The 141,700-nt window shown below is 47.9% G+C and overlaps 5 protein-coding genes across 8 annotated transcripts; 4 read left to right on the top strand and 1 right to left on the bottom strand.

Moving 5' to 3' along the window:
• Positions 1-21,549: 21,549 nt before the first annotated feature.
• On the bottom strand, positions 21,550-26,057 carry RETREG2 (reticulophagy regulator family member 2; the record flags this gene model as incomplete). 3 transcript variants are annotated; one of them, XM_084248765.1, is made up of 9 exons in its annotated part: positions 21,550-22,175; positions 22,694-22,829; positions 22,997-23,091; positions 23,246-23,389; positions 23,704-23,788; positions 24,208-24,343; positions 24,695-24,725; positions 25,389-25,495; positions 25,783-26,057. In XM_084248765.1, the coding sequence occupies 9 exons, from the start codon at positions 26,055-26,057 to the stop codon at positions 21,550-21,552; spliced, it is 1,635 nt and encodes a 544-aa protein (XP_084104891.1). The 3 variants fall into 3 exon arrangements, with proteins under 3 accessions (XP_084104891.1, XP_084104893.1, XP_084104892.1); XM_084248767.1 differs by lacking the exons at positions 24,208-24,343; positions 24,695-24,725; positions 25,389-25,495; positions 25,783-26,057 and having other exon boundaries at positions 21,550-21,774; positions 21,880-22,175; positions 23,704-23,722; XM_084248766.1 differs by lacking the exons at positions 24,208-24,343; positions 24,695-24,725; positions 25,389-25,495; positions 25,783-26,057 and having other exon boundaries at positions 23,000-23,091; positions 23,704-23,722.
• A 1,437-nt stretch (positions 26,058-27,494) lies between these two features.
• Positions 27,495-32,000, top strand: CNPPD1 (cyclin Pas1/PHO80 domain containing 1). Its single transcript, XM_084244106.1, has 8 exons — positions 27,495-27,566; positions 28,002-28,110; positions 28,669-28,750; positions 28,910-29,030; positions 29,117-29,245; positions 30,099-30,160; positions 30,480-30,597; positions 30,829-32,000. The coding sequence occupies exons 1-8, from the start codon at positions 27,498-27,500 to the stop codon at positions 31,375-31,377; spliced, it is 1,239 nt and encodes a 412-aa protein (XP_084100232.1). The 5' UTR covers positions 27,495-27,497; the 3' UTR covers positions 31,378-32,000.
• Positions 32,001-34,143: 2,143 nt separating this feature from the next.
• On the top strand, positions 34,144-40,107 carry SLC23A3 (solute carrier family 23 member 3; the record flags this gene model as incomplete). Of its 2 annotated transcripts, none has more annotated exons than XM_084235886.1 (12): positions 34,144-34,305; positions 34,444-34,601; positions 34,710-34,807; positions 35,026-35,096; positions 35,285-35,466; positions 35,664-35,787; positions 35,919-36,033; positions 37,000-37,253; positions 37,750-37,855; positions 38,131-38,298; positions 39,628-39,723; positions 39,818-40,107. In XM_084235886.1, 12 exons carry the CDS (start codon positions 34,144-34,146, stop codon positions 40,105-40,107), a joined length of 1,824 nt encoding a protein of 607 aa, XP_084092012.1. The 2 variants fall into 2 exon arrangements, with proteins under 2 accessions (XP_084092012.1, XP_084092011.1); XM_084235885.1 differs by having other exon boundaries at positions 34,710-34,831.
• A 4,041-nt stretch (positions 40,108-44,148) lies between these two features.
• On the top strand, positions 44,149-120,145 carry NHEJ1 (non-homologous end joining factor 1; the record flags this gene model as incomplete). The annotated part of the gene is made up of 7 exons (XM_084246390.1): positions 44,149-44,325; positions 45,053-45,265; positions 52,134-52,272; positions 52,844-52,902; positions 118,792-118,909; positions 119,482-119,588; positions 120,071-120,145. The coding sequence occupies 7 exons, from the start codon at positions 44,149-44,151 to the stop codon at positions 120,143-120,145; spliced, it is 888 nt and encodes a 295-aa protein (XP_084102516.1).
• A 13,606-nt stretch (positions 120,146-133,751) lies between these two features.
• Positions 133,752-138,936, top strand: IHH (Indian hedgehog signaling molecule; the record flags this gene model as incomplete). The annotated part of the gene is made up of 3 exons (XM_084253502.1): positions 133,752-134,069; positions 136,366-136,627; positions 138,278-138,936. The coding sequence occupies 3 exons, from the start codon at positions 133,752-133,754 to the stop codon at positions 138,934-138,936; spliced, it is 1,239 nt and encodes a 412-aa protein (XP_084109628.1).
• Positions 138,937-141,700: the final 2,764 nt, after the last annotated feature.

Raw genomic sequence — 141,700 nt, 5'->3', positions numbered from 1 at the left:
ACAATATCATATGTTTTGGCCTAATCTAAGTAGCTCTTGTCATGAGCAGGAACTATTTTTCTCTCACCTTCTGTCTGATCCTCATCCTGCTGGATTTTGGAACCCAGACATTAGGACAGTCACCATCTGAGAGTGACAGTTTAAAGTCCTTAAAATCAGATGTGCCAAGTAGCTGTAACTTAGCCCTTAAACTCCCACCATTTTCTACTGAGAGGATATTAGGTAAGATATAGCTATAAGATGCCATAATAGGGACTCAAAATACCATGGCATAGACAAGAAAGAAGTTTAATATCTTGCTGGTGTAATAATCCAGGGTTGGTATAGTAGCACCTGTCAGGGACCTGGCCAATTCCTATTTTGTTGCTCCTCCATCTCTAAGGTATTGCCTTTTTCCATGTGTTCCCAAAGGAATCCTTACTCCATGGTGCAGAATGAGGCAGAGGAAAGGCAAGGCCTAATCATCCTTTAAGGACATGTCCTGAATTTGTGTACATCACTCCTGCAGGTTGCATCACCAGCATTTATTGTCACATGATCATACCTAGCTCCAGGGAAGCTGGGAAATGTAGTCTTTAGCTGGGTGAGCATGTGCCCAGATAAAATTTCTGTTAACTTGGTGAGTGAAGGCAAACAGGTATTTGGAAAACTAGTATCACAAAGGGAAATAAAGGATGGCTTTTATGGTATTTGGGCCATCCTGAGTTTGAAACAATGAAGCAGGTAAGGGTCACTTAAAGTCACATGGCACCCAAGGTGTGTAAGACATTTCTCTGAGTTCATAGAGTTTGAGGATGAGGGTAACAGAATCAAGCACCACTCTGCCAGCCTCCTGTCATAGCCAGCTCTGCTGTTTTCTACCTAACAGCTGTTCCCAGCTTCTCCTCAAGGGCAAAAGACTGATTCTAATCATTTTTTCCCAAGCAATTTTGTTTTATGGGGTTTCCTTTGCAGGCTCCATAATGAGTCTTAAGTGATCTTTCAAACTTTTTCATCATTACCCATATTAGGAACTACATTTTATAATCCAACACACACATGCATATGCACACACATAAAACTTGATCTTAGGGCCTCCCCGGTGGCGCAGCAGTTGAGCGCTGGGTTGCGAAGCTGCCCGAAGCCTCTGCAGCGCCGGTTCAATCCCCGGCTGCTCCCCGGCCACCGGAGGAGGGTCCCACATGGCGCTCAGACCTCTCCTGCTGCCCGCTGCTCCCCTCAGCAGTGTACTTCAGTCCTTCTGCCTGCTCTGCTCCCCGCTCTGGCTCTGGTGAATTCTCTCACCCTCCCACGCTTCTGACTGTACCCAGTGCTTGTGTAAATAAATAAATAAATAAATAAATAAATAAATATTTAAAAAAAAACCTTGATCTTATGTTTAATACAGTCTGATATTTAATATCATTTTTAAAAAATGCTGCTTACCGTACACTACATTGATTACCATCCTACTAAATGGTTGCAATCTTACTACATTGATTACTATCCTACTAAATGGTTGCAATCTTCAGTTTGGAAAAAAAAAATCTTTAAGTCAGTTAAACTGTCCTCATTCACTTTGGTTAGGCATGCAACACAAGTTGTATCTGAAAGAAAAATTTATGCAAACTTTTAAAAACACATAATAGTGATTTTTTAAAGATATAATGCTAGAGCTTTTCTAATACACCTGCTTGACTTTCATCTGACACTTTCAGGAATATAACTGTTGTCATGGTATATTTGACTGTCCACTACTGATAAAAGCACAGAGTTTATAGTTCTGTAAAATTAAGCTGTAGGAATTGATAAGCTGTTGCTCTTGTATAACCTTGAAGATACAATCCCAAAGTCATTATTATTATTTTTTCCCCCTGTGGAATATTAAATCAGTTTTGCATCTAATCTAGTAATTGTTTTCATTTATATATATATATATATATATATATATATATATATATATATACTCCTTTCCAGGAAACTCAGAAAATCCAGAAGTGGTGTGGGTAAGGGACTGATAAGACTTCAAGCAAAGGTGAGAGTGGTAAGCCTCTATCATTTAATTTGGATCCTGTCTTCCCTCAAAAGACTCTTATGGCTAATGTATGATAACCCTTTGGAGTAGCCAACACTATATGTAAATAAAAGATTGATTTTGAACACTAATACTCAGGGAGCCAGCTTTTTTGTATTTTTTTTCTAGTCCTCTTGTTATTTAAATGAAGCCTTTATACGTGCATATTGCCCATTTGGATGAGAAGTTATTTCCGTTTTGGACATTATCTGTGGCATCCAGCACTATGCAGCCATTTTGTGACCATGAGTGGAGTCAAGCAGAGAGGACATGCCAACAAGTTGAACATGACAGAGAAGAAAGATGGAAAAGATCCAGGGTCATTGAAAAATTAACCAACCTCCAGATACCACCTCAGGCCTCCTGTTATATAAGAGAGTAAAAGTTCTTTTAGCAAAGTTTTCTGCATTTTGCAACTCAGTACTTCCTTTGTTGTATACCTGTTGTAGCAGCTCATCTTAATAAAACCAGTTAGAATTTCTTTTGAAAGATTTATTTATGCATACAAGAGAGGTGGGGTACAGGTCAGAGGTGTGGGGGGGTGAGAGGATTCACCAGAGACAGAGCGGGGAACAGAACAGGCAGACCTACTGAAGTACACTGCTGAGGGGAGCAGCGGGCGTGTCAGGATAGGTCTGCTGCGCCATGTGGGTTTCTCCCTGGCTGGCCAGGGATCGAACTCATGCTGCAGAGGCTGTGGACAGCTTCTCAGGCTGTGTCATTATTAACCCCTTGCGTCACCAGGGAGGCCCCCCAGTTAGAAATTTTGCTGGTGTATTGTCTACATATGGTGGCGGCTGTGGTGCTAGCAACAGAATGATTGCTGAGCTCACCAACTTTAGAGACCTCTCTTTCTTGAGATGATTCCTGATATAATGATATCATATTCTGTGCATTAAATTCTGTTTGCTTGTTTTAAATTTCTTCCAGGGACTTACAAATGCTTTCATTTTATTTAAATATATAACTGTTAGATTTCTAATTATTCTTTTCATGTTAAACTGTAGTCATTTGTTTTCAAATTTTTTATTCTTTTTTTTTCTTGCTGCATTCATTAGTGGCTTTAGTTTTTGTAACCTTGTGAGGAGCAGACTAAACAAAGATAAACACTGACTCCCCACTCCCACAAATGCTCAGATAACCAAAGGGCTCACTTGGAGACCCTGAAAATAAAATCTTTGGAGCTCTCTATTGTGTATGAGCCAGAATGTTTTAGCTGCCATAACAGACTTGCCTTAGTGACCCCAGAGACCACAAGAAAGAGTGAAGCCCTTGCAGATTCTCTTTTCTCAGGCAAAACTTTCCTTTTTTAAAAGATCTTATTTATTTATTTTTGCATAGAAGAACTGAGGTATAGGCCAGAGGTGCAGGGAGTAAGAGGATTCACCAGAAACAGAGTGAGGAACAGAACAGACAGATCTACTGAAATACATTGCTGAGGGGAGCAGTGGGCGAGACAGGAGTCTACAGCACTGTGTGGGTCATTTCCCTGGCCAGGAATCGAACTCAGGCCTTCATAGTGGGCAGCCGTGGTGGTAGACCTGAGACTCAACCCCTAGGCCACCAGGGAGGACCCCACAAAACTTTCTTGACTGATAGTTTATCATCTGGACAAAGCTATTTGTGCTGATTAAAGCCCAGGAGTTCCCCAAATTTAAAAAGGATGATGAACACGTCAAAATCAAGACTCCCCAGTACATAGTTTGTATATAGGTTCCTTGCTTCCCAAATAAAGAAATAAAGAATGCTGGGAGAAACCCAATAACTTTTTCCACCTTGAACTGTGTCAGAAGATTAATTAATTAATTAACTGTGTCAGTTAATTATTGAGCATGGCTTAAGTCTCTTTTATTGTAGACAACAAAGCATATGCAGACCTGCTCAGCAGCCTCTACTTTAGTGGTGGGTCATTGAGCTCCAGCCTTGCACTGGGACAGAGAAATCAAATCAGCTCCTCTGCAAATTAGCAGGTCATCACCCAGAGTCACTCCTTATTTTAATGTCAGCAGGTTTCAAGCAAACAAGGTCAAAGTAAGGATGGCAGCAATATTGTCTCAAGCCCAGTTTTACTCCAATATTCATTAAATGGTGTCTGTTTAGTGGCTTTCCTCCTTAGTCAACTCACTGAAAGAAAGAAACACTGTTTTGTTAACTGTCAAGTCCTGCTCTTACTCATGTGTTAACCCATTTAATCCCCTTGAAGCCTCCCCTTCCTTTTTTTGGAGGGGGATAGAAATTATTGAAGTAACATTGGTTTATAACATTATATAGGTTTCAGAGCTACAGTATTATAATTAAACATCTGTGTATGCTACCAACTGATTACCCCCAAAGGAAACCCTTTTTGAAGTAGATACTAAGTCTCCCATTTTGTAGCACAAAACGTGAGTTTGAGAGAGACTAAGTCACTTGCTTATGGAAATGGGATCTGGACCCACATCTTTGCATTGCCTTAAATTCTGTGTTCTGTCAGTATATATTACATACCAAAATCTACTCTAACTTCCTTAAAAACTGAAAAGAGTGGCCTCCCTGGTGGAGCAGGGGTTAAAGTCTCAGTGCTATCAAGCTATCACCAGCCACTGCAGTTATCGCCAGACTAAGACCTGATTTCCTGAGTTCAATCCCCAGCCTGGTTGCTGACCCACATGGCACAGCAGACCTCTTCTGTCTCACTCACGGCTCCCCTCAGCAGTGTATTTCAGTGGATCTGCCTGTTCTGCTCCCCACTCTGTCTCTGGTGAATCCTCTCACCTCCTGCACTTCTGGCCTCTGCCCCAGTTCTTCTATTCATAAATAAATAAAAAATAAATCTTTAAAAACAAAAAAAAAACCTACATGAGATAACCAGGATGGGAAAGCTGATAGACCACATGGCTCTGACTCCCTGAGGTCAGGCATGTCATATACAATTTTTGTGGCAATATCAGTCACCAGTCTTCAAGTACCCTAGCTCTTTTAGTTTTAGACTCCTAGTATAGGCAATTTCATATGACTTCATGCAACTCCATATGACATCTTAATCTGCTGTTTTTATCTTTTAGTGAATTATATATTATTAATTTGTTCTTCAACTACAAAATTTTTATTTGATTCTTTTTGTATGAAATAATTTCTGTCTCTTTATTGAAATTTTTTTATTTGGTGAGACATTATTCTCATTACTCCCTTTAGTTCTTTACACATGATTTTTAAATTTTTTTTAAGATTTATTTCTTTGGGCCTCCCCGGTGGCGCAGCGGTTGAGCGCTGGGCTGCGAGGCTGCCCGCAGCCTCTGCAGCGCCGGTTCAATCCCCGGCCGCCGGGTGAGGGTCCCACATGGCGTGCAGACCCCTCCTGCCGCCCGCTGCTCCCCTCAGCAGTGTACTTCGTCAGTCTGCCTGTTCTGCTCCCCGCTCTGGCTCTGGTGAATCCTCTCACCCTCCCGCGCTTCTGGCTGTACCCAGTGCTTGTATGAATAAATAAATAAATCTTTAAAAAAAAAAAAAGATTTATTTCTTTATGCATGCAAGAACAGGGGTACATGCCAAAGGTGTGGAGGATGAGAGGATTCACCAGAGACAGAGAGGGGAATAGAACAGGCAGAATGACTGAAATACACTGCTGAGGGGAGCAGCAGATGATACAGGAGAGGACTGCTGCACCATGTGAGTTGCTTCCTGGCAGCCAGGGATCGAACTTGTGCTACAGAGGCTGTGGATTGCTTCTTAGTGCAGTGCTTAACCCCTTGTGCCACCAGGGAGGTCCTTGACTGCTTTTTTAAAGGCACATTGACCACACTTTCCTGTTTGCTTGCCTGCCTTATACTTTTTGTTGTTGTTGGAACTAGACTTTTTTTTTTTTTAAGATTTATTTATTTTTATACAAGAGCTGGAGTACAGGCCAGAGAGAGGCGCAGGAGGGTGAGAGTATTCACCAGAGACAGAGCAGGGAGCAGAACAGGCAGACGACAGAATTACACTAATGAGGGGCGCAGGAGGGTGAGAGTATTCACCAGAGACAGAGCAGGGAGCAGAACAGGCAGACGACAGAATTACACTAATGAGGGGAGCAGCAGGTGAGACAGGAGAGGTCCGCCTCACCATGTGGGATTCTCACCCAGCCAGCTGGGATCGAACCCGCACTGCGGAGGCTGCAGACAGCTTCACAGCGCTGTGCTCAACTGCTACGCCACTAGGGAGGCCCCTGGAACTAGACTTTTTAAAGAATATAATGTGGCAACTCTAGAAATCAGATTCATTCCTCCCTGTGGTTTGTTACTGTTGCAGTTTGCTGTTGTGGTTTGTTGAAGTTTATTTCGAGACTTTCCTGGACAAATTCTGTTTTCTTTGCTGTGCGCAGCCACTGAAGTCTCTGCCTGATTAGCTTAGTGGTCAGCTAATGATTAGACAGAGATTTTCTTAAATGCACTGAACCCTACAGGTCCCCTTGCCTGCCTTTGCCAAGGGGCACTTTGTTTTTGTTGAGAGTGCCTTTGACACTCCAACAGGCCATTTACAATTCCCTGCTTTTGCAGAGCTTCAAGATCAGCCACAAGTGAGAGAGTAGGGCCTTCTCCAGATTTTCCTGGTCATACACTTAGTCCTGCATATGTGCATGCCATTTAAAATTCCAGGAATATGTCAGAGATTTTCAAAGTTCCTTTACCTGTTTTTTCCTTTTAATTTTTGGTCACTATCAGTGACCTATCAGCCCCAACTGGCTATGTTGCCTCAGGCAGCTGCAATGTTAAACAATTGCTGCTGATTGTTTCAATAGATTAATGAACCTGGATACAAGATTGCACAGAGGGAGTTCTGAGTAAGGTCAAAATAAAGACAAATTCAGAAACTGAAATTTTTTCAGTAAACTGCCAGGGATTACATCATGACAGTACTCTGGATGGAGGATTTAGGCAGGTGCAAATCCATGCTGCCCTCTCCAGTGGATGCTGGACTACCATAGTGTACTTAGCTCCCATAATTGTGAGGCCATTGGTTTCTGAGGCTACTACAGAACTAGGAAGAGAGGGTGGGATTAGAACAAATTAAAATGCCACTGAAATGTTCTTACTGAGATTCATGCATTTTTCTTGAATACACATTCCTTGGTTTACTGAAGGCCTTTATTTAATTTCCAGAGTTCTGAAAAAGTTAATTTTGTTTTTACAAAGGGACAGTGTAAGGGCAGGACCGGGCACTGTGCAGGTTTTCTGATCCCATGCAGACCGGGTAAAGGAGGAGTCAGAGTCCTCAGTAGTTTTGCAGGTTTTTTATTTGGGGTTCACCAGGCATATGGCAGGCAGGGGTGCTGGCTGGGGGGCTGGCAGGCTGGCAGGCCTCCCAGCCCCCAGCAAGTCTTCACTCTATCTGGGCTCTCTGGCGTTCTCTGCTTCTGCTTCGGCTTCTCTTTCAGGTTCTGCTGCTGGTGCTGGTGCTGGTGCTGCTACTGCTGCTGCTGGTGCTGCTGGAGTCCCCCCGTGACGCCGCCCTTAAAAGCACAGTCTTAGCTCAGCTGAATCCCATCTACCTATGCCCACACCCTATTCCAGGTGCCCGCCATCAGGCATGCATTCAGGACAAGGATCCATCATCTCTCCTGATGGCGGAAGGGCAGAAAAGCCTGATATTTTCTTTACCCTACAGTCCACCCCCTCAGGGTTTTCTGCCATACAGTCTATATACATATATACAATTTTCTAAGCAAACAAACAATGCAGCCATGGCCCACAAAAGCAAATACATCAAATATAACAAAATACAATATAACAAAATACAATATAACAAAATACAACAGAACACAAATAAGTCCAGGCAGGGCACCAACCTAGTGCAAAAGACAATTATTGGTACCAGCAGATAAGCCACCAAATCTGCTGCCGAAGGCACTGCTCATACGAGGGAGGGAATCACTCACAGCATCTACTATAACACACCAGGAGCCGTCAGGCTTCCTGGCCTTCTCTGGCTGTAGTCTCGGCTACAAGGCACACACAGCATCCCCCCCCAGGATGCACTAGCTCTGGGATTGGCAATTTCATTTTGTTGAGGGTAATCGCCAACCCTCAGGGTTTCTGTCTGCAGTCGCTCCAACACTCGGCCTTCATAGCCATCCATGCGACTCGCAGACCCCTGCACTCGAGCCAACCCACTACACAAGCACATGGGTTGGGGATCAAAACTCTGCATTCGGGGGCCTCCCCGGTGGCGCAGCGGTTGAGCGCTGGGTTGCGAAGCTGCCCGCAGCCTCTGCAGTGCCGGTTCGATCCCCGGCTGCTCCCCGGCCACCAGAGGAGGGTCCCACATGGCGCGCAGACCTCTCCTGCCGCCCACTGCTCCCCTCAGCAGTGTACTTCGGTCCTTCTGCCTGCTCTGCTCCCTGCTCTGGCTCTGGTGAATTCTCTCACCCTCCCGTGGTTCTGACTGTACCCAGTGCTTGTATAAATAAATAAAAATAAATCTTTAAAAAAAAAAAAAAAAAAACTCTGCATTCGGCTTGGGCTCCACCCCAAGCCACGTTCCCCACCCGTCCCCCAAGGACAGGTTCCTCAGCTCCTCACCCTCACTCAAGAATGAGCAGGGCATCACCCACAGGTGATTTTATGAGACTCACAGGGCTTCAGCATACCCAGGCTGCTTAACAGCCACTTAGGGCTTCTCAACTTATCATCAGCACCAGCTTTTGCCTTCTTAGTTGGCTTTTCTCCTCCACCTGGCTGCTGGGCATGCACAGGCTGCTTTTGGCCATCTAGGCCCACTGGCCACCCCCAGATTCCCATCTCTTCGGGTTTACAAACAAAACTGTTCTACCCCCAGGGTCCCAAAACATATCAACCTGCAAGGTCCTTCGCCTTCTGGCGGGATTGTCAGTCCAAGTCCATCAGTCCATCAGTTCAAGTCCATTGGCCTCTCCCTGCGTCAGCAACGGCCTGCTGCCTCAGGGGTCATTGGCTGGTCCTTTCTGGTGTTGGTGGCTGGTCCTTTCCGGTGTCGTTGGCTGGTCCTTTTGGGCGTCTCCTTCACGCCAGGTCTCGTCCTGTAGCTCGTGGGCGTTGTCCACCTTCTGTGCCGCCATGGCGCCTCCAGCGTCATCACAGGCAAACAGTCTGTTCTCCTTAGTCCCTCCAGGTCTTTGGAGGGCTCCAATTCCCGTCTGCATGGATCCTGCCGACTACGCCAATTGTAAGGGCAGGACTGGGCACAGTGCAGGTTTTCTGATCCCATGCAGACCGGGTAAAGGAGGAGTCAGAGTCCTCAGTAGTTTTGCAGGTTTTTTATTTGGGGTTCACCAGGCATATGGCAGGCAGGGGTGCTGGCTGGGGGGCTGGGAGGTTGGCAGGCCTCCCAGCCCCCAGCAAGTCTTCACTCTATCTGGACTCTCTGGCGTTCGTTCTGCTGCTTCTCGGCTTCTGCTTTGGCTTCTACTGCTGCTACTGCGGCTGCTACTGCTGCTGCTGCTGGCGTCCCCCCATGACGCCGCCCTTAAAAGCACAGTCTTAGCTCAGCTGAATCCCATCTACCTATGCCCACACCCTATTCCAGGTGCCCGCCATCAGGCATGCATTCAGGACAAGGATCCATCATCTCTCCTGATGGCGGAAGGGCAGAAAAGCCTGATATTTTCTTTACCCTACAGACAGATTTTCAGAGGTCCTCACACCACCATTCCAAATGTAGTCCTTCATGTCCATTAGTATAAACAAACAAACAAACCCTAAAAGTTTACCCTCACAAATTAAATCCTCCTCTAGTATAGATGGGGACAGGGAAATATTGTGCAGTAACAAAATAGTGTAATGGTAAAAAAAACATAGACGCTTGTGTTCACATTCTAATTGTATGACCTCTCGGTGCTTTGCATGAACAATAGGGGGGTCATAACAGAACACATTTCACAGGGCTTTGTTGTAGACTGAAGCACTTAGAACAGTGCTTGGTGATGGAGTTCAGATGATGGGTTTCAGTGCATGGGGTTCTTGTGTCCCTCTGAGAAAGAATTCAGCAGATGTTCCCATTTGTCAAGTTTATTGAGGAAAGGAGAACAAGGAAGGAGAGGCACCTGCATAGACACAGGCAGGCAATCCTAAAAAACAAGAGCTACATTTTGCCAACGCAAGGGGTGTTCTTTTATAATGTTCTTTAATAGAATTATTGTAGAAATCTAGCTTTGGTATCAGATTGGGTAGGTCTTCTAAAATCTGTAATCCTCTCTGCCCCCACTTATGGCTGATAATCTTTTTCTTTCTTTTTTTTTTTTTTAAAGATTTATTTATTTATGCGTACAAGAACTGGGGTACAGGCCAGAGGTGTGGGGGGTGAGAGGATTCACCAGAGACAGAATGGGGAGCAGAACAGGCAGATGGAGCAAAATACACTGCTGAGGGGAGCAGCAGGCAAGACAGGAGAGGTCCGCCCCACCAAGTGGGAATCTCCCTGGCTGGCCAGGTATCGAACCAGCACTGCAGAGGCTGAAGACAGCTTCACAGCGCTGCGCTCAACCTGCTATGCCACCAGAGAGGCCCTTGATGTCTATTTATATCATTACTTGTATATAATATTTTTGAGATCTGTAATTGATATATACACACACATATGTATATACATATATAAAATCTATGATTAGAATAAAATTAAAGGAAGAAGGAAGGGAAGAAGTAGGTATTTGGAGTACCTTCAATATGCTGTTATGGATTTGAACTCATATCTTACTGAGAATGGGAGATGTTCAAGGCTTGGCCTGTGTTGTAGCAAGATACCTGTGACTTAAGTGCAGAAATGGCCCAGAAAGAGGACAGAATGGTGATGGAGGCCAGTAGGGGGAGGTGTGGAGAGAGGCTCAGCAGTGACCCAGACTTGGTGATGGATGTTAGGATGGAGCAGATTCTTCTGAGGGAGCATATATAAGGTTTAGTGACCAGGTGGATGGAGTAGAGTGTAAGGGAAAGGGCGAATCAAGGATGGGTCCTTTTGTAACAGGGTGGTCCCCAGGAAAGGGGGAGGTTCCCTGCCCCTCCCAAGGGAGGGTGGAGCTGAGCAGGAAGAGGAGAAGCAGAAGAAGAGACTGAGGAAGGAGGCAGGATGGAGCCTAGAGACACGTGAAGAAGCTGCGCTTGTCTTTTGGTCGTGGACTGGGTGACACAGATGTGGGTGAGACCCGTGGGGAGGTGACAATGGCAGCTTTTATCTTGATGTTGATTTTGCTCTTTTCCTTCCAGGCTTGTCTGCTTGTTTCTGAACCTTTTCTGTGGGTCCCCACTGGAAGATGCTTTAGACTTGTGGCAGGCTTTGGGGCCTTGCTCTGGGCCAATCCCATATGGATGGACTTTTACCCACGAGGGGACGGGTAACTTTGGGTGCTTGATTTAGAAACTAGATTATTTGCCTTACCTGTATTGTTTCCTAGTTTTATTAAAGTTCCTTCCCCTTAAAGTCTCCTATGTTTTCTGTTGATGCGGCGGATGGCAGAACTCATTTAGAATAGGCAGGTTTGCGGGGTTTGGGCTGCCCCTCTCCCTGTCCTATAACACTTTGATTCCACAAGTCCATGAAACAGGGGTATGGCACAACTATACCCACACCACTCCACATCTATTGCGCCCCAGTGAAGGGAATACCAAACTAGGAATAAGGAAGGGCAGATACATAGGGCACCTCCCAACATTCAGTTAATGAAGGGAGTCTTTACACCATAACTTCAGGCTATAAAGAGACAAATGCTTCTTTCACAGAATTAGGTCAAAGTTATAAGAAGGCCAGCTAGCCCTTCTTATTATTAAATCCTGGAATAAGGGATTTCTGAATATTTTCTCAAATGCTTTATGGTATGAAATTTCAATATCTGAGTAAACCCTTTCCCTTTCTCCCTCATCTTCCAAGAGGAAGAAATCTTAGGGTTCTGCAGCCTGGACTTTTGTTGTGCAGAAGTAGGTAATAGGCTGATCTAGGAACCTGAGAAACCAGAGAGACTAGACTGGCCAAGTTTGGAAAAGACCGGGACTGGGATTAAAGCTGCAGAGAACAGGTTTGGGGAGGTTGCAGAGTAGGGGGCTGACCTAGAGAGGAGGGGCCAAACAGGTGTAATTTGGAGTTTGGGGAGTGAGACAAAGAGGGGGGGACTATTACATGAGGCAGTGCAAGAAAAATGGGAAAGGAAATGTTTAAGAAATTCTGTATATTAGGTGTGTTCACCACCTCCTCCTGTCTTGTTAGAGAGCCACACTGCTTTTGAGCGAACTCTGCTTTCACAAGTCAGGGATGAGCTCTGTTTCTCAATCTTCCTTCCTGAGAGCTTTGGTTGCTTTCATTTTCCATTGGCCAGAATTAACCTCACCAGCAGTCAGGTTTGGGCCATCCCTTCACATTGGAGCCACGGCCCTTGTAGCATCGAGTCTTTAATCATACACTCTGAATGAACACTCCCCACCTTGGGGCAAGCCACCTCTACCTTTCAGGCGCCTGCTCTTAGCTTGTCTGACCTTAGTCTGAAGCGTGAGTCAGAGTTGGTCAGGTAGAAAGCAGGGAAGCGTGTTCCCAACTGAGAGAGACTAAAATGTAAAGAAGTGATGGATAACAATAGAAAATTCCAAATACTTCTGTGGTTGGAATGTCAACTTAGAAGGGGAAAATGGGGAGATAATAAAACCGGCCAGGTAACTTTTTTCTTATTTAAGAATGTATGTTACATGCAGGTGGTAAAACTAGGATTCCAATGTCTTGATTTCAAGTTTAGTATTCTTTCCATGTCACCAGAGGCAGTATAATTTAAATCATTAGTTTTCAACTGGGGATAATTTTACCTCCAGGGGACATTTGGGGGTTGGGGAGGAAGGGGTTTCGATGCTGCTGGCATCTAATGGGTAAAGGCCAAGGAGACTGCTAAACATTCTGCAGAGAACAGACAGTCCCTGTCACCACCAATAACGAATGATTTAGCTCAAAAAGTGAATAGTGCATATAATCAATAGTTGAGAAACCCTGACTTAGAAATATAAAACTGAAGCTATTCTGATTGAGTTCAAATTGCAGTGCCAATAATTGCTAGGTGTTAGAGATGGACAGATCAGAGCCAAATCACTTCACTGGTATTTCAGTGTTTATTTTACATAAAACAATTATGGATTATAAAAGCAAAATGTTCAGCATTTTGAAAAGTAAAAATTATTTTATTTTTATTTTTTTCTTTATTTTTTTAAGGATTTATTTATTTATGTATACAAAAACCAGGGACAGGCCAGAAGTGTGGGGGTGGGCGGTGAGAGGACCTTCCAGACTCAGGGTAGGGAACAGAACAGGCAGACTGACTGAAAAACACTGCTGAGGGGAGCAGCAGGCAAGTCAGAAGAGGTCTGATGCTCCATGTGGGTCACCTCCCTGGCTGGGGATCGAACTTATGTTGCAGCCCTGCGGATAGCTTAATCGTGCTGAGACTTAACCCCTTGTGCCACCAGGGAGGCCCAATAGTGTCCTCTTCTTAATTCTACTTGTTTCATATGTTTGACTAGAATAATTATCCTTGTAATCAAAGTTTGTCTATTGACATTTTTCCCTCCTCTCAAAGTTGATGGAATATAACAATACTTTCTAAACAAACAAACCTTTGTGTGTTTAAATTTTTAATACAGCTAGACCCTTGTTTGCAAGTGATCAGGAATTCATATTTCTTTTTTCTAGTGCTGAAAGGATGACTTTACATCAACTAAAAGTCTATTTTGACTTTTAGGGGGATATGAGGGAGTACCAGAACACTAAAAAAGAGTACTTATAATCACAACCAACATGTAATTTTTGGCAAGCCATTTTATCTCACTAAGACTCAATTTCCTCATGTGTAATATGGAGGGGGGATAGGTTCTTACATCAAAGCACTGTGGTAACAATTACATAAAAGGAGGTATGTAAAGCACTTAAACCTGTGACTGACTTATACTAAGTAATTTAATAAATGTCTATTATTAGCTGTTTATGTAAATCATTAGTTATTACTAATGATTTATTTCCCATGTGTTGTTGATAATATTGTCTTTATTTGTTTTAATGTGTAGATTGCCAGCCCAAATCCTTAAATATATTTTTAGATAAGCTTAGAGTGGTAGTTTTTAAATATGTCAACAAATTCTTTGCTACTTAATTCCCCTCTCCTTGAGTGTGAACTGGACTCAATAACTTGCTTCTAGTGACTAGAACTTGGTGGAGGTGATAGCCTATGACTTTTGTTTTAAAGATTTATTTATTTTTTTTTTAAATGATTTTTTTTTTTTTTATAGAGGCATGTTTTTTTTTATTTATTTATTTGTTTGTTTTGTTTATACATGCACTGGGTACAGTCAGAAGCGCGGGAGGGTGAGAGAATTCACCAGAGCCAGAGCAGGGAGCAGAGCAGGCAGAAGGACCAAAGTACACTGCTGAGGGGAGCAGCGGGCGGCAGGAGAGGTCTGCGCGCCATGTGGGACCCTCCTCCAGTGGCCGGGGAGCAACCGGGGATCGAACCCGCGCCGCAGAGGCCGCGGGCAGCTTCGCAACCCAGCGCTCAACCGCTGCGCCACCGGGGAGGCCCTAAAGATTTATTTTTATTTATTTATGCATACAAGAGTTGGGGTGTAGGCCAGAGGTGTGGGGGCAGGGCAGGGGTGGGCAGATTCATCAGAGACAGAGTGGGGAGCAGTACAGGTGGATCTACTAAAATACACTGCTGGGGGGAGCACTGGGCAGGACAGGACTGGTGTCTTGCACCATGTGGGTCAGCTCCCTAGCCAAGGATCAAGCTCATGCCGCAGTAGCTGCCGATAGCTTCATAGTGCTGAGACTTAACACCTTGTACCACCAGGGAGGCCCTGAGAGCCTATGACTTTTGACAGTAGATCATAACAAGCATTGTGGCTTCCTTCTTGCTCTCTCTCGTGGATCACCTGGTCTAGGGAAGGTAGTGTGATGTTTTGATGACACTCAGTCATAAGGAGAGGTTAGTGTGATGCGGACCAGAGGCCACTTGCCAATAGCAAGTGAGGCTTCTACCCAACTGTGGTGTGATGCACCACCTTGGAAGTAGATCCTCCAGTCACAATCAAGCCTTCAGATGGACTGTAGTCAGCCCTGGGTGACATCTTCATTGCAACTTCATAGAAGACCTTGAACCAGAATGACCCAGCTAAGCTGCTCCCAGATTCCTGATCCACAGAAATAATGTGAGATAATGTTTGTTGTTTTAGGCTGCAAAGTTATGGAGTAATTTGTTATATATAGAAATAGATAATCAATGAACCTTGGTATTGACACTTTTCATTGAAGGATTAACACACATACAGAAATATGTTCAGGTCAATAATGAGCTTTTACAAATTGAACATTCCCATTAACCAGTACTTAGGTGAAGAAATAAAACACTACCAAACCCCAGAAAATTCCTCCAATTTGCACCTCCAATCCCCGCGGGCAGCCACTATCTTGAATTTGTAACAATATAAATGTACTTTATAGCAATGGATTTATATATCAAATTCTTTTGTATCTAGTTGCTTTTACTCAACATTTTGTTTATGAGATTCACCCAAATGTTTGTGTTTAATTGTAGTTTGTTTTTTTAGTTGTCTGAATATACTACAATGTTTTATCCATTAAACAGTAAACTTCTATGGATTATAGTCATCATATGTATTTCTTACAACATACAACAAATGTATTTTGCTACATCTCCTTTATCACTCTCTTGCTCTGCACACACATCATATATTCACTTACTCATTCTTATTTATGTTTTCAAATCACTTCCTATAATTTGCAGAGACCATAGCACTTCATCTCTAAAATCTTCAGAACATGCATCCTAAAAATAGGGATATATAAATTTTTATTTCCTACTAAGGATCCAATCCACGATCACCTCTTGCATTTATTGTTATGTCTCTTTGATCTCCTTTCAAATAGTTCCTTAACTCTACAGTATCTCTTATGAAATGGACATTTTTGAAGTAGAGCCAATTATTTTTTATACTTGAAAAGGAAAAACCCAGACTTCTTTTAACCTTGTTCTGTTTCTGCAGTCATTTTTTTCAAGCAAGTACTAATACATATAGTTGGATTTTTGATTAAAATATTTAGTTAAGTCTAAATAGTTTGGTCAAATTTGTTTTTTGAAATAATATGACCTGATTGCGTCAGATCTGATTGCATTGGGTAATCTTACATTAAACTCAGGAAAGCCTTTAGCTTCAAATCCAGCAAATATGAACCTTCAGATCTAGACCTAGATCTAGATCATTTGCATTGTCTTTAATCTAGTCAGGAACGAAGAGCTTACACATTTAACTGTGAGTTATTTGAACTTAACTATCATCCACTCTGTAATAATAACAAAGGCAAGATAATTACCATCAACAGACATGTGACTTAGAATTTAGAATACTAAATTTTGTTTACATTGGCTGTTTTAGAAGTTAGAACTGGTTACTCTAGTACACCCATTCACTTTAGTCCAGTAGCCATTTATTGAGCATCTACTATGTGTCAGGCACTATGCTAGACTTTGAGACTAGTCCCTGCAGTCAAGAATAAACACTGTAGTATAGTCTATACATCTACACATACTCCTATGTACTCTAATACCATATTTATGTAGAGAGATGAACATTCTATGTGATATATAGGAAAATGGAAGTATAGAGTAGGTATATATGGGGGCCACATGATGTGGGACTTGAGGGAAGGTTTTTTAGATGAGGTGTGACCTGAAGTCCTCCTTAAGAGACAAGTGATGTGTCAACCAGGTGGAAGGATAAGGGTATGTGTATGTGGAATGGGTGGGGAAAACAGTGCAGTTGAGCAGAAGGAAGGACAAGCTGTTTGGTGTTTGATGCTGTAATGTTTATAAAGAGTAAGGCAGGGCAGAGGCAGACCTGAGGTTTTTTAAGAATATCAGGAAACTTAAATTTGTGAAAATTGACTAATATTAAATTGCAGAAAGGATATTAAATGTATATTTTAAAATAATCTAGCCACTTTGTTGGGCATGAATTTCAGATGGGCTCCAAGAGTGTCCACGTGAGAGATGAGGAGGCTGTGAATCATGGCTGTGACAGAATCAAGAAATAATTAGGTCATCAAATAAGTAGCAACTGGTGATTGACTGGGTGTGGGATGAGGGTGACATAGGCTTCATAGTTCGTGGTGCCAGTCAGCAAGATAGAAAACACAGAAAATGCCTGTCTGTTTAGGGGAGCTGGGAGATATATGATGGAGTACAGAGTGGAAAGAGGCTGTGTTCAGTTTTTGGGATGTTGAGTATGAGATGTTCATGGTACATTCAAGTGGAGATGGATGCCTAGTTGGAAGCTGTGAGAAAGGAGCTATGATTTAGAAGTCATGAGCCTATGAGTGGAAACTAAATGGGTAAGCACGTGGAACAGGCAGGCTGCCAAGAAAAGTGAGCCACAACAGACCCAGTGAAACACCAACATTTAGGGGAGCAGGAGGAAGAAGAGAAGTCAAGGAGGCTTAAGTTAGGCACTAAATGCAAAACAACCTGGTGATATATTGTCCTTCTATGATGGAATTAACAGTTCTTAGAATATATGTCCTTGATCTTTGTACTTTTAAAGAGCATTTAAATCTGCTGTTCTGCAATATCTCTTTTTTAAGATTTATTTTATTATGCATACAATAACTGGGGTACAGGCCAGAGATGTGGGGGTGGTGAGAGGATTCACCAGAGACAGAGTGAGGAACAGAATAGGCAGATTGACTGAAATACACTGCTGAGGGGAACATCAGGCGAGTCGGGAGAGGTCTGCTGTGCCATGTGTGTAGCTCCCTGGCTGGGGATTGAACTTGTACTACAATGGCTGCGGATAGCTTCATAGGTAGTGTCTTAAACCCTTGTGCCACCAGGGAGGCCCTGTTCTGCAATATTTCTTGACCAGAAAAATAAATTATACCTAGTGCTGTAGTCCTGGCATGGTGCAGATCATGGGCAAGCAGGAAGCTGCTGCCCTGCCCAGGGAGAGAGTGGGTGAAAAGAAGCACCTGCATAGTCACAGGTGGGCAGACGGATGTTTTGTTTGTTTTTACATGATTCTGTATTTACTCAGCACCTATTAATGGCAGTTTCCATATCAGGAACCACAAACTGAAGCCAGAGAATGAAGTCCAGTGGTTTCCAATGCTACCACCTTTGGCAGGGCAAATCTTGCTTAATTATGTCAGAACAAAACTGCACAGTGTAAAGCACTCAGCCGCTAGAGCTAGGTGGACTGAGTTAGAATCCAGGTTTGTCTCCCCAAACCTCATCTATAAAATGGGAAATATACTACTTTGCAAGGTTATTAGATGAGAGGATGTATGTAAAATACTTAAAAGAGGGCCTCCCCGGTGGCGCAGCGGTTGAGTGCTGGGTTGCGAAGCTGCCCGCGGCCTCTGCGGCGCCGGTTCGATCCCCGGCCGCTCCCCGGCCACCGGAGGAGGGTCACACATGGCACGCAGACCTCTCCTGCCGCCCGCTGCTCCCCTCAGCAGTGTACTTCGGTCCTTCTGCCTGCTCTGCTCCCCGCTCTGGCTCTGGCTCTGGTGAATTCTCTCACCCTCCCGTGCTTCTGACTGTACCCAGTGCATGTATAAACAAAACAAAACAAACAAACAAATAAAACATGCCTCTATAAAAAAAAAAGTACTTAAAAGAGAGTATAAAATGTGAGCTAATATTTTGCTTCCTTAACAAATCAAGCAAAAACAGACAAAATTCTTCTTAAAACATAAAAAATGGTATATATTTATTTTGTCTCTATTTTTATATATATATATACACAAATACCCACCTATCTCCAATACCAGTAGGGCAAGGATTCTGTCTTCAACTTGCTTCCAAAAAATAAGCAGGTTTTCTCAGGGTCACAGAGTCAATGCTTAGTGATTAGGCAGTAGCAAGGAGAGGGTAACAGCAAGGATTAGGATGGCGAAGTCAGAAATGTAGCTGAGGGGGAATTGCCTAGCACTACTAATCAAATTCTTAAAGATTTTATTTCTGAAGATGTAACATAAACCCTCAGAATCTAAGATAGCAAATGTGGCCTAACTCCCCTTTCTTTTCTTGGCTTAAACAGTTTGACAGTTCCCCATGAGCACGGATCAAACTGCATTTTCTCAATTGGTTAACAACATAGCAGGCCATCCTCTGGCAGTATTTCCAGTGGTGGTGCCTAAAGGTAAATTAAGCTTGTGAGCAGGCATATTATGCTATGAGCTGTTTGAATGTAGTTAACTGGAGTGTACAGCTCTCTCTGCCAACATGCACTTCTGCAATTGATGACTGCTTAGCCTAATTCTAGGTTTCACATTTCTGCTCATTTTTCTTTCAATCCTATAAGAAGTTTCCTTGTTCCTTTCCTCAGGGGGCAGAAAATGATCAGGACACCTGATAAAGAAAAACTGTAGACAAACACGTGACAACCACCAGACCAGGGGGAATGTCAAGAATAGATCCTCATGGAACTCCAAGACTATGGTGAATGTTTTCATTCGACTACAGCTTTCTGGTTCTATCTTCAAACTGCAAGTTTAACAAGGAAATGGACTTGTTGAAGTGGTGCATATGGTAGCCATCGTCTAATTGGTTCTGTTTTTCTTGTATTGCCTGTTTGTTGACGAGAAGAGTTTTTCCATTCTTTTATGAAATCTCTAGATGATTAAAAGTTCATGTTCCTTTAATGGCTGAGGACAAGGCCCCAATCTTTGGAAGACTGTCTTATGCAAATATGAAACGAAGGGAAAAATTCTCACACGCTTAGGAGAGACATGGCATAGGAGTCAACCTCTCAACAAGTAGCACGGCCATATGGTACCTCCACTCAAGGCCAAAGCCATGAACTCATAAAGGAGGCCATCTGTTTGGTTCTGGGTTTTAATATTCTTCCCCAAAGAGGAAGAATGGTGAAGAGGGCAATCTTTGTGAAGCCAAGATAAAGACTGGCTCAGTGTAGTTCCACATCCTTGAGCATCTTCTAACTTGTGCTCTATTAACAGACAGGGGCTTCCTGTTCCCGGGTGATCCCCAGGGCCAGGCAGCTTGGGTTTTAGATCCTGGTCCCATCACTTACAAAGACTCTAAAATGGGGTTAGTAACAGTATGTATCTTAGAGTACAAGAACAAAATGTTAACATAAATCACTTAGGCCAGTGCCAAGCACATGCTATGCATTCACTAAGTGTTGGAGGCTGTTTTTCTAGTATTCTTTGACTTAGGTCTATCAAGGAATTTGCTTACTTGGTTTCCCCAGTTTTGATAATTCAGGGCTGAGTAAATTGTTAGCATGTAAGTGGGTAAGGACTTCTTGAGAAGAGAGTTAAGGTTATAGGGGACATAGTATAGAAAGTCATTGTTATGGTCCCAAATTTCTATTGATTGGGAAGACAAAGCAGTTTCTTCCTGCATACACTTTATTCACACATGCTAAATCTCACTAGACATATCACACTGTCAGGGAAGATGGCTAAGGGAAGTTAGGGCTGTCAGGGTAATTCTTGCCTCTGGCTTTGTTTCCGCACAAGGTAAATAAACAGCCAGGAACAAGACTGGGGATAAGGAGGTAGGGGGTGAGGAGGGGACAGAGCACAGTGTGGGGGGCAGCTTGCAGTGAGGCAGGCAGGCAGGCAGGCAGGCAGCAGCAGTTCTAGGCAATCAACACTTTATTTTTCCAGTTGACACCTGCACAGATGTTACCACCCACTTCCTGACTCTAGTAGAGGTCCCACCACACTTGGACCACCCATGGCCCAGAGGAGGAGGTCTTCTTACTCCTCCCTACGATGGTTCGAGAGTCTATCATCCCAACAAGACAGAGCTCCTGCTCACTCATGCAGTGCTGGTACGTGTGCTGAGATCCCTGCTCTCTCCTGTATCACGAAAGGCTGAATGAACTAGGGCAAGGTTATAGAGAATGTTACAAGGATACAGTGACCTAAGTGCAGAATTACTGGCCTGATCCCCACCCCAGGCTGAGTCTATACCTTCCAGACAGGAGCCTCCCTACAGTTAGGGAGGAACTGGCAAAGTATAGGGGCTGAGGTGCTAAGGACAGGACACAGCAGGGAAATAAAGCAGAGAGTATGAGACAGCAGAGAAAAATGATAAAGTGCCTGAACTAAACAACCAGTGGGACACGAGGACAGAGGAGCACAGGTCCCTGAGGATAGGAGGAAATAGAAAGGGAGCGACCACCACAGTTTGGGGCAAAGTGGAATGAGAATAGAGATGAGGCAGGGAGGCAAAGTGCAGGCTGTGGGAAGGACTTTCCTAGCCCTGTTCACATCCACTAACCCCAAAGTAAAATTATTTACAAACTTAAAACCAATCCCAGGCACAGGGACAGTACCAGGCCTGGGACAGCAGGCAGGCAGGCAGAGGGTGGACTGGCTACCATCTGACAGCCAGCTCCCCCACGTGTTGCCTCTCCCCAAAATAGTAGAGAAAGGGGGAAACAGTGATACCTCTAACCAGGAAGTCCTACTGTGCCTGCAACTGCTTCTCCCATGGCTCATGGCTCTGCCATGGCCCGAGCCTCTTGGTCTGACTGTACCAGGGACAGGTTGTCAGGCTCTAGGGGTGGAGGGGATGGAGCATTAGGAGGCTCTGGGGATGTCTCTGGTCCCAACCCCAGCTCTGCATCCAGCTGCTCCAGCTCCCCCTGATCCAGCAACTCGAAGTCCTCAGTGGTGAGTGCCTCTTCTTCCTCAGGGGCAGGAAGGGGCTGGGGTAAGTCCTGGGGAAGAGGTGGAAGCACTGAGGGGGAGGGAACGGGGTCACCTTCAGCAAGGGAGAGCAGGGGTGACAGGGTGCTGGGTGCTGTGGTGAGTTCAACACTCACTGCCTCCGGGCTCAGTATCTCCACTGGTCCTCCAGAGGAGAGCTTCACTCCATCTGTGGGAGACCCTGCCCCATTGAAGTGCGTGTTCACAAAATGAAGGGGGGATGAGAGCCGCAGCAAGGTTTCCTTGTCTGCCACATTGTCTTCCTCCTCCTCCAAATCCAGGTCTTGCCTTGAAAGGGTCTGAGGTGGGGCCAGCAGGTCTTCGGGAGGGGCCAGCTCTGTCTCCTCTCCCTCTCCTAGCTCCCGGCTCAGGGCCTCTTCTGGCTCACTTGGCAGGCTCTGTTGGTCCAAATCTGTGTGCAGAATAAAGGGTCAGGAATGGGCTTGCTAACCTGAATGACCACAATAGGCCAGTTGGTTCAAGGTTGAGAATGTAAGACATGAAATGCTGAGCCAGGCCTCAGGTGGTAAGGTCTTCTGCAGCTTGGGGTAGCATGAGAGGATCAGTTCCGCAAGAAAACTTTTCCCCTCCCCGCCTAAAAAAGATTTATGTATAGAAAAACTGGGCCAGAGATGAGGGGGCAAGTGGTTTCACCAGAGACAGAGTGGGGAGCAGAACAGGCAGACCTACTGAAATACATTGCTGAGGGGAGCAGCAGGTGAACAGAAGGTCTGCTGTGCCATGTGGGTCAGCTCCCTGGCTGGGGATTGAACTCAGGCCCTAGCAGTGATAGCGCTGAGACTTTACCCCTAGCTACCGGGAAGGCCCCTTAGAAAACTTTTAGGGAAGCACCAAGCAGAAAGCACAGTCAGTGTCCCGTGGCAGAGGCTAAGAGGATCAGGAGGGGTAAAGGCTTTCCCATACCCATACCCTCTGAGACATCAGTTAGCTGTGGAGTTGTGGCCCGGGACACCGAGAAGCCACCACTCTCCAAGATTGAAGCCTCTTCATCTGACAGCTCCGAGTCCGTGATGGCCAAGGCCAGGGCTGTTTTCTTCACATCCACCTGCAAGAGAGCCAGGATGAATACACCAGATGAGGGGATGAGAATACCTATTTTCCAAGAAGACCCCTCACCTGCCCCAGCTCCCACTCCCTTGAGCTATGGCTGCTCTAAGGCAGAGAGATTCTCCCTCAGTCTTCTACTGGACACCCATCTCCCTTAAACCTCACCACTGGGGAGAAGCCAGCCAGTTCTGCCTCGCTTTCACTCTCTGTCTCTGCCAGAGGCTCATCACTTCCCGGGGGTGCATTCTTCCCCTGCCGCTCTAGAAAAGAACAGAAAGGCTGTTACCCAGCAGGGGTGGGGTGGGAGTGGGAAATAAGGCCAAGGGACTTGGAGTGTCTAAATCGCAAGGCACTTCCTAAGCCCTATGTCAAGGTCCTCCCCTCCCTCCCTCTCCCAGATTATGAGTCCCTTACTTCTCTTGTCATGTTTGTGATGCAGGGCATCAGCTTCTGCCTTCATGCTGTAGTCCAGCTGCATGAGGAGGGGCTCCAGGCGAGTGTACATCCTCTGGATCAGCTCATGATAAACCACCAGGGGCCACAGCAGGATACTCAGCACTAGGGGTTAAGGAGTCCACTCAATGCTCCCTATGCTCGTCATCTAAGGGCCCTTATTCAACGGATCATAACCAGAAAAGGCTGAAAAGATGTGGTCCTTTCCCCAATTTGTGCCAACCGCTTCCCTCCACATCCATTGTCCCCCTTCCTCAGATGACTCTTCCACTGTTACTGAATCAACACACAGCCTCCCCTAGAGAGCTCCATAAATGGGTAGCTGAGCAGAGACGAGAGCACCATCCTCCCTTTGGGTCAGTCCAGAGAAACACAACAGGTGAGGGTTTGGGGAAGGGCAGGGGTTACACCCTACTCACAGACAATGTAGGAAATCATAATCCCTGGAACATAATGCCCCAGCACAGCCAGCACAGCACAGCCAGAGCAGACTCGAGCACAGAACTGCAGAGAAGAGCACAGGGTCTAAGAAAATTGGACTCAAGGACATACCCTATTCATTGGGGTAAGGCACGGCTCAGCTGGTGGGAAGAGGAGCAGGTCCTCTAGGAAATGGATGATTCAGTTTAGTCAAAAGGATGCCAAAGACCATTGATTCGGGAAGTTTCCAGTAGACACCAGAAAATACCTACAAATTCAGACTGGTCTGCCTTGGCAAGAAAATAGTGCCAGGACATCAGTAGCTTATTCCTGGGGGTGAGTCTGCCTCCTGCCCAAGCTACTGTGCTAGCTATGAATGTTGTCTCAAGAAGGCACCAGGTCTCTTTCAGAGTCTCTAACCAGAGTTCATCTCAGTCCTCCCCACCCCACACCTCCATTTCCCCACACTGCAAGAAACTGTTGTGTGACATGGGGGAAGTTACCTGAGCTGGATTCTGCCTCTTGTACTGCAGCAGCTCCTGCAGGTGAATCTGGAAGGTGAGCCAGCTCTCAGCCAGGTATCTGCACAACTCGGGCACACTCAGCAGGTGCGGCCGGGCGCCTGACCCCGCACCCTCACTGGGGAGACATGACATGACCCCTGGAGGCCTCAGACACCAGCTTCCTGACTACTCAAATCCCTCTGAGAATGCCAATGAGATCTTCTAGGGAAGTGGACAACCCTACCACCCCAAGGGGAGACTGTCCCGGTCCTGGGAAGTAAAGCCCAGAGCTCCCAACCCTCTGCCCCAAAAGAAGCAGGCACACAAACACCTACACCAGAACCTAGGACCAGGCTTGTTACTAGTCCACCCACAATGCTGGGGTCTGTCCCTGCAGAGAGGCAGTACTGCCCTGCACTGAGGTGACATCAGCACCAAAGTAAGACTGGGTTTGGGCACATGTCTTCAAGAGGTAGCCTGCACTCACCTGTCAGAGTGTGGCTCCTCTGGGGATGATGCTACAGAGAAAGGAGGGGGACAAATTATTGAGTGACAAAGGCCCTGGGAGACCCCAAGGAAGAAAGAGTTGCCCCCTCCTCTGCAGTTCTTCAGCTGCCCAATGCAGAAAGCATTAGTGTTACTGTTATGCTATTATATGTCTGTCTCCATGTTTAAATTTTATTCTTTTCAAACACAGGGTCTCCCACACAGCCTGGCACCGCGTTGCTCCAAAATGCTTGTTAGGTAATTATATATGAATAACAAAAAAATGAAAGTTCTAACATTCCTGTAATTGCTATCAGACGTGAAGCCTCACCGTAAGCACACAATACCTATTAACTCATTTAATCTTCACCTCCCGAAAAAGTTCTACCACCCCCATTTTACAGATGAAGAAGCAGACAGTGACTTTTACAAGATCACACATACGTTAAGGACCCAACAGGAAATGGAATCCAGGCAATCTGGCTGCAGAGTTCACATTCTAAACCCCTACATTCACATTAAAATTAAATAAGAGAAAGGTGCAAGTCTCCACCTCCTACCTGGTGAGCTGATGGTATGTGGGAGGCAGGTGAACTGCTGTACTCCCCTGTCGCTGTTCAACCCACCCAGCCCACCCAGCGGGGCGAGACACAAAGCAAGCGCACAAGGGGGCTTGCAGGATGAGTAACACTCACCTGAGACATCAGGGAAGAAGCGAGGCCGCCAAAGATCCAGCAGAAAATAGGCCAACAGTGAGATGCTGAGCAGAAAGAAGGGCCGAAGGGCCGACGAAGACAGTAACCTTAGGGAGAGACAGGCACCTCGGCGGTGAGTGGGTGAGGGAGGCTCCTGCATCCATCGCAAGGCGGAAAAAGCGCCCACTGATGGGGAAATGAGAACCTCCCGGCCTAACTCGAGACCCGAAGCTCGGGGGTTGGGGTGACCCAGGCGGACAACAGCCCTTAGCCCGGGGGCGGGGCGCCTGCCCCCCGGTGAGCGCCAGCCCCGGGGGGCTGGGAAGGGCGCTCGCAGCCCCTCCGCCCCCGCTCTCCCGCGCAGCGGCCCCGCCCCCTCCTCCGCGGCCGTTACCAGAAGAGGCCGTTGAGCGCGGCCGCGGTGACCAGGCTGTGCAGCGGCTTCTCCCACACCAGCAGCCGCTGCGCGGCCACCAGCACCGCCTCCCAGCCGCGGAGCCGCAGCCACAGCGTCGTGGCCAGGCGTCCCACCGCCTCGGCCGTGGCCGCCTCCTCCTCCGCCTCGCCGGTGGCCTCACCCATGCCGAGGCTCAGGCCCAGGCCCAGGCCGAGGCTCAGGCCGGGTCCCCCGCCCGCGCCGGTGTTACCGCCGCCGCCGCCGCTCGCCATCGCCCCGCCGCAGCCGCCGCCCGAGCCCGCGCGGAGCCAGGGCTGCGCGGCCGCCGCTGGGGGCGCGTCGGGCGGAAGGGGGCGCGCGCCGCGGGGAGCGCCGCCGAGGCCGCCGACGGACGTCACGTGACGACAGAGCGCCGGGCCTGTCACGTGACGCGGCCTACGCGCCGGGCCCGGGCGGCCGCGCCTGCGCGCTGGCGGCGGCCGGCGACTCGCTGCGACGCAGGTGCGCGTTCCCGCCGAAGCGCCGGCCCGCGTCCGGCGCCCCCCACCCGGCCGGGTCTCCGCTCCCGCTGGAGGCTGAGCGGCCGGGGAGTCGGGCCGGCCTCGTGTGCCCGAGGCAGTGTGGCCCGGAGGGCAGGACGTGGGCTTCCGCGAGCGCAGCGTCGCTTGCGGGATCCGCGGCCGCTCTGCAAGGGCGGCGGCCCGCCCTTTCCTCAGCCCTCGGCCCTCCCCGCCCCTCCCCTCCGCGGTAAACAACTGCGCCGCGTGACTCCACAGGCCGGAATAGCTCCTCGGTCGTGGCTTCCCCCGGCTCTTTCGGTGACTTCCTCGCACCCGTGTGGGCGCGCCTTCCACCCCCCGGCCCGGCGGGCGACTGGGGCCCGGCGGCGAGTTTTGGGACTAACACCTTGATCGGGCGCCGTTTACTCGCGGGGGAAGCGTGTAGACCCCGGGGGGGGGGGGCGCCGGGCGCCTCGCATTCCCGTGGGGTCGTGTCCTCTCGGGGCGCACAACGAAGCGCGCGCCTTTCTGAGGGTTACAGTGCCAAGCTGCGGGAAAGCGGCCACACCGCGGAAAGGAAGTTCCCCGCCCGCCCGGCTCGCAGCTCGTCCCCGCTGGTCTCTTACGTAATGTGTGTGCACAGTGTCCCTAAGACAAAATAAAGGGGAACAACTCGCTGCTCGGCGTCTTTGTTTTCTCCACACAACTTCTGCCTCCATCCGGAAAGGCCAGCCCGGCCCGTTCATCCTCGGGCGGCGAGGTCCCCCAGGGGTCGCCCCCACTTCTCGGACGAGGCCGGCTGGGGCGCAGCGGGGCTGGCGGGGCTCCCACCCCCGCGGCTGGGGGCGCGGGCAGCAGGAAGTGCGGGCGCCGCGTCGCGGGCCCCCCGCCCGCCGCGGCTCATAAACGCGGGGCAGACGCGCGGCAAAGGCAGAGCACGCGCCTCGCGGTCGGACTCTCGTCTACTCCTTGGGGTGAGCACCCTGGCCCTCGGGAGCCCCGCCGGAGCCCCGAGCCCCGCCCGGGGCGGAAGAGGAAGAGGCGCCCGCCCGGCTCCGCCTGCCGCCGTCCGCGCGAGGGGAGGGGGCGGCACTGCTAGGGCGGCGGCCCGGAGGCTGCGGGCAGGTGGACGGGCTGGCCGGGACGCCTCCGCGCGCCCCTTAAAATTCCTTCCCTCCGCTTCCACCTTTGTAGAGCGCGGCTGGCGGCGCGATGGACCTGGCCGGGCTCCTCCTGGACGAAGAAGGCACCTTTTCTCTCACCGGTTTCCAGGACTTCTCGGTGAGCTCGTGGCCCGGACCGCCCCCTTCCCCGGCCACCCGGTGCTGGGGGCGGGCGGCCCCAGGAGGGCCCCTCGGGGCCCGAGCCGCGCCGTGAGTTCGCCTGACGGCTCTGCCCAGAGCCGGGAGGCAGCCGCTCGAGTCCTGCCTACTCGAGGCCCCGGCTGCTTGGGCCCTGAGGGAGAGCCGCGGGGTACCGGAATGGGGTTAAGGGTGGCAGGCTGGATCCTTTTCGGAGAACCTCTTATAAGAGTCCCTCGCTGGAGGAGGATCCCTCCCCCGGTGGACTGGCTGCATTTCACAAACAATCCAGAGAAGGTGGGGCACGGGCGCCACTAGCAGCGGGGCAGGCCAGCCCTGAGCCATTCCAGCCCTGAGCCAGACTCTCCACCCTTCCCTGCCCTTCACCCTCCACCACTCTCCGGCCCTGTTTCAGTTCCTCCCAGGACACCAGAAGCTGAGTGCCCGGATCCGGAGGAGACTCTACTATGGCTGGGATTGGGAAGGAGACTGCAGCCTGGAAGAGCTCTCCAGCCCAGTGGCAGGTTAGACTCGGGTGTATTCCTGAGCAAGTAGAGAGCTTGAAAATGGGGTTGTCAGCCTCACCGAAATGACTCTAGGTGTACCCCATGAGCTGCACTGTCTCGTCATAGCTAACTCATTGGTACTTGGTGTAAGGATCCAGTTTATAGTTTGCATGTTTTAAAAAGCCCAAATGAGTAAAACAAACAAACAAACAAAAACAAAAAAAAACCCCACCGCTACCATACAGATCTATATCACTTGATTGGTGTACCAAAAACTTAACTTTTCAAGGGGAATCCATCATGTTTCCCAGATAAACAAGGCATGTTTGTTTTCTCAAAGGAACAAGAGTGGAAAAACAAAGCTAGGTAATTTCAGGTGACAGGGAAATAAGCTGGAAGGAACTGAAACTCAAACTTGAAACTCGGTTTTTGTCTCAGTATAGGAGAATTTGATCACCATGGCTTTGTCCCCAAAGCATCAGAGAATATAGATCTGGGTCTTCTGCTGATGAGGATTTGTGGGGGAGTTCTTTGCTCACTGTGGCTTTTACCCCCGTGTCTCCCTCTCCCCTCCAGACATTGCTGTGGAACTCCTCCAGAAAGCAGCCCCAAGCCCTATTCGCCGACTCCAGAAGAAATACGTAGCTCACGTGTCTCGGTGAGCCTGAAATTGGGAGGCAGGGTGAGAGTGTTTGGGCCCTAGAGGGCCAGTGGTTATCTCTAAGGAGATGATGTAAAGACCCAGGTAGGAGCATCATAAGAATTACAAGAGCCAGAAGACCCTTGGGTTTAATTACTGACTCTCTTCTCCTCCCAGGGAGGCATGCATCTCCCCGTGTGCGATGATGCTAGCACTCGTGTACATTGAGCGACTCCGGCACCGAAACCCAGACTACCTACAGCATGTGTCCTCCTCTGACTTGTTCCTGATCTCTATGGTAAGGTGTCTCTTCCCCCTTCTATCCCTGGTGAGCCCGGAGTCCGGGTGCAAGCTCTGCTGGCACTAACTCTGGCTTATTTGCAGATGGTGGCCAGTAAGTATCTCTACGATGAAGGGGAAGAAGAGGAAGTCTTCAATGATGAATGGGGAGCTGCGGGGGGCGTGGCCGTGCCCACTCTCAATGCCCTGGAAAGGGGCTTCCTGAGTGCCATGGTAAGTAACAATTCTTTCTCCTGCTTCATTTCCATGGGCCATCTTCATATTCTTTTCATCCTGTGTATTTTTGTCTTAATCTGCTCTTTCTTCATTTCTTTCTGCCTGTTCTTTTTGGGTCGGTCCTTGTTAATATCTTCTCTTTCTATCCTTTCTGAACCAATCATAGCCTTTGGGGTTCCCGGTGTGGCGAGGCTAGGAATGGAACATCCCTCCATCTCTCTTGGCCAGTGGGTACACTCTGAGCCAGAGCTTAGCTTACAGGGTTTTTTTTTTTGTTTTTTTTTTTTTTAAGATTTATTTATTCATGCATACAAGAACCGGGGTACGTATGGGCCAGATGTGTGGGAAGGGTGAGAGGATTCACCAGCGGGGAACAGATCAGGCAGACTGAAGTACACTGCTGAGGGGAGCCACGGGTGCGACAGGAGAGGTCTGCCGCGCCATGTGGGTGTCTCGCTGGCTGCCCAGGATTGAACCCGCACTGCAGAAGCTGCAGACAGCTTCACAGCACTGTGCTGAACCACCTGCGCCAACAGGGGAGGCCAGCTTACAGGGTTCTAATGAGTTGCTTCCAGACTTTCTGTGCCCCCCAACTCTGAGCTCGCTATGGACTTGGATCATTCTCAGGATTATTTTCCCACTTTGCCCTTCAAGGAGGGTATAATGTGGTGACTGGATTAGAGCTTCTAATACATAGAAGCTCTTGGAATAGTATCCAGCACATATTCAGTGCCAGTAGGTGTTAGACATTATGGTGGTTGTGGCTGCTGCTGTGGCTCTTGTTATCAACAGCTCTTACTGTGTGGTTCAACTCTGAGCCTGGTTTGGTGCCCTTCTCTTCTACACACAGGATTGGCGTCTCTACACTGACCCACGGGAGATCTTTGAGGTGCTGAACTGGCTGGAAGGCTGGTAGGTCCTAGAAGTTAGAAGAGGCACTCAAGGGATTTGGGGGCTGAAGTCTAAGCCTGAGGAGCTTAATAGAGATGAGTGCCCAAGGTAGTGGCTCCCTGGCTTGTCTGCTCTCTTCATAATCACCCCGGGAGGATAGGAAAAGCTTTTTTAAAATACAAACCTTGGTATCACTCTCTGTTTCTGGATCAACAGGTAGCTAACTTGTATTGTCTAACATGCTCCGCAGTTTTCCTGGGCGGTCCCAAGGGGAAAGAGAGTAATTGGGCTGGCTGCAGGGCCATGTAGACAATCTCTGTCTTTGCTCCCCTTCCCACAGTGTGGCTGAGCAGCAGGGACGGCGGCGGGGCTGGTACACCTACACAGACCTTAGCGTGCTTCTGGAACAGCCGGCCTGGCAGTTGGCCCTAGGCTCCCTGTGCCAGCGACTGGCAAAGGTAAGGGGATTCAGGACAGAGAGGGGACTTGAGCACAGTGGTTTGTAGGGTGTGTTATTATAAATCAAATGTGAGAAGCTCAGGAGAAAGATCTGGGAGTGGGAGGTGACAGTGAGTTCTAACTTGAACAGAGGTTTTAGCAGTAAGGCAAGGAATGTCGCAGGTAGTCCAAAGCAAGTTTGGGGTGAGGGGTGTTTGAACACTGACCTTTCTTAACCTCCTCTTTTACAGCTCTCCTGCCTATTAGCCGTGGCATATGTGAGCAGTGTGGCCCTGGCTGTGGCATCAGTGGCTGTAATAAACCAATCACTAGGGCTGTCCTGTAGCCCCCCACCTGGCCCCCCGGACCTCAGACTGGCCTCCAGGTGCCTCTTGGAACGCTGCGGACCTCCTTCCCCCATGCCACAGTGCCTGCCGTCTCCTGCCAACGTCTCCAACTGCCTGGAGGGAGATGTCGGGCTGCGTTCACTCTGGGGAAATCTTCTGGCCTCACTGACTCCTCCACCGTTGCCTCCTCCTGACCCTCCCGCCCCTCCCAGTCTTCTCCAGCACTGCTCTCTTTGTCAGAAGTTCCAGAGGGACTCCCCAACCTGCCGAACCTGCCACCACCCCAACCGTACGGTTCCCACTGGTCCCCCCAGGCCCTGGTACCGCACCCACGGCCTGGCTCCACCCTGGTCCTGGAGCCCGATGCCCTCTTTGCTCCCCCAGCCCCAGCAGTGTTCCCTTTTCAGCATCATGGAGCTGGCCCGCCTCAAGTCTTTCATTTTCCCAGGCTAGGTCGGGCTCCGAAGAATGCTTTCAGAGGCTGGGAGTCCCTGAGAACCTGGAGGAGCAAGGCTTGATTTAGATCCTCTCTACCTCTCTGGGTCCTTGGCTGGTCCCCTGTCCTGGGTGATGGAGCTTAAGGGGGTATGGACCAGGACTGAAGGTCACTCACTCTCCTGGATCTCAGTGACCAGCTGGCTGCTTGGCCAGGGTGGTGATGGTGCCAGGGAACACTTCAGCTTGGTGACCATGGGCCTGTCACAGATAGAGGAGAAGCCCTTATCTCTTCACCTCTCCTGGGCTCTTCTAGATCTTTGCTTTTGAGTTCCCTGGGATGGAAGGGTAAAGGTAGGCACTGGGAGAAGTGGGGTGAGGAAGGGAGGAAGCATTGATCCGGGTCTGTGTGATGTCCCTGAAGCAGGCCAGCCAGGGACTGATAGGGCCGAGGTGGGAGCTGTTGAGGGAAGGTGGGTGAGGTGGGCAACCCTCTCCCTGCCCGCCCCTTGGATGTAGTCTGACGGAGCCAGAGGCTGCTGGGATCTTCTGCCTTGCCCTTTTGTTTCCAATTTTCTCTTGTTAGTCCCCTGCTCCCAGACTTCTTTTCCCTTCTCCTGGGTGGTCTCTTCACAGGTGTCTCTGGCTGCTGCTTTGTATCTGGGTTTTTCACGCTTTTGTAGCTCTGAGGTTTCAATAAACAGTTTCAGTTGCATGGCCTGGACTCTTCCTTCTGCGGCATCCCTTGAAGAACTTTCTTCCCATAGCTGTGCTGAGCCTCCCTCCCTGACCCATCTTCATCTTGCAACTCATTCTCTCTGAGCCCTGTTTCCACACTTCCCTATTGTTTGATGGGCATAGACACCTTCCCGTTTCAGACTTGTCCCTGCTCCCAGCACCTTGGGGCCCCTAGCACTGCTCTATTTGGATGCTGAGGGATGCAGATGGTGACTGTACTATGCCTGGGGTTAGTCCTGACTGCCGTGTCCTGGGTGAGCACCACCCTGTGGATCCTGAAGCACACCTCAGGGAGAGGGGCCAAGTCCTGATCCTGCTCAGCCCTCTGGTCTCCTTGATGGAAGTTCCGAGGACATCCCTCTATCCCGACTTCAAGGCTGGGTTATCCCTGGCAGAAGAAAAACTGTTCTGGGCCTCTGGGCTTGAGGGTATTTGGGATGGCGAAAGACGATTCACAGAGGGGTGGCACTGCCCCCTAGGGGGCACTTCGAAAACTTAAAAGTTTACTTCTCATATACAGATGTTTAAAAACTTTTCAAATACAAATCTTATAAAAACTTAAATTTGTTGTCATAAATTTGAGGGGATACTGCTGGCATGTAGTTGGCCTGGGCAGGATGCTAGACATCTGAAATGCTTAGACATTCATTATGAAAAACTACCAACAGCTTTTGTATGACTGACCGAATATCATGTACAGTCATTCCCGACCTATGATTTCTGGTTTCGTGATGGTGTCGAAGCAACGTGCATGTCATAGGAATCAAGGTGCCACAATTGTGATGCTGGTCGGAGGCAGCGAGCTGCAGCACCCAGTGTCGGCTTTTTCAGCTAAAGATGGGTTTATCAGGATGGAAGCCCATTGTAAGTCGAAGGAGATCTGTCTATGAAAACGTGTTCATGTTTATGAGTCTAGAACGATCTGATTTTTTTTACATGTAAATGCAAAATTGGATTTGCATATTTTGAGGATTCAGTTCTCCAGGAGAGCACGTCTGTATAAATTAAAAGTGTACTTTGCTTTGTTCGGCATTTTACCAAGAACTTGCTCGCTATTTTGGAACATCAAGTCACCAGTGGTAGCACTGCCCATGGTGTGTGTGTCACCAGGCACCAGACTACCACATTCACAGCGATCCTGGCTGGGGGAGTGGGGGTGGTCAATGGCCACATCATTGCCTTCTGGGTTAGCTGAGTCCACGCTTTCACATACTGAAAACCCTGTTACCATAAACTTCATTTTCCCTTTATATTACAGTGAGAATGTTATACAATGTTGTGGTCATTGCTTTTGTCATGCACAATGTAAGGATAGTGCCCGCATTTCCTTCTAAGTTAGTCCCGGGGCTTGGCCCTGAAAGGTTTGACATCTGCAGTGCAACTGAGGTGGTTCCAAATGGTGGTGGTGAAGGGCCTCCCCTGGTGGCGCAGCGGTTGAGCGCTGGGCTGTGAAGCTGCCCTCAGCCTCTGCAGCGCCGGTTCAATCCACCGGGCAAGGGTCCCACATGGCGCGACAGACCTCTCCTGCTGTGCCCACTGCTCGCTCAGCAGTGTATTTCATCACTCTGCCTGTTCCGCTCCCTGCTCTGGCTCTGGTGAATTCTCTCACCCTCCCGTGCTTCTGACTGTACCCAGTGCTTGTATAAATAAATAAATCTAAAAAAAACAAACAACAACAAAAAAAAAACCCCAACAAATGGTGGTGAAGAGGGAATATGGTCTGTAAAATCTCCCCAGGTTATTTATAGGTCTCCTCCCCACCCGTCCTGCTTTCCAGAACCCGGCAAAGGGGACCAAGATGGAGAGTCTTGGGGGGAGGGCTCCAGAACATGTTTCCCCGGTTAATGGGTGATGGAATTTGCACAAGAGCTGGGCAAAGGTGAAAGGGCCGGGTCCTGCCTCAAATCCCTCATCCCTCTGCTCCGCTTCATTGGCCCCCCACCCTCTCCCACTCCAGGCAGCTAACTTCACACAAACTCTGACCTCTTACTCACTCTACTTCACTCTGGCCCAGGGCAGCCAAGACAAGACAAAAGGCAGGGCAGCATGAGCCCATCTCCACCCCCACCCATCCAACTCAGACCCCTGGGCTCCCAGGAGACCCTGGCTCCTCTGCCACCAGCCCCCACTGCCCCCGCTCCCCCTCACTCTTGGGTTTCTCTGCATGGGCCTCTGCCCTGGGGCCTCAGCTGTCTTCTGGCTTTGCAGGTAGGAGACAGGTGCAGTAGTTGGGGCTGGCTGATGGATATTTGAGGGAATTGGGTATGTCATGAGAAACTTTCTGGAAATAGATGTTTTTGCCTATATCTGAAGATCGCCCCTCTGTATTCATTCCTCCACCTGCAGCATATCTTGGTCCTCACTTCACTGCTCTGTGCTTTCCATCTGCTCCTGCTTCAAAATCTTCCCCCAGGGGGACTTTCTTACTCCCCTGCTCAGCTCCTGGCCTCCAGTCTCTTTTCGTGTGGTGTGTCTACTGCTCTGCAAACTTCAATAGGCAGCAGGTGAGGGGGACTCCCTGGATAGTGGGGTATGGGGCCCAGGAGAGTAGGAGAGCTTGGGGAGTCCTTTCGGCTGCCCATATTTCCAGATGGGCTGGACTGTTCCTACAGGCTGCCTCTTGTCCAGGCTCCATCCTTAGAGTCCCTTGTTCCTGCTTTGGTGCTGACCAGCCAGAAGCTACCTCTGGCCATCCGGACATCTGGAAACTGTGAGCAGAGAGCAAGGGTGTGTGGTGAGGGCAGGATTGGGGGGGGGGTCTTATCTGCACATGCAGGTGTAGGTGGGTGCAAGATTGAGACTGGGCAGTGATGGGACTGCTCGGCACTGTGGGGTCTTGGAGCTGTGCCAGGCATCAGCCAGGACTGCAGAGTATTGGGTTCCTGTCCCATTTCCCTCTTTCTTCTCCATGCCCCCAACTTTTCCCAGCCTCCCTGCTGCGCTTGTGTGGGGGGCCTGGCTGCCACAGCCCGGAGCTCTGGAACACATCTCTCCGAGAAGTAAGTCCCGGAGGATAGGGAGCAGGAGGGCTAAGGATCATGTGGGGAGTGGGGAAGCTCAGGTTCCCATTTTGAGGGACTGAGATGGCCTGGGGGAGAACTCACCCTGGAATTTGTTAGAAAGTCCAGGCTGAGGTCAACTCAATCTGCGGAATGTTTTTCCTCTGTGCTCTCCTCCACCTGACCAGGTATCTGGGGCAGTGGTGGTATCCGGGCTGCTGCAGGCCATGCTGGGGCTGTTCGGCGGTCCTGGCTATGTGCTCCCCCACTGTGGGCCCCTGGTGCTGGCCCCCAGCCTGGTTGTGGCAGGGCTTTCTGTCCACAGGGAAGTGGCTCTGTTTTGCTCTGCTCACTGGGGCCTGGCCTTGCTGTACGTAAGTCCTGAGAGGCGTGAGGTGCATGTGTGTGACCAGTGGGTTGTGCGGGCTGGGAGAGGGCAGAGCCTTACCAGGTTCAACCCCTTCCATGGGGGCTTTCTTCTCCGGGCCCCCATTTTATGGTATTTTGTCATTCCACCTCCATTACCCCCTGCTTCCTCATGTTCCTAAAGCTCCTTCTCTCACCCAGGCTTATCCTGCTCCTGGTGATCTGTTCTCAGCACCTGGGTTCCTGCCAGTTACCCCCACTACCCTGGAGGCTAGCTTCAGACTCGTCAGTTCACACTCAAGTGCCTGCCTTCCGGCTGCTCTCGGTAGGTGGGTCTGGGCAGGGGCTGGGAGGTTAGAAGGGCTGCTATGGAAGGTTAGCCTCTGTCTCCTCCTCCAGCGCAGTTTGGAAGGTTCTGTGGGAGGGGCTCTTCTCTGTCTCAGTCTCGCTCCTCAGGTGCTGGTCCCAGTGGCCTGTGTGTGGATCCTCTCTGCCCTGTTGGGTCTCAGCAGCGTCCCCTTGGAGCTGTCTGCCACCACCCAGGTACCGTGGTTCTGGCTGCCGCACCCAGGTAGGGGCCTCTTCCAGTCCTCTTGCTCAAAGAAAAGTGTCTTTTCCTCTAAACTCAAGATTTAATGACTTTCATTTATGAGTTAAATCCTGCATTTTTTTTAAACACGCAGGAGAAATTGCCAGTCTGGGGGGTGGCGGGGGGCGGGGCAGTGCTAGCCCTCACCAAAGGTATTTTATTTGGTGTTAAGAGGCAGCTATAGTTTCTGAAAGTCCCAACCCTTTCAATTCTCCTCACCCAGTTTGCTCATTTATGTTACCTTGGCTTTTAGGCATTTGAGCTGGTGTTCTAAGGTTGCCTTAAGAGTCACTATATGTGAAGTGTGCTCATTCATCAATTTAATAAAGGTCTATTGAATGTTGATCATGTGCTGGGCACATAATAGGATTGCTAATGATAAACAGTAGCTGCTCTCATGGAGTTTATAGTCTGTTGGGGAATACAGATACTAATAGTCACCCAAAGTAACTAAAATTGCAGCTGGTAAGTGTAACAAAGGGGAGATACATTGTGTAATGCAACATTATAATAGGGAATTTGTTAAATTTTTTACTTTCAGAAAGGTCAGGTAAGGTATGCTTGAGGAAGTGGTCATTAAACTGAGATGTGAGAGATAACTAGGACCCAACTGGATAAAGGCAAGAAAGAGCATTTTAGGGGGTGGGCGTAGCATACGCAAAGGCACTGTGGTGGCTGGTGGCACAGCAAGGACAAGGCACCTGAACAAGGACGTGTATCTGGAATGGAGGAAGGGAGGCTAGAGAGAGGGAAGGATCAGATAAAAAATTCCTAGCAGAACACAGTAAAAGGATGAATCTTTATCCTAAGAGTCCAGTAGTTTTGTCCCAAGGCGTTATCTTCAAAGACAACAGAGCCTGTAGGACTCTTTCCACTGCAGGCTGTTGGAGACGGGGGGATGCTCCAGATTTGAGTCTGGCCCCAAGGTGGCTCTTTCTCTCTCCCCAGCTGAATGGGACTGGCCCTTGCTGACACCCAGGGCTTTGGCTGCAGGCATCTCCATGGCCTTGGCAGCCTCCACCAGCTCTCTGGGCTGCTACTCCCTGTGTGGTCGGCTGCTGCATTTGCCCTCACCACCTCCACATGCCTGCAGTCGAGGTCTGAGCCTGGAAGGCCTGGGCAGTGTGCTGGCTGGGCTGCTGGGGAGCCCCATGGGCACTGCATCCAGTTTCCCCAATGTGGGCACAATGAGTCTTATTCAGGTATGGGGATGGGGATGGGGATGGGTGGAGGTAGCTGGAGATGCAGTAGAGAGAAGGCAACTCACAGGGTAGATGGCCAGCTGTGCACAGCTGTCAGGTGCCTTCTATCCATCATCTCATTTAGGGACAGGGACTATGGGGGGACCCTGAATCACAACTGAACTTCTTCGCCTTGGGCACTGTACTAGGACAGGAGTCCCGGAAGAACAAGTCAGATAAAGTTCCTGTTCTCCTGGGGAGTTGATAAAGGGAGAGCCAGGCAATTTAAGAAACAAAGTAGGATAATTTCAGACAGTGCTAAGTGCTATAGAGAAAAGGAAGCAGGTGGTGGGACTGTGGCTGAATAAAGGGGACCACTTAGGGATCCGAGGCAGAGATCTTGAGATGCTTCTTGAAAGGGTCACAGAATGAGAAGAATCCCAAGAATGAGGAGGGACTAGCCACACAAAAACTTGATCAAGGAGGCGGCTGTTTCCAACATCCCTTCTTCACGCAGGCTGCATCCCGGCGAGTGGCCTACTTGGTGGGGCTGCTCTCTGTGGTGCTGGGGCTCTCCCCGAGGCTGGCTCAGCTCCTCACCACCATCCCACTGCCTGTCCTTGGTGAGTAGACAGGCATATCAGCAGGTCTGGTAGGGAAGCAGTGCCCTCCTCCCTGGTAGCCCAATTGGCTGTGGTTGGCACCCTTTCTTTCTGAGTAGCTTCCCCGATGTGTGGACAGAGACAGTCAGTTTTCAGCCCATTCTGGCCTCTTGACTGGGCTTCTGGCAGAATCAGAAATGAGTCTTTGGTCCCCTCCATCATGGCCTGCCCCTCCCTGCACTAGCCCCTTCTGTGTCAGCCCTCTCCAACCCCTCTGTTACTTCCCTATGAAACAGGTGGGGTGCTGGGGGTGACCCAGGCGGTGATTCTGTCCACTGGATTCTCCAGCTTCTACCTGGCTGACATCGACTCTGGGAGGAATGTTCTCAATGTCGGCTTCTCCATCTTCATGGCCCTGCTGCTGCCAAGATGGCTCTGGGAAGCCCCTGCCTTACTGAGCACAGGTGGGAGGGGGAGGGGAGCTGTGTTGCTCAGCGTCCTCGGAAAGCTAGGGCTGGAGGCTTCCAGCTCTCCGAGCTCCTGGCTTCACACCCTCTCTGGGATTTGGTGTGAACAGTTCGTCCACTTGCTCAACACATTTAGTGAGCAGCATACTATCCCTTTAGGGCACTAAGGGGCCTACAGATGGTACAGTTTGGTAAAAAGGATGAGATGTGTGGGGCATAGCAAGAAAGGTTCCAATAAAGTGCTGCACTGCTCAGAGGTGAGAGATGGTTTCCATCTGAGACAATCCAGGCACATTTCAGAGAAAGTAACGTTGAACTGGTCTGGAAAGATGGCCAGATTTAAACATATTTGATGAGGTCATTCCTGATGGTGGAGCCATCATAAAGACTGAAGTAGGGAGTCACAGGGTATATTTGGGGAGCAGCAAACAGGTGAGTTTTTTTAGCTCACGTTAATAAAGAGCCATGGTTCTCCACTGGAGGTGATTTTGCCCCACAGGGGACATTTGGCAATGCCTGCAGACGTTTCTGACTGTTATAGACAGCAGAGAAGTGATTGTTACTGGTCGCTAGTGGGGAGAAGGATGCTGCTAAACATCCTACGATGCACAGGACAACCTCTGTTGTCCACATAAAGAAGTATATGCCTCAAAATGTCAGTAGTACTGAGGTTGAGAAACCCAGGCTAGAGCATAGTAGGTAAGAAGTGGGGAATGAGGGGGTCTTTATTTTATTTTTTTAAAGGTTTCCATTTTATTTTTATTAAAGATTTTTAATTTATTTATACAAGAGCTGGGGTACAGGCCAGAGGCATGGGAGGGTGAGAGAATTCACCAGAGACAGAGCCAGGATCAGAACAGGCAGACGGACCGAAAGCACTGCTAAGGGGAGCAGCAGGTGTGACAGGAGAGGTTTGCCTCGCCATGTGGGTATCTCCTTGGCCAGCTGGGAATTGAACCTGCACTGCAGAGGCCGCAGACAGCCTCACAATGCTGTGCTCAACCCGCTGTGCCACTGGGGAGGCCCATGAGGGGCCTTTAATCCCAAACTTTCCAGAGAAAGGGAGCCTGGAACAATCAAAGCATATCTGGTGGGCATGTGGATGCTTAGAAGAAAGAGTGTGATGTGGGGATCCTGTGGGAAGGTGGGGTGTGGGAAATGGAGAGGAGAGGGACAAAGGTGGGGTGGGGGGTTGAGAGAGACGGAGCAACAATTCAGAAAGATGTGTCCTTAATCCAAGACTTAGGTTTTTGGCCTGAAGGATGAGAATCCTTGATCTTGCATAGGATCAGAATTCCCCTCCTGCCTGGCCCTAACCCCCTGTAGGCTGGAGTCCCTTGGATGTGTTACTGTGCTCACTGCTCAGAGAGCCCATCTTCCTGGCTGGACTCCTGGGCTTCTTTCTAGAGAACACCGTTCCAGGTAAGTTAAGGCCAGGTCCTAACAGGCTGGGGAGTATCTAAGAAGTCATCACTCCCTAGGTTGAGCAATGGCCCAATCAACTTTTCTCTTGCAGGAACACGGCTGGAGCGAGGTCTAGGTCAAGGGCTGCCATCTCCTTTCACTGCCCAAGAAGCTTGGCGGCCTCAGAAGTCCAGGGAGAAGGCTGCTCAAGAGTACCAGCTTCCTGTCCCTGTCCAAAACCTGTGTCCCTGCATCCCCCAGCCCCTCCGTTGCCTCTGCCCACTGCCTGATGACCCTGGGAATGAGGAAAGAGGGCCCGCTGAGCCAGGAGAGACAGCTGACTTGCTATCTGGTTTGGGGGAGCAGTGCCCTGGGTCTAACAGAGAACATAGGTCCCAGTAATTACCAGGCCTTCTATATCTGCCCTGGTTGGTATAGCCTTATCTCCCAATTTGTTGGAGTTAGTTCCCAGGCTCTACTTTCTCCTAGAGAGAATGTGTGTGGGTATGTGTGCAACCTCCTGTATAAAATGGGCCCACTTAGAAGCCCCACTTAGTTAGATATTGCCTTTCTTCATTGGGCCAAAGTTCCACTGCATGGGAGCATGGTACAGAGAGCCATGGATGAATGAAATTCTGCTGGTGAACTATCAATACCATTTGAACCCCAGCATTTACTTGATAAATATGAATGACGCTGCTGGCATTCAACGTCCTGGACCTTCCCAGAGGAATAAGACAGGGTCCCTGCCTCACTCAAGGTACTTTCAGTTTAAAGAAAAACTTATGTCATTACTAACTAAAATCCAAAATAGAAAGCAGTCTGTAATAAAGATTTAAACGATGCAGTAGGAGCAAAGAGGAAGAAGCAATTCTGATTGGGAACAGATGAAAAGGCTTTCCTTTTCCGCAACAGTACTAAACCTGGACTTGCTCGACAAGTGAGGAGGATTTTTGGTTGTGAAAAATGGATGGTTAGAATTTTGAGGCGCAGGTATCCAGTGGTGACGGAGCCTAAGTATGGGGATGAATTTTGGGAGAAATGAGACCAGAGGTGAAGGATGAGGTCAGACCCTGGGGCTTATGCCTAGGGCTTTTAGCAACTGGAGCGCCGGGGAGGACAGGACAGTTAATCTAGTGACGTTCAACCCTCCGATTTATTGGGGGATTAAAAAAAAAGAGATTGGACAAACAGAGGGAAGGGGCAAGACACGGGTTTATCCACAAATCCACATCCGGACCCCCTCTACAGGGCTCCCAGGGCATTCTTTCTTTCCACCCGGCCAGCGCGAGCCCAGGGAGCCTCGCCCTCCGCACCCCTGCAGCCGCACCCCGCGGCTCTCCGCGCCCCTCCCGCACGCCCGGGGCGCTCCTGCAATCAGCTCCCGGCGCCCGGACGCCCCGCCCACTCGGGCCGGGCCCCGCCCACTCGGGCCGGGGCCCCGCCCACTCGGGCCGGGGCCCCGCCCACTGCCCCAAGACCCCGCCTGCGCGCTCGTGTGTGTGGTGGGGGGGGATCGGCCTCCACGCTAGGCCTTTCTCGGGCGGCCAGCCCTGCGGTGAGGAGGGCGGACGCTCTCGCAGCCACCACGGTAGGTGGGGTCCGGCTGGACTCGGGGCCGGGGCCGGGCGGGGAGGGGCTGCTCGCACCCGCGGGCTGGCTCGGGCCGGGGCGCGCGCCCCTCTTAAAGGACCCGCGCGCGACCGGCGCTCCGGAGCAGGCCTCCGAGGGTGGGCGGGGCCGCGCGTGCCGCGCGTGCGCAGTCCGCCTCCCGGCTGCGAGGCGGGGCTCGCGAGGGTTGTGGGCGGGCCGTTGGGCGGGGGGAAGCCGCCGGGGGCGGTCCTGTAGCTCCTAGAGGCGCCCCGGGCCGCGTCTTAGCGAAGCTGGTGCTGGAGAAATGGATGGTGGAAGGCGAAGCGCCTTCCAGCGAGGGCGGGTAGAAGGTGGACGCCCGCCAGAGTTCCTGCGTGGGGCTGTGGTAAAGGAGGCGAACGTCTGTCCCTCTGCAGGCGGACGGGGCGCGGCCAGCCTCAGGCGCGCTGGGCCGTGCTGCCCTCTGCAGGCCGGCGGAGGAACTGCGCCGAGAGGGCCCTGCGGCCGCGGGGCGGGGTTCCGTGGGGACCCCCTTCTCAGGCCACCCCGCCCCGCTGTGGCCCTAGTCGCTCGCCTCCCTTTCAGGCCGGAGTAATAAACAGGGAAATCTGATGAGCGGGATGGTTAAAGGCGGTCTTGAAAGAAAAAAAGAAAAAGTTGAGATTCATTGGCCCCAGGCTCAGCAGGTGTGGGAGCAGCCCCCCCAGAGGTGCTGAAGGGCTCAGATGTTTTTGTGGGGCCTGTTGACCCTGGCCCGTCCTTAACTACCTCCTTCCCTACCCCCAGACCAAACCAAACTACAATCGACCACACAGTTTAAGGGTCCTGAGCTTCCAGGCTTGCCTAAGTGACCGAATAGGATAATCCAATTTTGGTGACTTTTAAAATGTATATTGGGGTGCCTGTGCCCAGAGAGAAAGGCTGATGACTTCACCTGGGTTTGTGACCTTTGGCAACGTGGAGCTCTGGCCTAGTGAAGACACGCTTCATCATTGTTTAAGACCCCTTCTGGTAGGAAGGACCTGGGAAATGTCACTGGAGTACCATTCTCCCAAAACAAGGTTTTGAAGCTGCTACAAATAAAAAAAATTATGTATTCCGCCCATCTAGTGACTGTAAAAATTAAATTATGTTACAAGGCCGTGCTTCAAAACCTAGTTTATGGTGGCTCAGACTGAGAGAAATATGACTGGAGGAACAGAAGCCTGTTTACCATGTTAACGAAATTTAAGAAATGCCTATTATTTTCTTATTATTCCAAGAGTCTTTCCCCCGTCACTTTGTATTTCTAGACTGAAATAATAATTATATCACTTTTTTTTTTACCCACAGGAAAAATGATCAAAATTCCTGTCAAGTAACTATAGTTACTGAGCATCTACTAGGTTAAACCTACTAATTTAGCTGTCGAAGTGGAAATGTTGGTTTCCAGAAGTTCCGGGATGTGCAGCAGGGAGGCTGGGGTGCGGGGGATGAGCACCATGGAGGCTAATTCAGCATTTTAGCCTGGGTGCTGTGTCCCGTGTTCATGATCTCTCAGTCCTTCACTGTCTTGAAGAAGCAATTTGGGCTCATCTGTTCACTTCTCTTTGATGTGTCATTGATCCTTTTGAGCATTTGGGATGATTATGGAGTTCTTCCCCCTAAACCTGTATATTCACATAAGAACAAATTTTGCATGCAACTCCAGAGGATTCACATGCATAGGCTCTAGAAGAAGGATCCCTGTTTTAGGGAATGCATGTGCACGTACACATATGAAATTCTGATACATTCTAAAGTTTTGTTTTTATTTTGTTCAAGTTTTTTTTAAACATTTATTTATGCATACAAGAACTGGGGCAAGAGCAGAGGTGCTGGGGGTGACAGGCTTCACCAGAGACAGAGTAGGGAGCAGGACAGGCAGATCTACTGAAATACACTGCTCAGAGGAGCAGGTGAGACAGGAGAGGTCTGCTGTGCCATGTGGGTTGCTCTCTGGCCGGCCCAGGGATTGAACTCTTGCTGCAGAAGTTGCTGATAGCATCATCGTGCTGTGCTTAACCCCTTGCGCCACCAGGGAGGCCCTCCAGAGTTTTGTTTTTAGATAATCATCAAATAATTTGAATTTTCCTTTTTTTTTTTTTAAAGATTTATTTATTTATTTATACAAGCACTGGGTACAGTCAGAAGCGTGGGAGGGTGAGAGAATTCACCAGAGCCAGAGCGGGGAGCAGAGCAGGCAGAAGGACCGAAGTACACTGCTGAGGGGAGCAGCGGGCGGCAGGAGAGGTCTGCACACCATGTGGGACCCTTGCCTGGTGACCAGGGATGGAACCAGCTCTGCAGAGGCTGCGGGCAGCTTTGAAACCCAGTGCTCAACCGCTGTGCCACCGGGGAGGCCCTGAATTTTCCATTCTTGATGCTTATGTTTTCTGTTTTATAAGAACTGCCTTCTAGAAGTTCTGGGAAAGGATGGCATTGACATATTTGTTAGGAACACTATAACAGTACAACCGGAATGGTTTAGGTCTCTGTGTTACATTATTAGAAGCAGAAACACACCAACTATGCTGAAACTTAAACACTGTAGAGAAAAGATATTTTATTTTATGCCCTCTAGGAACTTAGTATAGGGGGAAAATCTCTCAAAATTCTAAATAGATTTTTAGTGGCCAAGAGGTAGTAAAGTCGGTGTTCAGAGGCTCATGTATTGGGGGGAGTGGGGTAGATATGTCAATCCAGGCTTTATGTTTTATGAGGGAGGATTTTCACAACACTTATCTGATATGGGACTTGATAGCCCTGTAGAATGGTGCCCTCTAGGCTGACAGTACCCTGGCCACTGTGCTATTTCAGCATCTCCTACAGATGGAGGACCTGGAGCAAGGCCTGTTGATGCAACCCTGGGCATGTCTACAGCTTGCTGAGGAATCCCTCTTGGCCAAAGCTCATATCACCACGCAGGGCTATGCCTTGCTGGTCTCAGATCTGCAGCAGGTGTGGCACGAACAAGTGGACGCTAGTGTGGTCAGCCAGCGAGCCAAGGTAAGTGCAAGAGAAGTACTGCTATGGGGTGGTGTGGGGAACATCTCTTTCCTAGTGAAGACTGGGGTTGCACAGCACACCACCTTCCAGGTTGTCAAGGAAGGTCAAGTCAGGTTGAGAAATTCCAGTTAGTGTCCTGCACTTCTATCTGTAGTCCTTTCCATATCGCACTCTGAGTGTGTGTGTGTGTGAGTGCACGCGCGTGCGCGCGCTCTATGCTACTTTTATTATAAGGCAGAATTGAAAAAGTGAGTCAATCTTTGTGACTCTCTTTGTTTTCTTCTTTTCTGGCCTGATTTTTAAAAAAATTTTTTTTAAAGGATTTATTTATTTATGCATACAAGAGCCGGGGTGCAGGCCAGAGGTGTGTGGGGGGTGTGTGTGAGAGGATTCACCAGAGACAGAGTGGGGAACAGAACAGGCAGATCTACTGAAACACACTGCTGAAGGGTGCAGTGGGTGAGACAGGAGAAGTCTGCTGCACCATGTGGGTCAGGTCCCTGGCTGGGGATCGAACTCATGCTCAGTGGCTGCAGACAGCCTCATAGTGCCGTGACTTAAGCCCTTGTGCCACCACGGAGGCCCAGGCCTGGTGGTTTTTGAATTTCCTCCTTGCCCCCATGCTTACTGCCCTCACGCTATCCAGAGTTTTCCTTTGCACTTACTTAGGAGGCAATCAGTTTCCTCTTATCCCCCTCACCCTGTACCACTCCTGCTGTCTTTTTAGGAACTGAACAAGCGCCTGACTGCCCCCCCTGCTGCTTTTCTCAGTCGTTTGGATGCTCTGCTGCTTCCATTGTTGAAGGACACCGCCTGCCCCAGTGAAGCTATATTCTCCTGTGACCGTGTGGCAGACACTCTGGTACTGCGGGTGCGGAGTGAGCTCGCTGGTCTCCCTTTCTACTGGGATTTCCATTGCATCCTTGCCAGCCCTTCCCTGGTGAGTGCAATATGAATTTGGGGTGGGGAAAGGGAATATCAATTGCTTTGAGATGAAGCTTTAATTGCTCTTATTTATTTTTTTGTAAACTCAATTTGAAAGTCTTCTCCAATTAGAAAACTATCTTTGACTAGACAGAAGACAAAAAGGGTTCTTGACGGGTACATCTTTTCCTTGCAAAGAGAACAGCTTTTGGATACCTGCTTTATTGGGTGCCTTCATTCATGACTTTATTCAGCAGTTATTAAGACTCTACTATGGACTAATTGTTGGATGTCCAGCCCTAAAACCGTATAGCCTATTTCTGGAATTCATAATCTAGTGGGAAGACAGAAACAAGAATAATGTGTGGTGAATTCTTTGATTGAGGTAAGCCCAGGATGATTAAGGAGCCAAAGAACCTTTTTGAAGAGGGAGTTTTTGAACTGAGTGTTAAAGATGAATAGGAACTGATTGACAGAAAATAAAGAGGTCACTCTAGGCAAGAGTGAATGTGGGATCTTTATGTGACTGTAGGGAGTAGTGAGAGATGAGGTAGGCAGTGGCCAGATAGTCAAGATTTTTAGATCTTCAAGGATTCTGGTGAGTTTGGATTTTATCAAAGAGGCAACAGAGGACTCACTGGAAAACTGAGCAGGGCCTCCCCTGGTGGTGCAGCGGTTGAGCACTGGGCTGCGAAGCTGCCCATAGCCTCTGCAGCGCCGGTTCTATCCCGGCCACCAGCGAGGGTCCCACATGGTGTGCAGACCTCTCCTGCCATGCCCGCTGCTCCCCTCAGCAGTGTACTTCGGTCCTTCTGCCTGTTCTGCTCCCCACTCAGGCTCTGGTGAATTCTCTCACCCTCCTGCGCTTCTGACTGTACCCAGTGCTTATATAAATAAATAAATAAATCCAAAAAAAAGGAAAAACTGAGCAGGGATTTAACATGATCCAATTAGGTATTTATCTAGCTCAGACTGGCAGAAGGTAGTGTGTACCAGTATTCAGTACTTCCTTAAACATTATCTCAGCACTTCGTCGTCAGAACTGTCCTACAGGATAAGTAGTATTATCCCATTTTTTCAGAGCAGGAAACTGAGATTGAAGGTGATTTGTCTAAAGTCATCAGATTATAGGTGTGTGAGCTGAAATTTGACTTTCAGATCTTGCAATCTGAAAGCCCCTGTTCAGGGATTAGGAGGATAACATCCTTCGTTGACTTGTAGCCCTGTAGGCCCCAATAACTTTTTGGAGAAATTAGCTATTACGAGTTGAGAGGTACATTAAAAACTGGTTTGCAGGCGTTACTGCTGCTGGTCCCTTCCAGTGTTCTATATAAACAGAGCCTGCTTCAATACATGGTTTCAGAGGAGAGGGTCTTCTATGAGATGCCTACGGGTGCAGTTCTATCAGCTGAGGGATAGCAGCGGGCATTATTACCTATGTCCCTTATTTAGTTTTCAGAGGTGACGTGATGCTATAGCATCAGTAGAGTGAATGGGGCAAAGGGGTTTTTGAGAAGATTTTCTCATATTTATGTTTGATCTCCAATCCTGTAAAGCTAGATTTGTTTGCTAGGAGAAGTATGTCTCATTAAATACATTTAAAAGGCCTATCAACAGCGCTTAGAAGGTAGTATTTCCTCACATTTGTTCATTTTAATTGAATTTCTTGTGAAATTTGCCATCCTGCTTTAAAAAGTATCATTTACCTGTTTATTCAAAACCTTTGTATTTTTTTAAAGTGCCACCAGGGGGCGCTGCCCCCCCAATAATGCATGTTCTTGGGCTGCTTTTGGGAAGCCCAAGGGCTGTGCAGCCGCCTGTGTTTTAAAGCGCTAGAAATTTGTAACAGTGCGATTGGGGAGGCAGCGCTCCTCGGAGGCTGATGGGCTCAAGCAGTTTTATTCCTTAAAAATATTATAGTAAAAATACTTGTGTAATGATATCATAATTGAAAAAATATGTAAAGAAAAAACTAGCTATTTTAGGCAAATTTCTCTAATTGGGGAGCTGCCATGAGAAAAGAGGTGTCAGTGTTTAGAATGGAATGAGCCTTGGTTGGCTAAGTTTTGATTAGCAGTTGTGCTTTAAGTTAAAATAAGATGTTTATTATTAAAAGGAGGAGGATGCCATCCCAGGGGAACCCCCAGAACCTCCCAGAACCGGATGAAGCTTTATAAAGGGAAAAAGTGAGAGCCAATGTGGGCAGATGCTGTCTCAGGCTCGTGTGTGAGTGTGTGTGTGTGTGTGTGTGTGTGTGTGTGTGTGTGTGTGTGTGTGGTTACGCAGGCATGCTTTTTTGTTACTCATTCTTGTAATTGTTTTAATTTAAATTTTTTGAATGAGTAAGTCATACAACAGGCAAACATTTTCAAATAGCATCTAAGGGTAGATGGTGAAAAAATAGATTCTGTCCTCTTTCAGTCCCTCATTTTCCTTCTCTAAAGCAACTACTAATATCATAAGTTCCTAAAGAGCTGGATGTTGGTGTGTGTATTTGTATGTATGAATATACTCACACAATCAGGTACGTGTGTGTTTGTGTTATATTTTCTCAAGTGGCAGCATGTTCTTCACACTGTTCAGTTCCTTGCCTTTTTCTTTTAATTATAGAATTTAGATCATTCATAACAATATACCAAGAACACCTGCCTTTATCTTTTAAAAATTTTTTTCCTTAATATTTTGAAGTGACAACATAGCGTGTTATTCAATGAATACATCAACACATATTTAATTGATCTGCTCCTTGTAGGCACTTAAGTTGTTTCCATTCTTTTGTTGATCCATATAGTGAATAACCTTGTATTTACTTTTTCTGCCTATAAACATGTGAGTAAATTCCCAAAAGTGGAATAGCTGAGTCAGGGAGTGTTTGTACCTTTAATGTCACTCACCCAACACCCGATTGGCTTCCAGAGAAATTGTGCAGCTTAACTCCTACTGGCCATACAGAGTAGGGGAGTACCTCATTCTCCCCCCTCTTCCTCACAGTGTACTCACATTAATAATTTAATGTTCTTGGTCTCTGCAGGATATTACGGAATACATAAAGCTCCAGGTCTCTGCCTGCTGACACTGAGCACATTTCTATTTCTGGCCAACTTCTCTTCATCTCTTCCTTCCCATTCTCTGTTCTTTCTAGAACTTAATGCAATTCTTGGTATTCCATATTTTAACTTTCGAATTTATCACCATTTTATGATTCCTAAGAGACATTTCAAAAGCATTATTTTGTGGTAGAAAGCACATAGGCTTTGGAACCAGCAGACCTGACTTTGTAGCTGAACTCCACCACTATAACTTATGTTACCTTGGACAAGTTATTCCTGAATTTTTTTGAAACTTGGCTTCTTTATCCATTAAATGGGGATGCCAATCACAGCCATACTGTGGACTGTGAGGATTGTGTAAGAGGTATGTAACATGACTTAACTGTAGTGTGATCGTGGCCTATTAGAGCAAATATTCCAACTTCATAAATTGTCTTTGGGAAAAAGACAAGAACCATGAGAATATTTGGAATTAAGCCATTTTCACATCTTGCTTCTGTCATAGCTGGAATTAGAGTCTAGTTCTCCTAATTTCTAGTCTGTTACCTTTCTCACTGTATCCACGCCTGATATGATTTATTTTGGAATTGATAACTGCCATTCTGTTCTCCTACCTATGACTTGTAAACATTTCTATGGGAAATCTGAAGTCTTGGGAGAAATTATAAATAGCCTTTCCTCTGGACAAGACTGGCAACTTCTATATTCACCACACTTCCTGATCTCTTAACTGTTGTGAGCTCTCTGAGGGGAGAGGCCTTACAGGGTCAGAACGTGTGTTAGACACCCACTGGGTGTTTGTTGAATTGACTTGTGAGCTTGTGTGGCCTCCTTGTATTGTACTCTGTAAATGAAGGGAGCTTGAGATTTTTCCTTGTAGCATCTGTGAATTTGCGTTGAGATCTGTTAGTTCAGCCATTGTCTTGTTCTAAGTAACTGATTGAGCTAGTGTTCATCTTATTTTGAAATGAGTTATATCCCAATGATTCAAAGTGGCATAATCCACTTATTTGAGAAGTAGAAGTATTTACTAATAAAAGATTTATTTACATATATATGTATGCATAGGCGTCCTAGAGGTATTTACGTATATTATTTACATGTATATGTATGTATGGGATCCTAGAGATCATTTTGGGTGCCTGGTCTGGCATTACCTTATTTAATGAGATGTGGCATTGATTATAAGCCTGCTGCTCATCATGTTTCCTGTTGTCATATTACTGACCACTACTCAAAGAAATTGCTATTGATGTGGCTTTGCAGGGAGAGACTGGTTATTCTTTTTTTTTTAAATTTATTTATTTATGCATTCAAGAACTGGGGTACAGGCCAGAGGTGGGGGGGTGAGAGGATTCACCAGAGACAGAGTGGGCAATAGAACAGGCAGACTGACTGAAATACACTGAAATACCCTGCTGAGCAGTGGGCGAGTCAGGAGAGGTTTGCTGCGCCATGTGGGCAGCAGACTGGCCAGGGATGGAACTCATGCTGCAGTGTCTGTGATAGCTTCACTGATTGCATCTTAACCCCTTGCGCCACCAGGGAGGCACGAGACTGGTTATTCTTTAGGAGTTCCTGTTACTTGAGTGCTACCGCCAAATGCATGGCGATGTTACTTGTTTAGTAATGGCAATTATTTTCTTTCCTCCCCGCCCCCTTAAAAGATGATTTTAAAAATTGTGAACTTAACTTTATTTTCTTTAATAGTGTTAATATTTTTCATTACAGTAACGTTTACAACAGTGTTTACAACAGTGTCTAGAAGTATAGGTTCCTACATCCTCAGATGTGTGTCAACACACCACACCCACCACCAAGGTACCCATAGTCCTCCATCCTAATCCACTGGTACCCCTCCCCCCATGGTCCCCCCTTCTCCACCTCTCCCGCTGGTAAGCAATGGTAATCATTTTCAGCTCAATCCACCAACATTGGCTTGCTTTTGTGCATTTATTCACCTGTTTTTCTTCCTAATCTACCTTGGACAGGACTAAAACAGCTCCATTGGGGGTCTCCCTGGTGGCGCAGGGGTTAAAGTCTCAGAGCTCTCAAGCTATCACCAGCCACTGTGGCATGAATTTGATCCCTGATCCTAGGCCTGGGAGCTGACCCATACGGTGCAGCAGACCTCTCCTATCTTGCCTGCTGCTCCCCTCAGCAGTGTATTTCAGTAGGTCTACCTGTTCTGCTCCCCACTCTGTCTTTGATGAATCCTCTCACCCCTGCACCTCTGGCCTATACCCCAATTCTTATATGTACAAATAAATAAAATAAATCTTAAAAAAAAAAACCCAACTCCTAAAACAGGGTTGGATCTAAAGAAGATACATTTTCCCAAAGCAGAACTTCTGGCACATTCTGAACAGTGCTTCCTGGAGGCTTAAGTTTATGCACCTGAGCTGGGAGACAGCTCCAGTCTCTAGCTGGACTGCCTTCTGGTCTTTACGCCACACCAGTGCCCCTGAATTTCTTGGGTCCTGGTGCCAGTGCAACCCTAACCTACACCCCTAACAAAACTCCAGCTTGTCTCCTTTTTTAATCTGTCTTTGGATAATTGTGGAAAGAAGTCCTGTCTTCTCAGTTTGAGCCATAGTGTAGTTGGAGCTTTCAGCAGTAAACTTTACTAGAAAGTTATGGAGAATAGAAATGCAGTCTTTGAGAGTCTGGTCCTGATGCAGATGACTCTGGCTGGCACATCTGATGGAACATTCCAGTACCTTCTCTTGGCTTTTGGCCTGGGTGGGGTATCTTACCTAAGATACCTGTTCAGGTCTAGGGCAGGGGGTGGCACTCTGTCATGAGGGCCCAGATCTGGCTGGCTGCCATTTTTGGTAAAGTAATATCGAAGCACAGCAACCTCCTTGATTGCATGTTATTGGTGGCTGCTTTCCTGCTACAGCAGCAGAGTGGAACTTTGCGACAGGGACTGTATGGGCCACCGAGCCAAAAATATTGACTCTCTGGCCCTTACAGAGTTTGCTGACCTCTGATCTAGGACATTTCTTCCTAGTGCCTCCTTTGGTGCATCTCCATGGGGGAACGGAAAGGAACTCTGATAAAACATCCCGAGCCACAAATAGATGATTGATTTTAGTTATTTTCTTTGACAGGCTAATGGACACCTTGTGTGGGCATATTCAGTTGTTATTCTGTATAGCTATCCATTATCAGGGAGAGCTTCGTCCTGGCTGGACCGCAGTCCGGCTGTGCTTGCATCCTTCCTACCTCGTGTTAAGAGCAAGGTGTGTGGGGGGATGGTTTGTTCCTTCCTAGACTGGCCTCTTGGTGACTGACTTGCTTCTGTTACAATAGTGATCTTAGGCTCTGCTGCGCTGGTAGGAACAGATCCAATTCTGAGCTTATTCTGGGCTTCCATCAGCTCTGAAAAAACTCTTAATTAGTGTTTGGGTCTAATTTGACTTTCAGAGCTCTACTTCCTCTTGATTTTTGTTTTCTGCAACCCTGTTGTGTTTTAGCTGCTCCTACCTTCTTGGACTTTGGATTTTCTGCTTTTGTCTCTCAGTCTCTGAGACATGAGTCAACACTTTTATCAGCTCTGTTACACCTTTCTCTTGAAGTCATAACTCCAGGTTATTCATTGAGTGTTCTTTATTCTTCGTTTTATCTGTGCCACAGAGAAATCCTTAAACTTCTTTAATGCACTTCTTTGATTATAGCATATGTGTTTATATCCATGGAAGTGGGATGCTTGTCTATGTAACTCGAAGTGCTTGTGAACACATTTATTCTTCAGTGTTTTTTCTGGCGCCTAATATAGCACTAGGGACACTGCGTGTATCTGCTGGCTAATGGACCTCTCTTCCATGGAAGGTCTCCCAGCATTTGATTTGCCCTCTGATGGGCATGAGCCTGGCACTACAGCACCAAGTGCGAGAGTTAGTGACACTGCTGCACATGAAGGACCTGGAGCTTCAGGACTACCGGGAGAGCGGGGCCACGCTGAGCCGAGGTACGGGGATGTGCGTTGAGTAGCTGGGGGGCAGGCTGTGGCACAGATAGCTACAGGGCCTAGAAAAATGTTAGAGAGGTGCTCCCAAGGGTGGGTGCTTGACTCTGACCTGGAGACTGGATGCCAGGTGACCCTTCTCTCTGCCTTGAGTACCTGCTGGCACCCAAGTGACAACAGTCATGTCACCGAGTCCAGACATGCCCTAGCCAGTGGCAGAGAAAGGTCTTGGAGAGAGGCCAACGGCTGTACAAAACCGTAAGAGGGCAGCATGACTGGGGACTCGAGGAAGCCCCATAGCTCAACTCAGAATAAAAATTCAGTCTAACCTTTGCTTTTGCGGCAGGAAAAACTCCTGGAGCACATGCTGCCCCCAACCCTGTCTCTGGTCACCCTCCATCCTCTCCTCCTCCCGTTTGCCCACCTACTCTCAACCCTTCTCCCTCTGGACCCAGCACCTCTAATGTCCCACCTTCACCTTCTTTCCCAAGAAATTGTAGGCCCTGTCCCTTTCCATCTCAGGTAGGAAGCACATTGTACAACTCACAGTTCTTTTTATCCCTTCTTGTTACAGATCGATTGAAGACAGAGCCATTTGAAGAAAATTTCTTCTTGGAACAGTTTATGGCAGAGGTAGTGTATGTGCTCCTTCCTTTCTCGGGTGCACTTTCCTTCACTCCCTCTTTCCAGGTGCCTGAACAGTGACTTGTATCTTGGGTGCTAGGTTGCTGGTGTGGGTGAAGAGCCCTTTCTCTGTTGACCAAAGAAAGTCTGATAAAGCTTGTGATGTACCTGGGATGATAGGGGGGTGAGAAGGAGAGGATTTCAAAGGCAAAAGTGGGCTGATGAACATTTGCAAAACATCTCTGTTAAAGTACTTAGGAATTTTGCTTGGAATTTTCTAACCTTAGAAAGCTTCGATGACCAGTTGTTCAAGTCTTGCTTGTTGGTACCTGAGCGCAGGTCTGGACTGAGGCGGAGGGGTCAGTCTTGTGACAGGTCCCTTCAGCATCCACAGCAGAGGAAGGTCAGACACACAGGGCTACCATCTGGGCGCTGTCTTGTGGGCATAGTAGGCTGTGGAAAATCACAGTGTTTATGCAGGGGCTGGCAATGGAATGAATGGGGAGTAGATAATTGTGGGCTGTCAGAAGCTTCTGCCTAGGTTTCCCTTCTAAGGATTGAATTTGGCCAAAAGAAACATCAATTAAATGCCAAACAGGAGGAGTATTAATAATAGTGACCTTTGATAATACCAGTCAATATTGATCTTCTCCTCTAACTCTCTGGGACTTGTTGGTTGTACACTTAGTACCTTAGTATTACTTTCTAATTTTACATGTTACCTAAGTTGGGACTTCATTCTGTAAGTAAATAATGTTGTTATAATATGCTATGTATAGATCATTCACATTTCTGTCTTGTCTTCTAGGCTAATTTGTAAGCTCCTGTGGGTAGGACTGTGACTTATACTTCTTTTGAACCTGAGACTTAGCACTTTTCACAGGGTTTCCATAAAGCAGGGATATTGATTTGGAAACTCTCCTTCTGCCGCTGCATGTGGAACAGTGATCCATGCTTAGGGTCTTAATACGAAGAACAAAAAAATACTAAGAATTGAGTGCTCAGTCCATCTACTGAAGCAGTTGTAACTCTGGGGAGAAGGAAAGTCTGTATTTCTAAGTCCTGAAGCAGAATGGGCTCCAAGTCTTTGTGGGGAAAGAGACTGTTAAGCCTGACTGTGACACAAGGTGCTATCCTAGGCCAACTTTCTCAGATGACCTCCCCTGCCCATAGGATTGGGATTTTAAGGGGTTAACCGAGACCCAGGCTGACATGCCACCTGCCCAGCCCCTTAGTTAACAAAGCAAGGCTTGACTCTTAGCCCAGAAGAAAGGTCCTCCCTGATTTATGCCTGCATACCTATCCAGCTTGGTTTCTTGCCCATTTTCTTTAGGTGTTTATGCTTCCGCATATAGAATAGCTTTGAGTTGCCAAAAATGTGGTTTTCTCTAGTCATGATGTCTTTGCACACATTGTTCTTGTTTTCTAAAAAGCCCAATGCCCTGGCCTTATCTCTGTAACTTCTATCAGTGTTTTAAATGTCCCTTTTAGCTTAATTGGAATATCTTTCCAGATACTTCTTATGAAGATAATCCTTCCCTACTGCTATAGTACCTTGGTTTATACCTCTGTTGTACACATACCTTTTTAGTATCACTGTTTATGTGTCCATAAGGCATGTCTTTCATCTCCACTCATCTATGGATACTTTGAGGGCCATAATGAATGTATTTCTACTTAGTGCCTAGAAGTAGTAGGTGCTCAATAAATGTGAGATTGACTATGTTGACAGGTCTGTGGAAGAGAGAGGTTATGAAGGTAGTGTGGCCTGTGGTTGTTAGAACTATATTTGGGTTCTTGGTTATTCTCCTGGTTTATTTTTATAGGTTTGGATAAATCATTTCTCTCAGAGTCTCTATTTTCTCATTTTAAATTGAGGCCCCCCTCTTTGGTGTTACAGGATAGGGCGTCCTGCAGTTGAATGAGAAAGCCTCTAGAATCTTGGTGCTAACCCAGGAGGGGTATTAGTGTTTTGGAACCAACTGCTTCAAGAATGCTGGTCCTCTAGGTTCTGGGTGGATCACACTCAAACCACATAGACTTGTAGAATTTAAATATATTTGGAAAGGGAGAGAGAGAGAGAGAGAGAGAGAGAGAGAGAGAGAGAGAGAGAGAGAGAGAGTTATAGCTTTCCATGTCATAGGTGAAGAAACTGGGCCTCAGAGAGGCTGTGACTTATTGAAGGTCATATAGCTGTAGCTTTATGTTTAGGACCTCCCAGAGTCCTTGACTCATAGTCCAGGATTAGCCTCACTTTGTTTTGCTACTTTAATGGGCTGTGCACTCTGATTAGGGGACAGTTCAGGGCTCAGATAATGTGGAATTCTTGTGACCTTTGGGGTTCTCTCACTGTCCTCTAGTGTCCTGCAGAGCGGCTAGAACCAAAAGGTTTCCTACCGGACCTGTAGAATTTGCGGCCTCTGCCTCTTTTCAGTTACTCTGCTTGCCTGGGGTCCTACAAACAGGACACAGAAGGGTCATGGGGTCACCCAAGACTGAGCTGAAAGGATGTGCCATCAAAATAAGCAACATAGGAAAATAAATAAACCAGGGACAGAGAGCTCGGGCTGAAGGTACACGGGGGCCAGGGCTGATGTCAGAGGGCCATGTGGTCAGTGCCCGGGGTCTATTTGTCCTGGTTCTCACTGGGACTATTCCTTGGCGAGAAGCCAGAGAGATGGAGCACCTAGGGGTGTTAGGCCAGGAGGTTACTGGGATACTAAGGCCAGGAAAAATATTTAAGGATTGAACAGGGGTTACTTCTCCATGATTAGTCCTTTTGTTCTTCCTCCGCCCGCCCTAAGAACCTCGGATTTTTCATTTCCAGGGAGCTGAAATGGGCCAGCTAACAGCAGCTTAGATAGAGGGGGCATACTGGCAGTGACCACTCAAGTTGGGGCTGGGTGGGGTGGCTGGTGGCCAGGTCCTCGCAGAGGGCGCAGTCCCTGTAGAGAGCATTTTCTAGGACTAGGGGTGGAAAAATGCTTAGGATGGAAGCACGGTTGAGTCATGTGGATGATGACTGCATGGCGGGAGCACCCGTGTTGCAAGGACGCTGAGGAGGAGTTGGCGGGCATGGCCCACTCTCAGTCTAGTCCACTGGAGGGAGTTCCTTCCCCTGGCTCTGTCCATGCCTCTCTTTCTCCATCTGGTTGCCATCAGGCTGTGCGGCTGCTGGCGGGCTCTTTATTTATTTATCCCGATGTAATGGGGTGAGGAGGGAGCTGGCCTAAGGCTGGCATTCCGAGGCCATGCCACTGAGCCACAGGCGGTTTGCAAGGGTGTGTGAGTCACTGGGGCTGCATGCTGCTCAAACCAGACGCGGCCAGGCTCGGGGACAGCAGCAGCCCAAAATAGAGCCCCGCCCTCTGCAGCTGGCAACCCCTGGCTAGAAATCAGCCTTTGACACCAAAGCCTGGGCAGTTGCATGAAGTTGGCTTCCCTAGGGAGGGGGCCTTTGCAGAGATACACACATGTTGTAGTTCTTTTCATCTCTGTCTTCAGAGGAAGGTGTGCGACCAGTCACTCCCACTGCTGCATTCTGAGTGCTTTGTAAGTCTTAAACAGTCTGTTCAGTATACTCCTTTAACTAACTTCTTGGTTAAGGTATTATATAGTTAGAGTTACGTAACCATAGTTAACATTGATTTGACTCAGCATCCTAAATGTAGTCTAAATGAGGCAGCCTGTCTCATTTTAGTTACTATCTTCATCCCTGTCTGGTTGCAGCCTCCTTCTAGAGCAGATACTTCAGCTATGAAGACAGTCACTGCTACTCTTATGAAGCTAGAGGTTATCTCAGGGACGCCTGGGGCAATGGGGAGTCCTTTGACCTCAACATTGTGTCCTGTTAGTTGTTATTTATTTATTTATTTATTTATTTTTTTGTGGGACCCTCACTGGCGGCCTGGGAACAAATCGGCGCTGCAGAGGTTGCGGGCAGCCTCGCAACCCAGTGCTCAACCAACCCAGCGCCCAACCGCTGCACCAACAGGGGAGGCCCCTAGTTGTTTTTTGTTTTTTTTTTTAAGATTTATTTATTTATGCATATAAGAACTGGGGTACAGGCCAGAGGTGTGGAGGGTGAGAGGATTTACCAGAGACAGAGTGGGGAACGGAACAGGCAGATTGACTGAAACACACTGCTGAGGGGAGCAGCAGGCGAGTCAGGAGAGGTCTGCTGCACCATGTGGGTATCTCCCTAGCAGGGGATCGAACTTGTGCTGCAGTGGCTGCAGATTGCTTCATAGTGTCCTGTTAGTTATTTCACAGGCAGTTTCTGCTTGGTTTCCCAGGCAGACTCCCCACCCTTTACCTGCTCCTTAAATGTCAGTGCTACTCAAGGTTGTATCCATGACCTCTCACTTTTTACTCTCAGGGTTATCTCCTCCAGACCCCATTTTCAGCTCTCACTAGTACACCATGAACTGGCAATTTCATATCTCCACTGTTTCGGGTCCATATTTCTTTCCACATATTTGACATTTCCACCTGGCTCTCCCACCTGCAATACCCGATCAGATTCCCAAATTATTCATCTGTTCCCCCAAACCTATCTCCCTTCTTATGGCCCTTATCTTGGGGGAATTGTACCATTACCCATTCAGCTTTTTAAGGTCCCTACCTTAGGAAAGGTCCCTACCTTACACTTGGGAATTACCTATTTTCTCTTTGTCCTTACTGCCAAAGCCTAACTTGGCAACTATCTTTTGAAGCTGTTCTACTTCTGTGTTCTAGCTTCCGCTGCCTTAGATTAGCCACCTTGCCCACATTTTTTTTTTCTGGTTTGCCCATGCCGCCTAACTTGTGTCCCAGGCAATCCTTATTCCCCTCCAGTTGGCCTTGCAGTTATGTCGGAGCGATAACTTAGAAACAGAAAATTAATGGTGTAACTCTCTTGCTGCAAGTCCATTTGTGGTTTTCTGTTGCTTCAGGGTAAAGTTCAACTTCCTTGCATGCTACCCAAGCAAGATGGGTCATGATTGGGCTCTGCTGACCTCTGCCTCCTGACCCTCTCACCCCACGCATAGCACCCGGCACTTCTGTGTACTGAGGTACTGGCTGCTTCCTGTCCCTGCATCTCTTGCCGCATTTGCCTGGTGTTCTTTCTTGTCCTCACGGCCAAACTCCAGTTCCACTTACCCATCTCTACACAGGCATCATCCCTGTGGTGAGTTTTCCATGGCAGTTTTTGCTTTCCTTCATCTATGCCGCTGCTTCCAGGTACTCTTTCCTGCTGTGCCCATAGCCACTTGTCTGTGCCTCTGCTGTAGCTTTTGTCACAAGGGACGATGCAGGAATGAAAGGGAAGAGTAGGAAGGTAGGGCACCATCTAGTTGACTGATCCTTTCCCACTTAGGTCTTTCCTTCTCCTCAACAGAGTTTCTTAACATGGCCTCCACAGCAAAGCCCTCTCCCCATTTTCTTCTTACCTCATTGGTTTTTCCTTTTTGGAATCTTTTTTTTTTTTTAAATAAAGATTTATTTATATATGAGCTGGGGTGCAGGCCAAAGGTGCAGGGTGGGGGGTGGTAAGAGGATTCACCAGAGACAGAGTGGGGAGCAGAACAAACAGATCCACTGCAATACACTGCTGAGGGGAGCAGCAGGTGAGTCAGGAGATATCTGCTGCACGATGTGGGTCAGCTCCCAGGCCAGGGATCGAACTCGTGCTGCAGTGGCTGTGGATAGCTTCATAGTGCCAAGACTTAACCCTCTGGGCCACCAGGGAGGTTCCTTTTTGGAATCTTTTGCTGGTTCTTCTCTCCCTCCTCTTAATGTTGGAGTGCCCCAGGACTCAATTATTAGTTTTGTTTTCTCACTCCTTTGGTGATCTCTTTTAGTCCCATGGCTTTAAATACCATTTTATTGATGAATCCCATATGTAATTTTCATTTTCAACTTTACTCTCAAACTCCCACTGCCTACTCAACATTTCCATATAAAAGTCTATACTCAACATATCAAAAATGGAACTCCTTAGTGTTACCCCCAAATTTATTTTTACAAAACCCCTTCTCAACTTAGTTGATGGAAACTCATCCTTCCACTTGCTGGGACCAAAAACTCTGGCATCCTCACCCTTCATTTCTGTTACGTTCTATATCTAGTCCATTAGGAGATCCTGTTGGTTCTACATTCAGAATATAACGGTAACCTCTCCTCTGCTGCTACCACTCTGGTCTGAGCATCAGTGGTCTCTTCCCTGGACAAACATTGTTGCAGTGGCCTCCTTACTGGCATCCCTGTTGCCACCCACCCCCTCTAAACCCTTGACTACAAAGTGACCTTAATATATTTTGTCACAACACTCCCCTGCTCAAAGCCCTTCATGGGCCTCACATTTGTCTTACAGACTAGTATAACCCAAAGACCTTGCGATGGCTTACAAACCCCTATAGGATCTGCGCCTCGTTACCTGTCTGACCCCATCTCCTCCCACCCTCACCCTCACTCGCTCCACTGCAGCCACCAGTGTGGCTCCTGATTTTTCTCCAAAACTCTCAGTATCACTAGCCTTCAGCCTTCATGCTGCCTGTTCCCTCTGTATGGAATGTTCTTTTTTCAGGTGGCCAGTACCCTCACTTCCTTATGTCTGTATGATTATCTATTACTATCTAATGAATTACTCCTATATTTATTGGCTTAAAATAATAAAAATTTATTCTATCATGTAATTTGTGATAGTCAGGAACCTGGAAATAGCTGGGCTGGGTGATTCTGGCATAGGGTCTCTCGTGAAGTTGAAGCCAAGGTATCAGCTGGGAACACAGTTATCCTAAGGGGATGAAGAATCTGCTTCCAGGCTCTCTCATGTTTCTGTTGACAGAGGTGCCATTTCCTAGCCACATGGCTGCTCATGTGACCCAGCCCTGGCTGCCTGCAGAACCATGATCTCAGAGACAGACAGAGAGACCAAGATTGAGACCCAAACGATCTTTTCATAATCTCATCTCAGAGTGACATCCCATCACTATTTTTCTGTATTCTCTTCATAGGTGTGAACCACTAAATTCAAACCACACTCAGGGGGCAGTAATTAAGCTCTGCTTCTTCAAGGGACGCAAGTCAAAAAAGTTGTGAACGTATTAACATGGACGACATTGATGTCTTTGTTCAAATGTCACTTCCTCAGTGGAGTTTACCCTGATAACCTGTTTAAAATTGTGGGTCACATCCTGAGCCTTTTGTGCCTGGCATTCTCATCTCACTTTGCTATGTTTGTCTTCTTATTTCTTCCCACATGCTGCCATACAGTTTACTTATTTTATTAAGCTTATTGTGTGGTCTATCTCCCCCTTCTAGAATGTATAAGCTCAGTGGAGACAATGATGTGTGTGTTGTGCTCCGGTTTATCCACAGTCCCAGATCACACATAGTAGGCACTGAATATTTGTTGAATGGCTAAGGGATCCTACCTTCCCACTGGTCCTTATTTTCCCTATCTTAGGAGAGGGCTGTGAAGTTTCCCCATCAGCAGCCTTGGGCCTAGCCAGTCCTTCTGTAAATAGCCGAGTAGCCTGAGGAGAGGCTGCTGTTAGAATACCATCCCACTACCTGCTGTTTCTTTCATACTTAGTTTCCTCTGGTTAGTCCCAACTTTGGGATGAAGTATAAACCTTGACTCTTTTATTATTAAGAGATCCTAGAATCTCTTTATTTTAGAGTCAGCTAAATTAATAGTTCAAAAACCAAAGGAATAAGACCATAACAAAATCCTGGAAAGAACATGAGTCATAGAGCTGAAAGTAAGTGATTATGTTTCTCCTTTCCTCCATCTTTCCTCTCGGGGCTCCACTTCCCCAGTTGGAAGGGTTGCTCCTTCTGTGTACCTGTTCGGTATGTGGAGGAAGACGTGGATTCAGTGTATTTTTCAGTATCCTTCATGGTCATAAAGAAAGATAAGTCTAAATTTAGGAGACTGCACTCCTGTCATGGTGAGTACATGTTTTCTGACCTGGAGAGACTTGCATTTCTTCCATTCTCTGTTCTCCAGGATGGTGCCCATGCACTTTGCTGGGCTCTGTGAATGTATAAGGCATGATAACTCTGGTATCGAGGAGCTTAATGAATGAATGATAATGGGGCCGCAGGAGTGGAGTGGTTGGTAAAAAAGGCTTCCTTTGGTAAAAAAGGCAAGACTTAAATTGGACTTTAATGATTGGTTTAGGTTTTGCCAGGGGACTGGGCCAAAGGCATTTTAGTTGGGAAACACATGGGTAAGTTTATAAAATTAAATAAGAGTGGTGAGGATGAGTAGAAATTAAGGTTAGCAAGATCATAATAACTTGAGACAAGATTATCGGGGCCCTAAAAGCTGGACCAGAAAGTTGATGCTTTAGTCTGAAGGTAAATATTTCTAAGCTCTTTTCTTTTTGAAAAATTTTTAAAAAGATTTAGTTATTTATGCATACAACTAGGATACAGGCCAGAAGTGTGGGGTGGGAGAGCGTTCACCAGAGACAAAGTGGGGAACAGAACAAGTGGATCTACTGAAGTACAATGCTGAGGGGAGCAGTGGGCAAGACAGGAGAGGTCTGCTGCGCCATGTGGGTCACCTCCCTAGCCGGGGATTGAACTCGTGTAGCAGTGGCTGTGGATAGCTTCATCGTGCTGATGCTTAACCCCTTGTGCCACCATGGAGGCCCCTCTCAGCTCTTTTCTGTCCCAACCCATTTATTTTCTCATTTCAGTCCAGTTAGTAACACCGTTCATTACATGCAGTGATTCTCAATCAGAGGCACATCTCCTAGGAAGTAGGAAGCAGACGAGGTGCTTTCTTCTTGCAGTTATTAATCACTGTTGTAGACAGTGAGAAACCATTCTAAGATTTGACTGGAGAATTGACACATGAAAGTGATCTCTCTGGAAGATGAAGAAGCAGTCAGGGGTAGGCCTGTGTGACCTGAAAAATAGTGGTGCCATTGTCAGATGAGGAAAATCATGGGTGGAGCTCAATTAAATCTAATCTTGGGCATATAAAGGAATGGTTTTCCTTATTTAAAACACAAACCCACCAGTATTTGAGCTCTGGAATGAAACTCTCTGGGGGCGGGGGGTGGCTGCCTGTGCTTCTCCAGTGTGTTTTTGAATTTTGCCTCTTCTGGTGTTTTCTCACTTCAAGCTCAGTAGTCTCTATTGAGCCCTGCTTCCAGGGGTCCCCACTCTTTTCTCTATTACCCAAGAATATATAAAAGGGCCTTTCCTTTATACTGCTTTCATGAAACTTTGTAAGAGGTTATACTTTTGAAAGAAAATTTATTTAAAATCTAAGGGAAGACAAAAATCAAATCAACATAGAAAATAGAAATGGGATAAAATGATTCATTTCCAAAAGACAGATTTCTGACCTCATCCCAGTTGTGAAGGACTGTACCATATTCCAAATTCTCTTATTCTGGAAAGCTTGAGACCAGGTGTTACAATCTCAGATATCTGCAGGAAGTAGGCATTAATCATCATTCTGTGTATCAGGATGGGGGAAGGACAATAGAGATTTTTAGAGACCTGTGGAAAATGTAACCATGCCTGCCCCCGGCCTAGATCCAGACACCCTAGCACAGTGTAACAGACACTGCTCTGGGGCTGTGTGTCTTCCTGCATTCAGAGGAAGTTGCCAATTCTTCTAAATAAAACTGATTTTTTTTTTCTATTTTGCACCATCAAATCCACTGTTAGTCTCTCATTTGGTCTTAATTGCCAGTCTCAGAAATCTCATCTCAAAACTGATTTGTGAGGCAGTGAGGACTGATATCTTATTTCTGGCAATAAGCTTCTTGTAAGCTACACATCTCTGAGCATTTTGGATGATTCACACAGTTGCGTCTCCCTCCTCGCCCCCTTCCTAGTGGAATGGTTTTCATAAAAGTCCGTTCATTACAGTATGATCATATATCAGCATCTTAGTGTATAAAAAAGATTGACTTAGAGCACAGTGGATGATGGTGGAGGAATATGGGTGCTCTGGTGGTGGGAAAACTATGATGACCACACCTAGGTGAAGAAGTCTTATATTGTGGAAAAAGCAAGCAAGGATGTAAAATAATGGCATGTCTTTAATTTTTAAAAAAGATGGCTCATATATAATTAGAGTTAATTTAAAAACATAGGATGAAGATAGTTTTCGATATATGTTGGATTTGTTTATTTATTTATTTTTAAAAATTTGTTTATTTATGCATACAAGAGCTGGGGTACAGGCCAGAGATGCAGGGGGTGAGAGGATTCACCAGAGACAGAGTGGAGAACAGAACAGGCAGAATGACTGAAATACACTGCTAAGGGGAGCAGTGGGCGAGACAAGAGAAGTCTACTGTGCCACGTGGGTTGCTCCCTGGCTGCCTGGGGATCGAACTTGTGTTGCAGAGGCTGCAGATTGCTTCATAGCGCGGTGCTTATCCCCTTTCGCCACCAGGGAGGCCCAATACATGTTGGATTTAAATTGATTAGAGGACCTACAAATGGGAATACTCAAGAAAACACTGAAGAAATAGGCTTGAGACTGAAGTTGAAAACAAGGACCAAGAGAAATAGACTTAGAAATCTGCAAGGGAGTGATATTTGAAGGCAGAAGAATGGATGTATCTTTTGCTGGGAAGACCATGGAGAAAAGACCAAAAGTTCAACAGTTGAGATTTGGGGGACAGTCATAATTGGAAGGAGTAACAGGAACCAGTGAAGGAAGTGTGAGTGCAATGGGAAGGGAACTGGAGAGAGGAGTACCTTAGGGAGGGAATCAAACAGTTTCTGAGCACATACTGTGTGTAAGCTAGGCACAGTACTGGGTGCCTTGTCTAAATTATAACAAATTCCTTACAATAAACTTGGGAGGTTGACAATATTGTCCTCATTTTAAAGATAAAGAAGCACATGCTCCAGGGCTAAGTCTTTTGCTTCAAATCACTCAGCTGATTTACTCATAATCGTCTGTACCCAAATCCCATGGTCATCCCATCACCCAGGAGGCTGATCCTCAGCACCTCTGGTGGGAGTGACCCTGAAAAGAATGGCTGACCTGCAGGAGCACAATCTTTAGGCAATTCTTTTTTTTTTTTTTAAAAGATTTATTTATATATGCATACAAGAACTGGGGTGTAGGCCAGAGTTGCTGGGGTGGGGGGGGATTCACCAGACAGAGGGGTGGGAGGATTCACCAGACAGAGTGGTGAGCAGAGCAGGTGGATCTACTGAAATACACTGCTGAGGGGAGCAGCCGGTGAGACTGGAGCTGTCTTGCTGTGCCATGTGGATTAACTCCCTGGCTGAGGATCAGGGATTGAATTCATGCCCTGGTGATAGCTTGACAGTGCTGTCTTTAACCCCTGTGCCACCAGGGAGGATTAGACAATTCTTGACCTTGGACAATATCAGCAGATTGCGGGCAGCTACAAGGTGTCAGTTGATGGGCAGTGGAGACAGTGAGTGTAGAACTCACATCAGAGAAGTTTCACAGTGCAAAGGCAAAGAGAGCCAGCCGAAAGCTCGAAGTGGCTTCATTGAAACCCCCGTTTCAGGTGGGAAGACTCATAAGTATTTGAAAAACAAAGAAGAAGCTTCTGGAAAAGGAGAAGTTTATGTTGGTGAAGGGAAAGACAGAATGAAAGCAGGGACCTCTGGAGTTAAGCAAAATGAAGTGTAAGGAGTGGTCCCTCCCTTGGGTTAGGGGTAGCATGAGGGCACAAGACATGTTTTGAAACTAGTTTTCTACACATTTCCATCCTCTTTTCCCAGGGAACAGCTTTTTCATCCAAGAATTTAAAAGTCCTTTCCAAGGGCATTCATTTCTCCTAGCTTAAAAGGAGGATCTGATGGTTAGTTGCCTGATTTTCTGATAAGACAGAGTGATGGTATAAGCTATATTCACTCTCTTCTGAATGCCCACATCGCTGTGTCTTTCCTGTGTCACTGATTCCCTCTGCCTGGACTAGAATTTCTATCCTTATCTCCCTTGTTGGATTATAAGCTCTGTAAGTGCAGAAGTGGCTTGCTCCTTGTGTTTCCCCTTGCGAACCTGCCACAGTACCTCGTAAACAGGAGGCACACAGTAATGACTGGTCATAGCTTGAAAGTCTTGGCATCAGAGGAGCCTCTCATGTGGGTAAATGTTTCTGGTAATAGAAATGAAGAGAGAAAGCAAAAGTATCAATGACTTACTTTTCAACTTTATCTGGTCTATTGGCTGCATAAATTTAGCCTTATACCTCCCTTTTCTCTCATGGCCCTCATTTTGGGGTGCCTTTTCTTCTGGATAATGAGCCACATTGAAAAGTAAGAGTTCACAGAGACTGAGTGCTGTAGGTCAGCACTTTAGCTCCAGGGACTAGGGGGTGAGACTGTAGGATTCCTGGGTATACTGTGATCTCCCAGAATGGAATTATCTGGGGAGAAATTGCCACAAAGTCTCAAGAAACATCCCCCCTCCCCATCTGCGTGGGAGATCTTTGGTCTATTTGTTTTTTATTTAGATGTTTGAACTCTTTGTGGACAGTACTTATTAAGCAGCATTGAAAATAGTAAACATTGTGGAGGCATATGCTGGAAAGTTAAAATATGGTTTCAGCCCTTGAAGGATGGATTTTTGAGGAAGATTAGACTGCTGGGATTTATATCGCTATACAAAGAATATTCTAAATACATAAAATAAGTTATCTGAGAGGGGAAAGAAATCGATTTATTTGTGTGGGATCTGGGGTTCATACCAGGCTAGTTTGGGTAAAGTATTTCTGGAAGAGGTGAATCTTGAACTCAGAGTACAGAAGGGTTTTGTGTGGTGAATGACTCCGGAACAACACTCCACATATTTTATCTAGTTTTTACCTGAAAGGCTGTCCCTTAGGTGAGGCAGTTTGAGGAAATCCTTCAGAGTTCTTTGGTTTCTATTACTCTTAACCTTGAAGCCTGAGCTGCAAAGATGCCCTGCTTTGTCCTCTTAGAAGCTTTGACTCCAAAGAACCCCTTCCAATTTGGTGGGTGTGAAGCTAGCATGAGGAGGAACTCTGAGACAGTATGGTGGTACTGCTTGGTCTTAAGAAGGAATCATTGCTGATTATCTTAGTGTTTTCTGTAGCTCCCAGCAACGGGGAAGAACAGAGTGAAATTTCTGAACTTTATGGTTACCTCAGGAACTGCAAGTCTCAGCAGAGTATCCCCCCAAAATTTGGAGCAACTTGTGATACTGAGATAAATAAGAATATAAAATGGATGAGATAAACTATCTGCAGAAGTAACTCACCTGACTGTTTTATAAACATAGTGCTTAATGAGACTAGGTACAGAGCTCATCAAGGTCCCAGGCTAGGTCCTTAATCATAGAGGAAATCATGGCATCTCAGCTTACAGATCTCTTATAGGAGATTAAAGCCATAGGATTTTATGAACTGGAGGGGGTTTTATCAAACTAAGGGTTTATCAAGGATCTTACACAGACAAACATGGTAGAATTTGATAGCAGGACCCAGGGTTCTGAGCTTCTGGTCCATCATTCTTCCCTTGTCCCTTTGCCTTGCCACACATTACACAGCTACTCATAGAACTTTCTGTGGGCACATGGCAAGACTGAGTCCCATTCGTGAGTGTGTAGACAGCTGACTTAATAAAGTGATAGGAAAGCGGGTCATGGCTTCGGTGCTGCCTGCTCTCCTACCCCACATCCCTGCTTCCCCTTTTGGTCTTGCACACTTCCAGGTGCTTATATAGATTTGAGAGAAACTATTGTATTATTAATTCATGAGGTCTGAGGAGATGTTCTAACAGAGGAACAGAGTGTACAGAATTCCAAAAAGGTAAAACCAGGGAATAACAGTTCATTAATTTATCTAACACAGTGCTGGAACAGTGACACGGGGACAAGGGCATTGCCTACTTCTGTGCCATGTGTATGAACTCCTGCATAAAGTCACTGGCTGCTTTTGCCCTTTTCTGTTTTAATGAGTAGCAGTCTCAGTTTATTCAGCTACCCAGGAAAATTAGCTGAAGATGTTGCATTCACTGAGCCCCCATATTTTTTTTTAATGTTTATTTAGATCTTTTAACCACTTTATTTATTTATTTGTTAGAAGTGCTGAGGTATAGGCCAGAGGTGAAGGGATTGAGAGGGTTCACCTGAGCCAGAGTGGGGAGCAGAACAGGCAGATTTACTGAAATCCACTGCTAAGAGGAGCAGCGGGTGAGTCAGGAGAGGTCTGCTGCACCATGTGGGTAGCTCCCTGGCCGGAGAACGAACTCAGGCCTTCGCAGTGGCAGTCGTGGTGGTAGAGCTGAGACTTAGCCCCTAGGCCACCAGGGAGGCCTCCCTAGAGCCCCCATCTTGTGAACAAATAAATTGGCACTTCAATTTCTAAATTAATCTCTTTTGATATTAGCTTCATTCACAGTCTGGCTATCTCTAAATTAACTGATAAAAATGCAGGTAGAGATCCTGACCTTGAATGACCCCTACAGAGCGTAGATTTTTCCCGTGAGATGCTGCTTGAACAGCTTCTCAGGGTCTCTCCATTCCTATGTCTGTCTGGTTCCCTCCCCCATCGTTTCTTATTGAAAACACCAAATACTGGGACCTCCTTGAACACTGTCTTGGAGTTATGAAGCCAGGCTTAGGGCATCCCAGGTCAGTACTGAGAGAGTGCTGATTGCTTCTGTCCTTTTGTTCAGTGTAATCCCTTTCACTTATCCTCCCATGTACAGTAAGAAATCCTATACAGTAAGGGATCCTGTACAGTAAGGGATCCTGTACCGTAAGGAATCCGCTATCAGTTCTGGGGTGTTGAACCCTTTGGATGGGAAGTGGAGGTGCAGAAGTGCTCACTTAGAGGGTCTCTCTCAACACTCTGTTAACTCATGGCTCCCCTTCCTTTGGCATCTTTCACAGCAAAGGAGGGAAGTATCAGGGCTCTTTGCTTCTATTTTACATCCATTTAAGAAAATTTAGTATCAGATGACTTTCCTAGCCTTTTGGTTTTTTTTTTTAAAGATTTATTTATTTATTTATTTATTTATTTATTTATTTATACAAGCACTGGGTACAGTCAGAAGCGCGGGAGGGTGAGAGAATTCACCAGAGCCAGAGTGGGGAACAGAATAGGCAGACTGACGAAATAAACTGCTGAGGGGAGTAGTGGGCACGGCAGGAGAGGTCTGTCGCGCCATGTAGGACCCTCGCTGGCAGCCGGGGATCGAACCGGCGCTGCAGAGGCTGCGGGCAGCTTCGCAGCCCAGTGCTCAAGCGCTGCTCCACCAGGGGAGGCCCTCCTAGCCTTTTGTTTCCCCACTCTAGAGAACCCTGATGCCCCCAGGTCTGAGGACCGATTCTACCTGTGCTGGCCTTGTCACTGGTGCCTGGGTCAACCACCATGATCTAGGGTCCACTAGCCCCTTTCCCGGCGCCGTTTCTGAGCCCTCAAAGCCAGAATCAAATGGCCATTGTACTAGCCTGGTATTGGGGCTCAGCTTGTCCTCATATATAAATACAGGTCTCTCCAGATATAAAAAGTGAAAGAGTCTGTAAGTTGCTTTTTTTTCTATACCCCCTTTCATGGGACAAGCTAATGAGATGCATATCATTAAAGCCCCGATGTTTTGTGGGACGGAGCCTTTTAAACTGGATGTGCCTGGCTTAGTCATGGCAAATATTTACCAAAAAAAAAAAAAAAAAAAAAAAAAAAAAGGGGACATACCATATAAAATTAGAGTTCTGAAAATAGTACTGAGAGGGAGAAAGAAAAAAAAAAAAACCCAGGACAGAAAATACAGGCCAGTCTGTTTGGGGAAAAGGGAAAAAGAGATAAAATGAGAGAAACCTCGGCAGTAAAAACAGCATCTTGGTAAACAGACTATAAAAAAAATTGTGACCTGCTTTCTGGCAGCCTTGGCCACTGTCGAGCGGGTGAAGGTGGCGGAGCTGGCGTCTGTGTGGACACACGGTGCCCCGGGCGCATGGCTCCCCTGGCTGCATAGGGCGTTAAATTTAGCCACATAATGATGGGCCTGAGGACAGCCTCTTGTTGACCACACCATAATTACTGCTTCGCTTTATGAATTTTATTTTGCTTATTCTGTTTCCTCCTCCTTTGGCATGAAGGGGGCCTGGAGTGGGGGGAGTCCCGCCCCCACAGCCCTCCCCTTACTGGACAAATGAGTCTTCATAGAAACTTGGGCTCTTGGACCTTCAGAGTAAAGAGTAAGCTCCCTTGATTAATCAGAAAGGGAGGGGGGTTTGCTGGGCCCCAAGGCTCTTGATTTATCATAGTGGAGTCCTCTGTGGGCTTGTGAGCCCTACTTTTCAGAGCCCTTGGAGAAAAGAGTCTGTAGTCTTCGGTGTTGAAAGCAATTTCATGCAAGTCTGAACGGTTGATGCTTTCACTCTGCTTATACCCCAGGAGTTGGGCTCCCAGGTGGCACTGGATGTCTTTGCTTCTGACTCCCTGGCAGTTTGGTTTTGACAACATTCTGCATCGTGAAGAGTTGTAGTATTTCATGTATATTAGTCTCGGTGATAATGGTTCTTGAAGCTGAGGACCTACTGTCATCAAGTAACTGTTATATAAAAGTGCTGGTTCAGAACACTCAGTTGAAATATCAAGTATTGTTCTTGGACATGTAAATAGACACTGATAGCTGCGGTTTTAAAGTTAACAGGCGTAGAATTCTGGAGCACATCATGGCCATTATTGGTGGTACTCCAAGGCTTAGCTTTACCTACAACTCTCAGGAAGGCGCCAGAAAGTCCTTGGTCACAGACCAAAAGTACCATATTGGGGAGAGAAAGTAGGCTGTAGAAAGGGCATCGAGAGCTGTATGGAGTAGGTGCTGGGTCATTGGGGGTGAATGGTGACCGTGGCTGGCAGCTACCTATGGCCCCACAGTGGCCCTCTAGCTGAGGAAGTGGTGGAAGAGGAAAAGCAAACAGGGGCTGTGGTCAGGGGCCTGGCTTGTCGGTCATTGGCCAAGACTGTCCTGTTTGTGTGTCAGGGGTGGTTGGGTTCCTCCAGAAGCCAAGCAAGAACGTGTCAAGGAGAGGCTTCTTGCAGCTCTTGTTTTCCCCAAACAAAGGAAACTCCTTGCATTGCTGGAAGTTGTGTGCTTGCATGCTGAGTTTGTTATTGCCTGATAACCTGGCCACCAACTTCTGCCCTCCTCTTCACCCCATACAGCCAGTGGCTTAGTGGAAACAGCTTCCTGTCGCTCATCCCAGGCAGCAGATTCACTCTCTATTGTACCCAGACAGAGGAAAAGAGAGGTGAGCTAGCCCCCCGAACCCGAGGCCTCTCTCCTTCTCTCCCTATGGAGCCTCTTACAACAGTGCTTTTTAAGTAATTGACACAGGGTCTTGCCCTGCAGCCTAATGGGCGGCACGTGCCACATGTGACCAGTTCAGCACTACTCAAATGATCTTATACCCTGCTCATTGATATGGGTCCTCTAAACACGTTTGAATGCCATGCCAATGTCACATTGGTATAAAACGTTTAAAAAAAAAACAACCCTTGGTTTCTCTATTAATTTCATCATGGGTTAGTAACTAAGAGTTCATGGACCAGCACCAGCTGGTTGAACACACTTTCATTGGCATTGTTCTAGAAACTTAAGACCTAATGAGTTTGAACTGTTCCTTATTGGACATAGAGGGTCCTATCCTAAACTTGCTCAGTGAGGAAGGGTAGAAACATGAATTATTTTTTATTGAGGTATAATTAATATAACAATTAATTATGTTATGTTAAAATTAACAATCTAACGTTATGTTAGATTCAGGAGTGTAACTTCATTCAATATTTGCATATATTGCAAAACAGTCACCACACTAAGTCTAGCTAACCTCTTGTACCATAGTTAACACAATTTTTTTCCTTATGATGAGAAATTTTAAAATCTACTCCCTTAGCCACTTTCAAAAAAGCACTGCATATCATTAACTGTAGTTACCATACCATACCATACCATTATGTCCCCATGACTTGTAACTAGAAGTTGGTACTTTTTGAGCATCTTATCCAGTGTGCCCGCCCCCCTCACCACCTTGCAACCTGTACTCTGTAGCTGAGCATGTGCTTTTCAATTCCACATATAAGTGAGTTCATAGGGCATATGTCTGTCTTTCTCTAGCTTATTTCACTTAGCATAATGTCCCCAACGACCATTAACATTGTTGCAAATGTTAAGATTTCATTTATTTTTAATGGCTGAACAGAAAAAGGAATTCTTAAAGAAATTTCAGGCAATAAGAAAGAATCTAGTCTCAGTTGCCAAGTCAGGCCTAAGAGCTCTGACACTGAGGTGGAAGGCTGGACGGGATGACTAAAAGTTTCTTTCTCGGTGCTAAGGTTCTTCCTTCTAAGGTTAAGTGGTGAGGCCAAGAGGTAAAGTTAATGACCATGATGATTTTCCTGTGGGTGGTATTGATTCTACTCCTTTAGCTACAGCTCTAGATGACTTAATGAGGTAAAGAAGAAAGGAAGGAGTGGATGTTTTTCATAGAGTTCATTTACTAGGCTGCCATTATCATCTGGATATGAGGTCTTCTTATGCAGATCAATCATGCCTTTCGTCAGCATTATCTTAGTCTTCTGTTAGGAGGCTGACCAAAATGTTTCTAGAGGTTGAAAGATCTAGGATCGAGGAGAAAAGTAAATATTGGCTAACTTGGTGGAATTCAAGCAAGAGATAAGAAATGGGCCTTGGATTAGAAATGTGGATTCTTGGCAGGGTTACCTGACAGCCCTCGTAGGAGAGTGGGGGGGTCATCGTCGAGGACGGAGACTGATAGGACACCTGTTTGGAAGGGACTTGCCACACAGTCTAAGATTTTCTTTTGGCAGAGAGAGAGGAATAAGGGGACTGAAAGGGAAGTGTGGAAAGTAAGGTAAGGATTTAAAGGACAGGAGAGTTCCATGAGGAAGGAGTGGGGTACCTGCTGGGCCCTACCCTCGCTCAAGGATGGAGGGAAGAGAAGCAGACCCTATCTAACCTCTGCTGATTCTTTCTTATTAAACACCCCATTAATCCCAGGGCTCTGCAATCAGGAAAAGAAGCCAGAAGGGAGCTACCAATGAAAATAAATCTGGTTGTGTGTCCCTGCTTAAAACTGTCAGTGGCTTTCTGTTGACCTTAGGATAAAGTCCAGACTCCTTAATAAAATCATTAGGATCCTTTATGATCTGGCCTCCACTTACTTCTCTAACTTCATCTATCATTTTTCTGCTAGGTTAGCCGTACTCACTCCTTTTCCATACTGCCTGCCTTCTGGCCCAAATGTACACTTCAGTCACAGCAAACAACTGTCACTTCCTAGAACCTATTCTCTTACCTCTGGTCCTTGGCACATGTTGTTCTCTCTGGAAACCCCATGCCACCTCCACCAGACCTGCTCACCTGGATAATCCCTGTTCATTGTTTGGCTTCCAAGGAAGATGGTACTTCCTCTGAGGAGTTTTCCCTGGCCTCTGAGTTCAGTTTAGTTTCCCTGCTTATGTGCTATGTTATTTACTATACCAAGGGCCATATCAGTTCTGTATTGTAAGTCCTGGTTTTTCTGGCTTTCCCACTACATAATAGGTTCCCCCAGTATGGGGATATTATCTGTCTAGTTTAACCTGTCTGTTCTGTTGTAAACACTCAGTGAATTTTTGGGTGATATATGTTACACAGAGAATTTCATGTGATTCCCTCGTAACTGCAGGGTGAAATGAATAGGCTTCACTGAGTGAAATTCAACTCACAGCTATTGATCACTTATTCAGATAAAAAGACTAAAAGGAAAGAACAAATTTACATAGGTTTTTGTTTATTTTTAACCCACTAAGGCCACTTCAGGATGAGGAGATATGATGGATTGACTCAGAGAGATTAAGTGACCCTGAGTCCCACAAGTGATTGCAGGTGAAACCAGAACCTTGTCCTTTGACTTTCTAGCACAGGGCTTTTTTCCACTATCTCACACTGTCTTGGAGGCTCTGTTCTAGTGAATACTTTTGAGAAAGGAGGCTACTCAGGGAGTAAAAAGCATTCCTGTAACTCTTCTTAAATCTGCCCATCGAACACAGGTCTGAAATGATAGGGATGCCCAACCCCTGAGCAGGAGGCCATCACGTCAAGGAAAAATGCTAGCATCTTGAGGCCTGGAACTGAGCTGAGACACCGTTGCTGGGGAATCCTCTCTCTTGGAAAAGGATCTGAGAAATAGTGACACTTTCAGCTGCCAGAATGTTTTCCTTGGGGCTGTTCTGAGAACAGGATAGCGAAGTGGGATGAGAACAGAACTGGGGGTGGGGGTGACTTGCTGACTCTCTTCCAACCCTAGCAGTTTCTCAGCCATGAAGGGGTAAAGAAGAGGAGCTAGAACTGTTAAGGCTGCTTCTGAGACCTTTAAATCCTTTACCTCTTGGGAGCTAGAGGGCATTGGTATCCCCCAAAGCAGCAGCGACCTAGTCTGTAGGCAGGACTGTCCATAAGGCCAGGCTCTAAATTATTCCTGCACCCTGGCCTTTGGACAGGGAAGAGCATGGCTGGGTCCTCTGACCAGCAGGGATCAGTAAATTCTAGCTCTACAGGACCCAGACGCTCTTTGTCCAGTAGTGTTTTCCCAGCGTCTCCTGGGGAGTGATTCAGGGCCAAGGTGACAGTGGGTTTGGAGCCCAGATGAAAGGATCTCGGGGACCACAAGACAAGATGCCTTGTGTGGTGGCCGGCTGGAAAGAGGAGGGAGTGAGTGTGCGGAGGTCAGTGACGCAATTCCCCTGGCGCGCAGCATTGGGGGAGAAGGCTCGCGGTGTGTCTCCTTATAAAGAGGCCCTTACCACATGAAGCAGGGGATGAAGGTGATCCCACTGTGAGTCACCCAGGAAGGGACGCTGTGTGCCCAAAGCCCAGGAGAGAGAAGACTGGTGGATTTCCCACTCTTGCCTTCTCTGATCTGATGCGTAATGTCGGTTGCTGTAGTCACCCCTCCCCCTGCCACTCCACTTTCTGCCTTCTAATCCATCTGTTCTCCTCGCTCTGCACTAACCCTGATGTGAACAGGGTTCAAATCTATCCATTTGCTCTTTTTTTTTTTTTTTTAGTCTGATGTTGATATCTGTTGATTTCAGGAAATCCAAACCATACTAATTGTGTTTGCCTTTGAGAAGATGGCCTGGTGGCTGTTTTCAAGCAGGGTTGTTCTTAGATTGTGTTTGCTTTCCTCCTTATCTTCCACCCAGGCAGGTACTATATCCTGGACTGGAATCTAAAGGGATTCTGGGGGCTCCTGGATCCAATTGCCCCTCGGTTGAAAGCAGCTCAAGACTGGCCTTTATTGAGGTCTGGGACGGCAGAGCGCTCTGGGGAGTGTCCCTGTAATCAGCCAGCCACCAACCCCACACTGCCTTGTAATAAAGCAGCTCTATATTTGTTCTGTTTATAGTCTCCTCTGTAATAATGTCACAGCCCTCATTGCTCTCTCTCTTTAGGGAGATTTTCTGGGTAATAGAAAATTTTGAAAAGTTAAAGAGGATGGTAGACCCTGAAAATGTTTTTATCTAGGATGTGCGTTGAGTTGGGAAGATGCCCAGGAAATCCAGGCAGCCCCTGCGCTTGGGGAGGAGTGTGCTGTGGTGAGCGTGTCGTGTGTGTGTGTGTGTGTGTGTGTGACTCCGGCTGCAGGCGCGTGAGAAGGGGAGGTGTGGAGGCTGTGGTGTGTGCTGTGTGGCTGCAGGAGGTGTGGAGCACGCCACTCCCGTGGTGGTGGCAAGTGGAGAGTGTGGTTGGAGTGGCGTGTGAGAGGTGTGCAAGAGGGGCCAGTGCCATGATGGAAAGCCCTGTTTGGGCAAATCTCAAAACTGTCAGGTATGTCAGATGGTGAGAGCTTGACGTGGAGCCTCAGAACAGAACCTTTGAAAGTTCACATTCCATTCATTCTTTCAGCTGACGTCCCCTTTGCTGGGATCCCCAGCCTCCAGGTCCTACTCCTCTCTCCTCAAGTCTGCTGACAGTCCTTGTTCCTCCTACCTATTCCTTCCAGCATGCCACCTCTTTCTTTGTCAACCAGGAAGAAGTCAGAGACAGGCTGTCATGGAGAGAGGGGCATGGTTTGCTATCTTGACCTAGGTGAGGGCGAGCCCGAGGTACAGGCTGATGCTTTGAAGTCAACCTGTGTGATGAATACTGGGAGTTGTCTTTGCCAGGGCTCTTGCTAACAATTCTGATTACTCTTTTCCCTTCCCCCCTCTCTACCTCTTCCCCCCCCCCCCGATTCTATAAATACTTTATTATATGGCACTAGTAAAACTTCAAGTATTTCTTTTTATTAGAGCTACATAATATGGTAATTGTGTGACAGAACACAACTCCCTGAGCAGCCCCCACCCTCTTCCTAGGTGTGGCCTCTCACCGCTTCAGTTTGGGGCCAGGCCCACAGGCCTCTCTGTTCCTCTGAGGGTGTGCAAAGGGGGCTGGGCCAGCATTTCAGACAGAGCTAAGGGGTCAAGGCCTCTGAGTAAGATCAGACAGAGGAATAAAGCCACACTTTCCTAGTGTTAAGGGCAGCCTGTCCCAGTATGGTGTACAACAGGAATCTTATTATTAGCATTAAATCCAATCACTGCTGGAAGCCACTTAACCTGCCTTTCCTTTAAATAGTGCTGTCATGTGGCATAGAAGTAGATTTTGAACTTAGACCCAGGGCCAGGTGTACATGGGTTTCTTTGATCAACTCTGATTCCCAAGCCTTCTTCTTTATTTTTAATAACATGAGTCATTCTCTCTGATATCCCTGGGGTTCAGAATGTGCTGGTGCTGAAAGAACCCGAACCCTCCTGTCTCTTGCTGCTTCAGTTCTAGGACATCTTAAACCTGAGTCATTGGTCTCTGTTTCTGATAGTCTTCTAGAAGGAATATGGCTGGAAACTCCAGAATGTAGATCTCTTACTACTTTTGACCTGCCAGCTGTGTATTCTGTTGCCCAGTTGAGAGCCTTATGATTTGTTTGGTTTTTGTCCAACGAGATCTGATTTTGAACCTTCCTACCTTTCTGCTGTAGCTTTTGAACTGGATCAGTGTATTCCTGCCAATTCTTCTCTGAATTGAGTAAGACTTAGTTTCTGCATTCTAACTTCTGCAAGTTTGAAATTTGGGGATTTCTGCCTGGGTTAGCAGCTAACTGATCCCCCACCCCACCACCTCCTTCCCCCCTCCCCCCCCAGTGCCAGGGACGTGGGATACATGTCTAGTCCTTTCTTCACTGTCCCTGTGCCCAGTGTTTGCCTGGGGACCCACTCCCAAACTTTGCCATCCACTCTTTACTCCCCTTGGAGACATGTGGGCATATTCTCTTCCCACCTTTAGGGCCTAGCCAAGGTTAATATTAGACCTTCTAGCTGGGCTGCTGTTCCCGAAAGCCACAGGGTGCTGTTAATATTCATGTGACCGCATAGGCTCATCAATATTCATGAGATATCTGCCGTCTTCCTTTCGGCCCTTAGCTTGGAGAAAACGGGAATGATTAGAGTTTCTAGAACTTAAAACTAACCCTATTTCCTGAAGTCTCTTGAGGAGGAGGCAAACCTTGAGAGTAAATGTCTGGCCAAGAGAAAAAAGGGGTTTTCATGCCAATTATCCTAAACTGGCCTGACAGCTGAGCGGAGTCACAGTGGGTGGCTGCTTCCATGTTATCAGCCAACGTTTATTGAGCACCAATAAATGAGCCTAGGGTCTTGTACTAGCTATACAGGGGGTGGAAAAGCAGCATTGTTAAGGACTTACTGAGTTCAAGGGATAGAAAAATAAATGACGTGATTCCTCCCTCAGAAGCATATGGAAGAGAAGGGGAGGCCGTTGGGTGTCATGTAGCTCCCTTTTACTTCCCCCAGGGGGGTTAATTTCTCTCCTTTTTCTCAAGAGACTTAACTAGTAAGCGCTCCTACTCTGATATATTAGACCTTCTAGCTGGGTGCCATTCCCAAAAGCCACAGGGTGGCTGCGGCATCATTTGGGTATATAAAAAGATGAACATAGTTCCTGATGATATGATTAAAAGAAGAGCTCAGGGACCCACAGCAGCCCTCTTGTATGGAACACAGCTTTGCCTCTTAATATTTTGTTGTTATGTTTGAAAGATATGCAGGGCCCTAGTGCCCATAGGGAAATCAGGACAGTGATAGAAAGGATCGACGCAGCATTAAAAAAAAAAAAAAGTATCCAAGGAAAATGGAGTTACTTCATTTAGAGTGTAGACTGAGTGGTGGCTCATTCTTTTCAATATGAAAAATTAGCACATGTAGGATGGTGAATAGATTTTCTGCATTTCATTCAAGTTATTGCAAGAAAAAAATGAACTTGAATTGTAGTAATAAGGACATAGTTGAAGTAGAGAGAATTTTTTGACTAGCATGTTATCAGGAAGGCTTTGGAAACTCCCTTACTAGAATTCTTTCAAGATTCTTTCCTTAATGACAGGTGTCGTGTAGTTCTGCTTGGAAACAATTAGAGAGCAGATTAGGAGAGGGCCTGGTCAACCCCAAGATTGTGTGGTTAACGCTCCACTCCCCTCAGTTACTGGCTCATGCTAGGACCTCTCAGAAGCTTCTTCCAGATGACAATACTTTTTATGGAGCCCCACATGTTTCCTGTGGTGACATTTGGGAAAATACTTGCATATAATTTAAGCTGTCAATCCCAGGCATCCCTCCATCTTTCTGCTAAAGACATATAAATATGAGGACTGGGAAGCTGACCTTGGAAACGGGTATGCAGCTCCCAGAGTTAGGTCCAGGAATGGGTTTAAGGGAGAAAAACTTACCTATAAGGAATGTGAGGAAGGGATAACATTAACAATTCTTTTTCTGCAATCATTCATTCCCATTCTGTGTATATCCTTCCTTTTATATTTCTTCATCCTGTCTCTTTACAAAATCTGTATGTATTTTTATCTTGACTTTTGCTAGATTTTCTTTGAGATGAGTAAAAAATGGCTAGATTCCCTTAGTGAATCAGATAAGTGATGCAGCTGGAACATAGGCTTGACTAAAGTCAGAGCCTCGCACAGCTGTCACCACTGTGCTTCTGGCTGTGCCTGATCCGCAGCGGGCACTACAGAAATGTCTGTAAAATGGATGAACAGATGTTTCTATTTGTGAGATCAACTGAGTTCTCAGTGAGCTTATTACTTATTAGCATGTTTATGAGACCACTGGAGTAAAGGACAGTGTGAAGCATCTAGGTCATTGCTTGTTGGGTGTTGCTTTCGTTCTAGTGTCACCCCAGAGTAAAATTAACATTTCTACCGAAACCAAGAAAACCAAGTGTGACATGGAAATAATTTAAAAATATATATAATCTATTAAATAGAGAAAGGTCTTGTCAATACTTGATTCTCATATCAGAAAGACTCTTGGAGAAGGAACTTCAAGACTAGTGGCTGTTTAGACTGGAGCTGAAAACTCGGTGAGAAGCCTGTCTCGTTGCAGCTCCTGTGACCTGTCCCAGGAGACAGGAGAAAGATGGAGCACTGATTTCTCCAGTGCACGCGGCAGGGATACTCCTTCTGGTAGATGTTATGATTTCTTTTCTCTTGAATTCCATTTCCCTAGGGTTTATGATGACTTAAAGAAAGTGCAGTTGAGGTCTATCCAGTTTTAAGATATATAATTTCTTTTTTAAGGCAGGTGTCAGGAAAGGACAGCAGGTGGCGCCAAAACATTGTCAAAACATTGTCATTTTCATGGGGAAGATTGCAGGAGAGAGAAAGATTTATTCTCTTTTGAATTGGGGATGAAGAGTGAGGGATTGTCTACTCTGATGATTATACAGGTAAGAATTCCTTGTGGGCCCAGTGTCTGCCAGCTCCCTAGTATCCAGGACCTGTACCTCCAATGCCCTACCTGGCAAAAGGATGATTGATGGGGAGAGGGGATTTCAGCAAATCGAAGGCTTTAAGAAGAGTACTTTCTGTCCCTGGCATGGCTGCATGCCCATGAAGGCCTGACTCTATCAGATGCCATGGTTTCTAAGGCTCTTATCTCATCCTGTGAACCTCTCTTCCTGTCAGTGAATTTGTTTCTTCTGACAGAACTCCATCTTAAGGTACTTCTCTTGTTCCAGGACACTAAGGAGAGACTTCTTTTTTTGTCACCTGCCCCCACCCCATTTTCTCCATAAGACTTGGAATGGGGTTCAGGGAGAGGGGTGTGGAGAATGCTGTCTTCTGGACTAATTTGAGCTGGAGGTGTTGGTGTGGAGGAAGAAGGGGGTAGGGAAGCTGCTTCATGAGAGGCTCTTTGGTTCTGAAAAGTTCTGTCCAACAGGACACCAAAGCCGAGTGTTAATTCACTGGGCATCTGCCACTGCTCAGAGGCTGGCTTTTTAGCGTCCTTGCCTGGAGCAAGCACGTGCTCCCCCTTCCCCCGACTGATTCCCACAGCCTGGTCATTAGCCCTCTTCTGGCATTGTCCCTGACGCCCCTCATTTCCCCACTCCCTTCACAAACCCGCCGGGCTGTCTCCAACCTTCATTCCTTGAGCTTGTTCCTTAGGCCTCCCCCCTTCCCTGGGGCGGGTTTAAGGGCTGGGCGGAGCTGTCCGCCTGAATCCCCTGTGGCCCCTTTGGTTCCTGGTTCTATATATATCCCTGTCCTTCTCTGCACAGGGTTTGATACGGCTTTATGGGCATTTCCATCCGCTTCACAGGCACAGCCATCACAGAGGCGTGTTTCACCCGAGAAACCTCAGCGGAGCCTGGCCTGTGGCGGACTCAGTCTGGCCCCTGAATCAAGGCTCTCTTCTCTTCCTGCCCTCCCCCTCCCTCCCCCCATCTCCCCCTCGACCTACCCCCAAGTGAATAACAGAGCTCTGGGGAGCACTCAGCCTCATTGGCAGGACATTTTGGAACTGCAGAGACTCATGGAGAATTCTTAGTGTCCCTTTTTCCCCAGAGTTAGCCGGGGAAGGCATGAAGCTCTAAATTAGACCCCTGTCACAGGAGCCCGGCATTTCTTGAAAAGCGTGGAGCTGGAGCCAGTGGGTGCTGGCAGGTTCTCTTGAGGCTGATGAAGAGGAAGAGCAGTCTTTATGAACAGAGGCCCAGGAGTCAGGGCCCGGGGTGGGGTGGGGGGCTCATGAAAAGGGTCAGGAGCAGAACTGGATCACACAAGTTCAAAGTGACCAAGAGAGGAGGGTCCTCAAGATGATGATACTCCCCAGGAAACTCCCTTTTGGCTGATTCCCTGACCAGGAGATGAAACAGTGAATTTGGTTTAGAAAGGGAAAGTTGTTGTAGAATAAAGGGGAAACCTGTTAAGCAGGCTATAATTTGAAAGGGAAAGGAATAGAACCCCCCCCCCCGATTTTAGGATGTCCAGCATCCCAAATAATCATTCTGCTTATCATTTTTTATACCTATTGAGTGCCAGGCCCTCTGGCTGTAGTCTTGTTGTGCGTTGGTATTTTCAAAGAATCTGTTACCCAAAGTCTAGTAAATAAGTGACGAAGCCGCTTGCAGATCCAGGTAGCTAAAGCCAGAGCCTGGTGCTCTTTCCACTATGCCGATCGCCTCCCGATGTGCCCATGAAAAGGTGACAACACTGATCTGACTTAGCCCATGTCTGAACATTTTTACTCTTTCCTTTACTTAAAACCCCATGTTTCCACCAGGTTCTCTCAACCGGACACCTGTGTTTACTTGAGAATTTCCCTGACATTCTGGCTGATTCTCTGAGCCTGGGAATCCCCAGGGTACTGGGCTGCTTGGCTGTGCCCGTGAAGGGTGCGCGTGTCTGTGTGTGCATCTCCTTGTCCACCTGAGCTCAGGCAGCTCGCTGTCCTTGCCTCCAGGCCTCCATCCCTGGCTGAGAGACATCAGTTCGTCTGTGACTCTGCTGTCCAGAGTGGCCTGGCTGGGTATTTCTTTCCCCTGCAATGTTTACTGTTCTTTCGTGGGATTTCAGATTTCCATGATGGCGGAAGGCTTGTAAAATGCAAAGGTGGGAAGGGTTACTGTGGCAGGAGCCCGGGCCAGGCCAGGTCGAGCCAGCAGCACAGACAGCTTTTATAATGGTGTGCAGGACTAGGAGGCTTGTAAAGGCGATGGAGGCAGATAGGGGGATAAATCATGCAAGCAGTGGGCAGGGTGGTGAGCCGAGGTTAGGAATTAACTTTGTGTTGGATGGAGCCCAGCTTGTGGGATGGGAAGAGAGGCCTCTCCTCTTTTCCTCTCCTCTCAGCTCTGTTCTTTGCCTCTCCTTTCTGTTGGCCCTATTCACTGCAGGCTGTGTGACATGTTTGCCCTAGCGCTTCCTGTCCCTCCTCCAAGTTGCCTGAACTAAATCAACAAGAGAGAGGGTACCCCAGAGCCTGGGGAAGAAAGTCCTTTATGCTTCTACCCATCAAACTGCTTTGTTTTATTGTAAATACAGGATGGAACTAGCCGATCTCTTCCTTCCGATAGTCAGGCATAAGGGTGCCCGCCTCCAGTTCCCTTCCGGTTGTCCTCATGTATTATGACCTGTAGGTAGAAAATGGACCTTAGTCCTTGGGGATCCTAGAGAAAGCAGACAATGCTCTTCCATCTCCTCTGAGATTCCCCACCTTGATGTAGGGTCTCACCTGCCTGAGCAGATAGATCTTGGCTGGTAATTTTGAGGAGTGTGGCAAATCCAGATTTCTTCATTCCGGGGTGATACTTGAGGATGGCATCTTTTTTTTGATGGGGTGTCTCTGTGCTATATAGAGAAACGAGTAGGGAGCTGGAAAAGGTACAGAGAGGCCACATGAGTGATCAGAGTGGACTTTGTGTATCAAAAGGAGCAGAGATTAAGTTTTCTCTGAAGTCTGGTGCATATGTGCGTGTGCACTTGTGTGTGTGCATGCGCGTACAGGCTATGGACTTACCGTTGGAACAGTGTCTGCAAGCCTCTTCAGGTCAGCACGGTGCCCACGATGCTCTGTATTTCTCCTCACAGTCCTTTGTGTCATGCTTTGCCAATTGTGGCTGATCAATACTTGCTTTTGACTATCTGCCTTGCACGTGATCGGCACCAGCCAGCCCCGCCCTCTGTGTCCCTCCCTTCTCCAGCATCTCTCACCATAAATGGTCCCTCTAATCATCACAGCTTTCAAGTGGATGGCTCAGCCCAAATGCAAGCCGTTGACTGCATTTCTTCCTCCCCAGATCTGTAATAATAGCACTGCCACTTTCCTTTCTAATTAGGCCCTAATTGAAAACTGGTTGCATTTGGACTTCTCTTCTTCTGTTCTGCTTTTTAGTTCCAGTGGTGGAAAAACATTCAGCTGAGGTTTGGGTTTTTCCTTTCTCCCCCCCCCTTTTTTTTTCTTCTCCAAATCCTCCTCCTTTTTTTTTTTAATATGGTGGGATTCTTTTGGAAAAGCTGTCCCCAGCCTGTTGGAGCCCCACTCACAAACCCCAGCCCTCTCCTAGAAGACCGGGTCTTTTCAAGTGGTTTGCGTTGAACACGTCGGAGGCCCCCAATGCCTGTGACAGTTTCTGTTAATTATAGAGGCTCTTTCCCCCTCTCACATTAGTCAAAGGAGTTTTGTGTGTTTTAACAGCGTTTTCCCTTGGCTTGAATAAGACTCTGTTCAGACATTTCCTAGGGCTGGTGAGGCGGCAGCGCTCTCTGGTACCCGGTAGCAGTGTTTCCTTATTTTCTTCTCTAGGGGCTTCACAGATTACCCAGTAGGGATGCTTCCTCGTGTGCTTGAAATGGAGTTGTTTCTGGATTTAGAGAACCCTCTCACACACAGAAACTTCTGCTAGTCTGGGCCTCGGAGATGAATAAATGTGAATGTGTGTGGAGATGATCTCCAGGTCTGTGGGTCTCTTCTTTGTGCTTTGCCCCAACCCCAGCTCCACCTAGTCCCTCTGTGAGGTTCCCATCTAGTCCTTGTGCTTGGGTGATAGCAGAGGATTTCGAGGGACTCTGGCTTCCAGTCGGCTTCCTTAGACCAGGGCGTTCTAAGTAGGCACATGATCTGCTGGGGGACTTCTCTGAGAGATCCACTTCCCAGCTTGGCTAGGAGAGAGCAGATATCACAGAAACAGTATCTGACCAGAAGTTCCACGAGGGGCTGTGTTTTGCTGAATGTAGACAGCCTGAGTTAGTCTTGGGGGAGTCAGCAGGATATCACAGATGGACTGTGAGTAGAGGCCCAAGAGAGTCCTCACAGGCAAAGTGGCCTTGGACTTGTCCTTGGACTTGGGATTGCTGGGTGATGATCACTTGTCTGCTTTGGGCTTCATTGTTTTTCCAGGGATTTACTTAGCCATGAATTTCTCCTTAAGCATATTTTTTAAAAGATTTATTTATTCATGCATACAAGAACTGGGGTACAGGCCAGAGGTGGGGGTGGTGAGAGGATTCGCTAGAGACAGAGTGGGGAACAGAACAGGCAGATCTACTGAAATACACTGCTGAAGGGAGCAGCGGGTGAGACAGGAGAGGTCTGCCTCGCCATGTGGGTTGCTCCCTGGCCGGGGCTTGAACGCGTGCTACAGCAGCTGTGGATAGCTTAATAGGTTATATCTTAACCCCTTGTGCCACCAGGGAGGCCCAAGCACATTTTGTTTTTGAAGATGCTTGTTTTCAGTTCCTGTACCATTTTTCTAGCCTGAAAAGCACCTCATCTGAGGCACTGATTTTATTTAGATGAGAACCTTGTGGGAAGAGGATCATGAAGAGTGACTGGCAGATTCTGTCTAGGGCTTCTCCTGTGTGCATTGGTGTTTAGAGCGAGAATGGGTGACAATTATAATTACAATAACACTCATTTTCCTTTTCTAGAAGTACGGAGTAGTTGAAAATATTATCATTCTGACTATCACTTGAGGTAAGGAATCTCAGGCTTGTGCAGGAATAGCTGGCTCAGCTTCTCCAAGGTTTGGAGAAGATGGAACTAAGGCAGCCACTTGCTCATGGGAAAGATGGGGGTGAAGTGAGGAGAGGGCTCTTTACTGTCAGAAAAACTAAAGTCATAGAGACCCCAAGTGGCCAGGCCTGGAGGCATATCACTTATCTGGGGCCCCTGAAGAAGAGCAAAACTATAGAAATAGGGTTATAAAAATTCATGATTCCATTTTAAAATCAGTTCTTAGATCAGAATTCAAGGAAGCAGGTTCCCCACAAGGAATATAACTTTCCCCATTCTCTTCCCCTTTTCTTTTCTGTCTTCCCCCAACCTCCCCAATTTGATTGAAGTCTGTGCTTCAGCACATGTTTGGTGCACCAAATGCAAAACATCTCCCTGCCCTGTGACCACAGAGACTGCAGCGTTGGAAATTCTTCCTGAATTGCTGACCTGGTTGTGCTGTACATTGTTTATATTTTATGACACACGTTTAACAATATAAACTGTAATATATTAAGGTAAAACATTGAACCAGTGAAGCAGAGTCAAAAGATACTAATGATATGTGTTTGGTTAGCACTCAGGAGGCCAAGGACTTGAACTTTATCGCTGCCTTTTTCATATGCGAAAGTGATAGACGCCTGTCTGCTCCATGCTTTTAGGGATAAGAGCACAGTAGAGTGTAAATAGTGCCGCATCTAGGCACAGGAGCTTTTTGAAAAACTGGATGACTAATTTCAGAAAAGTCTTTTTGTGTATGTTCAAATATTTTGATTTGGAGTACTTTCAGCTTTGGGATTCTTGGTAGCACAAGAGGAGGGGGTGGGTTGTTATGGTGCCTGACAGGTAAAGATCAGATTCAGGCTTTGTTATTGTTGTTAGCACTTGTCATTCTTAATCGTAGAAGTCATGAGTGTGGAGAGGGTACAGAAGAGGATGAAGGTGTTGAGGTTTGAAATAGATCTAAGTTGCCAGTATCTGTGATGTTTGTTCCTGAAAAGCCTCGGGTGTCCAGAGATCAAGCTTTCAGGGAAACAGAACTGAGCAGTCCTTTCTCTACCTTCGCATGTGGACCTTTTGCCACTCTAAGCATGGCTTTGGGGCTTTGGGTCAGCAGGCTGGCCTGCCTGTCGTCCTGCAGCAAAGGGAGGGTTTAGGTATATGCATTTGGAAGGCTTTGGCAAGTCCAGGGGAAACTCTTGCTCCCCCTTCTGACCCCCAATTTTGCTGTTAGAGAGACTGCAGTTTACTGGTCAGTTTGGTGAAAGGTACAGTTAGCTGGGGTAGAATTAATTCGAAATAATGATTTGTACCTGTGTGATGTTATGGTTGGCAAAGAACTTGCACTTACATTGTCTTCTTTGGTTTTCTGTGACCACTGCTTTTCTATTATTATCTCCACTACACAGATGGGGGCACTCCCGGTCCCTGGGTTTCCCAAGGTTACATAGTAAGTAAGCAGCAGAGCCAGGATCCAGACCAGGTCAGTTTAGATTGTTCCATTAAGTTAAGTTGGTCACCTGGTCTTCTACCTTATGACTCTTGGTTTGACCAAGGGCCAGGGTTCAAAAGGATAAGCTCCCTAGTGTTCTCTTCATTCAGTTTCAATCTCTGTTATTTTCCTCACTGTTATTACCAATTTTTTCTCTCTCTGACACTTCCTTTTTCCTCTCTATCCCTACTTCTCTGACCCCCCACTTTCAGAGACTGCCTTATTTGCTTTCCTAGAAATTCCTCTTTTAAGGCTTTTGGGAACTTTAACCTACCAGTAGTAACTCCATTTAAGAGAGTGTTTAAAATGTCTCCTGCCCCTCTCATTCACCCCCCACCCCCAAAGCATGGCCTCGCCCCATCCTGCCATCGTGCCGGCCAAGCGCGTGGGGCAGCTGTGGTCAGTCCCATTTATAAAACTGGTAAATATGGGACCGGTTTCTGTCCCCTCCAAAGGTCAATATTTGTGCAGAGTTTAATTTTAACTTAACAAGCAGTTGTTTTCTGCAGCTGCCCTGGTGTGTTGTGTTGTGTGTGCTTTCCTTGCCCTTCCTTCCCCCGGCTGTGTGTCTGTGTGCATCTGTGTTCACACTGTAGACTTAGTTCTGGGCTTCGGAACCTGCGGCCCACTGGCGTGGCCAACTGGGCCTCACGAAGGATGTTTGGGCTGAAGGGAGCTGGATAGAGGGCAGTGGGCCCAGCATGAGAAGGGGGTCGGAGACTGAAAGTGCGATTCCGCCTTCAGTAATCCTAATGTCATCACCATACCTTCCCTTGCTAGAATTTCTAGAATGCAGGATTTGAGAGAAATGGTCCTTTCTTTTAAAATCTGGACTATTCCCCTACTTGGCTTTCTAACAGCAGCTCCTGCTTAAGTAAGATGTAGGAATGGATAAGTTCATCACTTAAGGCCTCTCCCGAGTTTTAATATTCTATGATTTTTATGAATAAGACAGACTGGGATTGGGTGTCAAGAGTACATTCTTTTCCAGTTTCTGGCTTTACTGTCATTTAAAAAGTCATTCTTAAGCTAGTCATTTTTTTCCCTCTGGTCGTTAGTTAAGGGAATATGACCTTTGTTCCTTACAAGGATTTTGTGTGGATGGGTAAGATTTTATTTAAAAGAACTTTGAGCTGTTTAAATAAAGAGAAATACTTTAATACTCAGCTCATCTTCCCAGCCCAACTCCCCTTTCACAAGCTGTTTAAGTTTTTCTGCTTGTGAGCTTGTCCTTGGCTTGAACAGTTTAGTCCAAAAGGCTTTTGAGCCAGAGTTGCTGAAATGCAGGGAGAACGTCTCCATGAACAAGCATGTGGGGGCTCCAGCCACGGGGACCACCTCCTTCCTCTTCCCTGAGCAGATGACCAGTGGCCACCCCCTTACGACCTACCGTCACACTTCCTGGTCTCAGCTTAGAGCGCTCTTTCGCAGACAGACACATCTGGGGGGCTCACTCCTCTTCCTTCAGGTCTCCTTTCATAAGCTGCCTTCCAGCTGAGGACTTCCTGGCCACCCCATGTCCCGTTTCATCCCCGCCTCCCTCCCACCCCTCTCCGCTTTCCAGTTGCTTTCTCTGCTTGATTTTTCTTTTTAACCCTTATCATTACCCAACATTCCACAGATTTTTACCTTTTTTTTTTTTTTTGCGTAGAAGAACTGGGGTGTAGGCCAGAGGTGTTTGTGTGTGGGGGGGGCAGTGTGAGAGGATTCACCAGAGACAGTGGGGGGAGAACAGGCAAATTTACTGAAATATGCTACTAAGGGAAGCAGCAGGCGAGACAGGAGAGGTCTGCTGCACCGTGTATGGGTCAGCTCCCTGGCCAGGGATGGAACTCAGGCCATAGCAGTGATAGTGCTGAGACTAACCCCTAGGCTACCAGGGAAGCCCCCAGATTTTTACTTTTTTTATGATGTTGTTTTTCTCCACTGTGAAGGCACGGATCCCCATTGAGGGCAGGGATATTTCTGTCTCCCCAGTGCCCCTGGATCAATGCCTGGTACACAGAAACTCTCAAAATGTATCATTGACTACATGGATGGAAGGGAGGGAAGGAGGAGTAGATTCCTTCAATTGATGAATTTTCATTGGGGGTATTTAACCCATAGGGCAGAATGATTTGGAGACCTTTTCAAACTATTTATCATCTTACAAAAAAATTCTGATATGCTCCCTTCAGCCCCAAGAAAATTAGGGATCATTGTACAGAGACCCATAGTTTCCACTGAAAATATGTGGTCGGAAAAAAGGTTGAGAGCAACTGTCTCGGGCACTGCGACAGGCCATCTCCTCCTGCCTTGTAAATTGCAGACATCCCCTCTGGTTGGGAAGAGATTTTTTTCTTTTTCTCCCCTTTCCCTACATCACATATACCCCCCAATCCATGCCTTCTTGTCTTTCCCCTTTCCTTTATTCTTAGCCAGACACCCCTGCTTCCAACACGCAGCACCGCCTGCATTGTGAGTGGTTGTAGTCGGCGGGACACAGAGAGCCCTTGACGGCAGCAAGCGCTTCTTGTGACATCAGCTCTGTGGCTTTAGGGGGAGGCTGTGGCTCCGGGTCCCCAAGGGAGGGGGCTGTTTTTCTCTTCTTGATCGTTCACGTTGGTGCCCGTCTGACTTATAAACTTTAATGGCCAGTTTTAAAGGTTACTGCCATGGGGCACCTTTGTTGCCAGTTTTAGTTTTTTAATTTGGAAACTTTTTTTCCCCTTGTGGTCTTGGGAGGAAAGATTTGGGGCCATTTGGGACTGGGAATTGGTATTTGTGGGTGATGATGAGATAGCACAGCAGTCTTCTGGTTCTGGCTCCAAAAACCAGAATCCCTGGCATATTATCCAGTGGTCCAAATGAACCCCCAAAGGGAAGACTGACATTGGGGTGTATGGTCTTGGGCAGTATTGGCCAAGAGCATAGAAGGTTGGGAACTTATTGGGATGAGAAGGATAGTAACCATAGTTTGGGCTTTGGGGCACTAGAAAGGGAAGGAGATATCTCACTCTTATTTTAAGTTTCTTAACTCTTCCTTCACCACTAGTCCCAGTCCTGTGCTCTGAATAGAGACCTCATGCACAGTGGTCAGGTTTAACTGGGATGGAGTAAAGCTTCCGAGAGAGTGAGTCAATAGTTGAGAATGTGGCCCCAATGGTGGTTACCTCAGTGGAGCAGGGACACAGAACCAACAAAGCAAACTTCATTGAGTCTTTCTGCCAAATCTTTTTGCTAAGCCTATGCCTTAAAAAAAAAAAAAAAAAAAGATTTATTTATTTATGCATACAAGAACTGGGGTACAGGCCAGAGGTGTGGGGGTGGGGGGGTGAGGGGGTGAGAGGATTCAGCAGAGACAGAGTAGGGAGCAGAACAGGCAGATCTACTGAAATACACTGCTGAGGGGAGCAGTGGACGAGACAGGAGAGGTCTGCTGCGCCATGTGGGTCAGCTTCCTGACCAGGGATCGAACTCGTGCTGCAGTGGCTGAGGATTGCTTCATAGTGCTGCGACTTAACCCCTTGCGCCACCAGGGAGGCCCCCTGTGCCTTTATATATATATATAAAAAAAAAAAAAAACCTTTTCTCCACTCAAATAACGTCACAAAGTCTCATTTGTCAGAAAATGGTCATCGCCCATCTCAGTGTCATCTGCATTCCTCCAGGGAAAACTGCATTGTAGAGTAATCCTCAAGTAACTGCATCTTGAACTGGAAGGGATTATTTATAGCTCCGTAATGAAACTGTCCTACTCAGGGCATCTGTCTGTAACTAAGAATGGGGGATTTGACATGTATTTGGTGGGTGCTAGAAAGGAGATTTTATAAGTTTCATTCTGAGCATACTCCTCCCTGGTACTTATCTCACTGCAGGGTAGTAATACAAATAAAAGGGCAGGTAATCTAAGGAGTAGACTCTAAGAAGAGGCAAGCAAACCAATCCATGGAGGCTTAGACTCTTACTCACAGAGACTTTCCCGGACTGTTTGCTGGTGGTATTCATGGCCAAGAACACTGTTTGCTGGTGGTGTTCACTTACACTCAGGGTTTAACTCTGAATGGACCTGGGGAATTCAGGAAATGTTGCCTGCTAAAGGGAGACAGAGCTCCGCTCTCTGAGATACACAGTGCAGGAGCAGACCCCAGACAGTTCTGGTGCCTCCACAAGACATATGATCCAGGGTCTTGGATTCAGATCCTGGCTCTTCTTCCTGGGTTGGACAAAGCTGGATTTGCTTCTTGTGCCCTATGTTGCAGGGTGGGGGAGGAGGTGTGGGGGTTGGCTCGGGGCTGGGCCACAATTAGTGACCTGGAAGCTGGGCTGGGCACCCAGAGGCTATAAATAGCAGACATGGAGCAGTCTCTGAGCAGACCAGCCAGACTAGCCGCGTTTCAAGTGGTCTGGGTGGGATTTTTTTTTTTCTGTTAACCATTTGTACATCTGGTTTCCTCAGTGTTGGTGGGGGCACAGGAGAAGGGTGGGGTTGTGAGCCGAACCAGAAGTTCGTATGTGGAGTAGCTTCTTGGTTAGTTTTGCCATATGCGTGTCTTGGAGTTTCGTGGGTCCTTAGGATGAGCAGGCATCAGGGAGGCAGAATGAGGGCCTGGCATGTGGTCAGGGAAATGCAGAAGGCCTGCAGGGCCCTGTCACTAGGTGTGGTGGGTGTTCCTGAAGAGGGAGAGAAGGGCGTCTCACATGAAGTCACTCAGATTATTTGGGAGCAGGCTGGGTGGGACCTGTGGCTCCTCAGTTCCCACTGAACTGCCCCTCTGTCCCAGCTAAGCCAATCTGCTCTCCTTCTTCCTTGCAGGCCTTGCTAAATCTGTCCCTCTACAGTCCTTTCTGTCATTTGCCCTGGATTTGAAGTCAGAATACTTTGATTTGAATTCCATTTCTTCTACTTAATTTGATTTTATGACTTGGACATGCTATATTTATGCTCCCTGAGCTTCTGTTTAATTCATCGGTCAAGGAACAGTTTGGATAGAATACACCCAAAGGCTCCTTCTAGCTTTTATCAACCCATACATTACTTTTAGTCAGTCCATGTCTACTTTTCTTCTTCAGGAAGAAAATGTACCTCTGCCGGGAAGCCTACCCTGACTTACCAATTTAATATTATGTTTCCCTTCATAGACCAATAGCAGTAATAAAAACTTTGTACTGTTTTCTGTTGCATGCATCATGTGTTTCTTTGACATTATTTTCTTGCTGTTTTCGCATATTTATATTTTGTCTCTTTGAGTAGATTACATGTTCTTTGAAGCAGGAAACCACATGGTCTATATCTCTACTATTCACACAGCACTTTCTATTAATGTTGTAGGCCCCACTGAAGCCCACGAACACTTCCTGAGAGGCAAGCAGGCCGACTTGGAGTGGAATGGGAAATAGGGAGAAATGAATATGTTTTCAGCAAACTCCACTTTGAGAGGTGTCTTTGTTAGAGTAAAATGGAAAACAGCAAGTGAGAACACAGATGGGAGAGTTCATGCATTTTATCAAACCCTGGGAATCTGGTGCCGCTGCTTTGCTGATTGTCTTTCTCTTACCTTTCCTTATTTCATCTTCTCCTGTAGGTGCTTTTACTTATGGGGACAGTCTGCATTTGTGGTTTTTTGGGGCACTGAGTATGGAACTATATTTTGCATAATGGTAAAAGAACTTTCTGTTCCAAGCATAGGCTCTTTGTATTAAATTTCAGTTCTTGTAGTTTCAATAATCCATCTGTTTGTAGATCCCTTTACGCCTAAGGACGAGGATAACAACACTTGCTGATATCTGTGAAAATGTACATGGCACTGTTGTCTTGCTTTTTTTTTTTTTTTTTTTTTGCTTTGCTCTCTTGTCACACGACTTTGATCTCCCATGCCTTGTTTCATCCTTTCTCCTACTTTTAGCTCTTTGGACCAGGCTAAACAATTCCTCCCTCTCGGGTGTTTACACTCTCCCAATGTTAGCAGAAGGTTATCGTGTCTAGTCTCAGACGTCACTTAGGCCATCTGCCTAGCTTAAAACCCCTAATCGCTCCTTACTCATCTTTTCCTCCCCCACCACAAGTCGGTTTTGTTACTCTTCAAACTTATCTCTACAGTTTTGGTACCAGAATGCCCAACACTGGGCACAAAAATCAGGCAAGGTCTTCTTAGAACCAAGGAGAACAGCCCATGTCTCTATTTTGAAGGCACGATGTCTCCCAGCCCTGGGGTTTTAGGCAAAGAACTTAGTTTTGTTGCTATTGTCTTTCTTTCAGTTCATGTGTGTAATAAACATTTATTGAGCACCTATTATATACTGGTTTCTTGTTACACACCAAGAATATTATTTGATTAAACAGAAGACATTTCAGTAATTACTACTTACAAAGCATCGTTAGAAGTTGGGGATTTGGGCCTCCTCAGTAGCGCAGTGGTTGAGCGCTGGGTTGCGAAGCTACCTGCAGCCTCTGCAGCACCGGTTCGATCCCTGGCTGCTCCCCGGCCATTGGAGGAGGGTCCCACATGGTGCGCAGACCTCTCCTGCCGCCCGCTGCTCCCCTCAGCAGTGTACTTTGATCCTTCTGCCTGCTCTGCTCCCCGCTCTGGCTCTGGTGAACTCTCTCACCCTCCTGTGCTTCTGACTGTACCCAGTGCTTGTGTAAATAAATAAATAAATCTTAAAAAAAAAAAAAGTACAAAAAAAAAGTTTAAAAAAAAAAAAGAAGTTGGGAATTTAAGAATAACCGAATCCACTTATAATGTGATTACTAGTAAGTGACCCAGTTTATAACCTAGAAGGACCAGACATGTGCATCCTGAACTACAGTGTGGGCCATAGTGAAATGGGAGCAAATGTAGGTCCAAGTAAAGTGCTTTGGAAGAAAAGTATAAAGAGAATTTCATTTTTGAAGGAGTTAGGGTTGTGGGCAGTGAAGGGATCAGGAAAGATTTTGAGAAAGAAATTTGAGCTGGACCTTGAAGCATAAGCATTTCCCTAAGTAGAGAATGTGGAAAAGGATATTAGAGTGAACAGCTTCCATTCTTGCTTCCCATGAACATTTCTTGAGCGAATGGAGAAAGGGCATATTAAATGGAACAGCACTGATTCCTTTCTTAAATATTTTGAGTGCCTACTATGTGCCACACCGTTCTAAACGCGATACTAGAACAATGACCAAAACACAGTCCTTGCTCTCATAGAACTTACAGCCTTCTGAGCTGTCAGAGTAAATGTGACCTTTCCCCCCACCCCGCTGCTGTTATCATTCACCTTACTTCTTACTGTACTAAGTCCTTGGAACTCACAGAATGTCTCTTAGCTCCCTGGGCAGTGTCATCATCTTCTCTGGTATCATTTACATCTTTCAAGATTGTTTCTTCTTAGCCAGATTTTGGACAGGTCAGAACTGAGACCAGATTCTCCACAAATCTTAGTCAACAGTGACAGTTGTGATACTCTACACAAACACGCCGTCTTTACAAGATTTTAAGCGTCTGTCTTAATGTTAATTTTATGACATATTTCCAAAGGCTGTGAACATTGGTAATATGTATATATAACAAGTGGTGAGTATTAAACTAGAAAATGCCATTAACCGGCGTGTCCCCTTCTGAATCAAGCATTTGATCGACACTCATGTAATCATGTTTACTTGGGCTGAATTGTGTCCGTTTCCTTCTGTTACTGCACTGAACTCGAGGCCCATCCTCTGCCCAGCTGATGTGTGTTTCTGTTTTACCCATGGTCTCTTCATGGCTTTGGGCCATTTTAATTTGGTCAAGTTAAGCCTTTCTTCCCAAGTCTGCAATTGACTTTGCCTCAATTCTAAGAGAGGCTGACAGTAGGAATGAATCCAAAATTCCATTCATTTTATATTCACCACATCTGGGTTTCTTTTAGCATCATTTTTCCCCTTGAGAACATTTTCAAGGTTCTCCTAATTTTCTAGTTTTTTTTTGAGGGGGGGGGAGCGGGTATGGGTTGTCTTTTGGAAGATTACTAAGAAGTTTCCAGGACTGATTATCTGGTCTTGAGTCTATTTATGTATATCCCTCTTCTCTACCACCTTCTCTGTTTGGTAAAATCACTTTTCTTTCCTCTCTCCCCTCACTATGTAGATGTCCTATTCTTGAGACCTGTGTTGTGGGTCATTATTATCCTCTGTTCCCCTTTGTTTCCTAGGGAACCTGTTGATTCTGCAGAGAGTAATCTTGATGCATCTTTCATAATCTTGTAGGGCAACATTCTAGGTAGAGAGAGGCAGTTGCTTCCCTGTCTCCTGATTTCACTTTAGCTGCTGCTCTAGTGTTGTCAGTTCTGGAGACCTCTAGCTGGACTTTTGTGATTGTCAACACTATTTCAGCCACTAGGGGACCTTCTGTTTCCCTGAGCTCTTTTGGCCTAAATGTAGGGAGGAGGTTCCCTTTTTCCTTGGTCAGTCTGTATCTGGCCCTGGGGCTGGCACATTCAGCTCTGCAGATGTGAGGGCTCCAGTGAGTTTATGATGCTCTTGGAGTGGTGCAGCACAGTGGCCCTGCCTTAAGTTCAACCAAGGCAATTTCAGTGTTTTTTAAAAAAGCTTACATAAAACAGAACCAAAAATACAAAAACCAGAACCAAAAAAAAAAAAACAAACAAAAAAAAAAACGGTTTAGGATTAAATTCTTCCTCGGCTGTCTTTCATCATGCATACAGATAAAGCAATTTCTATTTAACAAATACCTTACATCTGCGTGTTCCAGAGTTACGCAGATCTGGGTTTGAATCCTGACTGCCATTTACTGGCCATGCGACCTTGGTGGAGCAGGTGACTTGTCTAAATTGGGGCTCTGGAGTCAAGGTGGTTGGGTTCAAAGCCTGGTTCTATTTAGTAACTATGTAACTTTGAGAAAATTACTTAACCTGTCTGGCTGCAGTTTTATTTTGTATAAAATGGGTCTACTTAGAGTCTGTAGAGTTAATGAGGATTTGATAAGATAATGTATTTAGATACTTTTAATAGTGTTTGACCCATATCTATTTAACATTTCAGTATGTTTAATAAAGATAGTTTCCTCTTGGTTCAATGTTTATGCATAGAAATGAATTTGAAAATTTTTTCATTCTTTTTAAACTAGCACATCCTCCTTCACCAAGACAAAGAAACTAGAGGAGTATACATTAAAATAAGTATGAGGGCCTCCCTGGTGTTGCAAGGGGTTAAGTCTCAGCTCTATCAAGCTATCCTCAGCCACTGCAGCACGAGTTCCATTGCCCGCCAGGGAGCTACCCAAATGGGCAGCAGAACTCTCCTGTCTCACCCGCTGCTCCCCTCAGCAGTATATTTCAGTAGATCTGCCTGTTCTGCTCCCCACTCTATCTCTGGTGAATCCTCTCACCACCCCCACCACAACTCTGGCCTGCACCCCAGTTCTTATATGCATAAATAAAATAAATCTTAAAAAAATAAAATAAGTATGAGATCCACTTCTATCAGTTGGCAAAAATTAAGGTTGTTTATTACAGTTTTGACCAGAGTTAGGGGAGTTGGGTACTCTATACAATATGGTGGGTAGCTAAATGGATACATTATTTTTGGATGGTAACTTTTTGGCAGTATCAGATACAACCTGTAATCCAGCAGGTAGGAACGTTAACTATAGATGCTAGATACGAAGATTTAAAAAAAATTAAGTCAACACCCAAAAAATGAAGATGTGCACAAGTGTTTCGAGGAAGCATTATTTATATTGGGGACATGTGGAATCAATTTAATTATTTCATTGTAAATATGAAGTGATTATGGTTTATCCACACAATGAAGCCACCAGAACGTATGAGGTAGACTTGTATATGCCTTGGAAAAATGGCCAGGTTATACTATTAAGTGAAAAAAAAGCAAAACGCATAAGAATGTCTATAATGTCCCGTTTGGGGGTAGGGGGAAGCCCACCTCTGTGTGTGTCTGTTTATGCAACAGTAGAAAAATTCTGGAAGGATACACATGGAATTATATATAGTAGTTACATCTGAGCAATAGGTTGGAGGTGAAGAGAGGATACTTCTGTAGTGTTTAAATTAATTTAATTTAATTTAAATTTTTGTAATTTTTCAAAAGAGGCAAAAAGAAAGAAACATAAATGAAAATGTTTACCCAGCACCAACTCCTTATCCTGATGGAGTTCTTTGCCATTTCTTGGTGATACTTGGTTTAGGGCCTGGGGTCTCTAGTGCAACTTCCTTTCCTCAACCCTGTACATGTCGTGGGGTGGGGATGGGGGAATTCTCATTCCTTCTGGGAACTGGTGTTCTAACCTTCTAATTGGTATTGTAATTGGATACACTACATCATGTCCTCTGGATTTTGGGCATGTTTTGTTCTTCTTTAGAGTCCCTGTTAGATCAACCTAATTTCTAATCCTCTAATGAGGAAAGTACTTTCTTAACTGGCCCCATGGGTTCTACTTAGGACTTCAGGCCTCTCTTCCATGCCCTTACACAAGCTTCACCTTTCCAGAAGGTTTTATTACCTCCAGGACTTTTGCTAGCCCTGTTCTCTTACCTCCTGATAGATTTGTGCCTGGTTGGGTGATTTCCTAATATTAAAGTCAGTGCTATTCTTTGGTCCTTTTGTTCTAGACTAGTTCTGGGGTTGGTCATTGCAGTGACTTCTAATGGTATGTGCCATAGTCCTTGCAAATACTTACCTGTGTCTACTTTCTTGCCTCAATAATAGGCCAGCGGGCCTCCCTGGTGGCACAGGCGGTTGAGCGCCGCGCTGTGAAGCTGTCCACACTCTCGGCGCGGGTTCGATCCTGGCCGGCCAGCGAGAGTGTATTTCAGTCAGTCTGCCTGTTCTGTTCCCCGCTCTGTCTCTGGTGAATCGTCTCACCCTCCCACACATCTGGCCTATATCCTGGTTCTTGTATAAATAAATAAATCTTTATAAAAAATACTTCTAAAAAAAATAAAATAATAGGCCAGCACCTTAGAGGACTTCCCACCGGAGTCCACCTCTCAGTGTGAGGAGCGCTTCTTGGTGCTCCCCCATTCTGTCCTCTTTCCCTACCCTTCAGCAGTGTCTGAACCCCTCCACTGTGGAATTAATAGCACATCATCAGCAAGTCTTCTCTGTCTTCAGTGTCTTCTTTGAGCAGTCACTTCTCTTTCTTGCTCAGAACCTGGCTTCCCCCCAGGGATGCTTCTTTCTCTGCAGCCTCTCACATGGTAGCTATTTCCTTCTACCATTGTCCTCTTACCACTGACTATGGTGTCCTCTTGACTACAAATTGCTGCCTTCTGACCATTCTCCCGCCCTCTTCCCTAAAAAGTCCTGACTTTTGGCTCTCATGTCATCAGATGACATCATCCTACAGGCCTCATGTTGTTGTAATGCCCTGTGTCACTCCCACTCACTTTTTGAGGACTTTAGCTCCTGACTCACTGGCACTTTCTCCAGTCTGCTCTGATTATCTTGACTTCTGCTCTGTGTCATTCACTGTGGACGTACCCTTGAGCAGTGGTTCTCAACAAGGGGAGATTTTACCCCAAGGCAACATTGGGCAATGTGTGGAGACATTTTTGGTTGTCATAACTCAAGGGGTATTGTTAGCATCTAGTGTTGGCAGAGAGCATCCAGGGATGCCGCTCAGTGTCCTGTAGTGCACAGGAGTGCCCCCACAATGACAGATTTTCTCACCCAAAGTGTCAGTAGTGTCACTGTTGAGAGACCCTGCTCTAGACTTTATCACCACCCATAATTGCAATCCCTCGGTAACCTCAACTTTATACATCCTGTCTTCCAACCACTTCCTCTTCTTATGGTTCCAACTCTCTTTCTCTACCTCAAGTCAACATTCCTTTAAACCCGCAGAGACTTCCAGGCCACTGATGTTACCCTTCTTTTCATTGTCCCGACTCTTGAGGTCCTGGTTCTCTTCCTTACCCAGCTCCTGTGGTCACTTACAATAATCACTGTCTTGCACTCCTGTTTCTGTTGCACATCTCTTGCGTGCAGTTAAACCCAGCTCCATACACAACTAAACAGAGTCAGAAAAAAATACTCTCAATAATTTCAAATTAAATTCTTGACCACGAACCTCAAGTGAGCCCTAGTGCTGCCTAGAAATCATGTTATATATCCCCAATCCACTTACTCTCCACATCATTCTAGATGTTTCTTTCCCGCTTTTGTCCAGCCCCATCAGCTTCACCTGCTTCCTAGTTTGCTGGTGAGGGAAAGAGGGGTGGTGCGGGGAGGGGGGGGGGTGAAGAATCAATATGACGTGAACTTTGGCAGACTTACACCAGTACTTCTACTTACTGCTAACGTATACACCCTCACTCACTGCCTTCCCACCACTTTACATAGACTACATTAGCCCCTCCCTGCCTAAGGGAAGAACCTCCACTTGTGGGCTTAGCCCACAAGAAAACCTGCCGAGGAAATTACTGCAGTAATTCTCTCTGTCTAGCTTTTGTGTTCCATGAGTTTATCATGTATACAAATATGCTATTATTTTTTCCCATCTTAAAAGTCCTCCTCTTGACACCTACCAGTCACTACTCTGCTGCATTTGCTGCAAAACTCCTTACAAGAATCCTTGTTCAATTTTGTTCAATTCCTCTCTTCCAGTTCTATCTTGAAACCATTTCAGTGGGGCTTCAACTCCTCTCACACCACTGACGCTGTTCTTGAAAGGGTTACTGCTGATTTTCCCATTGCAAAATCCAATCCTTAGTTCTGGGTTATCATCCAGTTTGGTCTATAAGCAGCCTTTGGTCAGTTGGTCATCCAGTCCTTGACACCTCTTTACTTCCAGAGCAGCGCACTCTCCTGGCTTTGTTTTAAACTTGTCACTTCTTCACACCCCCTTTGCTGGTCCTCTTCCTCTGTACTTCCTCCACGCATCCCTGCTTTGCATTCTTCTTACCTACATTCACTCTGTTGGTGAGCACATTCATTCTCATAGCTTTAAATATTATCTCTATGTCTTTATCTCCAGCCCAGATCTTTATGCCAACCTCAGACTTGGGTTTCTAACTGCTTTTCATTTAATCGGAAGTCAAATAGACATCTCAAACTCAACATTTAAAATTGAACTCCTGATTTCTCCCTCTTCTCCACCTGCTGCACAAGCTTGCTCCTCCTGGAACCCTCCTTGATGCCAACTCTGTCCTTTCTTCTGCTCATGTTAAAAATCTTAGAATCATGTTTAACTCGGGTCTTTCTCTTCTACCCTACATCCAGTCCACTCTGAAATTCTGTTGGCTCGTCTTTCAAAATCAGCACAGAATCTGCCACTGCTTCTAACATCTTGCTCTGAGCTGCTGTCACTTCTTGGTTAGATAACTACAGCAGCCCCCTAACTGGTCCCTTTCCCTACTGTCCTCCAGTCTGTTCTCAGCTCAGAAGCTGGAATGATCTTTTATTTTTTGTATTATTTTTTAAAGATTTATTTATTTATACACGAACTGGGGTACAGGCCAGGATGCGCGGGAGGATGAGAGGATTCACCAGACACAGAGTGGGGAGCAGAACAGGCAGACTGACAAAATGCATTGCTGAGGGGAGCGGCGGGCGAGACAGGAGAGGTCTGCTGCGCCATGTGGGACCCTCGATGGCCGGCTGGGATCGAATCCGTCCATCGAACCGGCGCTGCAGAGGCTGCGGACAGCTTCATGGTGTTGTGCTCAACCACTCAACTGCCTGCGCCACCAGGGGAGGCCCTGGAATGATCTTTTAAAGTCCTGAGTCACTTGATACCACTTCTTTGCTCAAAACCCTGCAATAGATCCCGTTTCACTTCGGCTTACAAAGCCCTAGATGACCGCGCCCCTGTAACCTGCTGTGCTCATCTCCACAACCTCCCGCTCCCTCACTTCATTCTCCACAGTGCCCCTCTGACTGTTCTGTTAACACACTGGGAACATTGTGCCTGAGACCTTCACATTAGTTATTCCCTTGTTTCCAACACTTTCCCTCAGATACCCATAAGCTAAATCTCTCAGGTCCTTCAAATTTTTGCTCAAATGTCATGTCATCCAAACCTGCCCTGACAACCCTGTTTCAAATTGAAGTTCACCCCTCCCCTTACTCACCCTACTACTTATCTTACTTTTCTTGTTTTCTTTTTCCCACAACACTTAAATTCTCTAATCTATAGTTAATATTGATGGTCTTCCATTCCTAAAATGTAAGCTCTCAAGGGCAGGAATTTTTGTATGTTTTGTTCATTTTTGTGTTTTAATAACCAAGAACCAGACCTGGAATATAGGAGGTCCCTAAGAAAAATCTGTTACTTGATTCTCACCTGGTTTTAGGTGTGATCACAGAGCACAGGTGATTGGCGAGCCGGGTCCATATATCTCAACAGCACCTATGCTTACAGAATCATCACCAGCTCTTCCACTTCCTCAGGTATTCTCCTCGTGGGGAACCAGTCTTGCAAATTTCTACCAACCGTATGCAATAAAGAATTCAAAGAGTTTTTTAAAAATTACGTAAGTAACACGAAGTAACCCTCTCACTTTCCCTGCCTGGAATTGTTTAGAAAGAAGGAAATCTTAAAAGACCCGGCTTGCTGCTTTCCTGAGTGGCCCTAACTCAGTTTCATTCCTTCATTTCTGGGCTTTGGGATCCAGTTTTAGGAAATATTTCTGTATATGGCAGAATAGTCAGGAGCCCTTTGATAAGTGAGTCACTGTCTCTCTTTCTTGCCCCCCCCATCTAAATTTTATTGGGCTTCTTATTCTCTGCCAGCTTTTTAAAACATCTCTTCCTGGAACCCAACCCAGATATAATTTAATTGATACATTCATTGCTTCTCCCAGCTTTCAGCTGGTTTTCTGCCTTCAGAACTCTGTATTACCTCAGTGAAAACATTTCTTTCTTCCTGTCTACCCTGAAAGCCCTTTCTGTGTTCTTCTGATGAGGATACCTCTCCGCTGCGTTTATAACAGTGTCCCTACCCCTTCTCTACAAACTAGACCCCAGGCCATCAAGACGGGGCTGAGAACCTAACCTTTCTGTGGACACTGCTGTCCCTATAGGCTCTTGGCCCTGGGGTGAGGGTCTTCTTGAGCCACGTCAGGCCTGGGCACAAGGAGTTTGTGGAGGCTGACGCGTCTTCATAAACTAAGGTTTCTATTATATGGGGATGAGGTGGGCAGAAGATAATAACTAAGTGAGCATCAGGTGTGACATAGTCCTGCATCATAGAGACTAAGAACTGGGGCTGAAATCTGTAGTAGTAGTAGTCAGGGCTGTAGTAGTAGGACTCTCAGGAAAAGACAGACTCCCCAGAACCTGGAGACCTGGCCTGTTGGTCCAGAAGCCCACACAGGTCCTGGTCCTTTTTTTTTTTTTTTTTTTTTTTTTGGTAATTTCTTACGCTCTTATTTAGGCTCTTATTTCCTTCCCCTTCTCTGCTTTATTCTTCCACAGACCCTACAAAGATCACGTTGGCAGTTAGGGTCCGTGGGAGTGGGAAAGGTGGAGAGCTGACTTTGCCAAGTGTTTTCTTAGCCTTTTGCCCATGTCCTTTTTAGGAAGGGACCACGCAGTGGGCACGTCCCTGACCAGCCTGTCCTTCGCCCTTCCCATAGGTGCCCTTCCACTCCGGCCAGTGGCCATTGGGGTGGAGCAGTGGGAGGATTGTTATTCCCTGGGATAGGAATCAGAGGGAATAAAATTCCTCTCCTACCCTCATTCTTTGTTTTGGTGGGTTGGAGGGCCAAAGTCTTGACAGATAATGTTTTATTATCAGCAGGTGCTCAAGAAGCCCTGTAACCAGAGCCTAGATGTGGTCCTTTCTTCATCCCTCACCTGGAGATGAACCCTGGAGTAGCTGCTCTGTTCCCTAGGGTCAGCCTGGTGTCAGGGCTGTCTGTTCTTGCCTCCTGAGTGAGCCTGAGGATAGGGGGTAAGCAAGCTCAGTGGGAATTTTAAACTCATGAGATTCTGGCTTCCTGCAAGGAAGTAGAGTATATCAGTTAGGAAATGCTAAATTAAGTAATTAGGACAGTCTCTCCTCAGTGAAAACCAAATCCAAAAAGAGTGTGAGATGCACTGTACCTAGAAATGATCTGGACATTTTAGAGTTTCTGGACTATAGTCAGGAGAGAGGACAAAGGGTGCAAGGGTCCTGGGCTGAGGGACCTGAAGTCTCAGGAAGGAGCTTCTAGCATCAAGCCTGATCACATCAGTTTCAGATTTTTTATTATTTTTTTTTTATTTATACAATAGCTGGGGTACAGGCCAGAGGCGCGGGAGGGTGAGAGGATTCACCAGAGACAGAGTGGGGAACAGAATAGGCAGACGGATTGAAAGCACTGCTGAGGAGAGCAGCAGGCGAGACAGGAGAGGTCTGCCGCGTTATGTGGGAATCTCGTTGGCTGGTCAGGAGTTGAACCCGCACTGCAGAGGCTGTAGACAGCTTCACAGCGCTGCACTCAACCCACTGCACCACCAGGGAGGCCCCTGATCACATCAGTTTAAAGAAATTTCCTCCTAAAAGGCCTGTCTTGTCTCCTCTGCAGAGGCACATTTCTCTCTCCATCCCATTCCCCACTGCCCACCTCGACCCCACCATGGTGGCGCCATGTTCCAGTTTTGAGTCAAGGGTGACTTGAATATATCTCTTTACCTCCACTTTTATTCCCCCCTGTGCTTTTTTCCTCTTGAATGCCTCTGCAGGCTTGCTTAATTTCCCAGGACATTCGATTTTAAATTCCTCACTGGACATGTTTAGGTCATCCCCTCCGTCACCACTGCAGTGGGGACAGGCAGGTGCCTGTTGTGAATGAGTGTTTTGATTAACCTGGTGGCACATGACTTGGGGCTAGTGTTGCCCTCGTGGCATTTCATCTTCCCAACCCTGCAAAAGGCCCATCTTCTTGACTTCCTGGAAAGCGACTTTACATCCAGAGTTTTTTATTTCTAGAACCACAGAATCTTGGAATCTTTGCCCTTCTTTAAACGCAGAGTCGGGGGCCGGGCACTGGCATGCGTCTCGAGAGCACTCGACCAGGCACCCGCCAAGCCTGGGCTTTGGTAGGCCCTGCGGATGTCGTGTTGAATAATTTTCACGTTTTGATTTGGATGTTTGATGTTTGGTTTTCCTGTGTCTTTTAAAATATTTTTACTATGAAATATTTACTACACACAAAAAAAAACTGTATGACCTATGTAAGGAATGAAGGAGGATAAAGTAAACACCATGTACCTGCTGCTCACTGTATTTCGGGGCCGTCCGTATCCAGCCCCCCTGTCCCCTCAGTTTTCTGCTGTTCCACTTCAGTGGGATCAAAAACAGTGGGAAGAGCAGCTTCCCACAGAGAAGCCTTGAGGGTCATTCTAGCCCCTTCTGCACAGAGTGGCCACAGGCCTTTATCAGTCTAGTGGGAGTGGAGTCCCTGGCCATCCTGTTACTTCCACTCCCGGTAAGATAGAATGTTTAAGATGCCTTTTCCTAGAGGACCTCTGTCAGCTTTGGTTTCTTCCTCCAGTCGTTTCTCCCTCCCTCTTGCCCTGACCCACCGTAACCTGAGGATCTGCAGCGATTTTGATCGGCCCCGGACTTCTGTATTGATTTCCCATCCTGCTCCATTTGTTCTGGCTCCTCCGAGCTCAGTATCTATATTGATAGAGGTTTGCCTGCCAGGGTTAGCCACATGGGTGCAGGAAGGCAGCTCTCCCTCCTCCCAGGAGGCATTTGGTGTTATTAATATCTTCTACAGAGAATTCATGGAAATCAACAGCTCTGGGCTTTACAGAATTGAGATTGTATATCTTCTGAAATATTAAAGAATTTATAACCCAGTAAGATGTTAATATCCACAGATATACATTGTATATGATAAATTTCAAGAAGCTCATTTAGTTAAAGTATTATCTCATCAATTCTAAGGAGCCATCTCCTCAATTAGATTGAGAATAAAGGAACACAGGAAGTCGATGAAAAAGCACAGCGAGGCACCTCTCAGAACCTGATCTCAGGGCGATCAACCATGACCTGTGGGAGCTGAAAGCCACCCCCTCTGTCTGGGATCTCAAGATACCTCATCTCTGCCCCTCATTCTGCCCCACTGGCTGTTGGTTTCTGCTCCCACAAACCTGACACTTGGTTGCTAATCTAACTAGCTGTACTGGCCTTTCTAGTTCAGCATCCATTGTTATCCAATAAGAGTCTTTGTAGCAGTGTCTTCCCTGGGGCTCATGGATCCCCCGAGAATCCATGCTCAGAAGCCAATGTTTCAGAAACTGGATAGGGAAAAATGCATCTTTATTTTCATTGACCTATAGCTGAAATTTAGCATTTCCTTCATTTATAAATGCAAACAACAACCAACCATGGCATTAGCAGTATCTGTGACCTCGTCACCAATGGAAATCTTACATATCTTCATGTCATTGTATAACTGCTGCCAGAGCTATGCAGATAGTTTGTGTTCATCGCTGCTTGAAATTGTGGCAGTTATTAGACCCACTAGCAGATCTTATAGTTTAATGTGTTAATAAAGGAGCACCGAGAATATTATATTACTGATTTTTTTCAATATTTGAATTAATTGGTTTCCTTTGTAATCCTATATATTTCATTTTATGTATTTAAAAGGGTCTCCAAACTTACCAGACTGCCAGAGGAGTCCATGGCACACAAAAAAATTTATAAAAAAAGAACTCATGCTTTATGACTTTTGGGTCATATATCTGATGGAGAAAATATAGATTGGCCTAGGGATTGAGTTCTCTTGATCTAATTAGCTGGAGACTGGAGATTGGGGTCCCGTAGTATGATTATGACGCCCTAGTCTTACCCTTTCAAGGGGGTCTGTGAGTGAATACATTCAAAGAAGGGAGCTTAGCTGAGCTGGCCATTTTAGTTTACTTTATAGTGATTTGTATTTGATATAGAGAACACTTTTCTTCCATAATCATATTATACTATCCATCCAGAAAATGTAATGTTGGTCCTCCAAGGAATCAGGCAGTAGAGTGTGGATCGATTGATATAAATCCACAAAATGCCCTGCTGATGGTCCTCAGTAGCTTCATATTATTATGGTAAGAAATCACAGTTAGTGATTGGAATAACAGCAAAATTTTGATGTTGTGAAAGAAACCTCCCATGCCCCATGCCGCCCCCTATCATGGATCCTGGGAGAACGACTCTTTCCACATTCCTTTTCTCCAAATGTTCTGTGTTGTTCCAGTCATGGGTGGGCTCAGTGTATTCATCTAAGGTATGCAAATCCTTACACCAGGAGAACAAACTGATATTACCTACTCTGAGAAAACCAGGGGAGATTAAGGTTGAGAACACACATCCTTCTGGCCTGGGGCTGCCTTAGAAATTTGATTGCAGAGATTTCCAAAGAACCTCATTTTTCTGGGAGAGCCTCACACAGATTTTGCTGCAAAACATTGTTCATCACAGGACACCTATAGGTGCATCATTAATTCTGATCGATCTGGCAGTGTGGATTTGGGCTGAGGCTAGATGTTAACTGTTCCTGTGGATTTCCCTCCTACTTTTGACTCAGCATTCTGTTCCGACTTAATGGATATACCTTTACCCCGGCTTTACACTCCAGATCATTCCATGGCTCTGTTTGCCTCTAGTGCAGGTTAAGAGGAGGGAGTTTGGGGGGCGGGGCTCAGAAATCCCTGACAAGGATGAAAAATCCTGCCTGCTTTCTGCTGTTCTCTCAGAGAACACCCCGCATAGACCTGTGTCATAGAACTGAACGTATTTTGCTGAACCCACAATCATTCACTTGTTTCTTTGGCCCTAGAACAATCTAACACAGAGAAGATGCCAAGTAAGTGATTCTTAAATGACTAAATGTATTTGTTTCTGTGGCTTGAGACTTTCCCCTAATTCTGCTTTTAGCACATTACCTCCTGCTAGGATTTATTCCCTATTTACATGAAGGGATATATGTGTGTTTATGTGTACACTCACCCTTGTTCATTTCATAAAGAATTTGAGGCAGCTTTTTCATTAGCCCCTTGACTTTTACTCTCTCGGTTCTGAAGAACAGGACTGACCTATCCCCAGAGATTTTGCAGCAGAAAACAGTAGGGTCTAATTCAGCATCTCTACGCCTCAGACTGGCTTTAGCAGGAAGCAGCCCTTGGGATGAAGCCTGACTCAGCAGAGGGAGGCTTCCGCAATGGGACGCAGCCATCTGAGAATCTCAAAGCATTGAGTTTGAAAAGTGCTGAGAACTCAACACTTTCAGGTCCAGTTATTCCTTCTTTGCAGGACTTAGGGGGACTCTGGCCTTTATACTCCTATCCCTCACCCCAGCCAGTACATCCCTTACCTGATGCTGACTAGTCTTGCTCTTAGAATGCTCATGTGAACAGCTTCACATGCAAAGAACGTGCAGAAATGGCTCTGAGTTGTGCTGTTTGCCGCAGCTTAATCTCTCCTGGGTTAAGAGCATGGGAGCCTGGAACTGTGAGAGGAAGAAGTGAGAAGTCCCCAGAGTTCCAGCCTTTTGTCTCTTGGACTTAGCGAGAGATTGGCAGTCAAGGGTTTGTATCTAACTGAACAAGGCAGAGGAAGGTCCTCAGCCAGAACTGGAATAAACTTCCATCTAAAGCCTACAGCAAATATAGACTCTAAGCTCTATGAGGGCAGAGGCCATAGCTGCACCCCTAGACTGAATTCCCAGCATGGACTTCAGAACCTGGCAAATAATTGCAGAATGAACTTGATCTCTAGGAACTCAGAGCCTACTCAGGGAGAGAGGAAACGAGTAAACCAATAATTAAAAATAACTATTTTGAAGAAAAAGAATAGAGTGCTACCGTAGCAAATACTTTCAATGATATGGTCAGGGGACCAGAAGCATTTAAAGTGAGATCTGAAAGAGGAGAAGGAACCAGCAGCTTGAAGAGCAGAGGGAGAGGGATAAAGAGGAGATGCCCTTAAGCCACTGGCCCGTTGGTAGTAATGCTGGGGAGGAAGTCTGCAGGCCTGTTTATCTGGGTTCTTGTAGGTTATTTGTAGAAAAAAGAAGGGTCTACTGTTGATTCAGGGTGAGTGTATTCACCGCTGCCCCCACCCCACACCATTCCTTACATATCCAGCTTTGTTTTATAATGCCCTAGACCTGCTGGTGTTGACTGGGAATCAAAGGCTCCAGTGTGTGACTGGCCTTGAAGAGCAATTACTTGTTTATGTGTCTGACTCTGCGACCAGACTACGAGCTCCTTGAAGGCAGTGGACTCCATCTTATCCTTAGGACATAGCAGCACGCTCTCTGGCACACTCAACAATTTTGTGAAGTGACTGAATTAAATAATAGTATTGATAGTTAATATTTACTGAACACTGCCAGTGTGCCAGGCAATGTAGTGAGCTCTGCACCTGAATGATCTCAGTTAACCCTCATCATCCTCTCTAATGCCTGCAGCCTATTATTCCCAGGCAAGTGGAGAAACTGAGTCTTAGAAAGATAAAGTAATAGACTGGGGATTTAAGTGTAAGCAATTCATCTCCGGAACCTACACTTTTCCTAAAATATGTGCTTTTCTGTTTGCCTTTCAAATAGCTAAGCTTGCTTGGAATTCTCGAGGGAACTGAATGAATACGTTACATACATTATCTCGTTCAACACTCCTCGCAGCAACCCTCACGGATAGGAATTATTTCACTCATTTTATAGCAAATTGAAGCACAAAGAGATTAAGTTCTTAACCAAGATCATAAAACGAGTCTGTTTTATGAAAGCCCAGGCCGTGTGACTACCTCTCACGTGCTTGACCATTCACTGCTCTCTCCAGCTGCTCAGCGCCCTCACTGGCTGAGGTCAAGCCCCTTCAGAGTTGTTCGGGCCTGTGGAGAGTCTGAAAGTCTTTTCCTGAAAGACATACTAGAGTGGAGAATAGGAAAGGGGAGTGGGGAAATGAGACTTTATCTTTTATAAAAATTGAGATACAATGTACAGTATTATCACACTTATCAAAAAATGTATAATTCGGTAGTCTTAATATACTTACAAAGTTGTGCAACCATAACTACAAATTCTTGAACATTTCATCACCCCCAAAAAGAAGCCTGTACCCATTTGGAGCCATTCTCCATCTCCCCATGCTCCCTCTCCCTAACTCTTGGAAATTGCAAATCTACTTTCTCTTTCAGAGTGGTTTTGCCTTTTCTGAATGTTCCATGTAAATGGGATTCTACAATATGTGGTCTGTTGGCTTCTTTTACTTAGTCTTATCTTTTTAAGCCTTATCTTCTTAAGGTTCATCCATTGAAGCAAGTGTCAGTGCTTCCTTTTTATGGCAGAATAATACGTCACTGCATCGCTAGACCTTTGTTAATCCATTCATCAGTTGATGGGCAATTGGGTTGTTTTTGTGGGGTTATTATGAATAAAGCTACTATGAACTTTCATCTATAAGTTTTTATATGAACTTATATTTTCTGTTCTTTTGAGGATACACCTCAGTGCAATTGCTGGATCACATAGTAACTACATTTAATTTTGTGAGGAGCTGACAAGTTGCTTATCATAATGGTTTATCTCTTATTTATGAATTTTTAAATTGAAGTATAAGATACATATAGAAAAGTGTCCATATCAAAAGCTTGAAGAATTATTCATTATAAAATGAATGCAGTCATGTAATCAGCACCCAGGTCAAGAATGCAAAAATTTTTCCCAGTGCTTAGTACCAACCCCCTCAGAGGGTATCCACTCTCCTGACTTCTGTATGATTCATTAATTTTGCCCATTTTGAGCTTCATGTAATGATCTCATTTAATCCTCCTCCTCCTCTCTAATGCAGGCAGCCTATTATTCCCATTAGGCAAGTGAAGAAACTGAGGCTTAGAAAGATGAAGTAGGACCTCCCCGGTGGCGCAGTGGTTGAGCGCTGGGCTGCGAAGCTGCCCGCAGCCTCTTCAGCACCGGTTCGATCCCCGGCTGCTCCCCGGCCACTGGAGGAGGGTCCCACATGGCACACAGACCTCTCCTGCTGCCCGCTGCTCCCCTCAGCAGTGTACTTCGGTCCTTCTGCCTGCTCTGCTCCCCGCTCTGGCTCTGGTGGATTCACTCACCCTCCCACGCTTCTGACTGTACCCAGTGCTTGTATAAATAAATAAATAAATCTTTTAAAAAAAAAAAAGATTTAGAGTACATTAAGATCACCAAATCAAAAAAAAAAAAAAAGATAAAGTAATAGACTTGGGATTTAAGTGTAAGCAATTCATCTCCAAATACTACACTTTTCCTAAAATATATGCTTTTCTGTTTGCCATACCATATGGAATCATACGGTATTCATTCTTTTGCCTGTCTTCTGTCACTCAACAAAGTGATTATGAAACCCGTCCATGCTGCTGCGGGGTGGTGCTTTGTTCACTTCTGTGTAATATCTTTTTTTTTTTTTAAGATTTTATTTATTTATACAAGCACTGGGTACAGTCAGAAGCGCGGGAGGGTGAGAGGATTCACCAGAGCCAGAGCGGGGAGCAGAGCAGGCAGAATGACGAAGTACACTGCTGAGGGGAGCAGCGGGCGGCAGGAGAGGTCTGCGCACCATGTGGGACCCTCGCCCGGTGGCTGGGGATCGAACCAGCGCTGCAGAGGCTACGGGCAGCTTCACAACCCAGCGCCCAACCGCTGTGCCACCGGGGAGACCCTCTGTGTAATATCTTGTGGTCGTACTCTGCCATGTTTTTTTTATGCATTTGTGGGGGATAAACATGTAGAAGTGGAATAGATGGTTTATAGCTGTGCCTAGTTTGGTTTTACCAGGTCCTGCCAAACTGACTTCCAGGGTGACTGTGTCCACCTCACTAATGACTATTGCAGTTCTGTGCATTTTGATATAATTATGGTTCATGTAGATATGCCCAAGCTTGTTGCCAGTTTTCTCTTGGGTTGTTTGTCTTACTAATTTTTAAGAGTTCATATATTTTACTCTGGACACATGTTTGTTGATTATATGTATTACAAATATTTTCTCCAACTCAATAGCAGGCATTTTTACTCTCTTCATTGTGCCTGTTGATGAATAGACGTTCTTAATCTTAATATGATCCAGTTTATCCTTTTGCTTTATGATTTGTGTCCTGTTAAGAAATCTTTATCTACCTAAGGTCATGAAGATCAGGTCCTCTTCGCGCGCACGTGTTGGGAGGGCGGTGGGGGGGGCGGTCCATCACCCTACAGAATAAGATTTTGCAGGGTGGAGAGGGAACTGTGTCACCCTACAAGCCCAGGCAGCAGGCGGGGTGGGGGCAGGGAGCCAGTGAGGTGGCAGTGGCCATGGTCTGTGTTCCCAGCTGTCAAGCGTGTAATCTGGAGTGAAAGAGAATCCCTTTGGTGGCCGGGGTCCTACAGAGACTACTGCTGGGTCCTCTAAATCACCTCTGTGTGTACAGACCCAGCTCACTGTCCTCTCTTCTCTACTCAAACAGGAAAAAAAAAAAAAATGCAGCATGCACGTCCACGTGGTGCTCAAGGCTCAAGAGCTTTCAAGGCCAGATACCTGCCTCCTAGCTGTGATGTCCTTTCTGTTATTAAACCCGAGGCTGTTTTCTTTCTGATTTCTACCACTTTGCTTCCTGTCCATCTGGGAAAAGGAGGGCTGGGGGTGGGGGGGGGTGCTGCATTCAGGAGGGGTGCTAAACTGTTGTCCAGACTGGGTGTCCCCCTGACAGTCCAGTGAAAGGGCACCCCCCCCTTCCTGAGTCAGAGCCCACAGGAACAGCTTGTTCCTCTTGGACAAAAGAAGGAATGAGAGTTGCTACTGCACTTTCTGAGGGGTTCTGAGGATTTGTCCCCCCACCATACCACTTTCATCCCCAGCCCCTTGGCTGCTCATTAGCTGCTCTCCAGACTAGAAAGCCAGGGTTTGTGCTGGGGCTGGGCGGGTCTTCGGGACAGTTTAGGCTCTGGCCCCCCCGAAGGGGAGGGGGTGGTTAGGGAGTGAGCAAGGGTCGCAGCTTAGGCCGCACCATTTGCTTGTCACCTTGAGGAGTTCCACCTTGTCCAGCAAAACCTCCTTCAGAGGAGCCACCACAAAGGGCCCTTATGAGCGCGGCTGCCCCTGCCCCCACCTTCACTTCCACTCCCTTGCCCATTATTTTTCTTTTGGGGCAGAGCGGAGGGGCCTTCCTGCTATGGCTTTGAGGGGCTGGACTTGTTTGAAAAGGAGATTTAGAGTCTAGAGCCTTCTCATAGCAGAGATTCATTTTCCTGATTTTCTAGTTCCTTCACGGGTGCTCCAGGGTCAAGTCAGCCCTTCCTTCTCTGGAGGGCATTTTGTCTCTTCCTTCTCTCAGCCTTTGGGCTTTTTGGAGATTTAAGAAAGAAAGGAACTGGGAGCTGGTTTCCAGTGCCACTAGGCTCCGCAACAAGCACCAGCTTCCTTCTAGGGAGTGGGAGGGGGTGGGAGGGGGAGATGGAGGTCCCACTGGGTTATTCGACATTACAGTGTAGGGGTTCAAGAGGACGGGTCACCTTCACTCTGCCTTTCCTAGCGATGGCCTCAGTGGAGTTACTTAGCCTCTCTGAGCCTTTGTTTGCACATATACAAAATGAGAATGACGTGGTGCCCAGCGGATAGGGCCACTGTGGAGAGTATTAAACGGTGGAGCAATAAAATGCTTTGCCTAGACCTAGCACATTGAAAGCATTCCAAAATGTTCATCGTCCTCATGTTAGTCAAGCCTCGTGTTTGGGCCCCTCTTTATAACCTTTCTTCCCATCTCTCTTTTCTCCTGACTGTGCAGTTCAGGGAGCTAGCTAAGCCGCCAGCAGAGCCAGAAAAAGCTGAATAATATAAGTAGGACTGGACTTGATCTCAAATTGCTTTGAACTCCACACCTATCTTATCTCCACTGTATTTCCAGAAAGGGAGGAGGAGGGGGGAAGGGGGAGAGCTGTGGGGCTTCAAAATTATCCCATTTTGAAGGACAGACACCAAGGAAGTGACTCAGGGATGTGAGTAGGGTGCACCCATGCGTGCTTCCATGTTCCTGCCTTGTTTTGAAAGCGGCAAGGGGCCGGTCATTGCTGTGTAAGGTCCCAAACGCAGGGTTAAGTCCAGGCCTCTCCGTGTTTTGTCCTCAGCCCGCCCAGTGCCAAGCAGATGGGCGCTCGGGAGCCCAGGGCCGATGGAGGTCAGCAGCACAGGGCAGAATGGCCAGGGCAGGTCTTGCACGACACAGACCCAAACAAAGCTACACCAGACCAAACAGGATGGTGTCTCGCCCACTTCACATGCCCTCTCCAAGGGCAGCGTGCTTCATACACTTAGGGCACCGTGTTCCCACCCCGACCACCAAGGTTTGTGATCAGTGACCTGAGAGAGCTCAGGGTCATCTGCCAGGACGACACAGGAGGAGCCCTCTGCTTGGATCAAGCCGGCTCTCAGGAGCTGCATGCCCAGGGAACAAGTGAGCTGTGGAAAGCCTGAAGTGAGGAGAAGGGAGAGGGAGCTGATAGTCTTCTAAAAACCTGACATCCCCACATCTGGCCTCCCTCTGCCCTGTTTTCCCCTCTCAGATGCTGAAGAAACTGAGATTAATCCCACCAGACACCGTTTGGCTGCTGACTGTCTGGGTGTCATGCCCGCCCGTCATGTGCTTTTCTTTCCCAGTGGCCTTTCCTGAGCCCCTGAGTGTGGAGCTGGCCCTGCAGAGTCTCTGGCACGCACCACCCTGGGGGGCAGGAGATGAGGACGAGCTCCTGGTTGAAGCACTGATGGACAAGTCGGCCTGTGGGGAGTACTTTGGCTAAAATATTTTGGGGAGCGAGCTGCTTGTGCTTTTGCTGGAGAGGATGGCTCTGTTCACCACGGTCATACCCACCTCCCAGAGAACAGGGTAAGGAGCGTGGAGGTGAAGCTGCGGCCTCTGGGGGCAGTGCCCAACATCAGGAGAGTAGAGGAAGTCTTTGAGCTGCAACTAGAGCAGCTGTGGAGAGGTCCGGGTCCGTGAATACCACCTTGGTGACCCTCCCATGAAAGTATTTGTTGGTCTCCTCAGTTTTCTGGTGAGGGGACAGAAGCTAACCAAGGTTGATAACTTAGCTAGGACTTTGCTCCAAAAGCCCTGTGGCCTTGGTCCTTATGGGAGACTGAGGAGTGGGCTAGTGGGGGATGTGGACAGTGAAGCACCTTCAGGTCACGTGTCCTGCCTCCCCGATCAAGGCCTTGACGAATCACTGAATGTCTGGATGGACATAAGCTTTGGGATGCAGTGGGGAAAGGTTAGTCCTGGGTCAGACCCTGGAGTCTCTTTGTGCGATTGGTGAGGGCATTTCTTGAGCCTGCTTGGCACTGGACAGGGGCCAGGCCAGAAAAGTCTCAGTGTGCCTCACAGAGGGAAGGACACACGTCTTGGGCACGCTACTCTCTCATTTAATCCTTTCGTTAATTCCATGATGTAGATGTTGTTCGTCTCAGTGACTCCCCAGATCTGTCCACCCGTTCATATCTTTTTTCTTTCTCTCTCAAAATAAGACATTGATTATAACTTGCCTAAAGTGTCACAGCTAGCAGATAGAAGACCTTAGGTACCAAGCCAAGTCTTGCATAGTCTAAGTCAGAACTTAAAGCTTGTTTCTGCTACACTCTCTCTTTTTTTTTTTTTTTCTTTCCCTAAAGATGTTCCCCCTCTAATTCCTGGATAGTCTTGCTGCTTGCTCTTTGAGCGAGAAGCCCTGGCAGCTTTCTCATTGTAAACATTGATACTTCCCTGGGCACTGGGTTCATCCTTCCTACTGACTCTCACCCTTTTGCTACCAAAGCTGATTTTGTGTTATCAATCCAAGGATCGTTTCATCTGGGATTTTATTTTAGGGTTTTGGCTCGTCCCTCTATAACGTCTACCTTATGCCCCTGTGTGGAGTTACCCTGACTCCTGTCTCATCCTACACCCAGTCCGTCAGCAAATCCTGCTAGCCATACCTTCAGGTGCATCTCGAACCTGGTCACTTCTCACCACCTCAGCTGCTCCCGCCCTGGCCACGCTGCCATCACCTCCTGCCTGTTTACTGTGACAGCCTTTAAACAGAGCTGCCCACTGCTTCTCTTGTCTTTCTACACTCGAAGTGATCCTTTAAAAATATAAATTGGATCATTTCACTCTTCTGTTAATCAGTACTAGTGGCTTCCCTTCTTACAGAATAAAGGCTCTAATGTATTACATTATCTCACGATGTCCAGTCAACACACAGACACATATCCACATACCTCTGATGCAGGGTGTCTACCTAGTATATCCTCCAGATTGGAACACTTGTAAGAGAGATGGGCTCTCTGTTAACAAACAAGAACAAGTCTAAACCGGAATGGGCCAAGGCAAACGGGGAACTTGGACACTAGACACAGTCACGTAGATCATTCTCGCACTTTGGCTTAGGTCTTTTAAAAATGTCACCTTCTCAATGAGGCATTCCTTGACCTCTGTTTAAACTTGCAACACATTCCTGCCCCACCCCATAATGTCTGCCGAGTTATTTTTCTCCATGGTGCTAACACCTCCTGACAGAATGAACACATGTTAATTAGCTATTGGTTGTTCATCTCCTCTCACTAGAACTAAACTTCAGCAGAACTGAGGACATTTATCTCATTTGTTCAGTATGCTAGATCCCCAGCATCTAAATCATTATCAGTGTATAGGTGGTCAGTAAATATTTGCTGAATGAATGGAATGGGGTTGGGGAGGGAGGGTCCTGTTTCTTGAAGTCGCTCATTTGTATCCCCTCCCTAAATTATTTTTCTTGTTTCTAGCTATTTATTTTGCTAACCCTTTGGTAATTTGATACCATGGAAGAGTTTTCAGTGTGCATTTTCCCCTAAGAGAAGCTAAATGAAAGCCACCATGACTTCCTCAAGACTAGGAAGGAAGAAGCTTGTACCCACACTGGCAGAGCCCACCAGTGCAGGAGAGAGGAGAGGCATTCTTACCCTAAGGGAAGTCCCTCATTACCTGCACCCCCAGTTGTGATATTGTGACAGTCAGGGCCTCGGGGCCATGCCAGCTTCAGGCTGGGGAGGCTGGCACCAGAACCAAGCACCTGCTTGAGGCTGGCACTAGGAGCTTCAGTTCGTGCATTTCCCCTTTCTCTTCTGTCTGTCTAACATATCCTCAGCCTGTGAGCCCGTGGTGAGTGTGGTGAGTGGTGTATCAAGGCCCAGCCTTTCTTGACCCAGTATCCTCAAGGTTTCTTTCCTGAAACAGCCTTAAAGGAAAAGAAGGATGAGATGGGAGGGAGTGGGGGTAGGATCAGACCTATTATTTCTTGCTGAAAATGGCAATTGGGACAGCTCTCCTACCTGCCTGTGACTATGCAGGTGTTTTTTTTTTTCATGGCCTTTTCCCTTTGCAAAACAGCAGCAGCAGCTCTTCCTGTCTGCTATGTCTGTGCAAGCTGCTGCACAGACAGCTGCTGCTGTCCTGTCTTTCCTTTTTTAAATATGTAATAAACTTTCCCTTTTGATAAATGTATATATGTATATTTCATTTATATGTCTATATAAAGAAAGAAAATGGTAGTTGGGATTGCTCTAACAGATCCTGATGGAATCAGAGAAAAATTTCTGGACCTCTGGGAGTGAATTTCACACTTGATGAAGATGGATATCACCCCCACAGAGGGAAGCTTGTGCCCTGGGAGCTGAGATTGGCTACTGTAAGGACAGGAGAAATAAAATTGCCCTAGGGGTTTTATTTATTTATTTATTTATTTATTTATTTATTTATTTAGAAATGAGTTGGTTTTTTAAAAAGATTTTTTTTTATACAAGAACTGGGGTACAGGCTAGAAGCATGGGAGGGTGAAAGGATTCACCAGAGACAGAGCAAGGAGCAGAAAAGGCAGAAGGACCTAAATATACTACTGAGGGGAGCAGCAGGTGAGCAGGAGAGGTCTGCCATGCCAAGTGGGAATCTCCCTGGCCAACCGGGAATCAAACCCACACTGCAGAGGCTGCGGACAGCTTCACAGCACTGCGCTCAACCTGGGGCACCACCGGGGAGACCCCCTCGAGGTTTTATTTAGGTTTCCCTAAAGCTCTGACATGGCCACATAGCAGGGGCCAAAGTTCCAGAAGATTGGAGATGGGAGAATAGAGTAGCTGTTGGGTCTGTTGAACAGTCGTGTCAATGTGTAGTGGAGAGACAGGAAGAGAGTTTATGTAAGTGTAGCAGAACTAAAAGGGAAAGCCAGAGGAGGCTCTGATTCCTCTTCACTGTGTTAATATATTGGGCTGTCGGAAAAGTCATGATGCAAAATACGTCATGACTTTTCTGACAACCCAATAGCCGGGAGCCAAAGAGGCGGGGTCCTGTAGAAAGCCACTTTGTGAAACCAAGGAAATTCCCACGACCACATCCTCAATTCAGAAAACCAAGCTCTTGGCAACACACGGGAGAGGAGTTTAGCCTTCTAGTCTCATTTCCTGTGAGATACGTCCATACTATCCTGTCTTTTCCCACCTTTGTGTCTCAAACGCTCCCCCCCACACACACATTTAAAACCTGCTCTTGCGGGCCTTAGCTTGATGGCACCACCTCTGAAGCTTTTTCTGGGCCTCAGACCGGTCCTCTCCTCTCGGGGCTCCTCTCTCTCTGCCCACAGCTCTGTTATGGCACAGAGCATGGAGGGGGCACCACCATCTACCTGTCTCTCACATGAGGGTGCAACTCCTCAAGGCAGGGATGTGACTGATTTCTCTGTGCTCCCTCAGGCCTGTTGTGAGGAAGGGAGGATGGTGGTGCTTTCCCCACCCCCAGCCCTCTGGTGCCAGCACACAGCAGAATCTCAGTCACTTTTTTGCTGAGTAGAATTGATCCTGGGTTAATCAGATGAACACATTATACAGTAGACCGGCCTGTCTCCTGCTCCCCTCCCCACTCTGGGCAGTGACCCGCTCTCTGGCGGGTACACCTTGATCCCGGCCCGGGGTACTTATTGCCGGGGGCACTGCTGTTTGCTTTGCCCAGTCCTGACTGAGGTGTTCTTCCTTTGTTCTCTGCCGCCAGTCCCACCTGGCCCCGCCATTGTCCTGAGCCAGGAGCGGATGTTTCTCCTGCCCCAGCTCCCTCTCCCCACCTCTCTTCCCGCACATTTTCTGAGGCTGAGGGCCAGGCACAGCTAGGATAGGACCAAGGGAGTCGCCTCTCAGTTCCTGCGGCTCCAGTAAAGGACAGCTGCCTCCTTTCTGTCTGCTCACTTTTCCTTGTCTCCTGAGGGAGCTTGTTCCTGAGCTGACTGGCTGGGAATACAGGCTGATGGCCTGTGAGGGGAGGGTGGAGGCCTGTAGTCCTTGGAAAACTGTATTCTCCCGTTGACCAAAGTCCTGCTATTGGAGAAGTAGACTGGAGGGCAGTTGTGTGCGTGGGCCCTGAAGCCAGGCTGTCAGGATTCTCTTCCTGCCTCACCACTTTCGTGCTTCAACTCCCCAGTGAAAATGGGGTCACACTGGGCCTGCCTTGCCCCTTCACTTACAAGTGGTTATTGAGTCCCGCCTGCGGGCCAGGTTGTTCTGGGAGCCCAGGAAACAGCAGTGACCAGGACGAAATGCCTGAATACATTAAAATCCTTAGAACAATGTCTTGCACATTGTAAATTTGTGGCAAGTGGACAAATTTTCTCTTCCTAGTACTTTTCTGAGACAAACACGCAGCAGGAATAACCTTTGGCAGCAGCTACAGGGCCAGATCTTCCTAAAACAGGGAAGGACACAGGAGCCCTAAGATACAGATTTTTGATTTGGATTCAGGAGGAGGACAAGCACTGACTTTAGTGACCTGTCATTCCTCGCACTTCATTTTGAACCTAAATGCATGAACTGACTAAAGATCACCCTGGACATAGGAGTCCATTTGGCTGCATGGGAAGGGCAGGTAGACATGACCCCGGAGTGCCTAGACCTGTCTCCCCATCTGTACGGACAGCTTATTTCCTCTTGAGCCGTGTTAGGGAGGGCCCATTTCTTGATAATATGAAAGGGGGTCCTGGAGACATGATCTAGAAGGAAGAACAAGAGCAGTTGGCCTCTTGACTGTCAGGGCTCCCTGACAATAGTGTAGGGGACCTTCTGCCAGAGGAGGTGGCTTGGGGCTTGGAGAGCTGAGCTAGGAAGGAGCGAGGTGGAGTCGAGGTATGTGACATGATAGTTTGCCTCCCAGTGTCAGTCCGTTCCTTCAGGAATGCTGCTGAAAAGAGGGCTGTTATACTCTGGGGTGATCTCTGGCTAGAAGCAAAGTCTGCACTCAAGGCGCCTGATTCAGTGTCTGTGGTTTCCAGTGAACATCCCAGCCTGATACAGTCTTTATGGGGGTAGGCTTGGACTAGAAATGTAGGTTCCATTTTCCTGGAGATGAACACGTTTAAGCTACCACCACATTCAGGGAAGGAAAACTGTATGATCCTGACTGTGGTTCAGAGTCTACTTTATTGCTGTTTCACTTTCTGTGTTCCACCCTCTTCCACGATGGGTTTGCAGAAATGAACGTCCTTATAGCACAGAGAAAGTGGCCTTGGGTTGGTTCCCCCGTGACTGCTGGCATGGCTTCCCTTGGAGACCTGCTAGCTTGGCAGTTTGTATGCCTAAGGACAGACGAAGTAGTGGGCCCCTGTGAGATTCTGAGGTACAACCAGGTTAGGTGCCGCCTTATACAATACTCCTGCATCGCAGTTTTACTCACTTTCTTTAGTCTTCCGTTGTTACTCAACTCAGTTCAGCCAAGTGCATGGAACTCAGATTCGGCAAAGCATTTTGCTGTGGATATAAGTCCACAGTTCGTTCCATAGTGAAAGAAACAGATAAATACAGTGCAATTATAGCAGATTTCTCACCTTTAAAATAATTATTATCACCTTCCTAAGAAACCTTTTAAGACATTTTTTCCTAACACCCCTTTCAGGAAATTTTAATACCACAGCTATACTCAAGCTCTGTTTATGTTCCTTTGTGCTTTATATTTTTAAAAGGGTAAGATTTTTTTTTTACCTCTCCAGAACCAATTTTTGCTCCCATTGAGGGAAATATTGCCCCCATTGTGAGTTCATGGGTGACAGGAAAGTACAATGGGATTGTAGTAGGGAATATGAAATGGCAAGTGAACCTCCAAATTTTATAAACATTATTTCTCCCATTTCCTCTGACTGAATGTCTCAGCTCCATGATTTTCTCGTTTCTTAGTCTGTCATTCCTCTTCTGCAGTCTTCTCCCAATTCTGGATTTCAGCATTTCTCTTGTGCACATATAGGTGTGCATTTAATCAAAGTAATAGTCTGTATATCTCAGGGACAGTTTAGGGAAGATGATTTCCTAAAACAGTGTCCTAAGAGGTCATCCCTTTGGAAGAAAGAGCCTCAAGAACAGCCAAGTTTGTGGAGAAGCAGAGCAGACCCAACTATTGGAGGAGAGGAAGGTGTAGGTATGGTGTTGCTTTTCAGAGAAGAAGACATCCTAACAGGTCTTTCTGTTGGTCCCAACAAGCTTGAATATGGACATTCTAGAATAAAATATTGGCTCTGACTTTTCTATAAAAATTCTTTTGGGGCTGTTGCCAGTTCTGTCCATGGGGTAGCGAGTCCCTTTTCTCTGGCAATACAGTGTAGCCAACGGCAGCATCCTCTCTCCTCTAGAAACTACCTGAGACATGCGGTGTTGGTGACGGCAGACCCTTTGTCATGAATCTACAGAGTCTGTATGTGGCAGTGACCAGACAAGCAGTCCAGGAGGCACAGAGGCATCAAGACACTGGTGAGTAGCTCCTCCAGTACTTGGTCTCCCTGGTTTATGGAGTTTGGGCCTAGGTTTGTGCTGTCCCATGTGGTGGCTGTAGCCACTTGTGATTATTTTTGTCTAAATTAATAAAAATTAAATAAAGTGAAAAATTCATTTCCTCATTTGTTCTAGCCACATTTCAAATGTTCAGGGATAACATGTAGCTAGTGGCTATGAAGCTGGACAGCACAGATCAGAACATTTCCATCATTATAGAAAGTTCTATTTGAATTGTTGTAGGTATTGAGGAGAACTAGCTAGAGAATCAGAGAAAGATTAATTCCCTACCTGAGACATGTCAGGAAGTGTATAGGAGAGCAGCTAGCTATTTTGAGTCAAGGAAACTCTTCCTACCTGGTCAGAGTAGGCCTGGGGAATCATCATAGGCCTGGGGAAGCCAAAAGTCAGCTGGGACTTGGATTAGTGACTCCTCTGTCTGTTTATGTATTAGTACCGCACCCTGGCTTTATGGGAATGCTTGGCAAATGCCAGTATCTTCCTGGTAAGCAAGCATTTATCACTAGCTTCCTGGATCTTTCTGATTTCAGGAGATCCTCAGACGGCTCACAGCACCTGCCCCCAAGAAACTGACGGCCAGCTTCTGAACCAGCAGGAACAGCCCGTGCCTTCAGAACCATCCCTCCCGGAGTCCACCGTGAGTCGTGAGCACTTCCTGGATGGTGTACTGAGAGTTGGCTGCGTCCGTACCTGTAGCCCCCAAGCCAGCGGACCCTGGAATTGCCACCTAGTTAATGCTGCCTAACAACATTGGGGGATATTTGTGAACCCACTTCTAATATGTACACCTCTAGATGGAGACCTTTGCCCACCTTCCTGTGCTGTCTCCTCTCCACAGTTCTCGTACTGCCTGATGAATCCTGACTCCTTGCCTACCATATCCCATTTCCAGTGATGGGCCGTGAGGTTGTTTGCTGTAGAGGAAGGGGGTACACGTCTCTTGCAGAGTCTTCTGTCACAGTCACAGTCACAGTCACTGCCTAGATTTCAAAGCAGCCATGCCAGTTACATCAAGACCTCCCCTAACCAGAGCCATGGGAGGGAACGAGTTCCTTCCCTCACTGAAGTGGAACTGTTTCAAACCCTTATTAACTTGTGTTCCCTTTTTCCCCCCTGAAGGAAACTTCAGGCCCTCTGCAGAGACCTCAGCTCTCAAAGGTCAAGAGGAAGAAGCTAAAGGGGCTCTTCAGTTAACCTGTCACTCTCTCAGCTGCTGAGGATGGCCTTGGAGAACAGCGTCCTAGTGTCACCCTGAAAGGCACTCGCCTGACAGTATCTTTTATACAGGTTCTGCTGTCCAAGGCCCCACTGTAAGGCGAGATAACTGAAGTTCACATTGATAGGCCTCCTGAGTGGGTTCTGTTAAGGGGGGGCAGTGGGAATCTCGGCCCCCACCCATCGGGCATTCCCTGCCCAAGTGGAAGCCAGTCTCTGGGAATCCCATATTCTCCTTTCTGTTGGTGAAGGTTTTCTAGGCCTAGGACCCTACCCTGGACTTTAGGTATATAGGGCAAGTCTACAAAAAGGCACAACATGCTGAAGGAAGCCTTGTCTGCCTTTCAAAAGAGTCCTGAGCCAATTCTGGTATTCGCCACCCGCTTCTCTCTCTAGCATGAAATAAAAGCAGTCACACTCCCCTGCTTTTGAGTTTACTTTCTTGGTAGAACACATTCACCACTCCCACCCCTTGGTTGTGTCTGGGTGAAGTCTAGGCCTCAGTCCAATCCTTGAGATTCTTCTTATGCTTCTCTTCCGTGGCTGTACTATCTCCATGAGGGAGCTCTGAGCTTGAGAATCTCTCCATGGTGGGCCCAAGTCTGCTGTGTTCTTCTGTCCAATTTGATGTGTGGTTATTGTGTCTTTTAAATGTGTTTCCATGGCAGAGACAACAGGTGAATCCAAACACAGGATTGAAATTACAATGCGCTCCAAGCATTAGGGTCAAGGTAATTCCTTACTCCCACTGGAGTAAGAAAAAAAGGGATTTTCCTTTCCCATTATTCACTCCACTTCAAATAACATATAACTAGAAGAACAAGGAAAAGATAGGATGGCAGGGAACAGGAAATGGCCACAGTCATTCCCTGCGACAACAGAATTGACCTACAGAACAAATAGTGCTTAGCAGGAAAAATGTAAAGGCTGTGAGATGTAAGCAGAGTCTTAAACAGAGAGTCAATTCTTTGGACATATCTAGCTAGATATCGAGACCAGGATTAACAAAGCCCCTGGCTTTCTCTGCTAGATTTTCCTCTGTGGGTAAGACCTTCTGAAACTTTGCCTTGGAAGGGCAGGAAGCCAAGTAGAACTTAGATGTTGATTGGGAGCTGTTAAGTAGAGGAGCAGAACCCACAGGGGTCTTTCCTTTTTTATTTCTTTTTGATGGCCAAATGCCTTCTCATCCACATCCCCTCTTTAGCTCAAGCTGGTGTTTCCATCCTCATGCTAAGTCTTGGGGGAGAGGACAGTCTAAGCAATATGAAATGATGATTATAGTAAGGACAACAACAGTAATAAAAAGCTAACATTTACGGACAGTAATGTGTACCAGGGGCTCTAATCAGCACCCGACGATAGGTTCACACAGCATCATCTGAGTAACGGGTAACTCACTGGGAAGTGGAGTCCTGAAGTAATTAGATGACTTATCAAAAGCCACACAACTAATAGTCACAGCTAGAATTTGAACCCAGATAGCTGAGTGCTTCCCAGCATTATCATGCATGTTCTGGAAACATTTTCCAGGAGGACTGCTAGGTCCTTTCCTGCCTCCCCCTGTAACCTTCCTCCATGACCTGTCTACTTTCAATAGGATGCTCTGCTCCCCATTGCTTCTTCAAGGCAGGAGACTTTGAGGGCTCCAGGACTGACCCCCATGTCTTTACTGGGTGGCAGAGTCAGCGCTCCATCAGGGCTCACCCCGACACTCTCCTGGTGGTTTTCTCTACCTCCAGCCCGCTGTGTGCCAGGGTGGGCCATGATGGAATCCGTGGAGATGAGTTGCAGACCTTGTAGAAACTGTATCAGATGTCACTTTGTTTCTTACTTTCTTTTTGGCATAATGTAGATAGCCAGATTTCAGTGCCTACAAGGTCTGAGACCACATGGGGAATGGACAGCAAGCAGTGAGGAAATGCTGGGCCTGCACTCTGGTTAATCCCTCTGCCTTAAAGCACAATCTCAAGAGCAGGCATCTTTCATTATAGAGGGACCAGGGATTTGTGAGTCCCCCAAAATTGTAAGTAAAATGCTAAGAGCATAACTTTTTATGTTCTCAAAAAAAAAAATGGGTGACTTTTTTTAAAGGTTAGGTAAGCGTTTACCCAATGCCCTTCTCACCCACTGGCCCCTTTATTCCCAGAGGTGGCCGCCTCCGTGGGGATATTGCCTCGACACATCCTTGGAGAAACAGCTCCTAGAGCTCTGCCTCCAGCGTTCTTGCCCTGAAACCCTTACCCCCCAGAGCTGGGGGTGGTGGCTGAGAATCATTCATCCCGGGCAACTCCAGGGAAACCCCTGCCTTGACAAATTGGCCTAGCCAGGCTGTATTCCAGCCCTGCCCCCTGGCTTGGGCCCCTCCCCGAGGCCCCCAGCCTGGCCCAACCCCCACTCCACATGCACATAAAAGGGTCGAATTCTCGTGGCTGCTCCATAAATTTTATTCCGTAAATATTAGTTTTCCCTGTGTTTAATAAAGCAGTGGCCCACCTCCCCGCCTACCCGCCCGCTCCCCGGGGCCGGGGCTGGGGCCAGGGCTGGCTGGTGGGAGAAGGGACTCTTTCAATTGCTTTGGAGTATTTTTAGAAAAAAAAATAATATAAGGTGGTTTACACGAGCAAGTCAGCAAACCAGGAGCAGGACTAGGGACCTCGAGGAAGTTCCTGCAAGAACTTGACCTAAAAAGTAGAGAAATAGCGCCACCTAGGTTGCAAGGCCGACCTGGCCTTGCCCTGGTTCACTCCTCCCCCACCGTTCGCCTGACAGGCAAGCTCTTTGCTGGAAGAGAACTCTTCGTCCCTTAGCCCTCCTGCTGGGCAGTGCCTCCTTTACTCAGGCCTCACTGAGGGCTTTCCCAGCAGCCCTTGGAGGCACAGCCCCAGGCTGGTCCTGGAAAATCCCACTTACGGCCATTCTCTTTTCCCCTCACCATCAGTCTCCCAGATCAAGGAGTGTTTCCAAGGGATAAGCAGAGTTGTTGAGAAGTGAAAGCCTCCCTAGACTTCATCTTCCCACTGAATCCTGAGTAGCTAGTCCTGAAACTCCTAGGGCTGAAGGTGGCAAATAGTGAGAACTGTGCGCCTGTGTCAGGATTCTGGAAGGATCCACCCTGTCCGATCGAGGCCCTGGCCGGCCTGGTGTGGTCCCCCACAGTGAGCACTGGAGGTCAGAGAGATGCTCAGGTCTCCCGAATCCCCCTCTCTCTTCTTTATTTTATCCCATGATACATTTGAAATGCCTTCTCTTTTCTCCCTTTTCTGTAAACCTCCCATTTTCCAACACCCCTGCCTCCTCTTTTGCTCCGGTCCTGCTAGGAGAGAGCAGGGGCCCCTGGGTTATTCTCTGCACAAAGATGGCTGAAGGAGTGGGGAATGGGATAGGCTGGTCCCAGATTTAGTGTTATTCTTGACATTGTCACTGGGGGCATTTTCTCTCCAATTATTCTGTCCCTCATTTCCTCCTATTTACGCGACCAGGAAGATTTGCTCCAAAGAGTATAGGGGATATCTGAAAATCTTCTGAATAACCCTTTGTTGTGATGTGGTGAACTCACTTTGCTCTGTTGTGCTTGTCCTTCACTCTCTGCTCCCCATGCAGTCTGTGTTTATGGACTGTGTGCTCTTCGTGAGATTATATTCTTTGAGAACAGATTCAGTGTTAGCTTGAGAATTTCCACCGTGCTGGGTTATACTACTAAAGGGGGCAGCTTTGTGTTAACTGGGCTCTGATACAATCAGGATGTACTTCTTCCAAACTTTGCCCTGAATGAAGTGTTTTCTAACTTCCAATTTTCCTGACGAAGAAACCGTTCAAAAGGAGTAACAGAATACAAAGAAGCTCTCAGACTCAGAGTTCAAAGAAGGCTGATTACTGCTCTGTTATCAGCATCAATAAATGCATGGGCTCCCCAAATAGTGGCCTGTCATCAGTAGTAGGCACTTAGGTACAGGGAGAAATGCCAGAGAAGAAGGGAGCCCCCACTTTGTGATGTAGCTGCTATGACCTGGAAGTTGGAGGCTTCTGATTGCTGTTTTGTCTTGCATATTCCTTAGATAAGGCCTCAGAAGATCCCACCTTGAGGGGAAACATTGGAGTTGGGAGGGGACGAGGTAGCTTGTGTGTGCATGAGGTGGCCGGGCCCTTGGGAGTCCCTCTCTACTCGAGGGGCCCCAAGCCCATCTATCCTCTGTCTTTCAACCCAAAATCTTTCAAGGAATACTTTCCTGTCCCCTGAGGACTTCGGTGGTATTTTTTTTTTAAATAAATTTTATTTTTATATTCCCCATACAATTGCAACCCCCTTATTTTGACCCCAATCCCTCCCCTCCCCGCCTCCTACCCCCCATAGAGTGTCTCTGGTTCATAGTTTTTTGTTGATTTTGATTTTCACTTTCTTATAGTTATTCATTTTCCTGGTCCTTTATTTAAGTTTTCTAGATTCCTGCTATGAGTAAGACCATCCGGTATTTTTCTTTTTCTTTCTGGCTTATTTTGCTGAGCATGATCCCTTCCAGCTCCATCCATGTTGCTGCAAATTGCATGTGTTTATCTTTTCTTCGGTGGTATTTTTTGCTTCCCCGTATTTCTGGGGTCTGTCTTCTCCACCCTTGCACATGGGGAGGCATTGGTAGCTCCAGAACATTCTAGAAAAAACTTAATCACCCCTCTCAACTGTTTAAGTCCTGCCTGCAACTTAGTTTTTGCCATGCTTTCCACACTCCTGGACTCTATGAGTCCCAGCCTCTTGGCTCATAGTATCCTGAGGGAACCCGGAAGAGATATTTGAAGAAGTCGGGAGAATGGGGAGCACATAGTCATTGACTCACCTGGGAAGACTGTGCCAGGATTACTTGTCCTGCTGGGACCTGGGCCAGGAGTTAAGGGAGCATGCAGTGCCGCACTGTTCCTTCCTCCTCTCACTTTGGGGTCAAAAACAGTAGCAGAGCTAAAATTGGGGAGTAGGGCTCGGGGGCTGCTGGGAGTCCCTTCAGAAATCTGGGTGTTGTATTTACTTTTTCATATTGGCAGCTGGAAGGGGAAGCCCATCCCAACTCGGCATTGTTGTCTGACATGGTTAATCAGATCCTATAATCCTGCTGTGGAAATATTGGGCCTCACTCAAAACAATAGAGACCAAGAATATTGTGGTTAAATTTCAACCAACTGCCTCCCTGGTCTGTTTGCCTAACCCCTACCCCCCCCTCCTGGGCCAGAGTCCTCGCACTTTATGGACCCCTGATAGGATCGACAGCCGGTCAGAAATCGGTGACAGGAGAAGGGAAAATGGAGTAGGGAAGGGTAATCCTCTTGACTGGTACTCCATCCTGCCTCTCCCCTCCCACTCCTGGAAGGGTGAGGGGGCGGGGGATGAAAGGAATAGGTACTGGTGGGGAGGCTCCTCAGGGTCTGGGTCTCTGTTCAGGAGGTCTAGAGTCAGACTGTGGGGACTCCTAGGGAGTAAAGAGATTCCACAAGACAGAAAAAGAAGGCTGCCAGATAAGAAGGCAAGACTCAGTTTCATTTAGTCCTGCTGCCTGGCGATTCCTGGGCACCAAACAATGCCAGTCGGTCCTATGTCACACTTGGGAGGGACAGGAAGGCACAGGTTGGGGAAGGGGAGTGGTAATAAAGATTTCTGTTTCATTAGTAATCTGATATGACAGCAATATAAATAATAATGCTCTGATGATGTATGAAAGTGATACTGATACCCCAACTTGAGTGGTTTTCTAGCAATGCGAATGTCCATTATGTTGCTCTCCTGAGTAAGTATGCACTAAATGTGACAGGATAATTTATAATTAAAATAGCAGGACAGAGGGCATAGATACCCTGTACAGTGGCATTTTGTATCAAAAAAAAAAAAAAAGATGCAGGGTCTGGACTGTGCTCAAGGGGAAACTCGACATGGTGATCTAGTCAGCACAAGGAAGGATGTTCCTCTTGCAGGTACCAGGCGCCTGGTCACGCAGTGTTTGTGCCTGGCTGTCATGCACCACTGGTGCACTGGGTAGAAGCTGCAGCCACACTGTGTTTGGAGGTGTTGCCAGTCACTGAGGTGAAGTACAGTGAGGCCCCAGCTCCGGCACCGTGGACTATTGAACGGTCAAAGTGTATGTGCATTTTTAGGATTTGAAGAATGAAAATAGCAGAACTGTGCCAAACGAAACTGTATTTACTTAATCTGTTCATATAGGGTGGGGATGGAGCAACAGCAGCACGCACTTCGTGTTTCTCACATCGGGTGCCGTGTGATGATTCAGGGGCTGGCTGCCTCCTTGGGTTACTCATCAAAGCCATTTTATTTTATTTTAAAGATTTATTTATGCATACAAAAATGGGGGTACAGGCCAGAGGTGTGGGGGGTGAGAGGATTCACCAGAGACAGAGTGAGGAACAGAACAGGCAGATTGACTAAAGTACGCTGCTGAGGGAAGCAGTGGATGAGTCAGGAGAAATCTGCGCCATGTGGGTAGCTCCCTGGCCAGGGATCGAATTCGGTGCTGCAGAGGCTGCGGATAGCTTCATAGGTTGTGTCTTAACCCCTTGTGCCACCAGGGAGGCCCTCAAAGCCATTTTAAAGCAGGCACTGCCAGGTGGGAGCTGAGCCTCCCACCAGCAAGTCCTCTGGACATTAGTTCTTAGAAGTAAGAATCTAAGACAGACGTATGCTTCCAGGCAGGGACCTCAAAAATAGCTTAATGGCAGCCATCAAGTGGAATAGAAGCAGGACATAAACATGATATCAAAAAGATCTAAAGGTGAAGGAACACTTTTCAATGGTTAAGCAACTTGGATAACTAGTGGGAAGAATCTAACATCAAGAAAGATCCCAATGGAAGTCACAAAGATTGGACCGTGCACCTGACCAAGATGGGGAAAATAAACAGCCAACTTGGTTATGTTATACATGGACTTGAACTGCGGATGGGAAAGTCCAACAGGAAAAGTCTAGATCTCTACAAAGGAATTCGAAGAAATGGCACAAGTTTGTAGAAAATGTGTTGAGTGAGGAAGAAAAACCTGCATTCAAAAAAGAAAACAGAAATAATTAAATGTATTGACTCAAACTGTGTGTGTGTGTGTGAGTGTGTGTGTGTGTGTGTGTGTGTGTGTGTGTAGAGAAAGAGCTTGCTCACTAACATCCCCTCAACAGGGGCATTAGTGCCCCTTGCTACTGACCAAAGACTTGTCTCCTGACTCCAAGAAGCCTACAATCCAAAGATGATATTTATGGACTAGATTTCCCCTCAAAATCTCAAATGTAAGAAGTAGAAAGTCATGACTTTGTATCTCTCTCTTTAAGTTTAAAAGAACCCTATGTGTAAATATTGCTTTGTTACCTGCTTTTGCTTTCACTTACCCATGTGGTGTCCATATTGACATGTCAACACATAAATCTCTTTAAAGATAAATAATCTTCACTCTGACTTTTATAAGCAGTTTGAAAGATACCCTCATAATCAGAAAGGAGAAAGCCTGAGTTACTCCATTTCCTCCCAGATCTTTCTGTGGTCACAGTGGTCTCTGCTGTCTCCCCATTGCCCACATGTCGGGACTTTGCTCTGCACGCTCTTCCCCCTAGACAGCCACTTGGTCGAAGCCCTCACCTCCTTCAGGTCTTGGCCAATGTCACACCTTCTCTGGGTCCTCCGCTGACCACCTACTTAGCAGAATGGCCGGCCTCCTGCCCTCACCCCACTCCCCACGAGCTGCTGCTCTCAATCCCGTTTTATGTTTTATGCTCCTAGTCCTTCAATTTCTTCTAACACATGCTATAGTTTATTATTATATCTATCTTTAGTCGTCTCCCCAATGTGACAACTGATTTAGTAGAATAAAGCTCCATAAAGGCAGGAACTTGTTTTTTTATTATTGCTTTTTTATTGTTGTCTCATATCCCAAGCACCTTGACAAAAATCAAAGGTCAGACCTTGACAGTGTCTGGCACTTAGTAGATGCCCAAGAATACTTGTCAAGTGAGTAAATGAAGAAAGATGACTCCACGCACACTCCTCCACACCAGAAGCATTTTGAGGTGCTTTTAGAGATAAATAAACATCATCACTTGGGGAGGGCAGTCATAGAGTGGAAGTAGGGTACATGCCATTTTGTTAGCTAGCACCATAACGGAAGGGATTTGACGTTGCGCAGAAACTAAGAATTTAAGTAATTATAAGGCAAGTGTGTGGGCCTCCCTGGTGACACATGGGGTGAAGATGCAACTGTGAAGCTATCCACAGCCACTGCAGCATGAGTTCCATCTCCGGCCAAGAAGCTACCCACATGACACAGCAGACCTCTCCTGACTCGCCCGCTGCTCCCCTCAGCAGTGTATTTCAGTCAGTCTGCCTGTTCTGCTCCCCACTCTGTCTCTGGTGAATCCTCTCACCCCCTGCACCTCTGGCCTGTACCCCAGTTCTCATATGCATAAATAAACACATCTTTAAAAAAAAAAACAAAACAGGCAAGTATGTGTATATCGTCTCACTTTCTTTGGCGATAGACCCGCCTTAGGCACACTCTCTGCCAACTGGTGAGCGTATGGATGGACTAGTACAAACCCAGTTACAGAGGCTGATAGGCATGTCAGGAGCATCACTGGAGGATTAGAAGACTAGTCCCCTTGTCCCCCTTAACTGAACATTTATTGCACTAGTACTTTCTGAGTTTCTCTCTAGGCAACTAGTCTCTTCTCACATAGAGACATTGGGGTGGAAATAAAGTCCATTAGGTAGTAAACATGTTTTAATCCATATATAGAAATAAATATTGGTTTCCTTCTGTCCGCAAATGTCTGTCTCTAAGAGTTTCCCACAATCTTTAGTCTCTGACTTGAGGGAAAAACATTCCCTTTGTTACTAATTCTGCTGCCTTTCCCTGCCTTTTCAAAGTCATCAAAGCAAGGTCTTTAATGCTTGAATCTCTCTGAAGTGCCTTGTAATGAGCTTATTGTTTGGGCAAAGGTAACTTGACATTCCCATCTCTAATCAATAGCTAGCTTTCAAAGCATTGTTAGTTTTGAGTGGCTCTAATTGGATCTCCAAATGTGTTCTGGGCTGATCTGAGGCTTGCCAGGCAGCGTGCTTCCATTTCTGCACATGGGCCCGAAAGTGGAGTTGCTCACCTCTTCAGAAAATCAACAGAAGTCAGAGTGATCGCAATCAATTGGGAAGACAGTCGAATAGTCTGAGGGTTTAAAAGCCCATGAAGTTAACAAAACGGTCTCCTAGACTTCCAAGAGAAAACGAGTGGCTTGAACAGAAGTCAACAACCCAGCGTGCTTGCCCTAGAAAGAACTCACCAAGAAACTGGATTATTATGGATTCAAACAGTCCTAGACTCCAACCCCCAACAACCTAAGTTCCTCATTTATAAAATGAAGACGATGGTGTCCCCTTCATCAGGATTGCGGGGGTCATGTGAGATCGTGCCCTCCCCCTTACCAGACTCTCTGAGTTGACGTTGTCATGAGTGCTGTCCTCTGCTTGAGTTACTGCCCTTGCCTGAATATCTCCTTCAATCTTTTCAGTCAGTCCTCACTCTCCTTCAAAACTGAATTCTTCCAGAAGGTTTGACCCCAGGCTAATTGCTTCCTAGACCAAGTTCATCTTATCTGTGAATGTGTCTAGTTTCTAATGCATTATTCTACTCATTTATGAGGGGCATTCATGGCTTTGTGACTGTCTTTTATTTCCATGCCTTATCTTTAAAGTTAAATTGTAAATTCCTTGGCAACAACTATGTCTCCTGCCTTTCTGATTGTATTCTCCATTCTTTTGTACCTGTTATACAGTTGTGTCAAGTGACTTCCCAAGGCCACACAGGTAGGAGGTGTCAAAGACGGTGCACAGGCATGGCTTTGCCACCTCCAGGCAAGCGGTCTTTCTACACAGCCAAAGCTGTTACGTGCAGAATCATTGGAGGATATTTGGCAACTGCATTCCTGAAACCTGTCTGGTTATGGCTCAGCATCCCTGGGTTTAGAATGGAATTGATCTGGTTAAATAGCAAGATGAGGAGGAAAAAAACTAGTTGATTATAAAAGTATGGACCTACATGGCATGTGTGTGTTTGTATGAATATCTGTACTGTGTCTAAATGTATGTGTATGTATATTCATATACACACATTAGTGAGTATAACACTATACGGACACCATTTGTGCAATATAGCATTAAATTCAGGATTGACTAAAAATACTAACAGGGTAGTCTAATAAACAGGTGCTTAAATTATCAGGTTTTATGGTAGTTTCTTCCCTCCAACCTGTATTTCCAACTCTTACAAATAAAATAATTCATCATGTTATCCAAAGAAGCAGATATTACTTTGTTCTTCCAGAGGCGACTGGAGAAGCAAAGAGATCTAATAATGAGAGAAGAGGAGAGTGACTTTACCAACAGGCCCAGGACTCAGGACTCAGACCCAGCCCGGATCCAGCTGAGTCAGTTGCTCAGACCCCAGGCCTGCGGTGTCTCCAGAGTGGCACATGTCACTTCTCTAGCTACACAGCTGACAGGAGCCTGGCAGTGGCCAGAAAAAGAGCCAGGCTTTGTCCGATAGGGCTGATGAACTTGTCCAATTCAAAAGCTACTCTGCTTCGATGGAACAGTGAGGTGTATAATTCTCCCAGAAATGACCCAGGTGATTCTTAGGCCCAGGCTTGGATTAAAAGTGCCCCAGGGTCATTGCCATAGAAATTAGGCTGCTTCCAATCTGTCTTTCCCCCTCTTCATCCACTGATGGAGATTGAACTGGGACCCATCTAAAACTGAGATTCAGATCTTAAAGCACCCTTGTGTTCTCAGAAAAGAACCTCTTTGGAGTAAAAACAACTCTGGGTTCAAATCTTGACTTTGGGACGATGGGCAAGTTACTATACTTCTTGAGCTTTAGAGTGCTGAATTTGTGAAATGAGAAGAATAATTGCTATGCCCAGAAGGTTATTGTGAAGATTGCAGAAGTGCTGGAAGTACGTGGCACAGAGAAAACCATTGATACAGATCATGCCCCATCTGCTTCTCCCAGCACACACCCTGGTCTCTGCCCCCAAATGAGCCAGGCCAGGAGGATCCAGACTCAATGGGGAATATTCTAATCCCAGGAGGTCACCGGCTCTAGAAGAACCCTGATGCCCAGCTACATCAGCACTGCAGAAGAAAGTCTTATTTGACACTGCCCAGATCTTTACGAGATATTTGAATTCCGCAGGTCAGGAAGCCATTTAAGAGAGAAACGAGAGGAATGGCAAAGCTCATCATTGCTCATTCTCTCTGAGAGAGTCTTTAAGAAACAGTCTTTCACTTGAAGCAAAGAAGGTTAAAACAGAATTTACCAACTCGTGGAGTCCAGGCAAGCAGATGAATGGCCCTAATCACTAAAGCCAGAAGTGGGAAAAAGAGCAAATTCGCATTAGAGAGAGAGGAAGGAAGATTGAATTTAAGGCAAAGCTTCTCTAGAACATTATAAAACACTGAGATGGGCATCCATGGAAGCATATGGATTTTCTTTTTCTGTAGCGCTATTGAAAACCGAAAGCTCCTCTCTGGATGGGAAGAGGTACTGACCTGGCTGAGGTCAGTCTGCCCCCGAGAATTTGAGCAGGAGAGAGAGAAGGGGTGGGGAATAAAGCAGGGGTAGTTTTGGAAGCTGGAAAGCACCAGGTAAGGCACTGCTAGAACTAACATTTGAGTAACAAGGGACTGGAGACTTGGAACCGAAATGCTAGGGGCCGCGAGGCCCGGCCCGGAGGGAGAGCAGAAGCAGAGGGGAGGGAAGGAAACAACCCATTTTATCTCCAAGTCACTGATGCCGCAGCACCAAGGGTGAACCACCCTAAGTCCCTTCTGGAAGCCTCGGTTTCTTTTCTGTAATAGGAAGTGCTGGGATTAAACATTCTCTTGAGTCCCTTCCAATTTTGGTGTGTGTTTTAAAAATGGATGCAGAGAAAATGTGAAGACATCTGTGAAAAGCCCCCTCAGCCCCATGCCCAGGCCGCTGGAGGTGGGTGAGTGCTGCTGAGACCACCGAGGGCCAGGCCTCTGCAGGGGTGAAGATGCCTGTTGTACTGGTCTGGGAATGAAACAATGTTTAGCCTCTGTGTTTCTAGCTAATGAATTTGTGGACTACACTGCAATCAAAGCCTGCAGCTTCTTGTGGCGGGGATGGAGTTTGTTTTTAACACCCTGGCCCTTTCTTGCTTTAGCAGAATGAATCCCACATCATTCGGCGTCCCTGAATTTTATATTAAAACACACACAACCCATGTTTACTTCCCTCCCTGTCTCTACCCAGCCCGCACTTTCTAGCGTGTAAAGGACATCTGGGGGAGTGTTTCGCGGCTTCTGGGTGCCGGCGACTTCGAATCGCTCTCTGCCTGGGTAGCCGGCGCCTGCGCCCGGGCTCCGCGGGGTCCGGCCCGCCCAGCTCCCCGGCTCTGCTGTTGATGTCACCGCTCCGGCCGTTCTCGCGGACACCCCGGTCTATCCCTTTCCAACGTCATCTGCCCTTTAAGTGTGTTCAGCCCGAAGCCCCCCGTGCGATGCTGCCGAGGCCGGGCCACCCACCCCAGGCTCGCCCCAGCGGAGGTGGGCTGCGCCGGGTCCCTGCAGCCCTCGGCTCCCCCGGCCGGCCGGAGGGTGCAGTCTCCTGCGCCAGGGTGGGGCACCAGGTCGGGCGCGGCCTCCAGCCTTTTGGGTTCGCCTCCCCGCAGGGGACGCCGTGGGCGGCGGTGCGGTTCGGGCGCTGCCCCCCGCCCCCCGCGTCCGGCCGCGCCGTGGGCTGCGGTCTCCGCGGGGGTGGCAGCTCCCGTCCGGGAGGTTTGCGCCTGGCGGGGCACCCCGGAGCCACGGGGAACCCAGAGGCGAGGCCACGGCGGGGTGGGGCGCGCCCGGGCGGGGAGGGCGAACTCGGGCGGCGCAGGGGGCGCCGAGGGCAGCGGGCGGGCGGACGCGCGGCGAGCGGCGCGCGGGCCATGGGCTGGCGAGTGCCGGGCCGCCCGCCCGAGGGGGAGGAGGCTGCGCTGCCCTTGCTGCAGGTTCGCTGTCGAGCGCACAGGGAGGCTGGGACATGGGCAGGGTGCGGTCTGCGCGGGGCCGGAGCGGATCCCTTCCATTTCCCCTCTCACTCGGCCCCGGGCCGCGCCGCAGACGGCAGCAGCTCCCGCTCCGCCCGCGCCGCCTGACCGCCGGGCCGGGGCGCTAACCGCGGGGCCCGCCAGCCCGCCGGCCCGGCCAGCCCAGCCCAGCCCGGCGGCCCGCAGCCCCGCCGCCCGCCGCCCCCCGCCGCCGCCGCGTTGCCAAAACAAACGGGCCGGCCTATTTATTGGCGGCCGGCGAGCCGGGCAGCTCAGAGGCGAGGCGCCGAGGGGGACCGCGCGCCGCCACCAGCCAGGGCCCCGGGCCCCCGCCCCGCACCTGAGTCCCGGCGCTCGGCCGCCGCGCCTCGCCGCCCATGGCGCCCCCCCCCGGAGCCCCCCGGAGCCCCCCGAGCGCCTGAGCCCCCGCCGCGCTCCGCTCGACCCGCCCACCCCGCAGCCCACCCGGCGCCCTCGCCCGCCGCTCGCCCGGGCTCCCCGGCCATGTCTCCCGCCCGGCTCCGGCCCCGACTGCGGTTCTGCCTGTTCCTGCTGCTGCTGCTGCTGCTGGTGCCGGCGGCGCGGGGCTGCGGGCCGGGCCGGGTCGTGGGGAGCCGCCGGCGGCCGCCGCGCAAGCTCGTGCCGCTCGCCTACAAGCAGTTCAGCCCCAACGTGCCCGAGAAGACCCTGGGCGCCAGCGGGCGCTATGAAGGCAAGATCGCGCGCAGCTCGGAGCGCTTCAAGGAGCTCACCCCCAACTACAACCCCGACATCATCTTCAAGGACGAGGAGAACACGGGCGCCGACCGCCTCATGACCCAGGTGAGCGCGACCCGCCCTCGCAGAGCGCCGCCGCCCCGCACCGCCACCTGCCCGGCCCTGCCCGCCCCCCTGGCACCTTTTCTCCACCGGCTGGCACGCCCCCTGGCACCTGCCCCTTACGCCAAGCCCCACGGCCTCCTGCCCAAGGTGGGCCGGCCAGGGGTCCCGGCGTCGGCAGCCCCGAGCCCGCCCGAGCCGGAGAAGCGCTCCCCGCTGCCCAGCCCCGCAGCCCGGCGCGTTGGTGGCACCTCTGCCCTGAGAGCCGCCGGCTCGGGTCAGAAGCGGCACCCAGAGGTCCTTCGACCCCGCTGCCTCCCGCACCTCCGAGACCCACGCGGTCCCTCCGGGCCTAACCTTCGCACGGCTGCGCCCCTTTCATTTCGAAGCCGTTCGGCACCCCTGACGCGAAGAAGCTCCGGGCGCCAGGACCCCCCAGTGTTTCTTCCCCACCGCTCTGGGCTCACTGCGCGGCCCCTCTCTGGAGCAGCCTCCCGGCTGGGTCTGGGGTTAAGGAACAGCGGGTCGAGTTGAGCCCCGAGGCGGAGGTGGGACCGGGAACTTGCCCGGCAAGCCCACGTGTCTGTCCCGGGAGCTGAGAGGCGCCGCTGCGGTTGACGGGTCGGGTGCTCGGGTCTTAGGGCTTTGGGGCCGAACTTGGGGGATCCCTGGGCTTGGTGGTGGGGATGAGGAGGGTCGTAATCGTGGGGCTAGGATGCTTCCAAGAGGCAGGGCACAGAGCTACCTAGCAAGTCCTGCGCACTCAGCCAAGGGCCAGGGCTGACTTTCCTCCCTGCAGCCAGGCCTGCAAAGGAGGGAACCTGCACCCCCTGCCTCGGTGACCTCCCGGGCAAGCCTCCACCTTCTAGGTACTTTAGGGAGAGCAGCAAGACCAAGGCCCTCAGCATGTACCCTGGCGCCGGGGCCGGCCAGCCTGAGTCGGGGCGAAGGTTGGCTGGTGTCCTGGCCCGGGCTGGGCGCCTAGGAATGCAGATAAGGATCCGGGCCACGGGCTGGGCAATCATTGACAGTGTGCGCCCCGGCTCTGGACCCGAGGAGGGGGTGGGGGAAGAGAGGGGCGGGAGAAGGGGCTGGTAATGTGGACATAGGTGGGGGGCTCGAAGCCTGGAAGCAAGGGGCCCCAAAGCATTCCTTCCCTGGGCAGTGAGCGCCCCCAGCCAGGCTGCTGGGCCTGGGAGGACCAGCAGAGACTTGGGTTGCAGCCGTTGTTGGCTTCTGGAGACGGAGTCCAAGGGTCTGTGGGGCCCCGGTTCTGCTCAGTAGGGGTAGGCTGAGGCTTGGCTGCCCACACTTGGCGGTACCGCACACCTCAGAGTCCAGGGCTGTGAAAGGGCCGCTCTCCTTCAGGGCCCTGCCTCCTTCCCCTAGTCATCTGCAGGGTGCCTTGGGCTCCAGCACACAGGTAGCCAGCACCAATGGGTGATCTGTCCTGGAAGTCCCCAGGGTGCAGCTTCCACACCTACCTCACGTGAGGCTTGAAGCTGGCTCCCTGAGAGCAGAAGCTGCTTTCTCTGGTCCCTTCCTAGCTGTAGACAGCGGGAGGTACTAAAGGCTCTGGACTCTGGGAGGACTTTGTATGTGATTATCAACCACTAAACCCTTGCAGTGGGAGACGCTGTGTCACCTTCCATCTGGGCAGCCTGGGTGCCAGCTTTCCCCCAGCCCTTGGTTCCAGGTCTGTGGCATCCTGGTCACAAGTGCTGGCTGATTTTGGATCATAAGAGGGTCCCAGCACCAATGCTCTATGATGCCAGAGGGATCTAGGGCTGGCCCCGGATTTCCCTCCAACACACCTCCCTGCTGCTGGGCCCTCAGCACCTGCCGCGCCTCCTCGGCCTTGGTCCCCGGACCTCAGCCCTGAGGCTACGGTGACACCTACCGGGCACGCCTGGCCTTGCATGCCCAGCAGGCCAGCCGCAGGCAGTTGGACGTGCTGCCAAGCCCTCCGCCTAGAGGGACCTCCTAGAGACAGCGGGACTAGACCCTGGAAAGGTGCAGCCCCGGCCTTGGCGGATCGTTACCCCGAGTGCGCGCGCGAGCGCACAGGCGGAGGCGGCCGCTTGCTAGAGAAGGGAGCCCGCGAGGGTGTCGGGCTCCTCGTGCCCTCCAGATTCATGGCGCCACCTTGCGGCCCAGGTCCCTGGGGTGGCCCGAGGCTGGAGCGGAAGGAAGCACGCTGGGGCTCCGATCACTCCCCGCACCCTCCCGGGTTTGCGCCCGCGGCGGTGGGAGAGTCCGGACGCGCCGGCCCTGCCCTAACCGCGCGCCCTCCCCGCAGCGCTGCAAGGACCGCCTGAACTCTCTGGCCATCTCGGTGATGAACCAGTGGCCCGGCGTGAAGCTGCGGGTGACCGAGGGCTGGGACGAGGACGGCCACCACTCGGAGGAGTCGCTGCACTACGAGGGCCGCGCGGTGGACATCACCACGTCGGACCGCGACCGCAACAAGTACGGACTGCTGGCGCGCTTGGCCGTGGAGGCCGGTTTCGACTGGGTGTATTACGAGTCCAAGGCCCACGTGCATTGCTCCGTCAAGTCCGGTGAGCCGCTGCCGGGGGTCTGGGCCCGGGGCCGGGGCCGCAGGGCGTGGGCAGGCGGCTCAGGACCTGCTGGGGCCGAGAAGGCGAAGAGGCCGCTCAGGGGATGGAGGCGGGATCCCCGGGCCAGAGGACGTCGGCGGCGCTCCCCGCTGCTGCTCCTGACCGCCTGCTCCTCCTTCGCCTGGTAGTGCCTGGAGGCGTCTAGGGAGACAGGGCTCTGTCGCAGCGCTGCTGGGTGCTGGCCTTGCGGTCCACGGCCAGAGCCTGCCGCGAGGGCCGAGACTACAAGCTGCCCAGATGGAGGAAGCCAGGCTGACAGAGGCGCCTCCCCACCCAGCGGTGGGGCAGAATGGAGGCGGCTGGTGGGGCGCGGCCAGGTTGTACCCAGACACCAGCAAGCCTGACCGGGAGTCAGGAGTCCAGAGGTTCGGAACCCACAACCGGCCTGCAGGTCAGGCCCTTCGGGGCACTGTGTACGCTGGTCACAGGGGGTGCAGGCGTCCCCAACCTCTCCCCAGGGTCCTGAAGCTGGGCATTTGGGGTGCAAAGCCAGTCATCAGGGCCAGAATAAACAGAATGGACTCAATAAAGTGGATTTTCCTAGATTGGCCGCCTTGTTGATCAGAACTGGCGGGTACTGGGGCCCTGCCCCGACCCTCAAATCTTGTCATCATCCCGGTCACCAACACTGAACCCAGTCATGGGTGCTTCAGACAGTTCCTGTGTGACTGCCAGCCTGGCCCCACCTGGTGTCCGGTTCAGCCCCTCACACTGGCTCCACCAAATGACACTCACAGACATGGCACACGGACCAGGCCTGCTTTTCACTCCTCTGTGCCGGCGCCCCCACCCCCGATCTTTTCCCTCAGCATTCCCCTGCCAGCTATGTCTCCTTCACGTCACATCTCCCCTCCACCTGCAAACATTGGCCCCGGGCCGCTGCCATTCCTTGCTCCTGACCCCCAAACATTGCTCCCCATGACACCCACTGATGTCCCTGTGCCCTGTCCCCGCACAAGGACCAGAACACGAACCGAAGATGCTGATGTCACCCCGGCCAGTGCCCCCCCCATTCCCTGGGCTGATCCTTCACTCGTAAGGCTCCCTAGGAGGCTGGGCCCCTCATTGGCTGGTCTTCCTCTCCCTTCCAGACAGACTCCAAGGGCCAGTTCTGGCATAGAACTTGGGTCAGTGTGAGGGGGCAATGTTTGGGGAGCACCTGAGCAAGGGGTAAGAAATCACAGGACCTTCAGACCCCACGGGGATTAAGTGAGGCTGAAGCTTTCTGAGCATCAGGTCACAGCAGACCACTGCCTGATTCAGCTGACACCTGGCCTCTCCCACCCCTTCCCAGCATTTTCAGGATGAAAGGAAACTGAGGGGGGCTTCACCAGGGGTTCAGGGGGGCTCTTTCCCTCTCAACTGGTGGGTATTGGAGCCATGGTGTGTCCTTCTCATTTGCAAAGGCATAGACTGGGGAGAGGGGCAGAAGATCACATTGAGGGTGGTGAGTTCAGCTGCCTGGGAAGTGGGGGACAGGGGTGAGGATAGGGTGATAGGGGCTCTCTGGGAGAAAGAGGTGTCCTGGCTGGGCTGGGACTGGGAATCCCAGCTCCACGCAGTAACACCTTCATGTCCCTTCTTTCACAGAGCACTCCGCTGCGGCCAAGACAGGCGGCTGCTTTCCTGCTGGAGCCCGAGTGCGCCTGGAGAGCGGGGCACGTGTGGCCTTGTCGGCGGTGAGGCCAGGAGACCGGGTGCTGGCCATGGGGGAGGATGGGAACCCCACCTTCAGTGATGTGCTCATTTTCCTGGACCGAGAGCCAACCAGGCCCAGGGCCTTCCAGATCATTGAGACCCAGGACCCCCCTCGCCGCCTGGCACTCACGCCTGCCCACCTGCTCTTTGCCTCCAGCAACCACACGCAGCCAGCAGCCCACTTCCAGGCCACGTTTGCCAGCCAAGTGCAGCCTGGCCAGTATGTGTTGGTGGCTGGGGTGCCGGGCCTGCAGCCTGCCCGAGTGGCCACTGTCTCCACACACGTGGCCCTTGGGGCCTATGCGCCACTGACGAGGCATGGGACGCTGGTGGTGGAGGATGTGGTGGCCTCCTGCTTTGCAGTGGTGGCTGACCACCGCCTGGCTCAGTTGGCCTTCTGGCCCCTGCGACTGTTTCACAGCTTGGCATGGGGTAACTGGACCCCGGGGGAAGGTGTGCACTGGTACCCCCAGCTGCTCTACCGCCTGGGACGTCTCCTGCTAGAAGAGGGCAGCTTCCACTCGCTGGGCATGGCTGGGCCAGGGAGCTGAAAGGACCCTCCTCTGCACTCCAGGAACTGCCCAACTGGTTCCCAGGCCTCCCCGCCAGGAGGGCGCTGGCCCTGGAAGGGACCTGAGGAGGGGCACTGGATGCCACCATCTCTGCCACCAGAGATACACCATTGAGACTTGACTGGGCCATGCCAGTGTCCCCCGCCCCAGCTTGGTATCGTGACGGAGCCGCAGCTGAGCTGGCCCGGGAGGGCTGTGGCCTATCTTCCTGTCCTAGAAACCTCAAAACCCGCCCAGCCAGTGCTCACTATGTCTTTTCACACCTGCCTCCCTTCGTGGGGACAACCCGTCCCATCTGTCTTAGGCCCCCCCTGTTAGGTGGGCTTGCACCTCAGTTGATGCTGCTAGTTTCCCTGGGAGCCAGCAGGGAGCTGGCTGGACTCAGTGCTGCCCAGAACTGAGAAGGCCTCACAGGCAGCCAGCCTGGCCATCCTGAGGCAGGACCTTCCTCCCTGGCCACACTCCTCGGGACACACCCAGAAACTGCTGCTGTCAGGGCGCAGTCAGTGTGATCACAGGGCTGGGGATGGGGGAGTGGGCTGGCTGTCCTTCCCACCTGCCCAGGCTAAGCTCCCTTTTCTGCAGAACCATCACCCCCACCCCCTCCTCCGGTCAGTCTCCCCCACCTTATTTATTGGCTTGGAGGGGGAAGCCCATGGGAGAATTTTGGGGTTGTTTTGATCTTTTCTTCCTTTTGTAATAAAAATTATTTAAGTTGTTAGAGCCATGGAGTCCAAGGTCCTGAGTGAGGCCAATACAAAGAGGGCCTGCAGCCGGGGGTCTTCCCAGGGTTCACCGTCTCCAGGGTCAAAACCTCCAGAGCTCCTACCCTCTCTGCAGGCACTTTCTCACTCAGTAGCTCTGAAAAGTCCCCATAGAGGTGGGTGCTAAGTGTTAAGCAAGGCCTTTGCAAGCTGACCCCAATGCTTGCCTAAATGTCGTTGGACCCGAGAGAAGGCTGAGGTTACCAATGCTCGGTCACTTCACTCATCTAGAACCATCTCCTTGTGCCCTGATCAAGGTGCTGTCCTTGCCTACCCTCTTCTTTTGGGGGGCCTGGGTTACTGATTCTTCACTGTGAATAATGAAACATGGTATGAAAAGATTCTGTAAGATTCACATTTCCCCTGTGGCCTGTTCAGACCTCTGGGATATGTGAGGATCTATCATCCAACAGTTCTCAAACCTTGGAATCACCTAGGAAACTTGTTTTAAAATGGTTCCTGGTCCCACTTTCAGGATTCTGTTTTAATAGGCCCAGAGCAAGGCCCAGAAACTGATTTTTACAAATACCCCAAACATGGCAGAGTGTCTACGGACCATCCTTTGATAAACATTGCTCAGTTTATTGCTAAGATGGAATGACCCCTTTCTTCCTCTCCACTCCAAGCTACCTTTTCTGTACATCAGCTGATTCCCTTGCTGTGTCTAGTGGTACAATTATTACATTTTTAAAAAAGATTTATTTATTTATTTTATACAAGAACAGGGGTACAGGCCAGATGCACGGGAGGGTGAGAGGATTCACCAGAGCCAGAGTGGGGAACAGAACAGGCAGACTGATGAAATACACTGCTGAGGGGAGCAGTGGGCGAGACAGGAGAGGTCTGCCGCACCATGTAGGATCCTCGCCGGTCGGCAGGGATTGAACTGGCGCTGCAGAGGCTGCAGACAGCTTCATAGTGCGGCTCTCAACTGCCTGCGCCACCAGGGGAGGCCCATACAATTATTACATTTTAAGGAATTTTGTAAGCCAGTTGAAATAGGCCATAGTGGGAGTATTTACACCATGGAAATTGGCATGTTATAAAGGAGGCATCCCCCCACTGAGTGAGTCAGTGATTAAAGCATACCACTGCCCAGGTTCCATCCTCTTGCAGAAATTCCTGTGTTGGGAATGACCCCCAGACCGTTAGTTCCCATTCCCCCACCTTCATGGAGGAAAACTCCAGAGAACTTCATTTCTTGAGGATTCTGTCATCTGGTATGAAATAATCTCCCCCTATGCCCATGTTATAATGGCAGCTTCTATCACATACTGACAATGCCTGGCATTGTTCTCAATGCTTTACATGTAAATCCATTTAATATTCATAACAACCCACGCGGTGTACACTTTAATATTATCATTTTCCAGAAGAGAAAGGAGAAGCACCGAGAGGTTAAATACCTTGCCCAAGATTAGGCCGGAGTAACAGAAACAGGATTTGAACCCATGCGTCTGGTTCTCAGGCCCACTGTTTTTACCTTAAGGCTTTTCCCTTGGTGAACTTGGGTTTTCTCCAGAAGGCACTCTCAGCATTTCAGGCCTGGAAGTCTCCTTTGTCAGCACATTGGGAATGGACCCATCTCTCTGTGGCAGACTCTCACCGACCAGGCTCACACGGACACGCATGTTGATGAACTCAGGTCAAGGTCAAGATAATCTTGTCCATTCACTTGCCCTTTGTCTCCCTGTTGATATTTTATCTGGGAGGGAGAAAGAGAATTAGTGAGAGGCTCTCCCCTATGGGGCACCCACCTGCCTCTGCTGCTGGACCTGGCACACGCTGTGTCCTAAGACACAGCGCCATGTGGCACCCCCAAAAGTTTCTGTTCTAGAAAACACTTTAGTCTTCAGGCAGAGAAGGCTGAAAAGATTCAGAAAGAATTCTTGTCTCTGAATTTAGATCTTCAAAAGACAAAGTTTGGGATGGAGTGGGGGCCCTGCAGCTTTCCAAGGCTCCTGGGCTCAGCTCTGAGG

The sequence above is a fragment of the Talpa europaea genome, assembly GCF_964194135.1.
Source record: "Talpa europaea genome assembly, chromosome: 1".
NCBI classification, from domain to species: domain Eukaryota; kingdom Metazoa; phylum Chordata; class Mammalia; order Eulipotyphla; family Talpidae; genus Talpa; species Talpa europaea.
This window is presented reverse-complemented; position numbering and strand designations above follow the sequence as displayed.

Coding starts and splice junctions, on each gene's coding strand:
- CNPPD1 (XM_084244106.1), top strand. CDS start 27,498: ATGGACCTGGCCGGGCTCCTCCTGGACGAAGAAGGCACCTTTTCTCTC. Junction 29,246..30,098: donor GGGGCTTCCTGAGTGCCATG/GTAAGTAACAAT, acceptor TTCTACACACAG/GATTGGCGTCTCTACACTGA. Junction 30,598..30,828: donor TGTGCCAGCGACTGGCAAAG/GTAAGGGGATTC, acceptor CCTCTTTTACAG/CTCTCCTGCCTATTAGCCGT.